The sequence below is a fragment of the Adiantum capillus-veneris genome, chromosome 15, assembly GCF_014529385.1.
Source record: "Adiantum capillus-veneris isolate H3 chromosome 15, ASM1452938v2, whole genome shotgun sequence".
Taxonomy (NCBI): domain Eukaryota; kingdom Viridiplantae; phylum Streptophyta; class Polypodiopsida; order Polypodiales; family Pteridaceae; genus Adiantum; species Adiantum capillus-veneris.
The window spans coordinates 96,964,867-97,109,045 of NC_140945.1; the positions used below are offsets into that span (position 1 = coordinate 96,964,867).

At 43.5% G+C, this 144,179-nt stretch overlaps 2 protein-coding genes and 1 pseudogene across 4 annotated transcripts in view; 2 read left to right on the forward strand and 1 right to left on the reverse strand.

Annotated features, from left to right (window-relative positions):
• The window catches only part of LOC147441122 (chromatin remodeling protein EBS-like), an 8,306-nt gene extending 5,941 nt beyond the window's left edge, over positions 1-2,365 (forward strand). The window contains exons 4-5 of the mRNA XM_086482841.1: positions 1,437-1,566; positions 1,916-2,365. Coding sequence (XP_086338967.1) covers positions 1,437-1,566; positions 1,916-1,927 — 142 coding nt within the window. The 3' untranslated portion in view covers positions 1,928-2,365. The remainder of the gene's footprint in view (positions 1-1,436; positions 1,567-1,915) is intronic.
• Positions 2,366-36,508: 34,143 nt separating this feature from the next.
• On the reverse strand, positions 36,509-99,987 carry LOC147441123 (calmodulin-binding receptor-like cytoplasmic kinase 2). 3 transcript variants are annotated; one of them, XM_086482843.1, is made up of 8 exons: positions 99,693-99,986; positions 98,564-98,641; positions 54,875-55,141; positions 54,568-54,782; positions 54,321-54,489; positions 54,134-54,223; positions 37,197-37,495; positions 36,509-37,112 (listed from the first exon to the last, which is right to left on the reverse strand). In XM_086482843.1, exons 3-8 carry the CDS (start codon positions 55,086-55,088, stop codon positions 36,834-36,836), a joined length of 1,266 nt encoding a protein of 421 aa, XP_086338969.1. In that variant the 5' UTR covers positions 55,089-55,141; positions 98,564-98,641; positions 99,693-99,986; the 3' UTR covers positions 36,509-36,833. The 3 variants fall into 3 exon arrangements, with proteins under 3 accessions (XP_086338969.1, XP_086338970.1, XP_086338968.1); XM_086482844.1 differs by lacking the exon at positions 98,564-98,641 and having other exon boundaries at positions 54,568-54,779; positions 99,693-99,987; XM_086482842.1 differs by lacking the exon at positions 98,564-98,641.
• A 6,011-nt stretch (positions 99,988-105,998) lies between these two features.
• LOC147441124 (uncharacterized) lies at positions 105,999-110,401 on the forward strand (annotated as a pseudogene).
• The last annotated feature ends 33,778 nt before the right edge of the window (positions 110,402-144,179 follow it).

The following is a 144,179-nucleotide window of genomic DNA, read 5'->3' on the forward strand; positions in this document are numbered from 1 at the left end:
TAGTGTGTGTATCAGTGTAGTAGTAAGCTCCTCTAGAGGTCGCCCTGGCTCCTCTGTGCATAGGCGTCTGTAGATCCCATCTATGTATATGAGTCCGTCTCCCGCATGAAGGTGTAGCGAGTAGGGGCTGCTGCCCGTAGCTTGTGTGCTACACTAAACTGAAAAGAGATGGTCAACGACACAAGAGCATGGTCTGCTGCCACATCAACAGGTCTTGGTACAACCGTGAGATCTTGGATACTAGAGATGAGGCTCGGTTGTGCCATGACATAATCCACTGTGCTGGCTCCATGTCTGTGTGGAACCATACTCAGTGTGTTCTCCATCTTGTGATAGTCTGGATAGGCCCGTCTCTGCAACATCCAACTCTCTTAGCATCTCCTCTGAAGTATCATAAAATACTGTCTGATGATGGCAGTCCTAGCATTGAAATCCCCTAGAATGATGATATCACCATCTCTAGAGAACTCCCATATGTCATCATCCAAAATAGAGAAGGGGTCTCTGGGTGGTGCATAAAGTGACGTACTCGGGGGAAAGTAGCAGATAGCAATGTAAAGATATCTGCCTGTCTCTGCTCTCAATCTCACCCACATGTACCTAGCTTGCTCATCTCTGCGGGATATATGTATCAATGGCTGCAACTCCTCCCTGAATAACACTGCCACTCCTCCTGAGCCCCGCCCTCTGTGCTCTGATTGTGTCTCTTATCTACAGGCTGTCTCCCATCTATATCCACCAATGTGAGGCATAGATTGCCCCTTGGCCTGATGTGTCTCAGAGTAGAAGACGATGTCTCTTCCCGTAAAACTATCCTCAAAAGCACCCACATCAAGGCGCATAGATCCATTACAATTCCATGTGGAAACTTTGAGTGTGGTCCCATAGGTCTCGCACCGTCACTCCCAGGCAAAGTTTTCTAACGACAGCAGGCTGGGGTAGAACCCCAGCCCGTGCCGATCCACCCATAAACCTTGCGGCAATGGTAAGGGAGGCTGAGTTGACTTCATGTATAGACTAGTCGCATACTGTCCTGGCCCCATGCATCCATAGAAGTAATGGGTGATGCTTTGACTGTGCATAGTTTTTCCCTTATCTTAAAAGACTTCTGTTCTAACCCTTGCTTTCCCATTCTCTATTTTTTGCCCACTTCCCTCTCTGGGGAGGTTCGCTTTGCATTGATTTGCAGCTGCCAACGATTCTTTGCCCATTTCCCTCTCTGGGGAGGTTCGCTTTGCATTGATTTGCAGCTGCCAAGGATTCTTTGTTTCTTTGCTGGCCAATAAGACTTTATTAATGCAGCTAGGACAGTTCTGTTTGAGTTAAAAATGATGTGAAACAAGAGTCTCTCACCTCACATGATTTACAACATGCTGGTCTGTGGATTTAGTCACTAATCTATTGATAACTAGTTTCCATGACCATGCATAATACAGGTTTCATCCAGAGTGCATGGGCATGAGCCTAGAGCAAGTGAGGACATTGGAGGATTTCTTTTGTCCTGATTGCCATACGCCAGAAAATAAACGAGCAGTATATACTGAAGGGGTGCTCTACGGGACAAAGGTAAAATGGTTTGCTCTTTCCTGTGGAAGACTCATAACCTGGCCCACAACAGTTAATAGCTGTTGACATTGTTGAAAAAAATTATGTATGCTATGAGCTCTGCACATAGTTAATACACACACACACACACACACACACACACACACACACACACACACACACACATGTATATCTATTTATCTATATATACATATATATTTATGTATGTATACCTATATATATGTACGTACAGACTCGTATACGCACTCCTTTTCGCTATATCATGTCTACGGGTTGAAACATGTATCTTTTGAGTTTTGGTAAACACTGATTTTGATCATCTGAATCATTTTTGGTGTTTTTTCTTCAGTTCCAAGCATAGTGGGCTAAGCAGTAGTGTCAGGTTCATCAAAGAGTGAATGGAAGGCAGTCACCTAGTTCCAACACTTATTTTTGCACTCAAGTGTTGTTGATCATGGGGATCCAAGCAGGTAAGTGTACATTTTGCGCAGTTTTGTAGCAGTTAGCCTAAGCAATGGGAAAACCCCATGTTCTTTAGACAGCAAAAAGGTTTAGTTTGGGGTGCTTTTGCGGTGACATAACCCACAGGCTTCCTTTGTGTCATATAGGAAAGGTAAAAGGCCTATAGGGGAACTAACCCCTCCCTATAGGAAATGAATGAAATTACCCGATGTATATCTTACCGGATGCTGTATTAAGTGACAAATTCTTGTCAATAAAAGATCAGCATATGAACTATGGCACCATTTTTGGTCTGTTCAATGGACTATGTGATAATGGCAAAATAAATAGCTAAGTCTAGAATGAAAATGAGTTTTTTTTTTTTAATGTCATTTGCCCCTCAATTTAAAATGAGCATTCATTTGAAAATTCTTGTCAATAATTGGTGAATATGTGGATTGTGGCACCATTTTTGACCTGTTGAAAGTAGTCAAGCCTAGAATGAGGATTAGTCTTTCTGGTGTGATTGGCCTCAATTTAAAGCTAGCATCAATTATAATTTGTAGATGAGTTGAATGCCTTCTCTTGTTTTGAAAAATGAATAGTTTATTTGTTAACTATAATGCTTTGATTCTTCTTGCTTGCAATGGTTAGGAGAGTAGAAGATAGAAAAGTAAACATTATAAGCACCACGTAGAATCATGTTGGACAATAAAGTTCTAGACATAATGCATAAATTTTGAGCCATGTGAGCATGAAATAAATCTCACGAATGACCTTTAATACCATTTTGCTTATTGCTAAAAGTGCATCTTGACTCTATTTCTATCGGAAAGAAAGCAAGTAGCATGCCATGCCATAAGTGGCTTAAGGGATGTGACCAAGGCATATGTACATAATATATATATTTTCGTAGCGGTTTGAGCATTCATGGTAGATACAAGAGAGCGTCTTCGGGCGCCACTCGGCCACATTGAACCCATGACCCGGGTCATGGAGTTCACATGATTAACAAACAGGGCTAGCTCCCATCGACAAGGCATATCTAAATATATGAATGTAAAGTCCATTGACAAATACTATTGAAAATATCTTATGAGCATGGTTTCTACTTGAATAACTTTATTTTGTATGACAATCAGTATTTAGTACTTTATCATCTTCAAAATAACAATTACTTTTTTGTACTTCAAGAACTTTTTTACTTAAGGAGAAAATTAGCCTTGAAATTGAGGTCAAAAGTAAAAGAAAACTTGTGCTTCACCTAGTCATCCTTAATATACATATAGGCAGGTCCTTATGCTAGAATTCCATTGGCCCTTGGCCTCAAATTACCTTCCCCTTGAGAAATGTTTTCATCTTTGAAAGCAAAAGTTGGGTATTTTTTTCTCAAGAATGCTAATGTTTTTTCAAGTTGCAACTTCTTTAGGGTGGCCTTTTTACTTAACTAATATTCCCATCCTTCTTTGGATGATTAGCAATATTGATATTGAGTTGTATCCAATCGTTTAAAGATAGCCTTCTAGAAATGACTTTTAAACTTGGAATTATGATCATTCACAAAATTGTTGGACAATCCATATAATCTACACAAATTGTCAACAAACAATTGAGATAACTCTATAGTTTAAATAGTGGAACTCATTGGATTAAGTTTAGTCAGTTTATCTACAATCATCCACATTGGGTCATGATCTCATATGATGATCTTGTGTGTATTGTCATCACACATTAGATTGTCACTCATTTTCACTCTCTTTGCATAAGCTCTAATTAGTGCTTGAATTCTCAAATCGGAGTAGGCCCATGGGACAGTATTCCCATTGAGAACCATGGGACAATTAGTCCCTCCCTAATTGTCTTTCCATTATTGGGATAGCCATGATCTTGAAGTCTCTTCCCAAAGAGTTCAACCAAATAGTGATCGTCCTCAAAGAGAAGGAACCAATACCAAGATTTGAAAGCGTCATCAATTCACTCCAAGAAGGGACCAAGAAGAACAACAAAAACACTAAAGAATTTCTAAAGGAGCTCATACGGTCACAAGCAGCAAGAAGAAGGAGTGCGACCAAGATCAACCATGCAACATATGTGGAAAGAACACATATTCATCAAATTTTCTTTTCTGCAAAGACAAAGAAAGTTGTCACAAGAAGTACAAGCAGCTTCAAAGACAGAGATAAGAGGCAGCAACTCCAACAACAAACGCAAAATCAATGTCATCTGAAGACTCTCGCAACAAAGATGGTGAAGCCAACACTTGCTATATCGACGCTATACTCTGAAGCACCAATTTTGCGGCCATCATTAGGGGAGGCATTTTTGTCTACTTGTATTGTTAAATTTTTTAGGATAGAAATTTGAATCCTACACCCTACTATTAAATTCTCTAAGGGAGGATACTTTGTATTTGTTAGGTGCTATATATGACACTCAAGGGGAGGATTCTTAGGGTGTATGTAACATATTTTCCACCATCGTATGGAGCCAAATGATGCCTAGCCATCCCAAATGATGCCCATACATAGGTATATGACCCATGGATGTTTCCACGCATGTTCCACTTGCATACAAAGCCACCCCAAGAGCTTGGGGGGATCACTATGTGTAAATTTTGTATGTCACTTACATTCAACGACTATTTTTTAAACTCTTTATCTGTGAATTTTTTGACAAATAAATTATACCCTTTTTCTATTCAATCTATAAATTTTTTTCCCAAGTCCATTTTATGCTACCTTTTTGTATGTGAAAATGTGAGAAAAAATGAAATTTAATTTTGCTACAATCACGTGATAGTCACATAATTATTGAGTGACTCTCAAGCCTAAGAGGTAGGTCAAAACAGCCCCTTAAACAAGGATTTCATTCACGTCTTCACGTGGAGTGCGAAGTGGTAATAACTCATGTTATTATTAACACTCTATGGGAGTGTTAATAACATCAAATTCACAAGCACCTGTTAGAACCGGCTCTTCATGTTAGCCTGCTGGGCGAGCCCTGATGCTCGGTGGACTCGGCTATATCCTCCTCTTGCTCCCCATATATGGAGGTGGCTATATAAACGTTGTCCCATCCTTCTAGTCGGCCAATTTGACACACTCTGCAAAGCTTGTTGGCTTAGTTGTGGTTTACTTGTTGGCTTTCATTCAGGTAGCTTTGAATCCTATATTTTTTAACATCCATGAACAATTACTTCCCCTATGTGTCTATCCACTTGGAAACAGGTTTGAGTAGGGAGCATCCTCCCGGAGGGTCTAGGTGGTGCAAGTGCTTGGGGCTCATTTCTATGGCTAGAATGGAGCGTTCTTTATCACTACACCTATGTACTGTTGTGTCACGTATAGTTATCTCCCTTGGGTGTCTATCCGTTGAGAAATAGATTTGGATAGGGAGCATCCTCATGAAGGGTTTAGGCGGTGCTAGTACCTGGAGCTCATTTCTATACCTGGAATGGAGTGGTTCTTATCACGACACTGACGTATTTGTCTGTCATGTTTAGTTACCTTCCTTGGGTGTCTATCCGCCTAGAAATAGGTTTGGTAGGGAGCATCCTTGTGAAGTAATTGTTTGGGGCTCATTTCTATAGTTGGATGGGAGCGCTTCTTATCATTGCATTGACGTACTTGTTTGTTACGTTTAGTTACCTTTCTTGGGTGTCTATCCGTCGACTGGAAACATGTTTGGATAGGGAGCATCCTTGTGAAGTGATAGATGGTGCAAGTGCCCGGGGTTCATTTCTATGGTTAGAATGGAGCGCTCCTGATCAATACACCGACGTAGTTGTCTGCCTATTTTTATTGTTGAAATGGAGTTTTCACTTCTTTTTGTTTTATTTATATATGTATATTATTGTACTTTATTATACAATTGTTCAGCTAAATATAGTTTTTCAAAGACCGAATATTTTTATGATTTTATGAATGTATAGGTGGATTGTGAACTTGTCATGGACGCCAATGCTTGCTCCCAAAACATCAATGCAACTACTTCTAGTCGCCCATCGACTAATGTGGAAGTATCAAACAATGGAGCTTCCAATAAAGGGAAGCGCAAAGCTGTCGGTGGTAAGGTGTCAGGGCCTGAGTGACAATTTGCTGAGAACAGAAGATCATTTATAGGTTGGTGCTGCAAATTATGTGGCAAAGAAAATCAGGAGGTGCACCTCGTATTAGGGAACACTTTCTTGGATGAGGGAATGGAACAATTAATAGGTCAAATGGAGACAGAGGTAATGGTGTAGGTCATTGTTTGGTGGACACAGCGGAATGACACGTAAAAGGTGGTGTCGTACCGCTTTGCATGCACAAGCTGAAAAACAGAGTTTTGTTTGTATCTATGAACTTTGACAAATCTATGAGCTATGTTAGAACTGTTGATGGCATCAGATTAGCAGGAATGTATGTATTACGTGGTTTTCTGTAGACCAAAGTGAACCAATTGGCCTAACAGGTGAAGAAGGAAAGAAGGATTGGTTTTCTACTTAAAAATGTAGAGCTTGAAGTGCTGAAGGGGCAGGTCCAGACGGCTCGGCAAACAAAGCTACGGAGCCCAAGATAGTGGAGTTTGAAGGTGCAGTCAGTGCGTTGCAGATCCTCGCCGGGCAGGGCAGCTGGGGACACGTGGCCCAAGTGGATGTCAGTGTATAAACGTGTAGTGCTCGAGTTATGGAGCATACCCGTCTTTTCAGATTGTAGATCATAGCTATGGATTGTAGGTTATGGTCATTTGAAGTTTTGTCGGGAGTCGGGTTTGGTGTCCACTTGACCGCATGGGGAGTCGTGCTATCTGGGTTTTTTTGGCCTCGACAAAGTTCGAGAAGGTGCTATGCAGTGTATGGAGGCAACAGGAATTGACTGCTTGTAAAACGAAGCCCATAGTGGAAAATTATAGCAGTTGGAAGTTTGGGTGCGGTTGCTCGAGGTTGGTTGCATATGAAATTTAGCGTTCTCGCGGCTTCATATGGTGAACTTAGAAATCTCGATATGCGGCAAGGAGCAGGTGATATGAAGTTGGAAAAGTGGGGTTTTAATCGGTCTTTATAGCCCTCATGCAAGAAATGGCAGGGGAAGGAAGTGGCCTTAAAAAAAAAGTGTTTTACTATTCTAATGGAGGTTTGTTCAACCCACTCAAAGGAGAGGCACCCCCACAATGTGCCACGTGGCAGGTGGATAGTCCCATATGCGAGGCTTGGTCGCTCATGATAGGGGTATAAGAGCTGGGCCGTGAGCCCTATTGGGAGTGTATGAGGGAGTGGGAGCTCCCCTTCAGCATGGTTATGGTGGTACGCACAAGGCTTTGCGTTGGTTGTGCGTTCGACCGTGCTGGGCGGAGCTTGGCGGCATTTTGGTCGGAGAACAAGGCGGGGGCGGTAATAGTGGCGGCGCTGCAGTGAGCGCGCATGATGATGATGTGGCATAATGCTCTGCTGGGGTAGGTTCATACGCCCGCCATGAGTCCAATCTTTTGAGGAGAAGGGGGCCCTCCCACTAGCGATATCGCTAGTGCCATGGGGGGTGTCCCACGACAGTCAAACGAGAGGCAGAGAGAGAGCCTCAAGGGGCAGTCCTGCGACAACTGGCAATGCACAGAGAGAGAGAGAGAGAGAGAGAGAGAGAGAGAGAGAGAGAGAGAGAGAGAGAGTTCACAGATTCCCCAAGGGGGGTGCCGTATGCAAAGGGGCCGAAAGGGCGAGTTCAAAGGCGGCCTAGAGGGCAGTTCCAAGCGAGCAACATGGCGAGTTGTCCACCATGCAATCGTGCAAAAAAGAAGTAGACCAAGTGTATGCAATGCAAGGAAAATTCTAAAATGAGCTCAAAGTTGAGTGCAGGAGCTGAGGAAGCTTCATTTTTTTAAAATTTGTTTTTGTTGGACTTGGATCTCTATAAAAGGGGTATTTTCCACTTGACAAGGGTTCTTTTTGCTTTCTCTTCTTTTTGGGAGAGGGGGGGGAGGGGGGGAGGTCAATTTTTTAGGATTATTGGAAGGGCCTTTTGGGGAACCGTCTGGAGCGGTGGGGAGCTCTTCTGCTTGAGAGCAACTAGAGAAGACAAGGAAAAGGCGGGAGGAGCGTCAAGAGCACAAGGAAACTGGATGGTGGGACATCTTGGGGAAGAATTCTGAGGTAAGGGTTGCAATTCGAAAGGCATACCAAAGCGGGCATATGCAACAGGATTGTAAAAGAGCAATCAGAAATCTTACAATGTATCTGCTGTCCGCTGTCAGCATCTCTTGAGTCTTGAAGCTCTGTTTCTTTTCATCGTATCAATTAATATTGTTCTTGTTTGTAGTCTTCTCTCTCAAACTCTCTTGAATCATTAGTATTACGTGTATTAAACTATTAATTAAGTCTATCTGCACTCTGTTATCCTAGTTTGAGCGCCTCCTAAGCTCTTGTTTACAGCCAGAGGCCCGGTGCTTTCCCTGTCGACCCTGGAGAACCACGCACTCCGACAATGGATGTACATCAAACCTTGTTGTACTCGCTCATTTTTTAAAAACAAGCGATGTAATACTGCTAATGAGGATTCTTAATTGTAATATATTTTGTCATGCCCTCTTAGCCTCACTGATTCTACACACCTTGTAAATGACCGAATGACTATGGGAAAGTCCCCTTAGCTCTTAAGTCAAAACCCTTAGTTAAAAAAAAACAAATAATCATTAGGTTGAAAAAAGATTTGTTGTCGACTGCAAGAGCTTCTTGCTGCTACAACTTATAATCCGCTTTTCTCCTTGTCTGGTAATCAGAATTCAATTCCGAATAGCACATTGCGTTCCTTGTCTCTTGCTCTACAATCTAAGTGTAATCATTCTTGATTCTACAACGTCTTATTTGTGAGCTAAATGTATTGATTTAAGGTCTGAAATGGTTATTTTTTGATGTTTTGACCTTGGATAAGTGTTTCTATGCTTAAGGGGGACCTTTTCATGTAGTTTTGCCTTAGTTTTCTGCACATTTTTTGTGATGGATCGTGATTTATGGATCTTCCCAGATGACTGTAGAACTTTAGGATTGTACCCTTAGATGTTGTAATATATCTCCTTAAGTTTCCTTGCATTCCGAATTTGTTTGGATGCCGAAAAGGCGTGATGACCTAGAATGGTGAGATCGGACATAGACTGATTTTCTAACTATAGGAAGTGGTTGAATTGCTTTTGTCGTAGTATGAATAGCCCTCTGAGTTCACTTTGGTGAGATTGACACTCTCATTAAGTCTCCGTGCCCCATCCCGAGTCGCTTCCTTGCATATTGACATTATGTTAGTACAAAAAGCTATGCTGCAGACGTCCGTCGCGCGGCGATCCGTTAACATTGGCGCCGTTGCCAAGGAAGTCGATCCTTAGGTGGTGAGTGACTGAGTTGTACGAAAAATCCCTTCCAAAGCTTTTGACACCCATTCCGTTTACATATAGACAGTAAAGCAGCTAGGCGTAGGTTTAATGCTTAGTAGAGATTGGAGTCCGAGACTAGCCAGTGCTACTCCTTATGAGCAAAGAAAGTTGTTAATAAAGTACAAAAGAGTATTTCGTTCTTTGAATTTTCCATGCTTGGAAAGGACTGTTTCACCATACACTTCGTTGTCGTTTCTGTATTGTCAAATTCATTTATGTTTGTACATCTATTTCAGTTTATGGGAGTAGGTTAAGTAACAATTTCCACCATGAATTGGGGTGAAAAGGATCAAGGTAAAAACTGGCCAAAACCTTATTTTGGTGTCGAAGATCATAACTCTGAAAAGTTGAAAAATTGATGGTCAGAGCTTCAAAGCTGAACTAAACCCAACAAAAGTTGCAAAAAGGGGATATACAAGCTTGCTAGAGACAGACTGTGCAGAATTCTTCCAACTTGCTTGTCCAACATGGATCGTGATCCATGTACCTTTCATGCCAAGTAAGCAAAAATTGTTTCCTTTGCTTAGAACAAACTCTCAAACAATCAGAATCTTGAGTTTGGCCAGAAATAGAGTGCTAAAAGAACATTCAAATCAAGAAATTGGGGTAAACAAAGAAACACCTTGAAAATTAAGAAAATATGGGAAAAATTGAGCTCTTTTTTGTTCAAATTCAAAAAGGGATGAGAATCGGGTTCAACTAAAAGCAGGGAACCAGCAGGACAAAAAATCATGACCAGATGCTGCCAAACATGGATCGCGATCCATGTTCCTAGTAGACATTTGTAAGGGAAATTTGACCAGTGCACTCCTGAGAACTAAGGGAATAACTTTTCCAAAAGGAGCCACATCAAAAAAGTAAAAAAACCTGATCAAAATACCAAAAAAGGAGTTGTTTGCAAAAAACTGCAAAGTAGACACAAAATCTTGCTTTTGACTTGGGAAAAGTGGATCAAATCCAAAAAGATTTAGGGAAGAGCATCACCACACCCTTTGTTGTTACCATATACATGTGGTAGTGATGTGTGTGAACACACTAGGACCGCCGGGGTATTTTTTCCCTCTTTAGGAGGTTTTGTCCCCTGTGCATTGTATATACGCCCATCACTCTAGGGCTATCAAGTTTTCCATTGCACACTAAGTAATACAATCTCTATTGTGTGCCCTCAGCTTCCTTCGTCTTCTCCAAGCTGTGTGCGTTTCTCTGCAACCCTAATTCCAACAATGGGTATCAAAGCAGGTTGCATCCTCCCGGGCTTTGTCGCTAGCTGCTCCAGTACACGCCTGCTCACTTTCTCCACTTTTAGTGAGCTTTGGCGAGCGTTTTCAGGTCGACAAATATTTCGGGAGAGCTCGTAGAGTCTGGTCTGCTCAGATTTTTTATTTGGGCTCATTTCGGTCTCCGTTTCCACTACAGACAGTACTGCACATGCTATTTCGTCATTTTGTGCTAAATTTCTGTCAGTGCCGTTTTTTGTATAACAGGTGCCTTATAGTCTTCTACGGTTTGTGCTATATAACACGTGTTGTTCTCACTTCGTTTCTCTTATTTTCGGGCAGTTTTCACATCAGGTGCAACATTTACCATGGCTGACAACAACAACACAAATGTGTTCAAGATGTTTGCTACTGAGGACAGGTTGGATGGGGACAACTACCCTATATGGGCTTATATGATGCAACATGTTCTTGTGTCAAAGGACGTCTGGAACATTGTGCAGGGCATTGATGTACGTCCTGGTTCTGAGGATGTAGGCGATGTTGAGGATGTTGCAGGTCTTGCTGCAAGGCTTGCTGCTGTTAGAGTTGTTTTGCCTACGGAAGAACAAGCTCGTTGGGATGTAAAGGATGCGCAGGCTCATGCATTGATTGCATTGTCTGTGAAGCGCACCATTGTTCCTCACATCCGTTCAGCAAAATCTGCAAAACAGGCTTGGGATATTCTAGCAGGTCTTTATGCAAGCTGCAATGAGGCTAAAATTGCTTTGCTGCGTAAAGAGCTGGAGTCGAAGATTATGCATGAGGAAGATGATATGGACACTTTCCTTGCTAGTGTCAAGGATATCAATGAGCAACTTATTTTTGCAGGTGAAGTCATTTCAGACAGTTCCCTTATACAGACTATTCTTGATGCCTTACCAGATTCCTACCAGACTTTTGCTAGTACTTGGAGACTGATGACCCAAGGAAATCCTGAAGTTGTCAAGTTTGATGCATTGTGCACATTGCTGTTGCAAGAGTCACTTTCTAGAAAAAACACAACGCAGAAAATTGGATGATAAGGCTATCAAATGTATTTTTGTTGGTTATAGTGTTGAAAGCAAAGGTTACAGGTTGTATCATCCACAAACAAAACGTATTTTGGTTTCACGAGATGTAGTGTTTGTGGAAGAATTTGTTCAGCCCTTGCTGTCATGTACTAGAGACAGTAATGTAAGCTCACAGGACATTTATGACACTTTGTTGCCTCTTTTTAGTGGTGGAAATAGGAATGTAATTTCCAATGAGGCAAATGTACAACCTATGGGGGTTTCTGAAAATGTTACAGATCAGCCTATTACTGATGCAGATGTACATAATGTACTTGATGAGGAAAGGGCTGAAAATGAGCAGGCTAGAGGTATGCCAAAATGGCTGGTGCACACTTTGCGTGACAATAAATTGGATTCACCTTTGTCTAGTCGTACTCGTTCAGGATCTCACCATGCATCTTATGCATGAGATTGTTATGCTTTGGCTGTGTCTAGTTTACATGATGTTGAGGAGCCTCTGTCTTTTGATGAAGCACAGAATTTAGAAAATTGGATGGTTGCCATGCAATCAGAATATGATGCACTTATAGAAAATGACACATGGACTTTATGTGATTTGCCTCCTGGCAAAAAGGCCATTGGTACGAAGTGGGTTTACAAGTTGAAATGCAAGCCGGATGGTGAGATCGATCGCCATAAGGCTCGACTTGTTGCAAAGGGTTATGCACAGCAAAAAGGCATAGATTATGAAGATACTTTTGCTCCCACTTGTCGTATGACTACTGTGCGTTTTCTATGTGCATTGGCAACTCATTTTGGTTGGGATGTACATCAATTAGACATTGTTACTGCTTTCTTGAATGGTGACATATTTGAGGAAGTTTATGTAACGCAGCCTCGCGGTTTTGTCATAAAAGGACAAGAAGACAAAGTGTGCAAATGTAAGAAGCCTTTGTATGGATTGAAGCAATCTCCTTGTGCTTGGTATGAGAAAGCTGACACTCATTTGGTTAAACGAGCCTTTTGTAACAGTCCAACAGAAAGCACATTGTATGTAAAGCGTGAGGGTGATGTACTTCTCATTGTGGTTCTTTATGTTGATGATTTGCTGATCACTGGACCAAATGAGAGACATATTGCTGAATTTAAGGCTGATTTGAATGCTACTTTCAAGATGAAAGATTTGGGGCTGTTGCATCATTACTTGGGTATACAGTTTAAGCAGTGTGATGGTGGTATTGCCTTGTGTCAGAAAAGTTACATAGAGACATTGCTATGTAAGTTTGGACTTGAGGATTGCAAACCTATTGCCACTCCCATGGAAACAGGTTTGAAGTTGAGTATACATGATGCTGACGATCCTACTGATGTCACTCTTTACCAAACTGCTGTTGGGTGCCTCATTTATGTATGCAACAAGAGGCCATATATTTAGTTTGCAGTCTCACAGGTCAGCTGATTCATGCATAGCCCAGGGTCTAAGCATTGGCAGGCTGTCAAGAGGATTTTCCGCTACCTTAGTGGCACTTTACACCTTGGCTTGTTTTATCCCAAGGGGGGATCATTGCCACTAGACTTACATGCTTTTTCGGACTCAGATCGGGCTGGTTGTTTTGACACGCGAGTGTCCACAAGTGGTTTTGTTTCATGGTTGGCAGTTCATGTATATCACGGTTGAGCAAGAAGAAACCTATTGTGGCCACTTCGAGTTGTGAGGCTGAGTACATGGCAGTCTTCATAGCTACGGTTGAGTGTGTATGGCTCAGACGCCTTATGGCTGATTTGGGTGTTGGATAGGACACTGCCAACACTATCTACACTGACAGTCAGAGCGCATTGGCATTTGCGAGGAACCCAGTTTTTCATGCTCACACAAAGTACATTGAGGTGCATTACCACTATGTCAGGGAGAGGCCCTCAGCAGGAGAGATCAACTTGGCTTATGTGCCAACACAGGGCAACCTTGCAGATCTTTTCACAAAGGCATTGTCTCGTGAGAAGCTTGAAGCTTTCAGCAAAGCTTTGGGCTTACTCCCCTTTGTGGACTGATCATGTCCTCAGGGCATGTCACTTCCCTTTACTCATGTGCCAGCTCTCATTCACCGCATCACTCCAAGGGGGATTTGTTACCATATACATGTGGTAGTGATGTGTGTGAACACACTAGGACCGCCGGGGCATTTTTTCCCTCTTTAGGAGGTTTTTTCCCCCGTGCATTGTATATACGCCCATCACTCTAGGGCTATCAATTTTTCCATTGCACACTAAGTAATACACTCTATTGTGTGCCTTGAGCTTCCTTCGTCTTCTCCAAGCTGTGTGTGTTTCTCTGCAACCCTAATTCCAACATCTGTCATCACAAGCTCACCAAAGGCCATGCCAAAATCTTGCCAAAGGTCATTCCAAAGAAAAGGTCTTGTCAAAGGTCTTGCTGATATTTGACAGGTAGAAAAGTGATGAAATTTGAAGTACTTTCTCCCAAAGAACTGTGATAAAAAAAAGTCAAAATATAGGCTAAAAGGGCATAAAACAGATCAAGGAGGATACCACTGAAATAGACCCTAAAATTGACTTTTGGTTGACTTTAAAACTCCAAGTTACACAAAAACCATATATCTAGCATTAGTAGACCAAGGACTAGCTGTGTCAAGTTTTAGTACATTCTGGCATTGAGGTACATGGATCACGATCCATGTTCCTTTGAGTCAACATAAGAGCAGAATTTGACCACAGAGAGAGATAGTCCTCAAGAATCTGGTGGCCTTTTCAAAATTGAAATTGGACTTGAATCGTTGATGTTGTGAGTAAAATTGTGGGCTATTGAAAAAACTGGTTAAATTTTGTCGATTGAAAGCTAGAACCAATAGGAACGGCTATAAACTCACATCTATCAAGCATTTTTTTTCAGGTTGCAAGTGCTAGAGAATACTACCCAACAAAGATCAGAACGGGGAATTCAGGATAGCTAATGAGGTAATCCGGTGTGGGACGGGTGTCTAACCTCACTCCTATCTTATTGTAGACATAGTGAGAACCACGAGTATAATTGTCAATCCATGAGACGAAGCTAAGCTGACTCGACTAGTGCATAGAGGTTATAAGAGGTTGTCAATCTCTTGGAAAACAACAAACAAATCGCATCTAACTCAAGCTACACTCAAATGACAGAAATCACCAAAAGCTAATCGCTCATCGACAAACAAATCACAACCGTTACAGCATCAAACGACATCCAAACGTTACAAAACTTCTAGGACATGTTTATAAGACCTAAGCACACATGCTTACGGTCTCAAATCTCACTTTAGGTCAAGTGCAAAAATCGCGATTATTAACACCAGTGAGTTTTTGACCTAGTTGTTTTCGACCCAGAATGTATCTAAATGCTTAGAAATGATGCCCCAATACCCCGCCTATACTTACTTTATGATTTTGAAGCTTAAATTTCTACTTATGATGAAATTAAGTCGCGGATCGGCTACGCCAAAACCATCAAAGCAGAAGATGATCAACATAAGACATCTATTGCAACAGAGTGGGGCATATTTGAATACAGGGTGATGTCTTTCGGCCTGACCAATGCACCTACCACTTTTCAAAGACTAATGAGCCATGTCATCAAGAAATATCTCAGACAATTTTTAGAAATATACATGGATGATCTTTGTGTTCATTCTCACCTGAGAAGTGATCACATAACGCATCTAGAGAAAGTCTTCGAAAAGTGCAGAACTTATCGTATTTTCTTAAACCCTGAAAAATGTGTCTTCATAGTAAGGCAAGGTATAATTTTGGGCCACATTGTGTCCAAAAACAGGATTTCCACGGATGAAGAAAAGATACAAATAATTGCCACACTACTGAGACCAACGAAAATGAAAGAAGTGCAGGCATTTACGGGACATTGTGGGTACTACAGGTGCTTCATATACATGTATGCTGTAATAGCTAAACCGTTGTATGCCCTCATTGCTAAATTTGAATGGACAGAAGAATGCGAGCATGCCTTTCACAACTTGAAGCCACAATTAATTTCTGCTCCAATTTTGCAAGCCCCTGACTGGAGCAAGATCTTTCACGTGCATGTTGATGCATCAGTCTTTGCTATAGGCTACATATAAGCCCAGCAAGGAGAGACGAAAGTGGATTTTTTCATTTGCTACTCAAGTCGGCATCTGAACAACGCGGAGAAAAATTATAGCACCACGAAAAGAGAAGGTCTAGGAATGATATATGCTGTCAAAAATTTTAGACACTACCTTTTTGCAAACAAGTTCGTTTTCTTTGTAGATCACCAAGCATTGTTATATATGGTAAACAAACCTTGCAACATTGGAAGGATTGTTCGTTGGTTTATACTATTGCTTGAGTTTGACTTCACAATAGTCGTAAAAAAGGGGACTACATACATACGAGTAGATCATCTTTCGAGACTGTTCCAATGGAGAAGCATCTGAAGGTATTGATGATGATCTTCCAGATTTGTATCTGTTCAACATTGAAATGGTTTTGAGGTGGAGTGAAGAGGTCATTCCTCTACTCACAATCGGATCATTATAGGTGGAAAGACAACCGTCAATAATACATCGAACAAGAAATCTCCAGCTTTTAGCAAGATGAATTTACAAGCACGGAAAGGATGAAATTATGAGACTTTGTGTACAGCTCGATGAATACGAACACTACCTCAAACAGATGCACTTACAACATACGGGGTTTCACAATGGAGAAACGCAAACGTACCAAAGACTAAAGAGATTAGGAGTCTACTGGAAAAACATGGAAAACAACGTCCATACTTATGTAAAAACATCTGATATCTGTACAAAGCAATCTCCAATGGAACAGGCCACCCTGTTTCGAGTAGTACAAGCACCCAAATGGAGTACTCACATAACTGAGTACTTTAAAACAAGACCTTCCCAGAGGGATAGGGTAACGCAAGAATGAGAACTGTAGCAGAAGAAGAAAAACATTATCTAATAATTGCAAACCAATTGTATAGGTGGGGAAAGGACGAACAACTACAGTTGTGTGCTATGGAAAGCAAATATTTCTTTATCCTAGAACAAGCACACTCGGGCCAGCCATGGGGACATTTCTCTGCTAATAAAACTACAAAGTTAGTGCTTCACTCAGGCATATGGTGGCCAACCTTGTTCAGGGATGCATAGGCCTATGTCAAACTATGTGATGAATGTCAACGCACAAAACCACTCCTATGGAGAGATGAAATTCCATTAAGGCCGATGATGGGAGTATGCGCTTTTACCAAATGGGGCATCGACTTTATTGGCCCCATGATACCTCCTGCATATAGGTCACACGCACAATATATCATAGTAGCATAAGATTACATCACTAAATGGGCAGAAGCAAAGGCGACACAAAAAAATGATGCACGGACTACGGCTCAGTTCCTTTTCAAACATATCTTTATCAGATATGGTCTACCCATTGAAATAGTGAGTGATAGAGGAACACACTTTCTGAACAACGTCATTGAAAGCTGTTGGACGGATACGCCGCGACGGACGTCAGCACAGCGAGAACTCACCTAACAAGATTTGTCAGCTAAGGACGAAGCTTGACCCGCAGGCGCGTGGAAGCAAGCATAGGGTGTCAACCTATACTCGACTGACTCCTAACTAATTCCTACAGAGGTCTCTACCAAATGTCTAAGCTACAGCCTTCAGAAGTGCATAAGAGGAAACTTCCTACAACGCTTTCTAGAGCCAAATTCCCATCAAACAATCTCGAAACGCCACAGAACTTGAAGGAGACCCTATTAACACCAATAGGTCGCTCTCCCTAAGATTTATGAACCAAAATCCCAATCCAAAACACCTGTGCAAAATCACGTAGGATGTCTGACCAAAATTTGCAGGTCGTCGTTTCAAAAAACTAAAGTGCCTAATGTGTAGCTCTACTTAATGCGAACGCGCGGATATGCTGAAATGCGAAAATAGACAACGTATTCTCACCGAATCACCAGATGAAGCTCGTGGATGGAGCTCGCAAAACCGGACCGTACGCGCGCAATGTAGGTATTGGCGCGTAGCTCTCGTCGGGGGCAACACGCTGCACTTCTCCGCACTCGATTTCGACCACTGGTGCGCGCGTAGCGTCAAGATGAAGCTCTTACTCTCTCTCGTACACAGTACGCTCACTCACAGACTTCAAACTTTTTAAAATGACAAAAGGTTTTTCATTAAGGTCAAAAAGTGGTATAAATACCTTACAATTCTCAAACCCTAATGTTCCAATTTAACCCTCTACTCAATCTAAATGTCAAAACTGGGATACAATCTGGAAACTTCTGTAAGCCCCAATATTTACAAAGGTGAAATGTCGGGTTTCCTCAATAAATGAATAATTACAAAAAATAATAATGTGCCGAGTAGTCATTTCCCGTAGGGTGTGTCCAGCTTCTAACACTCCCCCCCTCCTTGCTTCTGTCGTCCCCGACATGGTTGTTGAGTTGCTTCTTCATCATAGGCTTTCTCTCATCTTGAGTAGTGACTCATATCTTGCATGTTGAGCTAGTAGTGTCGGGCCGAATATGTCAGTGTTGATTGAGAAGAAGCCGGTGTAGAAGGCTTCTTCAAAGGCCTGGAGGTGATAGGATGGCAAAAACATGATCCTTTGATACAATGCATGTATCACCTCGTGGGAAGGATGACCAAACAGATCGTATGCACATCTGTATGTATCTTGAAAGAAGAAGATACTGTCTGTCGCCTGGCTTGGTTTGAATGTCTCGAAGACTACCAGATAGGTCAGGCGAATCTTCCTCATCATAATGCAAGATAGGTCAGGCGAGCCAGTGAACAATTTGATGGCGCCCGTTAGGATTTTCACCATGTATTGAACACTTATTCTCTCACCTGCCTTCAAGCCTGACAGCTTCGGGCAATTTAGCCAAGTAGGTTCGCTTCTTTGCAATAGCTCATGGGCCTTCCACGTTCGCATCCTTGGTAGAGGGCAGAAACTTAGGTTATCTCTGATGACTTTAGGTGCCTCTACCAGATGGATTAGATACCGTGGATACTTTGTCAGCCATGCCTTTCTCCACCTGGGTTGAGAGCCGACTATCAACTTTACCCCTTTAGGCTTGGAGATGTCTGCTTTGTATAGTGGCATTGTTGGCTTCTCTCTGATTCTTTTGTTGATTGTGGCAGCTTCGTGCTTTAGCAGAGGATATGGGAGAGAGGCCTGTAGCCATTCACGCCGAAGGTTGCTGGGATCTATCTTCTGAATAGTCATTGACTGAAAGACCCTCTGCTCCCATTCCAAAGCTTCTCTGGCTGTGTCTTTGACTGCTGCTTCTATTGCCTTTTGCAGCTTCTCTTCTTCTTCTTGTGTCAGATCTTGTGGCTCTTGAGAGGGTCCTACAAGGATTTCCTCTTGCATGGTGGTGTCCACAGGATCTGCCACATTCTCTAAGTCTATTCCTTCCATGGCTGCTGGCCCAGTGCTAAATTGCTCTTCTATTTGCTTCTAAAATGTCTTCTTTTCTGCTTTAGCTTGTTCTCCCATATTCACAAGTAGGTCATTCAGATCGGCATTTATCTTTTCCGCCTCTTCGAGCTTTCTCTTGATGGTTTCTAGCTCAGCCTGCATTGCTTTGTGCTCTTCTTCCATGCGGGTTTGCATGACCACTGACCCCTCAACCATCATCAGCCTCTGCTTTTTCTCTAAGGTTAACTCCTTTTGGAGATCTTTCATTTGTTCTTCATAAAGCTCCGTCTCTGAAGTGGTGTGAGTCGAGATAGTAGCTCTGACTCTGGCAGGAGATGCCTGTGGCCGTTGGATGGTTTGATGTTTGACTTTAATCTGGTCTTTTAACTCGATTACCTCATCCTGGCTAGCTTCCTGCTCTATCTCTGCCTTCTCTTTGGCATTCCGCATGGCTTCCACTTCCTTGGATTCTTCTACAAGTTGTAGGGTTAGGTTGTCCCTTTCCCTCTCTGCATCTGTCAATGTCTTGCTGAGTTTTCTGTATTCTTCTTCAGCTCTTTGCAGTCTTTGAGCTGCTTCCTGATTTTCTCTTTCCATCTGCTGGCATCTTTGCAATGCCATGGCTAGACTGGCTTGCAGCTCTGTTTCCTTCTCTATATGCCCTTGGCTTTGTTTTTGGAGAGATTCAACTTCAGATTTGATCAGAACTTCATTGGCTTTGAGATTAGCCATCTCACTTTCCGTGGCCATTGATTGTGCCCTGAGCCCAGTTAGCTTGTTCATCACCACATCCCAATCATTGGTGGGTGGCTGCAGGTCCACTGTATCAGTGGCCATCTCTTTTATTCCACTAATCGCAGGCTTTGCATCTGTTCTTTGGGCCCTGTGCTTGCCAAGTCAAATGCTACTGTTGTTGCCTCTTCTCTTGAATATCCCGCAGCTAGTAGATCTTGAAATGTGCTAAACCTTCTTTCCTCTAGATCTATCTTTTCCTCTTTCTGTTCATCTTCTTCTTGCCGCTCTTGCTCTTGGCTCTTTTCTTGCTGATAATCTTCTTGTTCCTCCTCCTTTTGTTGGGTTTGTGGAGGGATACGAGGAGGTGGTGATGGCGGTGGGATGGACTCCGGGCTTGACGGTGGAGTTGGTGGCTTCTTCTTAAAGTCCCGGTCAGCCTTGGTCTTTTGCTCTCTCTTTCCTGGCCTTCCTGCTCTTCTAGCAGTTGCCGTCTTACTTCATCCACTTCTTCTTCTATAAATGGGATCTTAGGGATGTTTTCTGCCGTAGCATCCAGGATCTCAAATTTTTTGATATAATCTTCAAACCTATCTCTGTGCACCCTTCGGGATGATCCCGACATGGCCTCTAGTGATGGCTTCCATAGCTCGCTCAAATCTCCCTTGAGGGCTCTTTCGGCTCTAAAGCTTTCCATTAGCCACTCTAGCCGTGCTGCTTTCTGTGATTTTGTCTCTTTGACCGGCACATGTACAAATTCCTTCTTTCCTTTCTTCAACTCTGGCTGCTCCTCTTGCACGGTCTCTAATCGGCGCTTCAATCTTGTGGCAACTCTGGTGCTTTGGGCTGTTCATCCTCCTTATCTTCTTTGAGCCTTAGCTAGTCATTCTGTGATGGAGAGTCATGCCATCTTCCCTAGGCGTGCATGTCCCATAAACCACTTTTGTGATCAGCTCACCCGACACAATGTAGGTGGGGTTCTTGTTGCCCATCTTCACCAGATTGTCATGGATATAGGCAGCATAGTTGATCACCTTCGGCTTGCTCTTCTACATTGCACAGGTGATGGTTGTGGCAATTGCTCCAGGCAGCATTCTGTACTTCTGTGGCCGCTTTGTACACATATGGAGTACTAGTTATAAAGCTGGCTCATGATAGCCACTTTAGGGTTTGCAATGTCTTCAAAGGTGTAGTTGCTCTTCTTTTCAGAGTACACCTTGACTTCATCTCTTCTTTTGGTTACACTATCCCCTTTGTTGGAGAGGTCTAGTGCGGCTGCCACTACTTTCTCTGTGATTACAATCACCGTGTCTGGCTTGCCCTGCAAATCAGTAACTCTGGCCACTTCATCTTCTTTGATAGTAGTCACAAACTCCCATACTCTTTTTATGTCAATTCCTACTGGCATAGCTTCAAAATAGTTATGAAGATCTATTTTCTCCAGGTACTCTCCCATCTTGCTTCTGACAAACTCATTGAGCTCCCGAGGTAGCATGGGTAGCTCTATTACATTTCCTTCATTATCTTTGAACACACCTTGATAAATCTTCAAGTCATTGGATTCTAGCAAATCCTCTTGAATCCACGTGCTGGTTGGCTTTAGAGTTCCTTCTGGGATGAGAAACGGCTCTACTTCTTCCAAGTACTCTTTTATGGTCATCCTCTTCTTCTTTGCCGGTGATTTTGCGGCTGCGATAGATCCTGTTGCACTCAGTAGCCCAAAGTTAACGTTTTTTCCATATTAGCTGAGAAACTAAGTTTTAACTATCCAAATGACTTGAAAATTGAAAGTAAAACTTAAAAGGAACTTGGGAAACTGTGCATGTGCTCACAATGTCATTCTGGACAAAATTTATCATTTAGACATCCAACGCGTAGGATGTCTTTTTCATAAGTTTTTGGTGAAACTTGGCATGTTGGTGGTCCTTGGCCTGTGCAACATGGCTATGTGATTGGAATTGGGTTTGGGCATCAAAAAGTGCTTTTTTGGGCAGATTCAGGCTTTAGGCTCACAAATTGGGTAGGATGTCCACAACAGGTGGCAAATGATATTCAAATGAGTTGAAATTTGATATATAGGCTCCTTGCACCATGGTCATGGCTCTCATGATGTCATTTCTTGCATAGAAGGTCAAAATTGAGCTGGAGACATCCTACGCGTAGGATGTCTTCTTCATCAAAATAGCTTGATATTTGTTCTGTGGGTAGCTCTTGGCATGTGGAACATGGCCCTGCTCTTGGATTTTGATTTGGACAAGATTTGGTGTAGGTAAGACCATGTGTAGTGTTTCTGGGCTCAAAAGTGTATCTTGGAGGTGTTGGGGGCCAAAAGTGATGAGAATGGCTTGAAACTTGATATATGAGCTCTTGAAGGTGATAGGAAGAGATCTGGAATTGAAAAACATCATCTGTGGGCCAAAAATGTCATTTAGACATCCTACGCGTAGGATGTCTATTTCATCATTTTTTGCATGTGACCACACAGATTGGTTGGCAATGTGCCCATGAATGTATTGTGCAAGTTTCAAGTGATTTGGACAAGTTTTGGTAGGTCTATGGTCCATTATTGCCTCTATGCCGTGACTTTGCGTTTTTTCATGCATATGAGGTCAATTTTTGTCCAAATGTGATGAAACTTAGTGGCTAGCATGTAAAGGCTATTCTAAAAAGGGGGGTGAGGAGAGTTGTTAGGTTTGGTGCCCAAATTTGGCCTTAAGACATCCTACGCGTAGGATGTCTCTTGATGAAATTTTTGTGGAGATTGCTACTGGTGCCTGCCCTTAGTCCCCCTGAGTCCCTTTTAAGCCCTATTTCAACAAAAAAGTCAAATAGATAGAAAGTAACTCCCTGTGTGGATTTCAGAGCCTCCGAGCCGTTTTCTGACTGTTGGAGTGCTTTTCGGCAATGAAATTTCTTGATGTTGGTCTCCATAGCTTCCCGATCCCTTGGGGATCCTTGTCGTATGGTTTTTGTCGACTTTGGATTTATCGGAGCTCCGTTTGGCAATTTGTCGCCCTAGAAGCACCCATGGTTGCGTTTACATATCGTCGATGACTTGTGGTGGTCTACCACCATAGGACTTGGTTGTTGATGGTTTAGGAAGGCCGCTCGTGAAGTTTGGTGGCAAACAGACGTGCGGTTTGGCCGCGAGAGCTATTTGACGCTTTGTGTGTGTGATGCCGTTTCTGAAGTTTAGTGCTGCTTCGGGTCACCTTTTGGCCATGTGGGCTATATAGACTTGTCGAGTATGGTGAGATGCTCCTACCCATGAATTTTGGTAGCATTTGGGCGCCTCTCCGCCGATTTCCCATTTGGTGGCCTCTTGCGGGGCTCTAGGAATTAGGGTTTTTCCCAATGGTTTTCTACTGCCTTTGGGCATTCAAAACTCTCCTATGCTAGGGTAAGCTGCCAATGAAGCATCATTCGTTTTGGGTTAGCCGTTAGGTGGCCACTTCTACTTGTAGGTCTCTACTGTCCGCTTTCTGTGTGAACCCCACGCTAGTTTTCGCGACAAAACGACAAACATGCGCGAAAAGCTCAAGGTGGTGAGCCTACCTCTCATGTCTGAAGCCCGTCAGGTAGTCGTTCACGTCGTAGAAGCTGCTGGAAGTTCCGTTCGCTCTAGGTGGCAGAAGCTCTCTCTCAAAAGTCAATAGTGGAAATGAGCTTAAAATGAAGTGAAAATTTCTTATAATGGGGGTCCTCGAAACACTTTTCATGAAATTTGATATGTGCTCCCAACTTCTTGCGAGATGTAGTTTAGGCTCAAAAATTTCTTGATTTGGACTCCATTTGCCCAGTTTGCAAGAAATTTGACATTTCGATCAAAATTTGGCCAAATCACACTTTCCGCTCCATTCACATAATTGCATCCCCACTGTACCATAGGTTGTCCTATAGTCACTGATCATCCCCATATTTTTGTTTTTTATTACAATCGTTTTTCACCTGCTTTTTGTATTTTTGAAGTTTTTTTTGCCAAAAATTAGTGAAATTAAAAGAAAAATAGCAAATCAAACCCAGAAAATCCACACAAATCATAATAAATCAAAAACATTACTGCAAAACACTATATACACTACATGCAATTTTTATGGCCGAATTTCTCCGTTTTATCAATATTTTGCCCGAAAAATGGTTATTTTTACTTATATATACACACCTAGGGGCTTGATTTGGTGTTTGGCCCCATATACTTGTAGATTCATGCTGTATAAGGGCATATGTACTTGGGATAGTCCAGAAAATTTTGCAATCAAACAACAACCCTTAAAATAGTGAAAAATCATGCCCTTTTTTGCTCTTTCTGCCATTGGGTCCGCATTGAGAATGCCTCCCCCCCTCCTAGCCGGAGTCCTCCCGGACGACAAGGTATCGCCTCAGAGTATGTGTCGTGCATGGGTTGAAAAATTGTGCTAATGCTTGGCCGTGTAATGTGGCCCTATATTATTCATACTCGGTCAATGCATGGAAAAATTAATTCTATGCAAGAGAAGGGTATAAGCAAGATGCTTATTGACATTGGCCGTCGAGGTTTCCTGTTGGTTGTTGATTTGGTCAGCAGATTTTCTTTGCAAGTAAAAGCTGTAACTCTACCGCTCTTTGTTTGATTGTCTTTCTTGCAAAAGTCGCTTGCTTTGCCGCTACTGGTGATATGGCCATGGTTGTCTCCTTGGAGAGAATTGCCTTGGCTGAAATGGCCGTAGACCTTGTCTCTTTTGCTTTCCACTTGTAGCTTTGCTTTGCCGGTTTCATATGTAGTTGTCTGCCTTCCGATGTTGTGTGTACTGAAGGGAGTTCCTATTGCTTTGGTTTTGGGATCCATATGTGACTCGTATTTAAGTTGTTGCTGAGCATTTTCTTTGGGATCCATATCTGTCTTATTCCCTTGGTTATTGGTTGAACTATCTGCTTCTGTTGACTTCTTCTGTTGTATTGTGGTTTTTCTGCCATGTCACTTCTATCCTTCCGCACCCATACTTGTTTTTCTCGTGTTGCTAACTCTGATCTCTTCACTGCAGTCGGTGGCTTTTTATACTTGTAGTAAACATGGTTGCCAGTTCCCTGTTTGTTCGCCATGTTGTCCTTTAGTGGAACCCTTCCTTTTGGCTCTTTAGCCAGTGATGGTGTTGCTGCCATCTGGTTCTTGAGTGGTTGCTGAACAAAGGCTACCACTTGTTGGTCTTGTTCATGCTGAATTTTGACTGCATCCGCATTCCAATCTATCTGCACATTATACTCTTTTTGCCAAGGTTGTCCCAACAACATGGGGTGTTGTGTACTGTCATCCTCGACCACATAAAACTTGTGTGGGTAAATATATTGATGTATTTTTACATGCAATATAGTCCAGCCCAATGTTTTCAGCGAATGTGATGTACTATTTTCCAGCACTTGTGGAGTAGGATGTAGTTGCCCGGTGGGCTTGAGCTGTTTGTATAATCTATAAGAGATTAGATTTGCTTGAGCTCCAGAATCAAGCAATGCCGTCGATTCAACTTAATTGCTACCCACTTTGACTGCAATTATTGGCTTCAATGTGTCTTCATCAAAATTCGTTAGTCAAATAGCATTTATTCGCAATGGTGATCCACACTGTTGTTATTGTCGTAGAAGCTGTCTTTTTGCAATGCGTTCTTTTGCTTCTGCTTGAGCTTCTTCTCGTACCCTTTGTTTCTCCTTCATCTGTTGTTTTTCTTGATGGATTTGTTGAAGCATATCGTGTGTTAGTGGTAAATGATATTTCTTTAATCAACACCCACTAATCCAATTTGGCATTTCTTCACTTGCTAATGTAGCAAGCTTGACAGCTCCACTTTGTGATAGGTCACTAATCACAAAGGGTCCCATCCCTCGCTTCTTAAGTTTCTTGGCATGTTGCTTCAAGGTATAAACAAGTACATAATCACCTGTTTTGAACTCTTTCGTGCGTACATGCTTGTCAAAAAACTCCTTTTGTCTTCTCTTTTTAGCATAGATCAAAGCTACAGCTCGTAAGCGAAGTTCATCTAGATTTTCAAGATCATCTATTCTTGAAGAGAGCTCATGCCTTGTCCATTCTAAGCGTTTCGCTACTCGTAGAGTTGGAATTAAAAACTCTATGAGTAATATAGCATTTAGGCCAAACACGATGTTGTACGGTGTCGTTCCTATCGATGTTTTTTAAGCTACCCTGTATGCCCATAGTGTTGAGTGTAGCTACTGATCCCAGTCTGTTCTTGACTCTGATACAATTTTAGTCAAAACCGTGCATAGTGTTTTATTTGTGGCCTCAGCTTGTCCATTAGCCTGTGGATGATATGGAGCAGATTTTCTATGTATGACCATGAATTCCTCTAGCAGATATTCAATGACTTCATTAAGAAAATGTGTTCCTTGATCTCACTGACAATTTCTATTGGTAAACCGTATCGTACAAACACATTCTCATATAGAAATTGTGCAGTGGTTCATGCATCTGCTTTTTGTGTTGTCTTGGCTTCCGTCCATTTTGTGAGATAGTCCGTAGCCACAATGATATACTGGGTATGGGTGCGATATGTAGGGGGTGAAATAGGCCCCACAAAATCAATGCCCCATTTTGCAAATACCCTTGCTCCCATCATTGGCCGTAGTGGCATCTCATCTCTCTTTATCGGCACCTTGGTGCGCTGACATGCGTCACAACGCTTTACAAACTCCTCAGCATCCATATGCAATGTAGCCCACCATATTCCTGCGATTAAGATAATTTTTGTTGTCTTATAGCCTGAAAAATGGCCTCCACTTATTCTTCCATGTGCGTGTTTTAGAATTAGTAGGTATTCACTATCACTTGCACAGATTCTAAGTTGATTGTCCTTTCTTCGCTTATAGAGTTGGTTCCCAATTAACTGAAAGTCACGAGCCTCCAGCTCTATAGCCCTTTTCCATGTTTTTGTTATGTTTTCAGGAAGTGTCCTTGTGGTTAAGAAATCAATGATATCTTGACTCCATGTGGGTGCAATGTTTACCTGAAACAATGTCGTGTGATCCACTGGTCGTTTGGCACTACATATAGTACAATTGTTAACATAAGCATGTGTGTCAGCATACATAGTTGGCCAATAAATCCCTAATTGTTTCAGTCTCTGATGTATCTTCATTGTTGAACAATGAAATGCACAATCTTGGACATGTGCTTCTTCAAGATAACACTCAAATTCTTCCGGATTTATACATAATCGTAGAATTTGGTCCGATCCTAGATGATACAGCCGTCCTGCATTCAACTGGAAGTTTTTTGTTTTTTGAATTATTTGTTGTTTGGATCTGTCTTCCTTGTTATCAAACCTTCCTCCAAAGGAAAGAATGCTAACAATTTCCTGAGACCATTTGGGTATCATTTCAATATTAAAAAGATAAGCATCTGGTATGTCATCATCTACTCCTTCAGAAGCTTCCCCATTGTGTAGCCTTGAAAGACGATCCGCCCATAAATGAATTTTACCCTTTTTGACCACCATTGTGAAATCAAACTCTAGCAATATAATAAACCAGCGTACAATTCTCCCAGTATGGATGGTTTATTTACTAGATACAAAAGAGCTTGATGATCTGTTAAGAACACAAATTTGTTTGCGAGCAAATAATGCCAAAATTTCTTTACAGCATAAATCATTCCTAACCCCTCTCTTTCGGTGGTTGTGTAGTTCTTTTCTGCATTGTTTAACTGTCGGCTTGCATAACAAATTGGAAAATCCATTGTTCCATCTCCAGGTTGAGCCAGAATACTCCCGATTGCATATGCAGAAGCATCAATGTGAACACGAAATATCTTTTCCCAATCCGGTGCTTTAAGTACCCATGCTGATACAAGGTTTTTCTTCAGCTTTTGGAATGATGTTTCACACTCCTTAGTCCAGTCGAAACTGACTTGCAAACGATACAGAGGTTGTGCGATGACTGCGTACATATATATGAATCTTTGATAATATCCGCAGTGTCCCATGAAGGATTGCACTTGTTTCGCATTAGTAGGCCTGGGCAGGTCTACTATGACTTTGATTTTGTCTAGGTCAGTGGTTATGCCATTTCTTGAGACAATATGTCCTAAGATGCGGCTTTGTCTAACCATAAAAATGCACTTTTCTGGGTTAAGATAGATTCGATATGTTCTGCACTTCTCAAATACCTTTTGTAAATGGTCAATATGTTCCTCACATAGAAGAGAGTGAACACAAAGATCATCCATGTATATTTCTAAGAATATTCTTAAGTATTCTTTGAACGCATGCATCATTAATCTTTGAAAGGTAGCTGGGGCATTCGTTAAGCCAAAAGGCATAACTCTATACACATATATTTCCCATTCTGTGGCAAACGCTGTTTTGTGTTGATCCTCTATGCAATTGCCAGTTGGTTATACCCTGAAAATCCATCTAGAAAGGAATAAGTCCGTTTCCCGGCCACCCTCTCTAGTACATGTTCTGTGATTGGCAAGGGATAATTGTCCCTTATGGTGGCTGCATTTACCTTTTTGAGGTTCACACACACTCGCAGTTTTCCGTTCTTTTTGGGGACAACCACAATGGGCGACACCCAATCTGTATGCTCGATTTCATAGACGAATTCAGCATCCGTCAACTTATCAATCTCCTCTTTGATTCGTTTAGCAAATGTGTCATTATATGTATAAGGACGTTGTTTGCTAGGTTTGGCATCGGATTTCAAAGGAATTGTATGTTGGCATATCGATGGATCAACTCCTTTGAGATCTTTGTAGGACCATGCAAGCACATCTTTATACTTCTTGAGAAGTTGTGTTAGCCGTTCTTCTTCTTCAGGCTCTAAATCAGTTGCTATGTAGACCGGCTGAGACTTCTCACCTGGTTGAGCGAGGTCTATCCGTTTTGCATTTTTCGGCCCATCGTGAGATTCCTGGTTTATTCTTTTTCTAACTGGTGGTGTCATGATGATTTTTCTGTCTTGGTTTGGTGAATTTTTTATAGTGGGATGGTACGTTCATGTTTTCTTTTTCTGAATCCTCTTTATCGTCGCTTTCTCCCTCAGTAGTCCATACCTTTCGTAAAGACCGTTTTAGTTCTTGGTATTTTTTTTTACGCTCCAATTTGGTCCACTCTAGGTCTTTTGTTGTTCCTTTTTTTTATTTTTGAGATTTTTGTGATTTTGTTTCTGTTTTAGCTTTCCGCACTTGTTTTATTTCCTCTTGCGTTCTTTCCCTTCGCTCTCTCGAGAATCTCCCTGATATTTGGTCTTTTACACAATCCTCTGCTTTGATAAGCATTAGATAGTGAGTTTTATATTTGATCCTGCGCATCAGGTTCACTCTCGCTTTGTTTTCTGCTCGTTTTCTTCTATAGCGTTCCTGGCGTTTAGGGTGTTGATTGGCAAAATCATAAAACTTGATATTCTCTGTTTTCTCCCCACGCTAGCTTGAGCTGTCCGAACATTTGTTATTTGCATCGTTATTTACCTCCAGATGCTCAGAGGAGTTATAAAACTCTTCTTGTTCTGGTGGTTCTACAAACTCATCTTCTCCTGGTATAATGCTTACCAAAGAATAAATTAGCAAGAAGACCACACCACACAGGTTATAATGATTCTTTGAGCTATGGTGACACAAATGCTAAATCTGCCTCCCCTCAAACATGAATCTCCTAGAACCAACTGTCCACCACAGACGGAGCTGTCCACCAAGATAACTCCAAGCTGGGGCTCACCCATATTTTCTTTACAAGTCGCCACTGTCATTCCCAAGTCACAGGCCACTAGCTTCATATCCATCTCTTCTACGGTGTTGCAATTTGGATGCTGCCGCTACTGCTACATGCTTTGAAACTCTAGCAATCCTTTGAATGTTTGTGCTTGAAGATCTTTGGTGAAGGCCTTCACTATTCCTCCTTGCTTTGAAGCTCAAAAAAAAAACTTGTCTTGAAGATTTGCTTTTTGCTTGATTCTTTGGTTGCTGTCAAGTTGCAAGGTCGTTAGAAGATTGTTGAAGCACTTGGAGTTCAATTTTGAAGCTCAATGGTTCCTTGTTGAGGATTTGAACTGCCTTTGAATCCCTTCTTGAGAAGAGAGAGTAGAAAGCTCCGTGTGGAGGGCTGCCGTGTGAAGCTCCACTAGAACCAAATGAATTAAAGGGCCAGCTCAATTTAAAAGGGAATGTTGTGTTAACGGGCAAAGAAAGCGAAACCTGAGAAGTTCTGAACACTGCCGAAAACTAGCAGGAGCCGTCCAATTTTTTTGTGATGGAGTTCTAGTGCTCTGCATGAATAGAATGTGCAGCAGAAGGGGTCGCCTTGGCCTTGTGATTGCATCCATGTGTGCACAATGCTGCACCCACTAAATTGAAGTGCTCTGCCATGCTCATTGATTCCAGGTGCCTTCAATGATCGAGATAATGTTGGCAATTGCTTGTGTGAGAGAGTTGGCAGCTAGCAACTAATAGGAATTAATGGGCCGAGTGTGGCAAATTGCATCCGAGCTTCTATGCTGTGGAAGATGCCTTTTGATAGCCACGAGCTCACACTAATGATGTAGGTGTTGAACCTCCGAGTTGGCCGTCATGCAAACCTGCAATCTGCCACAACTTGGAATACTCTCTTGTGGATTTGGACTCACACACTATATAAAGTGGAATCGAGAGCCAACTTCAAATCTATCTTCACTCCTTTTTTTCCAAAATGGTGGGCAAGGAGTTGAACCACCTCCTCACACACCCAATAATATGGTATTTCACTATCCAAAACGTGAGCTCTCATACTAGTTGTTGGGATTGAAGACGGGTGAATTGAGCTCAAGGTGGCTTGAAAGCGAGAGCAGCCATAGCTACACACGAGAGAGAGAGAGAGAGAGAGAGAGAGAGAGAGAGAGAGAGGTGCACACTTTGCAGTACTCAATAAACAATAAACAATGTAAAATAGAACACCTTTAGCATAGATTAGATATGTACATGAAACGCATTTTCTTGATAAGGCTAAAGGATGAGTATCCAATTGGGGCCTTGACTTACATAAATGCAAATATAATACTTAAGATACTACAAAGGTTTGTCTTCCAAATAGGCATTGAACAACTAAGAGTGGTTTCTCACAACCAAAGGCCACAAACCCAATAGTTACCAAAACTCTCAACCTGCTTGCCCCTCAAGTTTCTCCAAAATCTTCCAATGCATGTATCTTTTCTTGGACTTGAAAAAAATGATGCTTTACTTCTCATCTTCTTCTCTTGATTTGAATCACTGCCTTGTATGTATGCGAATGACTTTGATAGTTGTCTTTGTCCATAGTTGCATCAAGCTTTATCAAGGACTTTCGAGCATCTTGACATCAAACCACCTTTTGTGTGATCTATCTTTGTTGATACCATGGACATACTTTATGAAAAAGCATTCTTTGGCCCAACAAATAACTTTCATGAAAGTTTCCTATTTAGTTTCCAATGGTGCGTCATATTGAAGCTTTGTTATCCATAACTTTTGCTCAATCATTTCAATATCCATAGGTGTCCATCTGAAATCCATATATCATACATAGTGATAACTTCTCTTCTCCCTTTGGTTTAGATTACCAAGCTTAGTTGCTTCTCCACATGCAAGGTCAATACATAATGTCCGATGGTCTGATTCCCGGGTTCATTGGCCAAGTGTAAAGCTCTTTATGCGATACATGATGGCTTCAGAGAGAAGCATATAATCAATCACACTATCCCCATTATGTTTTCTACATGTAAATCCATCGGTTCCCAACTCCACAAAGATATACCATTAGAAATGAGCATATCCATGCTATTACACGAGTAAAAATAACTTTCCATAGTAACCCCGCATTCCACGGGTATCCATTACAATTCCAAAAGCATACTTTCAATTGTAACTCGGCCTCATAGGTCACACATTCCTATTTGCTCGAGCGACTTGACTCCTCCTTGGGCACATTTTCTTCATGAGAGATCTCCTTGTTTTTTTTATTCCTCTCCTCATATGCCCTGCGACATATATTTTGTTACTTAATAAATGCGATCTTCACATACAAAATGTTTTGTATCCCTCAAATAGGTCCAACTATTATCAATGATAATCTTTTGTTTGGTCTCATCCGGCATGGTGCATACAATCCACCATTCTCCTGAGGGAGGAGCTTCTTGTTTACCCACTCTATGTGCTTTGTAAACCATAACTCCTGACATGCCAAAGTGGGTTTGGAAGAAATCTTTGATAAAAATGGTAAGAGAAGGAGATGTGTCTAACTTCTCTTCAAGAATTTCATGAATAATAATGTTCTTGGAACTTCGCTCCCGTTCAGAGAGAGAGAGAGAGAGAGAGAGAGAGAGAGAGAGAGAGAGAGAGAGAGAGGAGCGAGAGAGGCCAAGAGTGAGGGGATGGGGGGTCTCGCTTGTTATACATTGTACACATCAGACTACTCTTGAAGTGTATGAGTTATTGTTGCCAAAGGAAACAAATAACTACACATGGGCTCAAAGAATAGATATGTAGTACGATCAGAATGCCGAGGCGATGGGAGTTGGAGGCCCTTGGGGGAGGGGGGGCAATGTTGCTCAATGGATGGAGCAAAGGGAGAGAGAAGTGATGCTTGGTCTATGTGGAAGTGCAAACTAGGGACAAAGGGGGGATGAGTTAAGTAACTCCCATCTTGTGACATTGATTTCCTTACAAGGAATTCTTTAAACGCAAGTTTACCTCGATGTCTACATAGTCAAGCTAACAAGTTACACTTGGAACACATCAATTGCATACCTACAAGCCTATTCTAAAGTACCAAATAATTAGCTTTATCTGCAAACACGAGGAGAGATAAAATAACTAATCTTTAAACTGCAAAAACCTCATCAATACCCACCTCCTTCAATACCAATCTTGAAAATGGTTGCAAAGGGTCATAGACAAATCCGCTCCAAAGTCTATATTAATAGGCTATGCATGACAAATCTACATTCATAAATTTCTCCTTCAATAGAAATATTTGGAAATATCACTTGCATCAAACTCCAAACATATCAGACTAGTCAAGATAATGAAGTGAAGAATGACTACATAAAAAATCAAGAAAAAATGACACTAAAGAAACCTAAGAATCCATCAATACTTTACAACCAAATCTCATTACCAAAAAAACCACCATACTATCTTTTTGGATGCCTAAGTAATCAATTGATAAGGTCTCCACCAGCTCACCATCATCAACTATCCGACAACCAGTTTTGTGGTTACAACTACTTTGGCTCCAAAGTCTATACATTATTATCATCAATATTGACAACACTTGAACACCCATTTCAAGATCCTTGTATTGCATTGCATAAGTATTGAAGCTTACACAGCCTTGCATAGACACATTATTTGCTACCCATGCGCTTGCATTCTATATTATTGCATGGTCGTCATGGTAGGCCCCCATTAGATAGGGGAGAAGGAAAAGGCTAGTCAAACAAAAGCACTTGCATTCTCTGTTATTACATGGCCGTCATGGTAGGCCCCCACTAGATAGGGGAGAATGAAAAGGCTAGTCAAACAAAAGTAGTCATTTGAAATCAAGCATAAAAAGTTGTTACTATTTTATAGTTGTGATGTTTGTGAACACACTTAGGCCCATCGAGGCACCTTTTGTGCTCTTGAGCTTCTCCTTCATCTTCCCCATCTTTGCATGCATTTCTTAAGTTAGATTTCCATTAATTGGTATTAGAACAAGCTTTGGCATCTCGAGCAACATTGATTGCACCCTCCTTGTTCACTTTCATAGGTTCAGGTGATTCTTCTTGGTGATTGTTTATAGGGGACATAACTTTTAGGTGTGCTTATAGAGCTTGGTCTAGTCAAAAATTTAATTTGAGCTTAGTTTTACCGATATTTCAACTATCGATAGCACTATGCTGCATTTTCTCCCCTTTTGTGCAAGTTTTTTGACAATGCAAATATTTTTAAAACAGACATTGTAGTCTAGTGTGGGCTGCGTTATAAAGCATATGTTTGTTTTGTGCAATTTTTTCTCTACGTAGGAAAGTTTTGCATCAAGAGCAATCACTCACCATAACTAACAATAATGATTTTCCACATGCTATCTCATGAGGAGAACCAGATGGGGATAACTACCGACTTTGGACATACATGATGCAATATCTCGTTGCTAGATGCATTTGAAACATTGTGAGGGGTTCTAACATAAGACCGAGTATATGGTGCAAGTTCTAGGAGTTCCACTATTGGAGTCACTTTGCCAATTGCTAAGCTCCCCATCTCATGTGTTGATTGTGCTTTCTATTAAACTATCCATTGCTTACACATACTTTCAACACGAACAACAAATGGGACATGGGATAGACTAGCTTCTTTGTATGCAAGTCCTAATCTAGAAAATATTTCTTACTTGTGCAAGGAGTGAGAGTCAAAGTTTATGGATGAGAAGAATAATAAGGTTGTATTTTTTGAAACATCAAAGATCTGCATGAGCAAGTAATTGCTACTTGGTGAGGTTATTCCCAACAATTCTCGTGCAAACAATTCTTAATGCTTTGACATACCTTTATCAAAGTTTGCCGCCACATGAAAGACAATAAGCCTGATGATGAGAAGTTTGATGTAAATATCTTTGTATTGAGGAAAGAGGCTTGGTCTAGAAAAAATAAGGGCAACATGTTGTTGAGCATGCGTTTATGGTTATGCAGCAAAAGAAGAATCCACTCTTGCCACCTTCAATGCTTCTCCAAGTAGTAGGGCGGCCCCAAATAATTAACTCAATAAGAAAGGTCCTAAGCTTAAAGCTAAAAGGCTTGCAAAAAATGCAACCATTGCACATGCATCTTCACATGCAAGTTCCGACAAATGTTGTGCATGATGCAGATTGGGATTTCCGAGCTCAGCATCAATATGACCCTTATATCCATGACACACGTGTTGCAAAATTTGGGATATTTTGATATAGTGCAACAACACACATTATGTGCCACTGTTCTTGATCTTGTCCAGAACATTAGATTATCATATGAGAAAATATAAATTTTGTTTCCTATTACCGAACTAAACGACGGTGATGCCGAGGGACCTCGTGCTATATAGCGATGAGGGTGACAAAGAGACTTGAATGTATGTGTGGATGTGGGTGAGTGCCCTCTAGCACTACAGACAAACAAACGATGTATATTACTCCCATAAGTGTAAAAGGTGCAGATGTCTGTCAATATGGTTGAGCAGATGTAATGCAGGGAAGTGCAGCAGGCTGCTAAGGTTAGGGCTGTCAAAGCAGGATGGGATAAAGAGAGACAGAAGCTGGCCGGCGCTCACATCGTGGGCATTGAACTGGGGAAGGACAAGCAGTTGGCGGCTGAGCAAGACTTGAGTTGGGAGGGATGTAACACTCGTGGAAGGAAACACAAGAGCAGAGGCGGCAGATGGGGTCATACACATGGCAGATGAGGTCGCCAAAGAGTAGGAGTATTAAGGTTCACCCAGGGCAAATGGGGCTGGGCTCAACAGTACCAGCTTTGCTCTCTCTCTCTCTCTCTCTCTCACACACACACACACACACACAATAGGTCTTAAATTCAAGACTTGTCAGCCCCGTAGGATTGTTCTTTGAGGTCGCCAAAGAGTAGGAGTATTAAGGTTCACCCAGGGCAAATGGGGCTGGGCTCAACAGTACCAGCTTTGCTCTCTCTCTCTCTCTCTCTCTCTCTCTCTCTCTCTCGGGAATTTTCAGCATCCTTGAAACAATCCAAAAGACCTCAAAGAACAATCCAACAACAATCCTACGGGGCTGACAAGTCTTGAATTTAAGACCTACTGTGTGTGTGTGTGTGTGTGTGTGTGTGAGAGAGAGAGAGAGAGAGAGAGAGAGAAGAAGAAGAAGAAGAGAGTTTTAACGTCGTAGGAAACTATCCCAAGAGAGAGAGAGTTCTAACATTGTAGGAACAATCACAAGGGACCTCCAAGATCAACCTGGCATATCTTGGGTGAACATAAATGGCTGTAATATATGTTGTAACTTGTCCCAATCATGTGTACAATAATCAATCCTTTTGCTTTGGTGATGAAAAAACCCCAAAGATGTTCACAATACTGTTGGCAGGCTTGACTCACAATCCAAGCTTTATGTCTAGCACGGCACACAAGATAATAATAGGCCACGCAAACTCGAGAAGCTGTAAGCCTTTCAAAGAACTAGATAGGCAGCTTAAGGAATAAAAGGATGCGACTATGTGCGCACCAGTTATGTTATCGGTAATATGTTACTGGCGCAGCTACGCCAAATTTGGTGTAGTTACAAAAAGACTTGCGTATATGCATATAAGAGAAATAACTGGTACACTTGTGACCATGCAGAAGGCACAGTAATTGCAAATAGCAACTAATAATATGCATCAGAAGCTGACACATAATGTAGATGCACATAATATTGTTCTTTGATGATCACCGCACCAGTTGTCAAGTTGAAAATGTCGTCTTTTTGGATCGAAAACTGCCTCAAAGACTATCAGTACCTTGAAACAACAGCTGACCATGGATACAGAGCAATGTATTATCACTAATAGTCATAAATGCGCAAGATTTTGTTTCAATATGATACCTTGATTTTTGTGAGAAGCAAGAAAAATAAATTTCAACACCAGAGCGACCTTTCGCTGCAACAGTAATATTGTTCAAATCTAGCAATTGGCAACAAAATGTACTGACAAGTAGAGAAAACGTATCTTTAATGCTTTACCTCATTCCGATCATTTGGACGGCGACCGTGAAGTCACCAAGTAAAACCCTCCTTAGAGAAAGCAAGGGGGACTTGATTGCTTGACTGGAAAGTTGAAAACTCGTTCACAGAATTCCAACTTATTGCTTGCCTAACTTTGCATCTCCTCAAAAGTGTATAGACAATGTGCGAGTATGCAAGTACAGACACAAAAAACACAAAACTTACAATTTCCCTCCCCTCACAATGAAAGGGAGAAGCCAAGACAACTCAGTATATATACATCTCATATAGTGCAGTACAAGACCTCAAGAACTGGGCTTGTGTAGTAACTTCTGTGGAGGCGTGGTCTCTACTCCAGAATGTTGCTGGTTATGCTCACTCTGTGAGAGTGTTTGATATTCCTTTCGAATGGACCATAAATATTCAGTGGCCTGCTTCATTGTGGGCCGATCCTGCTTGGTTGGTGCAGAGCAATTGAAAGCCAGGTCGAACATCTTTTCCATGACACAACAAGTGACATCGGTTTTCGGAAGGCGGGGATCGAGGATATCGGTTACACGCCCATCAAGATATTTCTTGTAAGCCTGTACAGCTCAAAAACAAGCAACTTGTAAGAGGAAAAAGGAGAGAACTATTTGTCACAATCTTTCATAGAAACAAAACCCTACCCAACGCACGGTAATCCGTTGATCGATGCCTCTACTCTGTTCTATAGGACGCCTCCCAGTGATCAGTTCCACCAATAAGATACCGAAGGCATAAACGTCAGACTTCACAGTTAGTTTGTAAGTCATTAAGTACTCTGGATCCAGGTATCCAGCAGTTCCTTTGACTTTCGTTGATACATGAGTAGCACCTGAGTCCAGAGGACCAGTTCTTGAGAACCCAAAATCTGCGACCTTTGCACGAAAAGTTTCTGTTAAGAGTATGTTCGAGGACTTGACATCTCTGTGGATAATGGGCTGATCTGTGAAGTCATCATATAAGCATCAACTACTTGGAAGAATAGAAATCCGTTTAAAACAACAACCAGCTTTTATCAATACTCATGCACTGCAAGGAAACGATATCATTGATGCTCTCCGTGTGCCTTCTCAGAATCTGAACACATGCTCCCTGTTGATTTTCTCGACTCTCCTTTGAAACATTAAGAGCGAGTTTCACATAGAGCTCTCTTGTAATTTACTCCTGGGCAAGTATATAACTGTTGGCACAATCTCGTCCCCGTCCTTCTAACCCTACACTCATGCTACCCTCCTGTACTTCACCATGAAACTCGTTATTTGTTGACTACGCGGTTGTCCTATGCTTTGTAATGAAAAGTTTGTCTTGAAGGGACAAATTATCCATCACAAGACGGGCACCACGTGCCAATAGAAAAGAACAGACTGAACAGACTTTTAGCACTTCAATAACAACTGAACTGAAAGAGAGAGACGACACGCGACACGGAGTGGCGGAATTCCACCCCAGAGAGTATTGGCCCCAAACCTTGGCGCCCCTTTTGGTATTCTTTATATTGCATCAACATAGTACAAGCCGGTACTCGAGACTCTACAGGAAGCATGCCAGAGAATGAGCCCTAACCTCATATTTCCACCCCAGAGAGTATTGGCCCCAAACCTTGACGCCCCTTTCGGTATTTCTTTATATTGCATCAACACATTACAAGCCGGTACTTGAGACTCTGCACCTTCTCCGCCAGAGAATGAGCCCTAACCTCATATTTAAAGGCCCTTGGCCTGAAAAGCACTTACAGTGAAAAGACTTCAAAACTCAAAAGCTTATGGTCCAAAAAGCAAAGCCAAAAGCTGCCAACGTAATTTACAAAAATCCGTACAGCCTACCACGTCATCATGATAACGCAATTTTCGGAAATCTACCACGTCATCAGTTTGTGTGTGTATGTGTGTGTGCGCGCGCGCGCAGGTCCTGCTTTATTTTAATCCTTTGTCAGTTGGGGCCCCATCGAACGGGATCCCCATAAGTTAGTAGGACTTCTTCTTTTGTTACTTGTTCTTCTTAGGGTTTAGGCCCCTCGGCCGACATCTGCAAGTTGACCCCCTTCTTCAGGGCTTTGACACGTCAGCAGTTTGTTACATCTCCCCTTCTTGAAAGAGAGTAATCGTCCGCGATTACAGCATATCTGCACAACAACTCAAGTTAGCTCAAAAATTTCCGAGGGACATTCTGAGGGACAATCAGTTTGCTCTTTTTATCAAGGAGTTAGCTTCTCCTTTCTGCTCTTTTGATCAAGGAGTTAGCTTCTCCTTTCGTCCAGATCGGAACTCTTGATATTATGGTGTAGTAAAATTAGCCATCACACCCAGACCGTACTGATCTTCCACGAGTGTCTTGATGCACTAAAATTACATACCCAGGCAATCTCATCCAATTAGGAATATTCAATAATTGGCACATCACAATGCAACACAAATGCATGTTACAAGACACAACAAACAGCGCCGCTGAGCACTCCCCCGAGACAAACGGTCTGCGGTATGAAGCTACTCAACGACTACCTCGTCACTCGGTCATGCTGTAGCTTGTCCACGGACACATAGGATTGGATGTGTCACGTGACATCCCCTCCTTTTCAAAGTGAGGTATTGGTACCGAACTGTATGGCGTCGAGAGAGATCGCCAACAGCATCCAGAATCCTGGAAAGGACTCTTCGCCGGCCCACTCTGATGCTTGGGTCATGCGATACTTGAACTTCATAAAGGTCTGCAACGCTTGCTTCTTTGGGCCGCGCCGAAAGCGACACAAAGTCTTCTGTGGCTCCTTCGATGCTTCAACTTCGTCTAGAGTCATGCTTCTTCCTTCTTCAAGAATCTCCATGGCTGAAAATTCCTGAACCACTTCCAACATAAAAACATGAACATACCTATTCCATGTAAAGTGACTGGAAAAAATCTTGTCTTCCTAAAAGGCTGTGCATGCAATGTAGATGAACAAATAGACGGAGTGCCAAACCGTTCAATACACACGCAAACAATGAGATCGACTCTTGTCTTGCTGATTTAAATCAATCAACTGTGGCAATTCACAACGGAAATGCCCATGCTTGGTGCTCAGACTTTCATGTGCTCTTTCTACAACTGTGTCATGCCACGGAAGAGACATGGAATGTGACTTCCTTGAATGCATACTTTTCAGTTTTTCATGAATAATCTGCATACATCCGTGCTCATTCATGAGTGAAACGTGCTCGACGTACAATATGTTATGCCTAGGAAAAGGGATCACATAAAGACGCTGACTAAAATACAGGAAACAATCACGAATGAAACACTCGAACAATGCGTGCTGACGAATCATTCAAACACATAGTACTTCTTGTAAGGGTTCTGTGGACCTAAGCTCGGAGCCAAGATCGGTTCGTCGTATTTGATCGAATCTGCATGGGGGGGGGGGGGGGAAGGGTGTGCGGTGGACCTCGACTCGATAGCCAAGATCGATCCTTCGTGATTGATCGAATCTGCAACGAGGTTAGCTTTGCTAGAAAAAGCATCAACTAAACCATCATCCTAGTGAACAATCACGTCTTGATCATCCAAATCATCATGCTTGTGAGAAAACACATCATCATGCTTGTCATTGTCATTCAAATCATCATGCTTATCATTATCATTCAAATCATCATGCTTATCATCATGCAAATCCTGTATGTCATGATTTGGAGACGAAGAGACTGAGAGAGTCTCCTTTTCCCGAATCTCTTGCATCTGTGCCTGCACTTGAGAAAAGAGTCGCAACATCTCTTTCATGTGTTGGTCGCTCTTTTCTTTTCTTGCTTTGTTCTCGTGATCAAATTCTGCTTGTCTTTCTTTGGCTTCCAAGCCTGCTTGCTCGCGCTCATGCGCTATGGCTGCCACTCTTTCTTCGTACTTACGATCAATTTCTGCTTTTCTTGCTTCGCGTTCTAACTTCCTTGCTTCGTGTTCTAACTTGTTGTCCATAAACATTTGCTCCAACTCCTCCATAGGAGTTAGTGCAATCCTTGGCGTAGATGGGGAAGGGGGAGAGTCGGAAAAACATCCTGGTGGGGAAATTTCTTCTTCGCCTCTCTCATGCTCATCACCTCCAAGCGAAGTATCCATTCCGCTTCGAGTGATGACCATCCACTGAAGTCGTGGGTTCTTGTGGTCTTGGGTTCTTAAGTTCAAAAGGAACTTGGGTTCTTGGGGTTCTTGAGGGTCTTGAGGTTCTTGGGTTCTTGAGATTCTTGAGGGTCTTGAGGTTCTTGAGGTTCTTGAGGTTCTTCTTTCGCTTGCAATCTGTGTTAGAGAAGGATCTTCTCTTCATCCGAGTTCTGCTCTTTTCCACGTGCGCACCCCTCGGCGGCCTTGCGCTCACACCAAGGTTGCTTTTTCCCACCTCACGTCGATTGGCCGGCCGCTAAGTGCACGGTCCGCTCTCAATGAGTAAAAAGAGGCACAACGGGAGGCTAGACAAGCCCTTTTTTCTTGGGTTTCCTGTCACTCTTCAAACACGATTAGGAATCGACACGCTGAGGTTACGTGCGACCACAACAAGCAAAAAAAAATTATGTGGTTCTTTTGGCTTTCCTTGAGTGATACAGAACATTGTCAAAGCTCTGATACCAATGTAAGGTGCAGCGGAATGAATGTTGAACTTTGCTCAAGATGAGTGCTCCAAACTGTGCTCAAGGGTTCCTTTTGCTTACGAAAGGGAGAACCTTCCGTTCCTTTAGTGAGAGAGTGCAATGGACACAAACAAAGTGGATGAACACTGTGAATGAAAGTGCATGAGACTGAGAGATAGAGAGAAGAGAATACGACACCAGAATGATGTCAAACCCTCCTCCGAAGGCCGCACTCTATGGCGAGAGCGGTCTACTATTGATTTCACAAATCTCTACAATGCTTGGACTTGCCGACGATGTCGACGACGATGAGACGGGCTGAAATCTGAAAATGCTAATGGCTGAAATCTGCAATCTTCTATCTGTTGAATTCTAACTCTATGTCGGTGATGATGTCGATGACGACAATGCGACAACGACGCACTGAAAACGCAGATGCTGAAATCTGCGTTTTCTGGGCTGAAACTGCAAACTTAGCGGGATCCAACCGTGCAACGAGGATCTGTTGCAGGAAGGTGAGATCTGCGAGGTTTGGGGGTTCTACTCTGATGTTTGACTGCTGAAAACTGAAAACGCTGGTGCTTAATGAGGTTCCGTCTCGATGAATCTGCAAAACGCTGAAGTGTGATGCAACTGCAAAAACGCTAGGATTGATCTTTGTCTTCTGCTGCTGCTGGTGGTTTGCAATGCAAAATGCTAGGCCGATCTGATGGGGTTCTGTCGCCAGGATGATGCATAAGCAAAAACGCTGGCTGCTCTGGTCCAAAAACGCTAGGTGTTGCAGTCTCTTGCAAAACGCTAGGCCTCTATGGGGTTCTGCTGAGAAGTTGCCTGTTGAGCAAGGTGCTCCTGCTGCCTCTTTTGCCAGAAAGTGCTAGCTCTGGTTTGCTTATATACAAACTTAGTAAATTTGCCCCACCTAGTTTCCAACAAAAGTCACTTAAAAATAATAAGTGAAAAATGTCAAAAATAGGGAAAATAGGTCTATGCACTGTAAAAACGCTACTGATGGTTTCTGACTGGAATCTGATGGTCGTGCTGTGTGCAACCAAAGGATATGCATCTAATCTAAGTGTCTGGACATGCACGGTCTGCGAACAGACTCACAGAAGTGACAGATCACTTCCTATTCTAGACTGACTTGACTGACTAAACCCTGGTGTCCACGGACACATAGGGTTGGATGTGTCACGTGACAAGTGTTGTTGGCTTTGAAGAAAGACGGATCTTGGAGAATGTGCATCGATTATAAAGCTCTCAACAAAATCACCATCAAGAACAGATTTCCGATTCCCAGGATCGATGATATTCTTGACCGACTACAGGGATCCTCGTGTTTTAGAAGGATCGACTTGAAGAGTGGATATCATCAGATCAGAATCGCGCCGGGAGATGTCTTCAAGCCAGCTTTTCGGACGATTTTTGGGTTATTTGAGTTTTTGGTGATGCCTTTTGGTCTAACCAATGCTCCTGCCACATTTAACCGGACGATGGACAAGATTTTTCGAGAGTATAGACTATTTGTTGGCACTTTCTTTGACGACATCATTGTTTTCTCCTAGGATGACGGAGAACAGAACATAGAGAACATCTGCTACAGGTCTTTCAGGTATTACAAGATCACAAGTTGGTGATAAATGCGAAGAAAAGTGAATTTTTCCTACCAGAGATACACTTTTTGGGACACATTGTGTCAGCAGAGCAGGATTGCAGATGGACCCAGGTTGGCCAAGATAGAGACTATCCGTGATTGGCCCGATTAGAAGAATGTGAAGTTAGAAGCTTCTTGGGCTTGTGTTCGTACTACAGGTGGTTCATTAGAAAGTTTGCAGAGGTTGCTTCCCCTTTGCATATCTTGACACAAAAAGGAGTACCTTTCTCGTGGGGACCCACAGAGGTGACTGCCTTTCAGACATTGAAAGGGAAATTGACTACAGGACCAGTTTTGACTTTGCCGGACTTGAAGAAGTCATTTGAAATATATTGTGATGCTTGTGGTCATAGTCTAGGTGCGGTCTTAATGCAAGAAGGCCATGTCATTGCTTACGAGAGCCGATTCTTCTCAAGGCCGGAATTGACAGCACAAATTTATGAGAAAGAGCTTTTGGCGGTTATCCATGCTCTTACTCAGTGGCGACATTACCTACTCGGAGCGGATTTTACTGTCTTTACAGATCATCAGAGTTTACGCTACTTCTTGTCACAAAAGCAGCTATCGGAAGAGCAGATGCGGTGGGCGAACATCTTGTCACAGTTTCACTTCCAGATTGTCCATGTGCATGGACATAAGAATTTGGTGGCAGATGCTTTGTCTCGAAAGCCGTTGGTTCTGGCTATTTCTGCGATACATCATAGGAGCTTCGAGGATATGGTCGATTAGTATGCCACGGATACAGATTTTGCAGATATTTTCACTCGGATACGGAATGGAGAGATAGTAGCGGGATATTCCATTCGGGATGGCTACTTGATGAGGAAAACCATGTTGTGCATTACACAGCCGTTGAGGGAAAAGATTATGACCGAATGCCACTGTCCACCTTTTACGGGTCACTGCGGCATTGCTACCACCTTGAAAGGGGTAGAAAGAGACTTCTTTTGACCGAGACTCAAGAAGGATGTGGACGAGTTTGTGCGCAATTGCTTGGTATGCCAGAAGGTTAAGTTTGACACGCATAAATCATAGGGATTGTTACAGCCTTTACCCATATCCACGCGCCTCTGGGAAAGTATTGCAATGGATTTCATTTTTGATCTCCCAAGAACACAGAGTGGTCACGATGGTATCTGGACTATTATTGACACGTTTAGCAAGCAAGCTCATTTCATTCCAGTGAAGAAAATAGTCAAGCTGGATCACTTAGCGAGACTGTTTGTGGCCCAGATCTTTAGATTACATGGCATGCCGTCTCCGACAGGGACCCCAGATTTATGAGTGTTTTGGAAGGCTATTTGGGAGAACATTGGCACGCGGATGCAGTTCTCGTCATCTTTCCACCCCCAGACTCATGGGAAATCTGAGATTGCCAATTCAGTGGTACTAGATTTATTGAAGTCTTACATCTCAGATCAGAAGACTCGATGGGAAAAGTATTTACCTTTGGTGGAATTGGCCTACAATAACACGATACACTCTTTGATGGGGAAGGTGCCATTTGAGATTATTGAAGGTGCTACGAAAGTTCCACCCTTCCTAAGCACGAAAGATAAGATTTTGTACACGCGCGACTTGGATACGGCTTTTGCCAAGGTCCAAGACGCTTTGCAAAAATCTCAAAAGACAGAAAAAGGCAGCAGATCGCCATCGTCGCGATTTGAAATTGAAGGAGAACGATTGGGTGCTCTTACGTTTTGAGAAGGCACGCCTGAGAACAAAAAGGGAAAGGAGAGGCTTTTTCTAAAGCTTAGTATGCAATACTACAGACCTTTCCATATCTCCGAAAAGATAAATGATGTCTCCTTCCGACTGAAGCTACTTGACACTTCGAGGATTCACAATGCTTTTCATGTGAGTCTCCTGAGGCCTTTTAAAGGCGATGTGTCCGAAGATGGGGAGCCTGTTCAGCAACCCGAAGTGGAAGAAAACGAGGAGATCCTTGTTCCAGAACAGATATTGGCACATAAAGACAGAAAGATTAAGGGTAAAGCGATAAGGCGGTTCTTGGTTAAATTCAAGAACTATCCTACATTGGATGCGAAGTGGATGGAGGAGGAGGACCTAGCAGATACTCCTCAGATTGTGAATCTTTACCTCGAAGCATTTGGATTAGCAGTCCACTTTAAATGGAACCTCGAATTCAGCTTGGGCGGAATCTGGTGCAACCAGATATGCACAAGAGGGGAGTCACTCCACTCCTTTGTCAACGGATTGCCTTGATTTTTGATAATAAAGTCGCTCATGTCTCTTTGGGTTTCAGGGATACTATGAGTTGACAGTATTCTGCTGTAATAACTTTATAAACTTGAATTCCCGATAATATGATACTGATTAGTTCTTGACTTGTTTAATTGCAAGAACTGATAGACGAAATGACTTCAGCATTTGGATCTGAATGATCTCGATAGACATGGTTGCAATAGGGATTAGTCAATCAGGCATCTGTGGGTCCTGAGTGGATCTAGATGCGATTGCTAATTGCATTGCCGATAAATCATGGTTTGAGATCCGAATGAATGTTGAATGTGATTTGTCATGTGATGTCTTGTGATGTCGTGTGATGTGACTGTCGATTGGTACATGTGCTAGATGTGTGTTCCTAGCACGCCGGTACTAACAGTCAGTGTCTGCTAAGATAGTTTATGGCTACTGTCAGTTTTGCAGGCGTAATCAAGGGCGATTACAATGCTTTCAAGAGGGGGGTATGTCACAAACTGGTGACGTGGCTGCCCAGTACACACTCACACACACACACCCCTTTTGGCATAAACAGTCCCGCGGAGAGCTTGGCTGAAATGCTGATGTGGCATGGCTTACGGCAGCCCCCGAAAAACACGGTGTACTTTGCCGAAAAGCAGCCACGTGGCATGCTGTACGGACGCCCGCTTTTTGCGGTGCTAATTACGACAACAGGGCAGAGATTTCTGCGGCAAGTTTCACCTGCTTTTGGCTACGGAATGGTTGAGAGAGAGAGAGCTTTTGGATGATTTGCTTTATTTTAAGAAGCCTTTGATTTTGAAGCTTTTGGGCTCTGCTTTTAGCATCCCTTGTAAACCTTTACAAGAGTTGTTGGGCTCTCACTTCTCAGAGCATCTGGACGCAGAGTCTGAGAGTGAGTCCCGACCACTGACTTGTACTTTGAGCTACAGATTAATACAAAAAGAAATACCAAAAGGGGTGCCAGTCTTTGGGGCCAATATCTCTAGGCACGGAACTCCGCCGGGCCAGTGACGAATCAATTGTGAACTATGAACTGTTTTGAAGCGAATACTTGTGGTCTCACGGTAGATTCTCGACTTGAGTGTCCAAGTCTGTTACACCGGCTACCCCCATATCAATACTCTCTGGATGCACCCTCCATCTCCCTCACTAGGGTAGAGATTATCAGACTCATCAAACAGGACTTGATTCAGTTGGATACAAAGAGGACATGGATACAACCTACACATGAGCTAGGTACGAAGATGACTTTCTATAGAGAGCATCTTCTCCAACTCACGGAGGATGGTTTTGTGATCAGACCAGGATACATGGATACTCATCTATCCCACGGGATACGATGTGCTATTGGTCAGATACGCACATCCTCACATCAGCTAGAGATCGAGACAAGCAGATTTAGAGGAGTACCCGCTCAGTCCAAGATTTGTCAGATGTGCCAAATAGAGCTAGAGACAAAGCTACATTACATATGTCACTGCCCAGTATACTATGAGATACGAGGCCGCTTTCACTGTCTATTCAGAGAGGGTTTTGGGCCACTTTCTAGAGTCATGAGATACCAAGATCAGAGATGCCTCGGAGTTTACTTACTAGAGATTCGCAAACACAGAGAAGACCTCTTGAAGAGGAACACAATGAGAGAGATCCAGCGACGGCGGAAGATTACAGATTTCTTTCAGTCACAGATAGAGGAGTTCGAGCAGCCTCCATAGCATAACAACACCAGAGGCATATTGCTTGATTGGGCGATAGAGTTGGGGCGGTCCCGTCGCCCACGGGGATGAGGAGGCCCTCTCGATATCGACACAAATTGCAACAGAGGATCCATACCATACTGGCGCGACATAGGAGCCGTCCCGGATATTGATGTATATGTATATAATGCCTCCACTGTCAGAGAGCTCCATTGTATCAGCTCACCCTTTGTATTTCCTATTCCCTTTGTATCAGCTTTCACCCCACCCCTACCCACCATTTTCTTTTCAGTTCTTTGTACTTTTTGTACCCAGACCTAGTATCAGATTCACCACATGTAACCTTTTGGTCTCATAGGTCATTTTGGCCTTTGGAAGACGTTAATATTACATTTCATTCCTCTCTCTCTCTCTCTCTCTCTCTCTCTCTCTCTCTCTCTCTCTCTCTCTCTCATATGGTAATGCCCCACTAGTTGGGCGCCTCACATGGCTAGGTACAATCTTGTGGGTTTGCCAAGGCAAAAGCCTTCTAAACAGGAGCCGGATTAGCTATTTACTATTCCCCCAGAGGTACACACCGATCCAAAACAAAGAATTTCATCTTGCTGTGTTTATTTTCAGGTTCAGGGTTTCGCACCTAAACTGCAAAATAACACCTAGGAAGCTTTAGGGAAGCCTTGGGGTGGTTTTATAGGAGTTTGGGCACCTGTCAATGACCAAAACAGGAATTTACAGCCCGCTGAAATTTACTTACAGTTCATTGGAAAGCTTCTAAAATGCAAGGGAATCCGTCCTAGACTTGTACTTTTGACCTACAAAGATTTTGGCGTCATTATGATGCCAAAATTGGGTCAAAAACCTGCAATTTCAGCCCTTGATAGGTTTGGGCAGCTTGGTGAGAGTTTGGTCTAAGTGTGCGGATCGTTGGTTTTCAATTGAATAAAGAAATATCGGGGCACCAGTCTTTGGGGCTGTCACGAGGCGAGTACCACGTGCCAACGGAAAAGAACAGACTTCAATAACAACAGAATTGAGAGAGAGAGAGAGAGAGAGAGAGAGAGAGAGAGAGAGAGAGAGAGAGAGAAAGAGAGAGAGAGAGAGAGAGAGAGAGAGAGAGAGAGAGCACACGAGACACGAAGTGGCAAAATTCCACCCCAGAAAGTATTGGCCCCAAACCTCGGCGCCCCTTTCGGTATTTCTTTATATTGATTCAACTGAGTATAATGCCGGTACTCCAATCCCTGCACCTTCGTACTGAAGCGTGCCAGAGAATGAGCCCTCTGTACATGTTTAAGGGCCCTTGGCCTTAAAAAGCAGTTACATGAAAAGCAGTCAAACTCAAAAGCAACTGGTCTCAAAAGCACTAGTGCCAAAATCTGCCAGCGCATTTTGCGGAGATCCGTGCAGCTCAACCACGTTAGCAGTTAGCGTAAAACATGGAAATCCGTACAAGCTGCCACGTCATCAATGCAAAATCCGAAAATCCGTACAAGTCTGCCACGTCGTCAGTTGCTACGCAAATAGAGTGTGAGTGTGTGTGTGGTCCTGCTTTATTTAATCCCTTTAGGTCACTTGGGCCCCATCAAACGGGGCCCCATAAGTTGGTGGGAACTCCTCTTTAAAAATAGGCCACTTGGTAAGACTTTGCAAGTTGGTAAAACTTCTTCTGCTGCTTCTCCTTCTTCACTTAGGGTTTAAGCCCATCGGCCGGGATCTGCAAGTTGGCTCCGTTCTTCAATGGCTTGCCACGTCAGTAGTTTGTGATAGGGGCGGGGCCTTTAGGGTGTCGGTCTCCGTGTGCGCAGTGACATTCTAGTTGTTGGACGCATTTGTGTTCTCTCTTTTGATCAATCCTTTGTGTTAAAAAAAACAGGTACTTAAATTACAATCATCATCTGACAAAGCTGCCGTTTTCTGTTCCAAAAGTGCATCATCACAGATAAGATTCCCTGCATTCTATCCTTCCACAAGTCAAAGCGAGAGCCGTCAAACCTCTTGTTTTCAAGGAGAGACTTTGACTCACCACTCGTAGACGCATTAGAGGCCATTTCGGAGCAAAAAGGACCAAAAATTCATTGCTGTAATTTTATGACAACAGGTTGCAAACTAAGATTTTAGCCTCTTACAAGCTCAATACTCAGTGTAGAAGAGCAAGAAGTAGTAACATTGTGTTACCGATACTTTATCACAAGTGTACATCAGTAAAGAAGGGTAAATTTCAACAATAAAAGCTGAAATTTCAGCACACAAACAGGGCATACATTCCTTTGCATATGCAACAACCTCAAATCTGCAAATGGATTAAAAGGTGCGACAAAATGTATTTTCAGCAACACATCAACTCAATGGTGAGTATTCCGCATGTAAAATACATAAATGTGTCCCACATAAATTTCTTGATACATATAAAACTTGCATTTTCCTTTAATTTCTTGAAAAACTCAAGAACAGAGGTCACATTCTCTACTCAAGCTTTCCATAAATTGCAGTACATTCACTAATGTCTGCAAAATATTAAAATTTCAGCAAAAGCCCCAAATTTTGACGGTCTAGTTTCTGAAATTTCTGCAAGTTTCTGCAAATTGGGTAAAACCCCAATTTCTCTCAACCTGTAAGTGCAATTTCAACCTTGAAAGCCTCAATGTACTGTGAAATTGCTGAAATATCAACCCCCATGTATTTCTCCTTTCTATCTTGTAGTTGATTTTGCCTGCTATTCCCTGCTTTGTCTTGAATGGGAGATTCTCACAGCCTCAAGCAACAAAGAGAAGCTATGGGCTGTAGTGAGAGGAGAGAGAAAGTTGTGAGAAATAAAGATAATAATAATCAAACAAAAAACAAGATAGGCAAAGACACATATGGATGGACAAATAGATTGATAGATATATAGGTAGGTAGGTAGATAGATGGATAGGTGGAAGGATAGAGAGATAGATGGATAGGTAGGTAGATGGATGGAAGAATAGAGAGATAGATGGATAGAAGGATGGATAGGTATGTAGATAGGTAGATAGATAAATAGATAGATAGCAAGAAAGTTAGATAGATTTATAGATTAAAAAATATATATTAATAAATAGACGCAGACTCTCTTGTACTTTGCACACAGATTAATATAAAAAGAAATACCGAAAGGGGCGCCAATCTTTGGGGCCAATACCTCTTGGCACGGAAATACGCCGGGCCGTGTCATCTTTTGTGAACTGTTTTAAAGTGAATCTTTGTTGTGGCGGTAGAATCTTGACTTGGGGTGTCCAAGTTTGTTACACCATGGGATACTCAATAACACCTCACAGCCCTCAAGTGGCATAATATGAAATTCTTCCGCATCCACATTAACTTTGAATGTGCAAATGAAGCTTCCCACAAAATGGGAGTAACAGGCTTTGAATGACCAGGGCATGCCAAACCTGGTTCACATGTCATACCCATCTTCTCTCCACGAATGCCGAACATTGATGCCAATTCTGGTGATATGAAATTTGCACGGGCTGCTGGATCGAAGAAAACAGCATTGTCTGGTCGCTTACTTTTCCCCAAGCTCTGCACAGTTCCGTGGCATCTATATTTGGTTGGTCACCAACCAAATCTGGGACAAGTCCTGTGTTGGGCTTTGGCTTCTTTCCTTTAGGCTCTAACTTGTCATCCTTATCTTGTGACTTCTTCTGTGGCATTCATTAGCAAAATGTCCCTCCTCTTCACAAATGTAGCATTTGTTGGCCTCTCTCAGAGCTTTCCTTTCTTCAAAAGATTTGCCAAAAAAATGCCTTTTTTTGTCCTTGTCCTCGCCCAGAAGAAGATCTAGACTGCTTCTTGGACGTGTCAGCTTCATCAATGGAGGGTTTCTTTGTGGGAGGTACAGAAGGCTTTGATGTAGCATTGCCCTTGGCTAAAAATTCTTTACCCTGAGACCCTTTCTTGTTACTATTATATCTACCAGAATCTCCCTTCGATAGATTACTGGCTACTCTCGCATTCTCAATCATCTGCTCCATATTCATGACAATAGTCTTTGTGCAATAGTCCCTGATTTTCTTGGGCAATCCGTAACAATACTTCTCAATCTGTTCTGACAATGGCACAAACCTATAGGAGGTTACTGGCAACAGTGCAGCCCAAAACTATTTATTGTACTCTTCCAGATTCGCACACTGTTTAGCATTCAACTCAAGCCATGCAGGTGCAAAAAGCTATTTGAATTGGACCCACGTTCTTGGGGCTTGGCCCTGATTCAACAATGTTGTCCACCATTAAAGCGCATTCCCTTTCAAGAAAGTGGTAGCCTGGCGTATCTTCGAAGACTCTATGAAGTTTCCTCCAACATGAGCTGCATCGAGCTGTTGTATGAAGGTCAAAGCCTTCAGTTGATCCTCAGTTCAAACTTCACTCTTTTTCCACCTTCCTTGTAATCCTTTGGCTAGCTCAAAGGAGTCACATTGTCATAAACAGGTGGCCGCAAAAGTGGTGCTCGAGGATTGACCATTCGAGCACTCACATCAACTGTTTTACATGTCATATCTGCATTTTGGACATATGGCTGCAAAAAACCAGCCATACCAAATTGTGTTCCAGGCATTCGAAATTGACCATAAGCACCCAGAAAACCTGGTTGGACACCCATGTTCCCGTACATAGGGTTACCCATGCCTGTTTGCATTGTGCCGAGCACATTTCCTGGCATATAGCCCGTGGCAGGTCCAGCCATAGCTTGGAACACTGAGCCAGGGTATGAAGTAGGTAAGGGAAAGGTCTGACGCATAGCCTGTTCATTACTCCCTTGACCATTCACAAACGGTTCCTGTCCAACTAAAGCAAATTGCTTGGGATTAATGGACACCGTTGGTTGCTCAACCACATGGGCTTTCCCTCGAGCATCACCAGTCCTCTGTGCATTGGGAATCTCCTTTTCCTGCAATCATGCCCTGTGTCGGAGCCTGAAAACCCTGATCGGAGCCTCTAAAGCCTATGTAGGAGCCTGCAAGAACTCTTGCATCCTTGGGTTGTTAGCCAACTATTGAAACATTTCCATGCAACTACGCAGTTGAGCTCTGAATAACCTGTCCTCTTCTTGAAGAGTTAAAGGAACTTTCTCTGTGCCACGGGAGCAAGATCCCTCTTCAGGAACTTGGTCTCTCTTCTCTGCCATAACAACAAGCTCTGTGTTGCTTTCACTCACAACAATCCACACTGCACTTTTTGAAGAAAAAGTGACTATCCCGTCGATGGAACCATATAACTGGCCTATACACAATAGAGGACAATACTATTTTAATTACCTGTTAACTTTACACACAGCATTGTTAAGAAAAGAGAACACAGATGCGTCCAGTGACTAGAATGTCACTGCGCACATGAGACCGACACCTTGTATGCCCCAAAGACTTGCATCCCTTTCGGTATTTCTTTATTCGATTGAAAGTAGACGATCTGAACACTTAGATCAAACTCTCACAAAGCTGTCCGAACCTGGCGAGGGCTGAAAATGCAGGTTTCCGACCTGATTTTGGCAGCATACGCCAGAACCCTTGTAGGACAAAAGTACCTATCTAGAACGGATTCCCTCGCAATTTAGAAGCTTTCTGGTGAGCTGTTAGGAAATTCAGCGTGCTGTAATTCCCTGTTTTGCCACTGCCAGGTGCCCAAAGCCCTATCTAAGCATGCCAAGGCCTTCCCGAGGCTCCCTTGGTGTTCCCTTGCAGTTTACGTGCGAAACCCAAAACCTGCAAAAAAACACAGCAGGCTGTGATTCTCTGTTTTGGATCGTTTTTAGCGGAACGAACACGTACGCGTGTCCCAAGGGCTCCCGCACGTAATGGGACAGTTCCGTTGTAAATTGGACGAGTTTCACGCGAGAAAACTCTCCAAATTCGCAATCTTTCGCGATGGAACTGTGTGTACCTGTGGGGGATTAGCAATTAGCTAATCCGGTTCTTGTTCAGAAGGCTCTTGCCTTGGCAAACGCGCATAAAACCCTCAAAACTGTACATGATCATCTGAGTAGCCCAACTAATGGGGCATTACCATAGGTGCAAAAGGAGACAGAGAGATGCGTGAGAGCAGATCATCGCGCTACATGAGACAAAGGAGAAGGCAAGCTTTCCATTAAAGCTATGAACCTACACCCACTACGCACACACACAGTGTAAGTCACAGTGAAGCAAAAATCAGCCTCAACCCTCACTTGGGTGCCCCCTCTTGCTAAGGTGTTCTGGAGGTTGCTCTCCTTCTGCCAAGTGTGCAATTTGCCCCTTTCGAGTTAATTCCCTAGTTCCCACCAGCTTATAAAGTTGTGACTTGCCGAGTGACCCAAATCCCAATAGACTCCCAGGTGAATGAAGCTTTTCTACAACGCCAGTGTATTACGGCTTGGGAGGAATCCAGTGGATCACACTTCATACATTACACCACCCATATTGCCCCCAACTACAAAATCATGTTCTTCGCTGAAAGAGGAAACCATACTCACCCTTACATGCTTGAGCCTATCCTGTCAACAATACGCACTATCGCAGCCATTCGGCTTAGCTCCCACTCCCTTCAATGCGAGACAAGGTGTTGGGGCAATGGAGAAGAGTCAAATCGATTGTGCACATTATGCTCACTACAAGTTCGAGAGTCTGAGTACCACACACTACTAGCTTTTGGTCACATCCAAACTTGCTTTCCTCACATTTTTAGCCACGACTTAGACCTACACACTTGCCTTTCTCAACCACAATGTGGGCTCTCCATGCGACTCTCATCACTACAATATCACTCATCAGCCACACACATACTACATCACATGTAACTTTGGTCCCATAGGTCATATTTGACCTCCGAGGACGATAATAAGATCTGTCTATCTACCTATCTATCTCTAGAGTTTTGCATGCGATCTCTCTCCCTCTTGCTAGCCATCCCCTCTCCACCTCTCCCCTCCCCTTGCTGCATTGTCTGCTTGCAGGTGTTGCACTCGAGGCCCATACGGTGGCGGTTGTTGGACAGAGGAGATCTGTCGTTGTAGATCCAAGATCTAGTGGTTGCCTGTTCTCGAAAGGAGGTTTGCTCATGGTAGAGACTTGATCATCATAAAATTCTCCAAAAAATGCATTTACGTGCACAACCTAAAAAATAGGTTATCTACTCCAAAGCATTTATCAAAAGTTTCACGATTCACAGCTGAAAATGCTGGATCTCGTCATCCAAGACAGGTACTTTCGAAAAGGTCTCAGTTACAGCACTTGCGCATGCCTCCTTTTGCCAAACAAATTTACTAAGGTGCTCAAAAATAAAGCACAAACAGTTTTATAAACAAAGGGACATTTCAACTTAGTGACTAATTCATAGTTCATTGGTGGTAGCTCTTTACATTCTGAATGAGTAAAAGAGCAAGCTCTCTATATGCTTTAATATGAAGGTGCATTCAACCAAAAACTTACTTGCATATAGATGAAGATACGTGAGGGCGTGGGCCACATCAATTGCAATGTCTAACCGCTGGAATAAATCAAGGAGGACATTGAACTTACCTTCAGATGCAACCACAAAGTTAAAAAGAGTTTAGTAAGAGGTGACGATGGTCAGACATAACGGCGAGGCAAGTAAAAGAGCTCCCATGCAACTCACAATCAAGATGTTCCCGAAGATTTCCATTTGCCACGTACTCTTCTACCAATATTCGTTCATTTCGATCTTCTAGAAAGCCAATCAGTCTCACTAGATTCAAATGCTCTACACAAGCCAGCATATTTACTTCGCTTTGGAATTGTGATGTCCCTTGGGCCTCATACATGTCCTAGAATATTTTCAAGGCAACGAAAAATCTCATGAAATTGAAATTACATTAGGCCCTGCAGAAGCACCAATTTATTACCTTTTTGGCCCGTTTAATTGCCACCACAGTGCCATCTCGAAGCTTGCCTTTGTAAACGATACCAAAACCTCCCTGTCCAATTTTACAAGATGCAGAGAAGTTTGAAGTGGCCTTACTGAGCTCTGACATTGTGAAGATAGTGGCTTTCGCGTTGCCATTGAGCACATCAGAGGTTGATAAAGTTGAGTGATCAGATGCGATGGAATGACCTTCTGCTGAAATTAGCACAAGAGGAAAGTATGAGGGCATCCTGGCTTATAGGGTGCTCTAAAGAGTACTAAAACAGCATTAGTGCTGAACTGCTCACTTGAGAAATCCCCCCGCTCGTACGCATCTTTCCTATTTTCAAAACATGGAAAAGCTGTGTGTAGACAGGTAAGAAATCTATGTGGTGCACAACACGACTGTTTTCCCTCCTTTGCTTCTTGACTCACTTTTGCAGGGGAATCTCTGGTCATTAAGTTCTGTACAGGAGAAACTGGTGTGCTCATATTCTCATTGTGATTTGCTGCCTTATGCATTCCTGATCCTTCGCATCAAAATAATTTCTCTCAATAGCAACCAGTTCTCACACCTGCAGTAAAACATTGATAAAGAATAATAACTCAGCTGCTAGCACCCATCGTTTATATAGTTCCATCACATATGTATCTGATCCTGAAACAGCTTGTTGAATATCTAACAAACGACAATCGATACATCCTAATAAGGTCGAAATGTCAGAATTTAAAGAAAAAAACTTGCATAAAAGACACACATATGCCAAAGGTTTCTATTTAGCAACATAAGAATGATGTTAGCTTTTTGATTGAAGAGAAACAACTTCAATTGAATGACAAATCAAATAAGCAAAACAAATGATAGAAGCTTACGTGAGTGAAATTTCTCTAATTTTCAGAAAACTGAACTTTAAAGTCTTCATATTGAGGACATGAGACAAGTGAGAAGGTTTGATTCCTAGACTAAGCACAATCATAGCGCGCAAGACAAAAAACAAGCATCATTTCATGCTCATTCAAATCTTTAAATTTTCAAGTAGCGACCACACAATGCATGACGTTGTTGCGCATATATGGTGATGTTATGGAGTGTTGTGAGAGTCTCCATAAGTTTATTTTAGCTTGGTGCGTCAAGTACATGTACATAAAAGGCAGTCACCCTAGCGCCAACTAGACTACTAGTAGGTCATTGTAGGGGCCTGTATGTGTACAATTTGCAATGTTTCTTGTATATAAGTGAGATGTGAGTTGTACGTAAGCACGGGGCTACTTATGATAAAAAAATTTGCAGCTTTTGGGTCGGTGTGCCTCCTTCATGCTTTTGAATGCAGTTTTTAGCCCTCGACTAGCCTTCTCTATGTGTAGTCCTGCTATGGTAGCTTACTATTCGCGCCAATTTTGTACATAGTGGTGCATAGATTCAAAATTTGGTTTCTTAACTTTTGTTTCAGAAATTGCAGATATTTTTTAAGCTTTAAAGCATCCTTTTTGGAGTTGTGGTTTAGAACATACAATCTATTTCCCGCACGGTACACGATATGGCAGCCGCAAGAAGTTTGATGTAGAGTAAGTTGTGAAGGCTTACATGTTTTGTGACATATGTACACTTTGAAATTGTAGTTTTAAAGAATCAATTGGTGAAGGGGGAAGCTCTTTTCCTCAAGTGCATTGGTTGGCATGTGCTGTAATTCCATGCTAGGGCAGGTGCTTCTTAGTTTCCATAGTGATCTTTTGAGTGGGCATGTGCTTGTAAATTCCCAAGGGATCACTTCCCTTTGAGTTATGGTTTGGTGGAACTTCTTTTGACAAGGTCTACGGTGCTGAATTTGTGTCTTGAGTACTAGAGGTGCCCCTTGTTCTTGTTTTCCCAACAACGTCACGCATGAGCCTTGGTCAAAAGAACACTACAACAGCTTGCACATTCTGGCATCAATGTCAACACCCCCATTTCGGTATTTATTTGAACATTGATAGTACAATGTCACAAAGTGATGACGTGGCTACCGAGGGCAGAAACCCTAATTCCTGCAAACCCTAATTTCTGCCATAAACCCTAATCTGCAGAAATCCTAATTTCTGGTAACCCTAACCCTAACTGCTGGCTGAAAGCCTAATGTGGCTGAAAACCCTAAAACAAGCGACAGAAATGCCACGTGGAAGCAGTATGGACCTCCGGATTTTACGGTGCTGAAAAAGGCACATCTGGGCGACGCAATTTGGCAGAGAGAGTGAGAGAGAGAGTCCATTGTTTTATTTTAAAAGCCCTATAGAGGGTTTGAGAGAGAGAAATTTTGCTTTTGGTTTTGAAAGCTTTTGGGGCTCTGCTTTTGGGCATCCCTTGTAATCTTTAAATAAGCCGTTTAAGTGATGACGTGGCTACCAAGGGCAGAAATCCTAATTCCTGCAAACCCTAATTTCTGCCAGAAACCCTAATCTGCAGAAACCCTAATTTCTGGAAACCCTAACCCTAACTGCTGGCTGAAACCCTAATGTGGCTGAAAACCCTAAAACAAGCGGCAAAAATGCCACGTGGCAGCAGTACGAACCTTCGGATTTTATGGTGCTGAAAAAGGCAGATCTGGGCGACGCAATTTGACAGGGAGAGTGAGAGAGGTTACAGTGGTATCAGAGCACAGCTGATTTCTCTTCTACGGGAAATCCGATCCCCAATTTTTTTTTTTCCGCCACACCTATGGCTTTACGCAAGGATCAGTAGACTCCCTCTGCATCAGGAGATACGGGCAAGGATCACAACGAAGATTCTGGCAGAGTATGGCCCGCCTCGGCCTACTCAGGCGGAGCGACGAGAGATGGAGCGTCGTCAATTGATCGGCGATGCAACAAAGATGATGCTCAATTTTGCGAAGGACCCAAAATTTGCAAAATATATGAGCGAGACTTCTTTTCAGGCAGTGCACGAGCAGTGGCAGAAAACCACACCACCACCCCCGAAACCCGCTCTCAAGAAACCTTCTGCTCACAAGAAATATTCAGAGAAGAAATTAGAAGAGGTGGTTGATGCACGAATTGCTCAGCTTTTTGACGCGCAAAAGAAAGCTAAAAAGCACAGCAAAAAGCAGAAGAAAGGCACTGACTTCCCGGGTTATTTGGGTCGTCAGTCGACATTTGACAAAGCAAAGAAACAGAAGAAGCGTGTTCACTTTGAAGGAGTACCCAATTCTTCTTCTTCTTCTTCTTCTGACACTTCTTCTAGCTCTTCAGATTCGAGCGAAGAAGACAGAAAAGGCAAAAAGCGAAGCAAGAAACAACGCTTCGGAAAGGCCAAGAAAAAGGCAAAGGAGTCTAAGTCTCGCCCAGTGACTGACAGTTCTACTGAGGACTCGTCTACAGACAGTTCAGACTCCGATGACGAAAACTTTTATGCGAACAAGAAGAATTTTTATAAAGCCAACCAATATGACTTTTTGGAAGATAAAAGCAAGAAAGTCCGAGAGTTTAAGGAAGGTGGACACTCCATCAAATTTGATACTTTTTCAGGATACTCAGGTGCTTCAAAGGCTTTGTCTTTTATACAACAGTTTGACATCGCTTTCGCGGGAGGACACTACTCAGAGCACTCGAAGATTCGGAGAGTTGCCTCTTACTTTAAGGGGAATTCTCACACTTGGTGGTCCACGCTTCTTTTAAAGAAGACTGCGCCAATTAAATGGCTGAAATTTAAGAAGCTTTTTATTTCTTCTTGGTTGACGCAAGAGAATGAACGCGATATACGAGCTGCTTGGAACCATCTTCGGATGACCAAGAAAGATACAATAAATGCTTACTGTGAGAGATTCTGGAGCACTTTTCTACCCGCCTCTTCATTCAAGAAGATCTCGTTCAGAGAACAGATTGAGCGGTTCACCTTGGGTCTACCTACAGAGATCCGAGATCACTGCTTGGAACAGAAATTGCTTCTATTCAGGAGTTGATGAGTCATGAGAAGCGGGGCTTTGCCATTCACTCTGGAAGTCTGACTTACCCCACATATGAGGCCATGACACAACGAGCCGGACAGACTTCTGGGAATGAAAGTAGAAAGAAAAAGAGCAACCCAGAGAAAAAGGATACTCGACCCAAGCTTACTCCTCAGGAGCGAGCTCGCTTCATCAAGGAGGGGAAGTGCTTTGGATGAGGGGAACATGGACATATCTCCGCGAAGTGCCCTAAAAAGGCACAGAAAGAACAGAATGATAAGGATGATGACAGGCCTGAGAGTTCGAGAGCAGCTGAGGAACGTGGACGAAAAGGCAAGATGAAAACAGGACTGGTTCCAGATTGTGTGGGTACCGATCCCAACACCATGGACGAGAGTACAGAACTTTGCCGAGCTTGGGGCAAAGTGAAAGATCAAGAGGCCTTGATCTTCTTTGATGGAGCAGCCAAGGCCAACTTCATTGCACCGGAATTGGCGGCGCGGCTCGAAATCACTCCCGATCGGATGGAACCACTTGCGGAGGCAGTTCTAGCAGCACACGGCAGGGACGTAGCCATTACATGGCAAACTTCGGTTGCATTGTCAGGGGTATTTGGAGCATGAGGACTTCTTCATAATGCCTTTGGAGGGTTGTGATGTTCTCTTAGGGATTCCCTGGTACCACAAGAACAACGCCGTGGTCGATTATCGGGCCAGGAAAGCGACTTTGACTACAGAGAAGGGCAAAACAATTGTACTTGACATTAAACTGAAGGGCGAGTCTGTCCCTATTGTATCGGCTTCGGCCATTTCTAAATTAATGAAATCCAGTCTGTTTGTTTACTCGATCTTTATGAAAGAATTGAGCGATAAGGATAGGACAAATATGTCTAAACTTGATAAAGAACGCCAAGATTTTCTCCACTCTTATGCCGATTGCTTCTCAGAGGGCCTACCAGGCGAGTTACCACCTGCTCGTCCTGAAGATCATACCATTGATCTGATACCTGGAAGCACACCACCGAACCAGCCACCTTACCGTGTGAGCCGAGCACAGAATGAAGAGATTATGAACCAAGTGAAAGACCTCTTGGAAAAGTGTCTTGTCCAGCCTAGTACTTCACCGTATTGCTCTCTAGTGTTGTTGGTTTTGAAGAAAGACGGATCTTGGAGAATGTGCATCGATTATAGAGCTCTCAACAAAATCACCATCAAGAACAGATTTCTGATTCCCAGGATCGATGATATTCTTGACCGACTACAGGGATCCTCGTGCTTTAGCAGGATTGACTTGAAGAGTGAATATCATTAGATCTGAATCGCGCCGGGAGACGTCTACAAGATAGCCTTTCGGACTACTTTTGGGTTATTTGAGTTTTTGGTGATGCCTTTTGGCTTAACCAATGCTCCTGCGACATTTAACCGCATGATGGACAGGATTTTCGAGAGTACAGGCTATTTGTTGGCCCATTCTTTGACGACATCATTGTTTTCTCCAAGAATGAGACAGAATACAGAGATCATCTGCTTCAAGTCTTTCAGGCATTACGAGATCACAAGTTAGTGATTAATGCAAAGAAAAGTGAATTTTTCCTACCAGAGATACACTTTTTGGGACACATTATCTCAGCAGCAGGAGTGCAAATGGATCCGGCCAAGATAGAGACTATACGTGATTGGCCAATTTAAAGAATGTCCATGAAGTTAGAAGCTTCTTGGGACTGTATTCGTACTACAGGCGGTTCATACGAAAGTTTGCAGAGGTTGCTTCCCCTTTGCATATCTTGACACAAAAAGGAGTCCCTTTCTCGTGGGGATCCACAGAGGTGACTGCCTTTCAGACATTGAAAGAGAAATTGACTACAGGACCAGTTTTGACTTTGCCGGACTTGAAGAAGTCATTTGAAGTATATTGTGATGCTTGTGGTCGTAGTCTGGGTGCGGTCTTAATGCAAGAAGGCCATGTCATTGCTTACGAGAGCCAATTGTTCTCAAGGCAGGAGATGACAGCCCAGATTTATGAGAAAGAGCTTTTGGCGGTTATCCATGCTCTTACTCAGTGGCGGCATTACCTACTCGGAGCAGATTTTACTTTCTTTACAGACCATCAGAGTTTGCGCTACTTCTTGTCACAGAAGCTGCTATCGGAAAAGCAGATGCAGTGGGCGAACATCTTGTCACAGTTTCACTTCCAGATTGTCCATGTGCAGGGACAGAAGAATGTGGTGGAAGATGCTTTGTCTCGAAAGCCGTTGGTTCTGGCTTTTTCCGCGATACATCATAGGAGCTTTGAGGATATGGTCGACCAGTATGCCACAGACACAGATTTTGCAGATGTTTTCACACGGATACGGGATGGGGAGACAATAGCAGGATACTCCATTCGGGAAGGCTACTTGATGAGAAAAACCATGTTGTGCGTTACACAACCGTTGAGGGAAAAGGTTATGAATGAATGCCACTATCCACCTTTTACGGGTCACCGCGGCATTGCTACCACCATGAAAGGGGTAGAGAGATACTTCTTTTGGCCGAGACTCAAAAAGGATGTGGAAGAGTTTGTGTGCAGTTGCTTAGTATGCAGAAGGTCAAGATTGACAGGCATAAGGCACAGGGATTGTTACAGCCTTTACCCATACCCACCCACCCCTGGGAAAGTATTGCAATGGATTTCATTTTTGATCTCCCGAGAACACAGAGTGGTCATGATGGTATCTAGACTGTTATTGACAGATTTAGCAAACAGGCTCATTTCATTCCAGTGAAGAAAACAATCAAGCCAGATCACTTAGGAGACTGTTTGTGGCCCAGATCTTCAGATTACATGGCATGCCTGAGACGATTGTCTCCGACACAGACCCCAGATTTACGAGTTTGTTTTGGAAGGCAATTTGAGAGAACATTGGCACGCGGTTGCAATTCTCGTCATCGTTCCACCCGCAGACTGATGGGCAATCTGAGATTGCAAACTCAGTGGTTCTAGATTTATTGAAGTCTTATATCTCAGATCAGAAGACTCAATGGGAAAAGTACTTACCTTTGGTGGAATTTGCTTACAATAACACAATACACTTTCGACGAGGAAGGCGCCATTTGAGATTGTTGAAGGTGCTGCGAAGGTTCCACCCTTCCTAAGCACGAAAGATAAGATTTTTGAAGCGGATGAATATACGCGAGATTTGGATACGGCTTTTGCCAAGGTTCGCGAGACTTTGCAGAAGTCTCAAGAACGATAGAAAAAGGCAGCAAATCGCCATCTTCATGACTTGAAATTGAAGGAGGATGATTGGGTGCTTTTACGTTTTGAGAAGGCACGCCTAAGAAAGAAAAAGGGAAAGGAGAGGCTTTTTCCAAAGCTTAGTATGCGATACTACGGACCTTTCCAGATCATTGAAAATATAAATGATGTCTTCTTCCGACTGAAACTGCCTGATACTTGGAGGATTCACAATGCATTTCATGTGAGTCTCTTGAAACCTTTTAAAGGTGATGTGCCTGATGATGGGGAGCCTGATGAGCAACCCGAAGTGGAAGAAAATGAGGAGATCCTTGTTCTTGAACAGATTTTGGCACATAAGGATACGAAGAATAAAGGTAAAGTCCGAAGGAGGTTCTTGGTTAAATTCAAGAACTATCCTGCATTGGATGCGAAGTGGATGGAGGAGGAGGACCTAGCAGATACTCCTAAGATTGTGAAACTTTACCTCGATGCTCTTGGTTTAGCAAAGTCTACTCCAAATGGAACCCAGAATTTAGCTTGGCCAGAGATCTAGTGCAGTGGGATGCACAAGAGGGGAGTCACTCCACTTCTTTGTCAACAGATGCCTTGATTTAGATACTAGAGTCATTGATGTCTCTTTGAGCTTCAGGATATTGAAAGCTGACAGTATCTGCTGTATGACTTTATGAAATGGAATTCCTGATTATGATACTGATTTGTTCTTGACTTCTTTTAAGTGCAGGAATTGATAGACGAAATGACTGCAGCATTTTGGTCTGATTGATCTCGAATAGACATGGTTGCAATAGGGGTTAGTCAATTGGACATCAATGAGGTCCTGATTGGATCTAGATGCGATTGCTAGCTACATTGCCGATAAATCATGGTCTAAGATCCGAATGAATGTTGAATGTCATGTGATGTCCTGTGATGTGACTGTCGATTGGTACATGTGCTAGATGTGTGTTCCTAATACGTAGGTACTAATAGTCAGTGTCTGCTAAGACGGTTTATGGCTTCTGTCTGTTTTGCAAGCATAATCGAGGGCGATAACAATGCTTTGAAGAGGGGGGTATGTCACAAAGTGATGACGTGGCTACCGAGGGTAGAAACCCTAATTCCTGAAAACCCTAATTTCTGCCAGAAACCCTAATTTCTGGAAACCCTAACCCTAACTGCTGGCTGAAACCCTAATATGGCTGAAAACCCTAAAACAGGCGGCAGACATGCCACGTGGCAGCAATACGGACCTTCGGATTTTACGGCGCTGAAAAAGGTAGATCTGGGCGACGCTATTTGGCAGAGAGAGTGAGAGAGAGTCCATTGTTTTATTTAAAAGCCCTATAGAGGGTTTGAGAGAGAGAAATTTTGCTTTTGTTTTGAAAGCTTTTTGGGCATCCCTTGTAATCTTTAAATAAGCGGTTTAGGGCTCACTCTACAGAGCATCTGGCCGCAGAGTCTAAGAGTGAAACCCTAACCGCTCTCTTGTATATTGACATTGATTTAATACATAAAGAAATACCGAAAGGGGCGCCAGTCTTTGGGGCCAATATCTTTAGGCACGGAACTCCGCCGGGCCAATGCAAATCTATTGTGATCTGTGAATTGCTTTGAAGTGGTTATTTGGTGTTGTCGTGATTGATTCTTGACTTGGAGTGTCCAGGTCTGTTACAACAAAGATTGGATTGTGTGTCTCTCTATGATCTGACTCATAGATTGTACTTGTTGATCTATGTCTAAAGTGTTTATAGAATAGCACTTTTAGGCCCCTTATTTGGAATTTGGCCCAAAAGCTGATGCCTGAAAACAAAAGCATTTGATGCTTTGGGATGGACACACGCACGCGCGAGACCACAAACAGCATGAGAGTAAATAAAGCAGGGCCCAAAAACAGTCCTCCCTATTAAAGTTATGGCATCTCAAGTGAACTGCCCAATGTGATCCCAATAATTATTTTGGTTTTATATATTTATTTTGATTATTTGTCAAACTCTAGGTAGGGCAATTTGCTAAGGTGACTATATAAGTACACCTAGCCCCATTGTATAATTATCAATTCACTGCTAAGGTTGGTTAATTCAGCTCTCTCTCTCTCTCTCTCTCTCTCTCTCTCTCTCTCTCTCTCTCTCTCTCTCTCTCTCTCTCTCTCTCTCTCTCTCTCTCTCTCTCTCTCTCTCTCTCTCTCTCTCGCTCGTATTCTCCCCATTGCTCTACGCTTCAGCATCGTCGACTTTGACATGGTATCAGAGCCTTGTGCTCGTTGATCGCAACAGAGGAGAAGCCGCGCACGTTGGAGAAGAGGAAACGAAGATAGTGGCTCCAATAGCGTTCCTGAGAAGGGCTGCATTTTTGTTATAGGTAGAAGACTAGAGGATCGACTTGCTCTTGGCGCTTCCTTTGCTACGGTGTTTTGAGATGCTCGCGATAACGCAAGGCTAAGTGGGCACATGAGGGCACCGGCAACTGTGGGCAACACAACGCAAGGTGCAAGTGGCACTACGTTGTGCGTTTTGAAACGTCGTCGACGAGCTTGGCCAGGCGGCAGTTGGAAACGCATGTGACAATGTAAGGTGCAGCGGAAGTGAATGTTGAACTTTGCTCAAGATGAGTGCTCCGAACTGTGCACAAGGGTTCCTTTTACTTACGGAAGGGAGAGCCTTCTGTTCCTTTAGTGAGAGAGTGCAAATGATCACAAACAAAGTGGATAAACACTATGAATGAAGGCGCTAAGATTGAGAGATAGAGAGAGAAGAATACGACACCCAAAAAGTTGTCAAACCCTCCTCCAAGGGCCCCACACTCTATGGCGAGAGCGGTCTACTATGCACTCATATACATGGGGCCAAGGGGGTATCCATCTCATATTAGATTGACATTGTACTCGTCTTATGCTCTGGTAGTCATGGGGTTGCGTTTTTGGGTGGACAGTAGCCACCTGGCTTGTGTTTTTCACAGATGATGTAGTTACCTCCTGCCACGACACCATCTGATGGTGGTTTATGCGGTCTCTCGGTGACTGCTGTAGTACACGATATCTTCGACATCGGCTTGATCATACACGGGCATACGATCCTTGGGAGATCCATTCATTCCAGCCATCATTCTTCAATGGTTGCGCACTCTAGAGGGGGTAGTGACTTGTGGTTTGCTATGGACACACCTATGCACTCATCAGAGGATCTCACACGAGATATGGCCATGCTCATGGCATATGGGATTACTACATTCCCAAAGAAGACACCACCATCTTGGGTGGACAGACACTTACCACTTGACCTCGACACGTCAGATCACTTGGTTACACAGGAGCATCTACATGAACTTAGGGAGAGGATCTTGGATCTCTTCTTGGACAGGTTCATTGGTTGTATCTACAGACTCAAGTGGGACTTCAGTGCTTTGGACTCTCTTGGAGAGTTTACCCGCGAGATGCGGGAGATCAGGCATCCTGCAACTACATCTGGAGTCACCCGGAGCTTGGCTTGGATGGTAGTACAGTTGCTCTTCTACCCTCCTGATCATTTGGATTGCTACCTTAAGAGTTGCTTACACTCACCCTCGGTAACCTTACAACAGACTTATCCTCCGACCTAGGCAGCATGCCATTCCCAGCTCATTCATATTGAGAGCCGCACTGAGATGCGGTTCGGTGGCGGCGTTGACGCGTTTTGGTTGACGCCGGAGGATTGGAGGCAAGAGATACAAGAAAGACGGCGCAGACAAATTGATCTGCCCTTACCTCTTCTCAGAGATTATTCACAGTGCAGACTGCTCAGTCTAGCTTCCCTTCTTCATACAGGATGATCACGATGCAGACAGCTTGGACTGACCACACCTCCTCTCAGAGGCCCTTCATAGCGCAAATTGTTGAGTCTGGCTTTTCCCTCATCTTGGATTACCCTACCTACTAACAGGACACCATCCGGTGGTGGTCCGTGCAGTCTCTCGATGACTGCTGCAGATTACGGTAGCTTCTACAGTGCAGACTGCTTCGTCTGGCTTTTGTCACGAGGACGTGGCAATTGCTAATTACTATCACGAGGACGTGGAAACTGCTAACCTTAGTTGTTGGTTTCTTTCCAATAATTTTCTTTAATTTTTGGGACCCTCTTTTGGAAGTTGCAAATGGTCGGACATTGTGTGGCCAATGTAAAACGGCCGATGGCCAAGAGTTTCACCCGGAGACAGGAAGGCCATGTCACCACGAGTTGGTCGGGCCGACCGGCACTGGAATCCGAGTAGTAAAAGGGTGTCTAGGCTCAGTTCAAAGTCATTTAGGCTGTCACAAGGCGGGCACCACGTGCCAATAGAAAAGAGCAGACTGAACAAACTTTTAGCACTTCAATAACAACTGAACTGAAAGAGAGACGACACACGACACGGAGTGGCGGAATTCCACCCCAGAGAGTATTGGCCCCAAACCTTGGCGCCCCTTTCGGTATTTCTTTATATTGCATCATCAAAGTACAAGCCGGTACTCCAGACTCTGCACCTTCTCCAGGAAGCATGCCAAAGAATGAGCCCTAGCCTCGTATTTGAAGGCCCTTGGCCTAAAAAGCACTTACAGTAAAAAGCTTTTAAAACTCAAAAGCTGCCAGCACAATTTACGGAAATCCGTACAGCCTGCCACGTCATCATGTCAGCGCAATTTTCGGAATTTGTCTGCTGCCTTAGGGTTAGGGTTTTCAGAATTAGGGTTTCAACAGTTAGGGTTTTTGGTAGAAATTAGGGTTAGGGTTTTTGCTCTCGGGCAACCACGTCATCACTTCTTCTGTTACTTGTTCTTCCTAGGGTTTAGGCCCCTCGGCCGACATCTGCAAGTTGGCTCCATTCTTTAGGCTTTGACACGTCAGCAGTTTGTTACATCTCCCCTTCTTGAAAGAGAGTAATCGTCCGCGATTACAGCATATCTGCAAAACAACTCAAGTTCGTTCAAAAATTTCCGAGGGTCATTCCGAGGGACAATCAGTTTGCTCTTTTTATTAAGGAGTTAGCTTCTCCTTTCTGCTCTTTTGATCAAGGAGTTAGCTGCTCCTATCGGCTGTTTTGATCAAGGAGTTAGCTTCTCCTTTCGTCCAGATCGGAACTCTTGATATTCCGGCGTAGTAAAATTAGCCATCACACCCAGACCGTACTGATCTTCCTCGGGTGTCTTGATGCACTAAAATCATACCCAGGCAATCTCATCCAATTAGGAATATTCATTGGTTGGCACATCACAATGCAACACAAATGCTCACATATGCATGTTACAAGACATAGAAACATAAAGCCGCCGATGAACACTCCCCCCGCAAATAACCATCCATGTCCGGGCCATGAGCTGTTCAACGACTCCCTCATCACTCCTGCAAATAACCTAAAAAGGTCCGGGCCATGAGATATAGAGGCCTTTTACAACCAAACGCCCCCCAGACCGCAGCCTGCGTCGTTTGGAGGTGCTGAGAGTAACCACTGCTCAGACTTCTTAATACTCCTCCCGCATAACCATCCACGTCCGGGCCATGAGTAACAACAACAATACTCCCCCCGTAAATAACCACAAGGGTCCGGGCCATGAGTGACAACAACAATACTCCCCCGTAAATAACCACAAGGGTCCGGGCCATGAGTGACAACAACAATACTCCCACCGTAAATAACCACAAGGGTCCGAGCCATGAGTAAAAAAAAAACAGCACTTTTCAATCATTCAATACTCCCCCCGCAAATAACTCCACAAGGGTCCGGGCCATGAGTATGAACAAGCATTCTCAAACATCATTTCTCACTTCTCCACCCGGGAGTAAAATCACCAATCATTGAAACCAATATCAAACCAGAGTCAAACAATTCAAATCGGCACCAAAACAGGTTCAAAACAGATACCATCCATTTCAAACAAACTCCAAACAGGATCACCAAACAAGATCAAACAGAACTCAAACTTAAAAAGCAATCTCGACATCAATCGAGCTCGAAAAGTCGACTAACTTTCCATCTTGAAACCTGCACCAAAAATTAGGGTTAGGTTCCTTCCATGAGCTCATAGCCGAGCACAGCATGGTCCGTCACCTCTTGGACAAACAGTGTTGCTTAGGCGGCGATGGTAGTCTCAAGAGATAGCAATCACACCGAACCTCCAAGTTCATCTGCTCGTGAAGAGACATCTACTCGGAGATGTCGAGAAACTTCAAGTTATAGTCTGCTAGGGTTTCCATGGCAAGCATTTCGGGATACCCCACTCTTCCAGAAGTTGCACTCCGAAGGAAGATGTCAGAAACCATATAACTTCGGGCAAAAATTTTCTTGAAAGCTTGCCAAGTACTTGGAGTATGCTGCTTGGTAGCTGTAGACATCAACATCTGCATGGCACTTCTTCTGAGAAAAACAGTGACTTGAAACAAATCTGGATCCTTCTCTTGCAAGTGATCTTAATTGGCTTATGCCCTGTAAGACACTGCGGTGAAGACGGGAGCACGCCCGATGCGCGATGAAGTAAGGGTGGGAGTGGCTAATATGTCCAGGTTGGAGGGCGAAGATATCCTCGAATAAAGCTCTGTCTGCCCTTTTGTGGGACCGGTATGCTTTCAGAAAAGCACACGCCTGATGCTCTGATACCACTGTCACAAGGCGGGCACCACATGCCAATAGAAAAGAGCAGACTGAACAAACTTTTAGCACTTCAATAACAATTGAACTGAAAGAGAGAGAGAGAGAGAGAGAGAGAGAGAGAGAGAGAGAGACGACACGCGACACGGAGTGGCGGAATTCCACCCCAGAGAGTATTGGCCCCAAACCTTGGCGCCCCTTTGGGTATTTCTTTATATTGCACCATCAAAGTACAAGTCGGTACTCCAGACTCTACACCTTCTCCAGGAAGCATGCCAAAGAATGAGCCCTAGCCTCATATTTAAAGGCCCTTGGCCTAAAAAGCACTTACAGTCAAAAGCTTTTAAAACTCAAAAGCTTCTGGTCCAAAAGCAAATCCAAAAGCTGCTAGCGCAATTTACGGAAATCCGTACAGCCTGCCACGTCATCATGTCAACGCAATTTTCGGAATTTGTCTGCTGCCTTAGGGTTAGGATTTTCAGCATTAGGGTTTCAGCAGTTAGGGTTTTTGGCAGAAATTAGGGTTAGGGTTTCTGCTCTCGGGCAACCACGTCATCACTTCTTCTACTACTTGTTCTTCTTAGGGTTTAGGCCCCTCGGCCGACATCTGCAAGTTGGCTCCATTCTTTAGGCTCAGCAGTTTGTTACATAGGCCCCCTCGCTACACTTATAAGTCGGTGGGTACTAGGAATTAACTCTAAAGAGGCAAAATGGACACATGGCGGCTCTACAACAATTTGCCAAAAGCATCCGCAAGAGGGGGCACCCATTTCAAGAGGGGAGGCTGATCTTGGCTCATGAAGTGACTACAGAGTGTGTGTGAGTAGTTGGTGCAGGTGATGAAGCTTTAATGGAAAGCTAGCCTTCTCCCTTGCTCTATGTAGCACGATGATTTTCTCTCGTGCATCTCTCTCTCCCCTTTGCACATATGGTAATGCCCCACTAGTTGGGCTTCCCAAATGACCACGTACAGTTCTGGGGGTTCTATGCGCGTTTGCCAAGGTAAGAGCCTTCTATACAAGAACCGGATTAGCTAATTGCTAATCCCCACAGGTACGCACGGTTCCATCGCGAAGGATTGCGAAAACGGAGAGTTTTCTCATGTGAAAACTCGTTCGTTTCAAAGGGGAACTGTCCCATTGCGTGCGGGAGCACCTGAGACACGTGTAGGCATGCTCGCTCCGGAATTACAGCCTGCTGTGTTTTTCTGTAGGTTTAGGGTTTCGCACCTTAACTACAGGGCAATGCCAAGGGAGCCTTGGGAAATCCTTGGGATGCATAAACAGGGCTTTGGGCACCTGACAGTGACAAAACAGGGAATTACAGCACGCTGAAATTGACCTGCAGCTCACTAGAAAGCTTCCTAACCGCAAGGAAAAGTGCCCTTGACATGTACTTTTGACCTACAAGGGGTTTTGCGCCGTTATGTTGGCGAAATTGGGTCAAAAACCTGCAATTACAGCCATGGACAGGTTTGGACAGCTTGGTGAGAGATAGGTGAAAGTGTTTGGGTCGTTTATTCGCAATAAGAATAAAGAATACCCAAAGGGGCGCCAGTCTTTGGGGCCAATAGGTGTCGGTGTCTGCTTGGTAGCGCTCTACCTTCCAAGCCGTGTGTGTTCGAAGTGTCGATTCCTGTTACAGGTTTTTATTTGCAAAGTTTCTCTATGTCCTGAAGTCTAAAGAAAAGTTTCAGGTGAAAGCCTACGTCCGCCACGCTACGGGCCTGTTTCATGGTTCCACCCTCAAGAAGTGAGCCTTGGTTGGTTTGCAGCGAAGACACAAAGGAAAACCGGCCCGTACAACGTAGAGGGCGGTACTATTTCAATTACCTGTTAACTTTACACAGAGCACTGAGAAGGGAAGAGAACACAGTTGCGTCCAGCGACTAGAATGTCACTGCGCACACGAGACCGACACCCTGTAGGCCCCAAAGACTGGCGCCCCTTTCGGTATTTCTTTATTCAAATTAAGGTAGACGATCCGACCACTTAGCACAAGCCTTAACAAAGCTGTCCAAACCTGGCGAGGGCTGAAAACGCAGGTTTTCGACCGGATTTCGACAGCATAACGACGCAAAAACCCCTGTAGGTCAAAAACACCTGTCTAGGACGGATTCCCTCGATATCTGGAAGCTTTCTGGTGAGCTGTCACAGAAATTCAGCGGGCTGTAATTCTCTGTTTTTCACTGTCGGGAGCCCAAAAGCCTGTACACGCATCCCAAGGCTCTCACGAGGCTCCCCCGGGGTTCCCTTGCGGTTTAGGTGCAAAACCCTAAACCTGCAGAAAAAAACACAGCAGGCTGTAATTCCCTGTTTCGGATCGTTTTTAGCGGAGCGAACACGCCTACGCGTGTCCCAAGGGCTCCCGCACGCAATGGGACAGTTCCCCTGTGAATTGGACGAGTTTTCACGCGAGAAAACTCTCCAAACTCGCAATCTTTCGTGATGGAACTGTGCGTACCTGTGGGGGATTAGCAATTAGCTAATCCGGTTCCTGTTCAGAAGGCTCTTGCCTTGGCAAACGCGGATAAAACCCCAGAACTGTACATAGGTCAAATGAGAAGCCCACTAGTGGGGCATAACATACTGTACGTAGGGGAGAAAGAGAGCAGTATGTAGCGTGCGGGGCATCACTCCCGTCACCATACTGTGCATAGAGGGCAAGGTAAGCATTCCATAGCTTCTGTACCTGCTACAATCCACCTGAGGCTGAAAATGGCGCCCCCTTTCTTGATATGCAGCTCGTTTTTGCCTCCCAAAGTGGCAGAATCGCTCACAGGCTTACACGTCGCCCAGTTTCCGAGTTTGGGCTTTCCCTGCTAAAAATATTTCAACTGGTGCGTCAGTTGACTTGGTAGCAGAGCAATAAAATGTTCCCCTTGTCATTCCAGAGCTAATGACGCGAACACATTTTCCGGTCAAAAATAGCAGTTCCCTAAATTTTAGGAGATGCTTCCATGGCGTCCTCATCGGTCTCCTGACCATCATTGAAGACTACCATTTGACCAACATCTACAATGTGGGTTAATTTACTGGCCCCTTTCAACTTATAAAGTTGCAGTGACTTGACGAGTGGCCCAAATTCCAGTTTGGCGCACACGAGCTTCCATACTCATCAGAATTCAGTGCTAACTGGCCCGGGTAGTCCCTGTCTAACCGACCTAGATCCCCGATGTGAGAAACCCATTTGGCTGCAGCCGTTTCACACTGGCCATGCAATGTCCACTTGCACCTTTTCAAGGGTTTTGGGACAAACAAGTAAAAATAAAATAAATATATCTAATACTTATTTACGGAAGGCAACAGGAAAAATACACCTCCTGGTGACACACCCCACCCTTGAAATACTGCAAGCGACCTCGCTTGCATGCCAATAATACATGCAGATATCTCCTGATATCACATATATTCTATGATGGTAATCCAAGATATACATGCTTCCGGAAATGTAGCGTTGGACGATTAAACAATCCCACCAACCTGGCTACGACACATATATCAAGCATAGAAGTCTTCTAGTGTACTCTTGAGCACAAACTTCTCTAGCTAAATTCTGTATGGAAAGAGTAGATACAATTGCTTAACTACTCTCTTGAGCATCATGAACCATGCTCTTGCCTTGCTCCAAAAAGGCTGCATCAAGTCGCTGTGGGTTCCATTTGAAAGGCTTCAAGATACAATTGCAATAGCTGAGGTGAATCAAGCAATTCAAACTCTTCCATCCATTTGGCATCTAATGATGGATAGTTCTTGAACTTCACCAAATAGCGTCTTGCAACTTTTCCTCTAACCTTTCTTTCTTTATGTGCCAATATCTGTTCAGGAACAAGGATTTCATCCAATTCTTCCACTTCGGGCTGTTCCTCATCAAGCATATTCTCTGGCACATCACCAACAAAGGGCCTTAGAAGGCTGACATGAAAAGCATTATGTATTTTCCAGCCTTCTAGTAGCTTTAACCTGTAAGCTACATCGCTGATCTTTTCTGAAATCTGAAGAGGACCATGATATCGCATACTGAGCTTAGGAAACAAGCGTTCCTTGCCTTTCCTTTTCCTTAACTTGGCCTTTTCAAAGCGCAAAAGTACCCAATCACCAAGTGAAAATACAAGTTCACGACGGTGACGATCAGCAACTTTCTTTTGCTTAGCCTGAGTCTTCTCAAGAGCAATCTTTATCTTCCTGTATGTTTCATCCATATCTTGCATATACTTGTCTGCCTCAAATATCTTGTCCTTAGTCTGCAAAATGGGTGGGACTTTCTTTCCTCCTTCCACTATCTCAAATGGTGCCTTACCTGTTGATGTATGAACAGTGTTATTGTAAGCATATTCAACCAATAGGAGATGGTGTTCCCAAGTTGCCTTGTGCTCTGAGACATAACATTTGAGTAGGTCCAAGATAGTAGAATTTTCCTCTTCTGACTGTCCATCAGTTTGCGGATGAAACGAAGAAGAGAACTTAAGCGTAGTGCCCATGTTCTCAAACAATGCCTTCCAGAAAAGACTCGTCATATGTGGATCCCTGTCACTAACAATTGACTGAGGCATCCCATGATATTTAAAGATATTGCTCATGAATATCTTGACCATGTGTTCTGGCTTTATCTTCTTCCTCACAGGAATGAAATGGGCCTGCTTACTGAACCTACAAATCCCTGCTTACTGATAGTCCTAATCCCATCATTGCCTGTTTGCGTCCTTGGAAGATCAAAGATAACGTCCATTGCTATACTTTCCCATGGCCTATCAGGGATCGGCAATGGCTGCAACAATCCCGGTTGCTTTTGTCTGTCAAATTTGACTTTTTGGCATACTAAGCATGATCTTACAAATGTGTCAACATCTTGACGCGAAGCTGGCCAATAGAAGAATGCCTCAACCCCTTTCACTGTCGCAGCAATTCCACGATGCCCAGCATAAGGTGGAGCATGACTTTCCATCAAAATCTTTGGCCGTAACTGTTTAGTAACGCATAACTTTCCATGCATCATGAGAAAGTCATTCTTAAGCATATAGTGCTCATGATGTTGCCCATCATAAAGATGGTCATAGATCCTTGCAAAATCTGAATCTTCAACATATTGTGTCTTCATTTCGTCTAGTTCACAATGGTACGGAATTGACATTGCTGAAATTTGGGGCTTTCGTGCCAACGCATTAGCCACCACGTTCTTTTTCCCTTGCACATCCACAATCTGAAAATGGAACATTGACAAGATGTTTGCCCATCGCATGTGCTTCTCAGACAACTTCGTCTGTGTAAGAAAATATCGCAAGGTTTGATGATCCGTTTGGACAACAAAATCAGCCCCTAGCAAATAGTGTTTCCAACTAGTGAGAGCATGAATTACTGCCAGCAATTCCTTCTCATAGACTTGCAAGTTCCTTTCAGTCTTCAAAAGAATTATGCTCTCATAAGCGACTACTCGGCCATTCTACATTAAAACTACACCAAGACTATGGCCACACGCATCACATTGAACCACAAAAGGTTTAGAAAGATCTGGCAAAATAATTACCGGATCTGAAGTCAGCTTCTCTTTCAAGTGTTTGAACGCTAAAATTTCCTTGGCTGTCCACTTGAAAGTAACTCCTTTTCCTTGCAGTGCATGGAGTGGAGAAGCAATCTCAGCAAAATTTCGGATGAACCTCGTGTAATAGGAACACAAGCCTAGAAAGCTTTGAATGTCATGTACGGACTTCAAGTCTGGCCATGACCTAATTGCTTCCACTTTAGCGGGGTCCATGCGTACCCCATCCTTTGAAACAATGTGCCCAAGGAAGTGAATTTCTTGCAAAAAGAACTCACTTTTCTTCGCATTGATGAGTAGCCTATTCTTGCGTAGCTCATTGAAAACTGCGGTCAAGTGATCCCTATGCTCCTCTTCAGACTTTGAGTAGACAATCATGTCATCAAAGAAGGTACCCACGAAGTTTCTATGTGGTCTAAAAATTATGTCCATCATTCTATTAAATGTGGCAGGAGCATTTGTGAGACCAAATGGCATGACAAGAAACTCATAGAGACCAAATGTTGTCCTAAACGCAGTCTTATGGACATCTTCTGGTCTAATGTGTATCTGATGATACCCGCTCTTTAGGTCTATTCTTGTAAACAATGACGCTCCCTCAAGCCGATCAATAATGTCATCTATCCTCGGTATGGGGAACCTGTTCTTGATAGTATTCTTATTCAAGGCGCGATAGTCAATGCACATGCGCCATGAACCATCCTTCTTCTGCACTGGCGAACAAAAAGGGGATGAACTGGGCTGAATCAGCCCCTTCTCTAACAACTCGTTGACCTGACCCATAATCTCTTTCTGCTGGGCTGCACTAACCCTGTATGGTGGTCTATTCGGTGGACTAGAACCTGGCACAAGATCTATGGTATGATCCTCAGGTCTCTCAGGAGGTAACTCCCCTGGCAACAAGTCCGAAAAACAATCACTGAAACCACTCAAAAAAGTTGACTTGTCTTTATCTAAGGTAGAAAAATTAGATACAACTTGAGGTACTTCTTTTGCAAAGATCAAGTACGTAGAAAGATGATTCTTTATTACAGATGAAATAGCAGAAGCAGAAACAACTGGAACAGACTCGCCTTTAAGCTTTACATCAAGGACATGAGTCTTTCCTCTATGTACAAGGGTAATCTTTTTGTTGTAAGTATCCACCATAGCATGCAACCTGTAGCACCATGGGATACCCAATAACACATCACAGCCCTCAAGCGGCATAATATGAAATTCTTCCGCATCGACATAGCTCTGAATGTGCAGACGAAGCTTTCCCAGAATGGGAGTAACAGGCTCTGAATGTCCTGGGCATGCCAAACCTGCTTCGCCTATCATACCCATCTCCTCTGCATGAATGCCCAACTTTGATGCCAATTCTGGTGATATGAAATTTGCACGGGCTCCTGGATCAAAGAAAACCAGCACTGTCTGGTCTCTAACTTTGCCCCAAGCTCTGCACAGCTCCGTGGCATCTGTGTTTGGCTGATCTCCAACCAAATCTGGAACAAGTCCTGCACTCGGCTTTGGCTTCTTCCCTTTATGGTCTGACTTGTCATCCTTATCCTGTGACTTCTTCTGTGGGCACTCATTTGCAAAGTGTCCTTCCTGTTCACAAATGTAGCATTTCTTGGCCTCCCTAAGAGCTTTCCTTTCTTGAAAAGTTTTGCCAGGAAAATGCCTTTTTTGTCCTTGTCCTCGTTCCGAAGAAGATTTAGACTGCTTCTTGGACGTATGTGCTTCTTCAGTGGAGGGCTTCTTTGTGGGAGGCTCAGAAGGCTTTGCTGCAACATTGCCCTTGGCTGAAAACTATTTGCCCTGGGACCCTTTCTTGTGGCTATTAAATCCATCGGAATCTCCCTTCGACAGATTGTTGGCCACTCTTGCATTCTCTATCAACTGAAACATATTCATGACATTAGTCTTTGTGCAGTAGTCCCTGATTTTCATGGGCAATCCGCAACAGTACTTCTCAATCTGTTCTGACGATGGCACAAACCTGTAAGAGGTGACTGGCAACAGTGCGGCCCAAAACTGCTTATTGTACTCTTCCAAATTCGCACACTGTTTAGCATTCAACTCGTGCCATTCTGTCATCACATCCACTTCAAAAGTGTTTGTCAACCATGCAGGCACAAAAAGCTGTTTGAATTGGACCCACGTTGTTGGGGCTTGACCCTAGTTCAACAATGCGGCCCACCATTGAAGCGCATTCCCTTTCAAGAAAGTGGCAGCCTTGCGTATCTTTGAAGATTCTGTGAAGTTGCCTCCAGCATAAGTTGCATCGAACTGTTGTATGAAGGTCAAAGCCTTTAATTGGTCCTCAGTTCCTCTGAAAGTTTCAAACTTCACTCCCTGCCCACCTTCCTTGTAATCCTTAGGCTGACTCAAAGGAGCCACATTATCATAAACAGGTGCCTGTAACAGTGGTGCTCCATGAGTGTTCATTCCAGCACTCGCATCAACTGTTTTCCCTGTCATATCTGCATTTTGTACGTATGGCTGCGAAAAACCAGCCATACCAAATTGTGTTCCAGGCACTCGAAACTGGCCATAGGCACCCTGAAAACCAGGTTGGACACCCATGTTCGCGTACATAGGGTTACCCATGCCTGTTTGCATTGTCCCGAACACATTCCCTGGCATATAACCTGTGGAAGGTCCAGCCATAGCTTGAAACACTGAACCACCTCCAAAATAACCAGGATAAGTATTAGGTAATGGAAGGGTCTGATGCATAGCCTGTTCATTGCTCCCTTGACCATTCACAAACGGTTCCTGTCCAGCTAAAGCAAGTTGCTTTGGATCATTGGACACCGCTAGTTGCTCAACCACATGGGCTTTCCCTCGAGCATCATGAGTCCTCTGCGCATTGGAAATCTCCTTTTCCTGCAACGGCTCAGTCATGCCCTGTGTAGGAGGCTAAAAACCCTGTGTCGGAGCCTGTAAGAATTCCTGCATCCTTGGGTTGTTAGCCAACTGCTGAAACATGTCCATGCAACAACGCAGTTGAGTTCTAAACAACCTGTCCTCTTCTTGAAGAGTTGAAAAAATTTTCTCTGTGCCATGTGAGGAAGATCCCTCTTCATCAAGTACTTGGTCTCTCTTCTCTGCCATATCGACAAGCTCTGTGTTGCTTTCACCCACAACAATCCACGCTGCACTTTTTGAAGAAAAAGTGACTATCCCGTCGATGGAACCATATAACCGGCCCGTACAACATAGAGGGCGGTACTATTTCAATTACCTGTTAACTTTACACAGAGCACTGAGAAGGGAAGAGAACACAGTTGCGTCCAGCGACTAGAATGTCACTGCGCACACGAGACCGACACCCTGTAGGCCCCAAAGACTGGCGCCCCTTTCGGTATTTCTTTATTCAAATTAAGGTAGACGATCCGACCACTTAGCACAAGCTTTCACAAAGCTGTCCAAACCTGGCGAGGGCTGAAAACGCAGGTTTTCGACCGGATTTCGACAGCATAACGGCGCAAAAACCCCTGTAGGTCAAAAACACCTGTCTAGGACGGATTCCCTCGATATCTGGAAGCTTTCTGGTGAGCTGTCACAGAAATTCAGCGGGCTGTAATTCTCTGTTTTTCACTGCCGGGAGCCCAAAAGCCTGTACACGCATCCCAAGGCTCTCACGAGGCTCCCCCGATGTTCCCTTGCGGTTTAGGTGCGAAACCCTAAACCTGCAGAAAAACACAGCAGGCGGTAATTCCCTGTTTCGGGTCGTTTTAAGCGGAGCGAACACGCCTACGCGTGTCCCAAGGGCTCCGCACGCAATGGGACAGTTTTCCTGTGAATTGGACGAGTTTTCACGCGAGAAAACTCTCCAAACTCGCAATCTTTCGTGATGGAACTGTGCGTACCTGGGGGGGATTAGCAATTAGCTAATCCGGTTCCTGTTCAGAAGGCTCTTGCCTTGGCAAACGCGCATAAACCCCCAGAACTGTACATAGGTCAAATGAGAAGCCCACTAGTGGGGCATAACATATTGTACGTAGGGGAGAAAGAGAGCAGTATGTAGCGTGCGGGGCATCACTCCCGTCACCATACTGTGCATAGAGGGCAAGGTAAGCATTCCATAGCTTCTGTACCTGCTACAATCCACCTGAGGCTGAAAATGGCGCCCCCTTTCTTGATATGCAGCTCGTTTTTGCCTCCCAAAGTGGCAGAATCGCTCACAGGCTGACACGTCGCCCAGTTTCCGAGTTTGGGCTTTCCCTGCTAAAAATATCTCAACTGGTGCGTCAGTTGACTTGGCAGCAGAGCAATAAAATGTTCCCCTTGTCATTCCAGAGCTAATGACGCGAACACATTTTCCGGTCAAAAATAGCAGTTCCCTAAATTTTAGGAGATGCTTCCATGGCGTCCCTATCGGTCTCCTGACCATCATTGAAGACTACCATTTGACCAACATCTACAATGTGGGTTAATTTACTGGCCCCTTTCAACTTATAAAGTTGCAGTGACTTGACGAGTGGCACAAATTCCAGTTTGGCGCACACGAGCTTCCATACTCATCAGAATTCAGTGCTAACTGGCTTGGGCAGTCCCTGTCTGACCGACCTAGATCCCCGATGTGAGAAACCCATTTGGCTGCAGCCGTTTCACACTGGCCATGCAATGTCCACTTGCACCTTTTCAAGGGTTTTGGGACAAACAAGTAAAAATAAAATAAATATATCTAATACTTATTTACGGAAGGCAACAGGAAAAATACACCTCCTGGTGACACAGAGTATAGGAACGCCGGATTACACTATGGCGGACAAAGGGAAAGGCATCATGAAAGAGGGTTCCTCTTCATAAGACAGGCAGGCAATTCCTACAATGTTTGAGGTTGGCGAGAGTTCACGGCCACGTTTGTCTGTACCTCTTGTTGATTTGAATGCTCCACCAGTGCAAGGCTTTATGACTAGGCAACTTGAAGATGATGCGTTCAGGACTCAGTTGGTTGCCGCTATAAATGTGTTTTCTCGACTGGTGCAAAACCCAAGGTTTAGGGAGTTTTTGCAAGCGTCACCAGTGCCACAGCAGACAAGGCAACTCACACAGCCAGTAGAGCCCGATGAGACTCAAGCCAAGGTACTTCATGCGTCCCAGCAGGATAGGGAGCACTCGCACGTTGCGGAGTCAAGAACTCCAAGACAGGTTCCTTCCATCCACGAACAGGTGGTTAGGACGCCAATTCCACAGGTTTTGCCAGTTCAGCCCGCCACCTTTCAGAGTCCACATGTTGCATTAAATGGACAGGGAACCAGTTTCCAAGCAATGCATCAGGTTTTTCCACCACCCATGATACATCCTGGGTATTTCGGGGGTGGATCTGTGTTCCAAAGTATGGTTGGTTATGCACTTGGAAACCAGCCGTATATGCCAGGAACAGTGTTTGGGGGTATGCAAGGCATGATGTCAACCCCCCTGTATGGTAACATCGGCATGCAGCAAGGCTTTCAGAGCAATTAGGGCCAGTTTGGGGTGCCACATGGCAATTTTGGCATGGCTGGTTTTTCTGAATAGCAACCAGATATGGCACTTATGATGCCAAATGTCAATGGCCAAGGAATGCCAGTGATCCCTACTACTGTATCCATGTTGCAGACAATTCCCTATGACAATTTGGGGGCACTGGAGAAGCCAAAAGCTTACAAAGAAGGTGGTGCAACTATAAAGTTTAGCACTTTCAGTGGCTTTGAGGATAAGGCAAAGGCTCTTACTTTCCTCCAGTAGTTTGATACAGCTTGTGCAGGAGGGAATTTTACAGAGGCCTCTAAGGTCAAGCTACCACTTTCTTGAAAGACAATGCGCTTATATGGTGGACGACATTGTTGATGCAAGGACAGGCACCCGCCACATGGGTATACTTTCAAGCAAATGTTTGCTGTCACAAAGTACTTACGTGTCAAAACCCTAAAGAATGGAGCCAACTTACACATGTCGACTGAGGGGCCTAAACCCTAAGAAGAACAAGTAACAGAAGAAGAAGTCCTACCAACTTATGGGGACCCCGTCCGATGGGGCCCCAAGTGACAAAGGATTAAAATAAAGCAGGACTCTCACACACACACAAAAGAAAGAATTGCGTTGCAATTGATGACATTGCAATTGTACGCAAATCCGAAAATTGCACTGACATGATGACGTGGCAGGTTGTACGGATTTCCGTGTTTTGTGCTGACTGTTGTACGGACTTCCATGATTACGCTAGCAGCTTTTGGGCATTGCTTTTGGACCACATTCTTTTGAGTTTGAAGGCTTTTCACTGTAAACTGCTTTTGGGGCCTAGGGCCTTTAAATATGAGGTTAGGGCTCATTCTCTGGTATGCTTCCTCCAGAAGGTGCAAAGTCGGGAGTACCGGCTTGTACTGAGTTGATGCAATATAAAGAAATACCGAAAGGGGCGCTAGGGTTTGAGACTAATACTCTCTGGAGTAAAATTCCGCCACTCCGTGTCACATGTCGTCTCTCTCTCTTTCAGTTCAGTTGTTATTGAAGTGCTAAAAGTCTGTTCAGATTGTTCTTTTCTATTGGCATGTGGTGCCCGTCTTGTGACAGTGGTATCTGAGCATCAGGCGTGTGCTATTTTGAAAGCATACCGGTCCTACCAAAGAGCAAACAGAGCAAGATTGCACTTTCAAAAGTTCATTGGAAATTTTAGCTTCGTGCTCCGACCCCAGACTTATTAGCAACTCCCACCCTTACTTCATTGTGCATCGGGCACGCTCCCGTCTTCACCGCTCATGTCTTACAGAGCATAAGCCATTAAGATCACTTGCAAGAGAAGGATCCAAGATTTGTTTCAAGTCACTGTTTTTCTCAAAAGCAGTGCCATGCAGATGTTGATGTCTATAGCTACCAAGCCACACACTTCCAAGTACTTGGCAAGCTTTCAAGAAAATTTTTGCCCGAAGTTATATGGTTTCTGACATCTTCCTTCAGAGTGCAACTTCTGAGAGAGAGGGGTATCCTGACATGCTTGCCATGGAAACCCTAGCAAATTATAACTTGAAATTTCACGATATCTCTCAGTACATGTCTCTTCACGAGCCGATGACCTTGGAGGTCCAGTGCGATTGCTATCTTGGGACTACCATCGCCGCCACAAAAAACACTGTCTATCCAAGAGCTGATGGACCATGCTGTGCTCGGCTACGACCTTATGGAATGAATCTAACTATAACCGGCCTATACAACGTAGAGGGCGGTACTATTTGAATTACCTGTTAACTTTACACAGAGCACTGAGAAGGGAAGAAAACACAGTTGCGTCCAACGCAACTAGAATGTCACTGCGCACACGAGACCAACACCTTGTAGGCCCCAAAGACTGGCGCCCCTTTCGGTATTTCTTTATTCAAATTAAGGTAGACGATCCGACCACTTAGCACAAGCTTTCACAAAGCTGTCCAAACCTGGCGAGGGCTGAAACACACGTTTTCGACCGAACTTCGGCAACATAACGACGCAAAAACCCCTGTAGGTCAAAAGCACCTGTCTAGGACGGATTCCCTCGCTATCTGGAAGCTTTCTGGTGAGCTGTCACAGAAATTCAGCGGGCTGTAATTCTCTGTTTTTCACTGCCGGGTGCCCAAAAACCTGTACATGCATCCCAGGGCTCTCACAAGGCTCCCCCAGGGTTCCCTTGCATGTTAGGTGCGAAACCCTAAACCTGCAGAAAAACACAGCAAGCTGTAATTCGCTGTTTCGGATCGTTTTCAGCGGAGCGAACACGTCTACGCATGTCCCAAGGACTCCCGCACACAATGGGACATTTCCCTTGTGAATTGGACGAGTTTTCACGCGAGAAAACTCTCCAAACTCGCAATCTTTCGCGATGGAACTGTGCGTACCTGGGGGGATTAGCAATTAGCTAGTCCGGTTCCTGTTCAGAAGGCTCTTGCCTTTGCAAACGTGCATAAACCCCCAGAACTGTACATGTTCGTCTGAGTAGCCCAACTAAAGGGGCATTACCATATGTGCCAAAGGGGAAAAGAGAGATGCACGAGAGCAAATCATCGCGCTACATGAGACAGAGGAGAAGGCAAGCTTTCCATTAAAGCTGTAGACCTACACCCACTACTCACACACACACTATAGGTCACTTATTGAGCAAAAACCAGCCCCCAACCTGAAATGGGCGCCTCCTCTTGCTGAGGTGTCCTGCAGGCTGCTCTCCTCCTGCCAAGTGTCCAGTTTGCCCCTTTGAGTTAATTCCCTAGTTCCCACTGACTTATAAAGTTGTAAGTGACTTTCCGAGTGACCCAGACTTCATTTGGCGCACACAGGCTTCCATACTCATCAGAATTCAGCACTAATTGGCCCGACCAGTCCCAGACTGACTGACTAACTCAGACTCCCGATGTGAGAAACCTATTCGGCCATAGCCATTTCACACTGGCCATGCAATGTTCACTTGCACCTTTTCAAGGGTTCCGGGGAAAACAAGTAGAAATAAAAATAAATAAAAAAATCTAGTACTTATTTACGAAAGGTAACACCTCCTGGTGACACACCCAACCCTTGAAATACTGCAAGCGACCTCGCTTGCATGCCAATAATACATGCGAATATCTCCTGATATCACATGTATTCTATGATGGGAATCCAAGATATACATGCTTCCGGAAATGTAGCGTTGGACGATTAAACAATCCCACCAACCTGGCTACAACACATATATCAAGCATAGAAGTCTTCTAATGTACGCTCGAGCACAAACTTCTCTAGCTAAATTCTGTATGGAAAGAGTAGATACAATTGCTTAACTACTCTCTTGAGCATCATGAACCACGCTCTTGCCTTGCTCCAAAAAGGGTACATCAAGTCACTGTGGGTTCCATTTGAAAGGCTTCAAGATACAATTGCAATAGCTGAGGTGAATCAACCAATTCAGAGTCTTCCATCCATTTGGCATCTAACGATGGATAGTTCTTGAACTTCACCAAATAGCGTCTTGCAACCTTTCCTCTAACCTTTCTTTCTTTATGTGCCAATATTTGTTCAGGAACAAGGATTTTATCCAATTCTTCCACTTCGAGTTGTTCCTCATCAAGCATATTCTCTGGCACATCACCAAGAAAGGGTCTTAGAAGGCTGACATGAAAAGCATTATGTATTTTCCAGCCTTCTGGTAGCTTTGTTTTGTTTTGTTTTGTTTTCGGAGTCGGGCGGGGCAAGCCCGGCCGCTCCCCTTATCCACCATAAAAGTGAACAAGAAGAACGACCAGAACTATGCCCCGAGAACCCGAAGGCAGACGCTTTTGTCACTAGTTTCCTCTGGACTCGAAAGGCCAAACTTATCTACACTCTTAGGGCGATGACTTTTCCCTTGAGAGACCCATTTTGGTGGGCGTGACAGCGACCAAGTACCTCTGTTCAGAGGCCCAGGTACTGCGGGACTTGCTTCGGTCTTCCCTTTGGAGTTGCCTCCTCCAGGTAACTTATCGTTCACCTCACTAAACTGCCTTTGAAACCCGACGGTTTTTGAAATCGGCCTGTTCAATCCAAAAAGGGCGGTAGACTTTACTTCAAACCTTGATTTGGCTTTCACCCATTATTAGTCGTCTATTTTACCTCTACTTTCAAGACACAACAAAGGGGAGAGGGATACAAGCTGCTAGATTGCACCTGTATGAGTAGACGGACACCAGATTGGCCCCTAACTTAGGCGCCCCTTTCGGTATTTCTTTATTGTTCAAAAGAGGGAATAAACGCTGTGGTTCCCTACAAGCTGCCCCGCACAAACTCGGCTGAACTTCCACTGTTCCAGCCCGATTTCGACAGCATAACTGTACTAGAACCCTTCACAGTCAGTATTCCCACGCATTGAATGACTTTCCCGACGCATACGGGCACTTTGCAAAACCTGGCGAGAATCTGCAGCACGCTGAATTCTCTGTTTTCAGCCCTGAAAATGTGCCAGATCACCTGTACAGCGGTCCCCTTGCGTCCCCGAACCTCCTGGGGGTATTAGGGTCCGTTTAGGGCCAAAACCCTAAACCTGCAAAAATACACAGCAGGCTGTAATTCACTGTTTCGGGCTCCGTTTCGCGTGCCGGTCGCATCCCTAGCAAGTCCTCGAGCTCCCGCACCTGTAGGGCTACTTGCCCTTTGAATCGGACGAGATTTCTGGCGTGAAACCTCTCCGAATTCACCTGTACCTGCGGGGGGATTAGCCGCTAGCTAATCCAGTACCTGTGCAAGAGGCTCTTGCCTCGGCAATCGCGCATGAACCCACACAACTGTACATTGGTCAAATGAAGAGCCCACTAGAGGGGCATAACATATTGTTAAAGGGGAGAGAGAGGGCAGTGCGTAGCGTGCAGGGCATCACTCCTGGCACCGCACTGTGCATAAGAGGGAAAGCAAGCACTCCATAGCTCTTAACCTGTGACAGGAACTTGCAGAATGAGCCTCCCGGCTATAAATCACGTTTTTGCCTTCTCTATAAGTAGTAAACTAGCCTCAGAGTGCCAAGTGTCACTCATTTGTGCATTTTCCCGCTTTAGCCAAAGAGTAACAAAATGATCCCCATGTCAAACTGCACGTAATGACGCGAAGACATTTTCAGGTCCCAAAATAGCAGTTCCCTAAAGTTTAGGAGATGCTGCCATTGTATCTTTCTAGGTCATCCGACCCTCTTTGTACACTGCGGCCACATCCAGAACTGAAATGTAGCCTATGTAGCAAAGGATTCCACTTTGGCTAGTCAATGACCCCACTTGGCTAACCATAGTCCTTGTCCAACCTTAGTGCTCTCTTGCCCTCAGGCCTGGACTCCCTCTGGACAGTTCCACACTAGCTATGCAATGCAGGGCAGTTAGATTTCCAGAGGGGTGTTTCCAAAAAGTGAAAGTAAATAGATAATAAGAAAGAAATCAACAAAAAGGATAGATAGTAGTCACACGCTGGTGACATACCCCCCTCTTGAAATCTCAAACGTCCTCGTTTGCATCTATGTCGTACAAGCTCCTAGTCAACATTGATGTATTCAACACCTGTCGACACATGTACGACACATACATGCTCATTGTCAACCCTGGTGTATTCAACACCTCGTCGACTCATGTATTGCCTGCGTGTGAACCCTGTCCCAATGACATAGTGGTAGCTTCGCACTCTGCCATTGCTTTGAGTCACTAACTTTCCAATGACAAAATGGTAGCTGCACATTTTGCCACTGTCTTATAGTACACGTTGGATCCCGTAACACTTTCGAGCATACCTAAACCGACAGTTTAAGAATGCAGTTACACATGTACTCTTCAATAGAAGCAATCACTGTATCCTTGACAAACTGACAAGAAATACTCACTTCTATAGCACTAACCAACTTTTGGACATTCCATAAGAGCAATTGCCAAACTGACAATCTGTACAACTCTAACATTCATGTAACAGATATTTGATTTGAGCTCACTTTAAATACCATGTACATCATTTGTTTCAGAAGCCATTGCCACACTGACAATCCATGTAGCTTTGAAACTCAAGGGGTCAAGGTAGGTTGCAAATCGAAGGCTTCCACGTAAAGTGATAACACAGTTGGTGACTCTTCAAGTTCACCTTCTTCCATCCACTTAGCATCCATTGGTGGATAGTTTCTGAACTTTACCAAGTAACGCCTAGCAACCTTGCCTTTCACTTTCCTTTCTTTGTGTGCCAAAATCTGTTCCGGGACCAAGATCTCGTCAAGTTCCTCGACTTCCGGCTGATCTTCAGCTGGCATATCTTCTGGCACATCACCCACATAGGGTCTGAGAAGACTCACATGAAACGCATTGTGAATCTTCCAACTGTCAGGCAATTTCAGCCTATATGCAACATCACTGATTATGTCGCAAACTTGAAAAGGCCCATAGTAACGCATGTTGAGCTTTGGAAACAGTCTTTCCTTGCCCTTCATCTTCTTTAACCTTGCCTTTTCAAAGCGTAATAGCACCCAATCACCAAGTGAATATACCACTTCACGACGGTGACGATCAGCTGCTTTCTTTTGTTTTGCTTGAGTCCTTTCCAAGGCCACTTTGACCTTCTTGCACCTTAGGCATAGGTTGTGGAGACTGCATGTTCTCCGTGAAGTGTACAGGTGTTTCCATTGACTGTGCGGTATGAATCACCTGTGCTCGAGCCTTAACAGGCTTTTGAATATGATCCAGTGACCCAACTTGCTGAGACGGAACAGGAGGTTGCAGAAAGGCTAAAAACCTCGGGTTCTGCATTACTTGTGTGAACATAGCCACAGCAGTAGCCAACTGGGTCCTGAATATATCGTCATCTGTCTGTGGTGGTCTTGACGACTCACCCACTTCATGTGTCTGTTGACCCTGTGAAGAGGAAACCTCTTCAGTCACATCTGGTCTGTCAGCCATAATTGCAATTCCCTGTGTCTGGTCTATGATCCCCTGTGTCTTCAAGCCCAAAACTGACCAAGGCTCACTTCTATGGGAAAAAGTGATTTAATCCCGTCGATGGAACCATGAAACCGGCCTGTTCAATCCAAAAAGGGCGGTAGACTTTACTTCAAACCTTGATTTAGCTTTCACCCATTATTAGTCGTCTATTTTACCTGTACTTTCAAGACACAACAAAGGGGAGAGGGATACAGGCTGCTAGATTGCACCTGTATGAGTAGACGGACACCAGATTGGCCCCTAACTTAGGCGCCCCTTTCGGTATTTCTTTATTGTTCAAAAGAGGGAATAAACGTTGTGGTTCCCTACAAGCTGCCCCGCACAAACTCGGCTGAACTTCCACTGTTCCAGCCCGATTTCGACAGCATAACTATACTAGAACCCTTCACAGTCAGTATTCCCACGCATTGAATGACTTTCCCGACGCATACGGGCACTTTGCAAAACCTGGCGAGAATCTGCAGCACGCTGAATTCTCTGTTTTCAGCCCTGAAAATGCGCCAGATCACCTGTACAGCGGTCCCCTTGCGTCCCCGAACCTCCTGGGGGTATTAGGGTCCGTTTAGGGCCAAAACCCTAAACCTGCAAAAATACACAGCAGGCTGTAATTCACTGTTTCGGGCTCCGTTTCGCGTGCCGGTCGCATCCCTAGCAAGTCCTCGAGCTCCCGCACCTGTAGGGCTACTTGCCCTTTGAATCGGACGAGATTTCTGGCGTGAAACCTCTCCGAATTCACCTGTACCTGCGGGGGGATTAGCCGCTAGCTAATCCAGTACCTGTGCAAGAGGCTCTTGCCTCGGCAATCGCGCATGAACCCACACAACTGTACATTGGTCAAATGAAGAGCCCACTAGAGGGGCATAACATACTGTTAAAGGGGAGAGAGAGGGCAGTGCGTAGCGTGCAGGGCATCACTCCTGGCACCGCACTGTGCATAAGAGGGAAAGCAAGCACTCCATAGCTCTTAACCTGTGACAGGAACTTGCAGAATGAGCCTCCCAGCTATAAATCACGTATTTGCCTTCTCTATAAGTAGTAAACTAGCCTCAGAGTGCCAAGTGTCACTCATTTGTGCATTTTCCCGCTTTAGACCCTCCGGTCTAAAAATATCTCACCTGCAGCCTCTGTTGACTTGGCCAGAGAGTAACAAAATGATCCCCATGTCAAACTGCACGTAATGACGCGAAGACATTTTCAGGTCCCAAAATAGCAGTTCCCTAAATTTTAGGAGATGCTGCCATTGTATCTTTCTAGGTCATCCGACCCTCTTTGTACACTGCGGCCACATCCAGAACTGAAATGTAGCCTATGTAGCAAAGGATTCCACTTTGGCTAGTCAATGACCCCACTTGGCTAACCATAGTCCTTGTCCAACCTTAGTGCTCTCTTGCCCTCAGGCCTGGACTCCCTCTGGACAGTTCCACACTAGCTATGCAATGCAATGCAGGGCAGTTAGATTTCCCGAGGGGTGTTTCCAAAAAAGTGAAAGTAAATAGATAATAAGAAAGAAATCAACAAAAAGGATAGATAGTAGTCACACGCTGGTGACAGTTTTCCCCTAGGAAATGCCATACCCGCTTGGAAGGGCGTCGGCTCACAGGTGGCGTCCGCTGAGGCTGGTAGTGTCTCCCATTATGCATTTCCCAACCCCTTTTAGGTGAAGTTGACCCCCCCGGGGGGGAATGGCACTTAGGTGCTCTCGTAGCTCATCTGGCTTCGCTTGGGGAGAATTACGTCATTTCCCCCGGAAGGGATCGGATTTAAGATAACGGCATAGGAAGGGGAGCATTATCTCCCCATCCGCCTATGCAGAGCACCTAAATATCGGGGTACAACTTCACCGAGGAACTTCGCCACAGGCACGAGCCCTGCAGTTCCGTCCCTCGAGTACGGATCGTGGCGTACCCAGAAGGGCAGCCGCTTCCGGCAAGCCTCCCCACCAAGGAGGATAACGGTCCTTTCTTCAGGGTCCAACGAAGGGTCGAGATCGTTGAAGGCGGAGTTGAATTGGTCTAGCCATCTCCCCCTAGAATCATCTGCCGCCAGACACCTCACCAGCAAATGCGAAAGCGAACGACCCTCTAACTGGGAGCACAGCGGGCAAATGCTATGTCCGCGCATATAACTATCAGCCAGTTTGAGCCCACCTACTCTCGCGAGAGCCAGCATTCTCTCCTCCTTCCTAGTAACTACTGTGCTCCTATTGAGCTGCAGCAGGTATCCACGTGTTTGTTCATAGCCGGCCTCCTTATAGGGCTCCAACGCCAGGCACGAATGCCTCTCGACCCACTTGTCCCATGCGTGGTAGCGTACTGAGTTGAAGTCAGCCACGGGATATATTTATTCATCCAATTCTCGGTTCTTGTCGTCCAAGTCCACTTCTTGAACGGTTGGTTCTTAGGCTTCTTGTTTACCAAGCAGCCTATCCAAGTAGATGAAACCGAGCGGTACTTGTCAAAGGCATGTGCTCGTTGTCCCCCACAAAAGGCAGGTACGGGTGGTATGTTGAACTCGTGATGGAGAGTTGCCGTCCCTACAGAGGTTGACCTTGCTCCCTTTCCAAGTAACATTCGCATCGCGGTGGCGACGAGGCGCTGCAGAGAGTGAAGGACACGCTGGTCGTGGGCCCCCATAATTTCCGCGCCATAACAAATCACTGGATACACGCACGCCTTAAAAACAGTCAGTCGAGACCAGATAGGGATGGCTCGGTTCGCCAGTAGGTGTTGACATGCGAAGAGACTTTTCCTCCCCTTGTCCGCTCGCTCTTTAACGATACGTTCAATGGAAAAGGTCGAGTCAACGTCGATGCCACATCGTTGATCTTTTCTGAAATCTGAAAAGGACCATATTATCGCATACTGAGCTTAGGAAGCAAACGTTCCTTGCCTTTCCTTTTCCTTAACTTGGCTTTTTCAAAGCGCAAAAGCACCCAATCACCAAGTGAAAATACAAGTTCACGACGGTGACGATCAGCAGCTTTCTTTTGCTTAGCCTGAGTCTTCTCAAGAGCAATCTTTATCTTCCTGTATGTTTCATCTATATCTTGCACATACTTGTCTGCCTCAAAAATCTTGTCCTTAGTCTGCAAAATAGGCGGGACCTTCTTTCCTCCTTCCACTATCTCAAATGGTGCCTTACCTGTTGACGTATGCACAGTGTTATTGTAAGCATATTCAACCAATGGAAGATGGTGTTACCAAGTTTCCTTGTGCTCTGACACATAACATTTGAGCAGGTCCAGGACAGCAGAATTTGCCTCTTCTGATTGTCCATCAGTTTGCGGATGAAACGAAGAAGAGAACTTTAGTGTAGTGCCCATGTTCTCAAACAACGCCTTTCAGAAAAGACTCGTCATACGTGGATCCCTGTCACTAACAATTGACTGAGGCATCCCGTGATATTTAAAGATATTGCTCATGAATATCTTGACCATGTGTTCTGGCTTTATCTTCTTCCTCACAGGAATGAAATGGGCCTGCTTACTGAACCTACAAATGATAGTCCAAATCCCATCATTGCCTGTTTGCGTCCTTGGAAGATCAAAGCTGCAACAATCCCATTTGCTTTTGTCTGTCAAATTTGACTTTTTGGCATACTAAGCATGATCTTACAAATGTGTCAACATCTTGACGCAAAGCTGGCCAATAGAAGAATGCCTCAACCCCTTTTACTGTTGCATCAATTCCACGATGCCCAGCATAAGGTGGAGCGTGACTTTCCATCAAAATCTTTGGCCGTAACTATTTTGTAACGCATAACATTCCATGCATCATGAGAAAGTCATTCTTAAGCATATAGTGCTCATGATGTTGCCCATCAACAAGCTGGTCATAAATCCTTGCAAAATCTGAACCTTCAGCATATTGTGTCTTCATTACTTCTAGTTCACAATGGTACAGAATTGACACTGCTGAAATTTGGGGCTTTCGGGACAACGCATCAGCCACCACGTTCTTTTTGCCTTGCACATGCACAATCTGAAAATGGAACAATGACAAGATGTTTGCCCATCGCATGTGCTTCTCAGACAACTTCGTCTTTGTGAGAAAATATCGCAAGGTTTGATGATCCGTTTGGACAACAAAATCAGCCCCTAGCAGATAGTGTTTCCAACTAGTGAGAGCATGAATTACTACCAGCAATTCTTTCTCATAGACTTGCAAGTTCCTTTCAGTCTTTAAAAGAATTCTGCTCTCATATGCGACTACTCAGGCATTCTGCATTAGACCTGCACCAAGACTATGGCCACACGCATCACACTGAACCACAAAAGGTTTCAAAAGATCTGGCAAAATGATTACCGGATCTGAAGTCAGCTTCTCTTTCAAGTGTTTGAACGCTAAAATTTCTTTGGCTGTCCACTTGAAAGTAACTCCTTTTTCTTGCAGTGCATGGAGTGGAGAAGCAATCTCAGCAAAATTTCGGATGAACCTCCTGTAGTAGGAACATAAGCCTAGAAAGCTTCGAATGTCATGTACGGACTTCAAGTCTGGCCATGACCTAATTGCTTCCACTTTGGCAGGATCCATGCGTACCCCATCCTTTGAAACAATGTGCCCAAGGAAGTGAATCTCTTGCAAAAAGAATTCACTCTTCTTCGCATTCATGAGTAGCCTGTTCTTACATAACTCATGGAAAATTGAAGTCAAGTGATCCCTATGCTCCTCTTCAAACTTCGAGTAGACAATCATGTCATCAAAGAAGGTACCCACGAAGTTTCTATGTGGTCTAAAAATTATGTCCATCATTCTATTAAACGTGGCAGGAGCATTTGTGAGACCAAATGGCATGACAAGAAACTCATAGAGACCAAATGTTGTCCTGAACGCAGTCTTATGGACATCTTCTAGCCTAATACGTATCTGATGGTAGCCACTCTTTAGGTCTATCCTTGTAAACAATGATGCTCCCTGAAGTCGATCAAGAATGTCATCTATCCTCGGTATGGGGAACCTGTTCTTGATGGTATTCTTATTCAAGGCGCGATAGTCAATGCACATGCGCCCTGAACCATCCTTCTTCTGCACTAAGAGTACAGGCGAACAAAAAAGGGGATGAACTGGGCTGAATCAGCCCCTTCTCTAAAAGCTCGTTGACCTAACTCATAATCTCTTTCTGTTGAGCTGCACTAACCCTGTATGGTGGTCTATTCGGTGGACTAGAACCTGGCACAAGATCTATGGTATGATCCTCAGGTCTCTCAGGAGGTAACTCCCCTGGCAACAAGTCCGAAAAACAATCACTGAAACCACTCAAAAAAGTTGACTTGTCATTATCTAAGGTAGAAAAATTAGATACAACTTGAGGTACTTCTTTTGCAAAGATCAAGTACGTAGAAAGATGATTCTTTATTCCAGATGAAATAGCAGAAGCAGAAACAACTGGAACAGACTCGCCTTTAAGCTTTACATCAAGGACATGAGTCTTTCCTCTATGTACAAGGGTAATCTTTTTGTTGTAAGTATCCACCATAGCATGCAACTTGTAACACCATGGGATACCCTGTAACACATCACAGCCCTCAAGTGGCATAATATGAAATTCTTCCACATCCACATAGCTCTGAATGTGCAGACGAAGCTTTCCCAAAATGGGAGTAACGGGCTCTGAATGACCTGGGCATGCCAAACCTGCTTCCCCTGTCATACCCATCTCCTCTGCACGAATGCCCGACTTTGATGCCAATTCTGGTGATATGAAATTTGCACGGGCTCTTGGATCAAAGAAAACCAGCACTGTCTGGTCTCTAACTTTGCCCGAAGCTCTGCACAGCTCCGTGGCATCTGTGTTTGGCTGGTCTCCAACCAAATCTGGAACAAGTCCTCCACTTGGCTTTGGCTTCTTCCCTTTATGGTCTGACTTGTCATCCTTATCCTGTGACTTCTTCTGTGGGCATTCATTTGCAAAATGTCCTTCCTGTTCACAAATATAGCATTTCTTGGCCTCTCTAAGAGCGTTCCTTTCTTCAAAAGTTTTGCGAGAAAAATGCCTTTTTTGTCCTTGTCCTCGTCCCGAAGAAGATTTAGACTGCTTCTTGGACGTATCAGCTTCTTCAGTGGAGGGCTCTGCTTCTTGGACGTATCAGCTTCTTCAGTAGAGGGCTTCTTTGTGGAAGGCTCAGAAGGCTTTGCTGCAACATTGCCCTTGGCTGAAAACTGTTTGCCTTGGGACCCTTTCTTGTGGCTATTAAATCCATCGGAATCTCCCTTCGACAGATTGCTGGCCACTCTTACATTCTCTATCAACTGAAACATATTCATGACAGTAGTCTTTGTGCAGTAGTCCCTGATTTTCTTGGGCAATCCGCAACAGTACTTCTCAATCTGTTCTGACAATGGCACAAACCTGTAAGAAGTGACGGGCAACAGTGCGGCCCAAAACTGTTTATTGTACTCTTCCAGATTCGCACACTGTTTAGCATTCAACTCGTGCCATTTTGTCATCACATCCACTTCAAAAGTGTTTGTCAACCATGCAGGCGCAAAAAGCTGTTTGAATTGGATCCACGTTGTTGGGGCTTGACCCTGGTTCAACAATGCGGTCCACCATTGAAGCGCATTCCCTTTCAAGAAAGTGGCAGCCTTGCGTATATTTGAAGATTCCGTGAAGTTTCCTCCAGCATAAGCTGCATCGAACTACTGTATGAAGGTCAAAGCCTTCAATTGGTCCTCAGTTCCTCTGAAAGTTTCAAACTTCACTCCCTGCCCACCTTCCTTGTAATCCTTAGGCTGACTCAAAGGAGCCACATTATCATAAACAGGAGCCTGATTGTTCATTCCAACACTTGCATCAACTACTTTCCCCGTCGTATCTGCATTTTGTACGTATGGCTGCAAAAAACCAGCCATACCAAATTGTGTTCCAGGCACTCGAAATTGGCCATAGGCACCCTGAAAAACCTGGTTGGACACCCATGTTCGCGTACATAGGGTTACATATGTCTGTTTGCATTGTCCCGAACACATTCCCTGGCATATAACCTGTGGAAGGTCCAGCCATAGCTTGAAACACTGAACCACCTTCAAAATAACCAGGATAAGTAATAGGTAATGGAAGGGTCTAACGCATAGCCTGTTCATTACTCCCTTGACCATTCACAAACGGTTCTTGTCCAGCTAAAACAAGTTGCTTTGGATCATTGGACACTGCTAGTTGCTCAACCACATGGGCTTTCCCTCGAGCATCACGAGTCCTCTGCGCATTGGAAATCTCCTTTTCCTGCAACGGCTCAGTCATGCCCTATGTAGGAGGCTGAAACCCTGTGTCGGAGCCTATAAGAACTCCTGCATCCTTGGGTTGTTAGCCAACTGCTGAAACATGTCCATGCAGCAACGCAGTTGAGTTCTAAACAACATGTCCTCTTCTTGAAGAGTTGAAGGAATTTTCTTTGTGCCATGTGAGGAAGATCCCTCTTCAGGACTTGGTCTCTCTTCTCTGCCATATCGACAAGCTCTGTGTTGCTTTCACCCACAACAATCCACGCTGCACTTTTTGAAGAAAAAGTGACTATCCCGTCGATGGAAACATATAACCGGCCTATACAACGTAGAGAGCGGTACTATTTGAATTACCTGTTAACTTTACACAGAGCACTGAGAAGGGAAGAGAACACATATACCTAGATGAGTCCAGGATAAGCCCAGATTCACCCTTGAAGGAAAGTGCAAGGTATAGACCCATGGTAGTCACCCACAAGACAATATAACCATCAGCTCCATCATGCATAGTATTGACTAAATACCACGACATCCCCACTAACGTGGTCAGTGCCCAATAGTGGGTGTAGAACTAGGTACTAACATATGCTCCCCAACACAACACACACCAGACGCACACACACACATGAGCATACATCAACACAAAGTTCAGCGTGCTGAGTTTCTGTCATGACTCCGGAGATCAAGGGCAGACTCGGCCATAATGAAGCCTAGCACTAAAAGAAGCATTAAATCGGAAAAATTAGCACAAAAATGAGGTAGTTGATAGGACATACGCACCACAAAAGATAGAAAGAATTAGCACAATATTAAATGGTCGTAGCTCGGACGAAAACTTCATAATGTGAAGTCTGCATGTCCGCAATACGACTAAAAAATATACCTAGATGAATCCAGGATAAGCCCAGATTCACCCTTGAAGGAAAGTGAAAGGTATAGACCCATGGTAGTCACCCACAAGACAATATAACCATCAGCTCCATCATGCATAGTATTGACTAAATACCACGACATCCCCACTAACGTCCTCAGTGCCCAATAGTGGGAAGAGAACACAGTTGCGTCCAGCGACTAGAATGTCACTGCGCACACGAGACCGACACCTTGTAGGCCCCAAAGACGGGCGCCCCTTTTGGTATTTCTTTATTCAAATTAAGGTAGACGATCCGACCACTTAGCACAAGCTTTCACAAAGCTGTCCAAACCTGGCGAGGGCTGAAAACGCATGTTTTCGACCGGATTTCGGCAACATAACGACGCAAAAACCCCTGTAGGTCAAAAGCACCTGTCTAGGACGGATTCCCTCGCTATCTGGAAGCTTTCTGGTGAGCTGTCACAGAAATTCAGTGGGCTGTAATTCTCTGTTTTTTACTGCCGGGTGCCCAAAAGCTTGTACACGCATCCCAAGGCTCTCACGAGGCTCCCCCGGGGTTCCCTTGCAGTTTAGGTGCGAAACCCTAAACCTGCAAAAAAACACAACAGGCTGTAATTCGCTGTTTCGGATCGTTTTTAGCGGAGCGAACACGCCTACGCGTCCCAACAGCTCCTGCACACAATGGAAGAGTTCCCCTGTGAATTGGACGAGTTTTCACGCGAGAAAACTCTCCAAACTCGCAATCTTTCGCGATGGAACTGTGCGTACCTGTGGGGGATTAGCAATTAGCTAATCCCGTTCCTGTTCAGAAGGCTCTCGCCTTGGCAAAAGCGCATAAACCCCCAGAACTGTACATGTTCCTCTGAGTAGCCCAACTAGTGGGGCATTACCATATGTGCCAAAGGGGAGAGAGAGATGCACGAGAGCAAATCATCGCGCTACATGAGACAGAGGAGAAGGCAAGCTTTCCATTAAAGCTGTAGACCAGCACCCACTACTCACACACACACTGTGGGTCACTTATTGAGCAAAAAACAGCCCCCTGCCTCAAATGGGCGCCTCCTCTTGCTGAGGTGTCCAGCAGGCTGCTCTCCTCCTGCCAAGTGTCCAGTTTGCCCCTTTGAGTTAATTCCCTAGTTCCCACTGACTTATAAAGTTGTGACTTTTCGAGTGGCCCAGACTTCATTTGGCGCACACAGGCTTCCATACTCATCAGAATTCAGTGCTAATTGGCCCGACCAGTCCCAGACTGACCAACTCAGACTCCCGATGTGAGAAACCTATTCGGCCACAGCCGTTTCACACTGGCCATGCAATGTCCACTTGCACCTTTTTAAGGGTTCCAAGGAAAACAAATAGAAATAAAAATAAATAAAAAATATCTAGTACTTATTTACGAAAGGCAACAGGAAAAATACACCTCCTGGTGACACTAACCCTAATTTTTGGTGCAAGTTTCAGGATGGAAAGTAAGCCTACTTTTTCGAGCTTGATCGATGTCGAGATTGCTTTTTAATTTTGAAATCTGTTTGAGAACTTGTTTGGTGATCCTGTTTGGGATTTGTTTGAAATGGATGGTATCTGTTTTGAACTTGTCTTGGCACCGATTTGAATTGTTTGCCTCTGGTTTTAATACTGGTTTCAATGATTGGTGATTTTACTCCCGGGTGGAGAAGTGAGAAATATTGTTTTGGTATTGTTTGAACCTCGGAACGATGCAAGCCGATGCCTGGGGAGCGTTTCGTTGTACGTTTGAAAACCTCGGAACGACACAAGCCAATGCCTGGGGAGCGTTCCGTTGTATGCTAGAAAACCTACGAACGACGCAGGCCAATGCCTGGGAAGCGTTCGGTTGTATGCTTGAACCTCCAAGCAACACAGACTGTGGTCTGGGAAGCGTTTGGTTGTACACTCCTCTGAGCTCATGGCCCGGACCTTTTTATATTATTTGCAGGGGGAGTGACGAGGTAGTCCTTGAGTAGCTTCATACCACAATCCGTTTGTCTCAGGGGAGTGCTTAGCGGCGCTGTTTGTTGTGTCTTGTAGCATGCATATGTAAGCATGTGTGTTACATTGTGATGTGCCAACTATTGAATATTCCTAACTAGATGAGATTGCCTGGGTATGTAATTTTACTGCATCAAGACACCCGTGGAAGATCAAAGCGGTCTGGGTGTGATGGCTAATTTTACTATGCCAGCATATCAACAATTCCGATCTGGACGAAAGGAGAAGCTAACTCCTCAACAAAAAGAGCAAACTGATTGTCCCTCGGAATGTCCCTCGGAAATTTTGAGCTAACTTGAGTTGTTTTGAAGATATGTCGTAATCGCGGACGATTACTCTCTTTCATGAAGGGGAGATGTCACAAACTGCTGACGTGTCAAAACCCTAAGGAATGAAGCCAACTTACACATGCCGGCCGAGGGGCCTAAACCCTAAGAAGAACAAGTAACGGAAGAAGAAGTCCTACCAACTTATGGGGACCCCGTCCGATGGGGCCCTAAGTGACATAAAGGATTAAAATAAAGCAGGACTCACACACACAAAAGAAAGAATTGCGTAGCAGTTGATGACGTGGCAGCTGTACGGCAAATTCGAAAATTGCGCTGACATGATAACGTGGCAGGCTGTACGGATTTCTGCGCTTTGCGTTGACTGCTGTACGGACTTCCGTGATTTACGCTGGCAGCTTTTGGACATTGCTTTTGGACCAGATGCTTTTGAGTTTGAAGGCTTTTCACTGTAAACTGCTTATGGGGCCTAGGGCCTTTAAATATGAGGTTATAGCTCATTCTCTGGTATGCTTCCTCCAGAAGGTGCAGAGTCTGAAGTACCAGCTTGTACTGAGTTGATCCAATATAAAGAAATACCGAAAGGGCCGCCAAGTTTTGGGGCCAATACTCTCTGGAGTGGAATTCCGCCATTCCGCGTCGCGTGTCGTCTCTCTCTCTCTTTCAGTTCAGTTGTTATTGAAGTGTTAAAAGTCTGTTTAGTCTGTTCTTTTCTATTGGCACATGGTGCCCGTCTTGTGACATTTGCATCTGTGTGGCTCTCAAATGAATTTGAAGCCGATGTCATGACAGATTGGCACCAGCTCAATGCGGCTACTTGCAAGAGCCTATAGGAGTACCATCGGAGGTTTTGCAAAGCGTTGCTCTCAGTAACCTCCTACAGATTTGTGCCACTAACAGAGCAGATTGAGAAGTATTGTTGTGCGCTACCTACACGGCTTCGAGATTGTACAAAGAACAGTGTGGCTACCCTCACTCAACTTATGGAAGTTGCCAACACTAGTCTTGCCTTGTTGAAGGGAGAGGACAGTGGGTTTCCGGGCAACATGAAAGAGGGAGCAAAAGAAAAATTCAGCAAAGAAAACCCTTTGTGAAAACGGCTCCTGAAGTGTCACAAGGGTCAGAAAAGGTCAATAAGGACAAGGACTCAGCCAGGACTTCTGGAGCACTGGCAAAGAAACAGAAAAGGAAGCCTTTTGTGCATAAGTCGCTCGAGGAAAAGGTCTTGATGGCTAGGAATAAATGCTTTATATGCGAGCAGCCTGGTCACTTTGCTACAGATTGTCCACAAAGGAAAAGATCAGCTAACTCGGATGATAAAGAGGACAAGAAAGAAAAGAAGCCCAAGCCCACGTCAAGCTTAGTGGTGGGTGACAAGCCAAGCACAAATGCCAGTGAGTTATGCAGAGCATGGGGTAAAGTCAAAGACCAGACGGCACTTATCTTTTTTGATCCAGATGCCAAAGCGAACTTTCTCACCAGAGGTAGCCATGAAGCTCAGCATCAGAGCTGGGGTACATGGCAGAGGCAGGGTTTGCATGTCTTGGCCACTCAGAGTGTGTTACTCCCATCATTGGAAAGCTGTGTGCATATTCAGTCGTATGTGGACACAAAAGAGTTTTATATCATGCCATTAAAAGGGTGTAATGCGCTACAAGGAATCCCGTGGATGTTCACATACATGGCGTGCTCGATGTCTTCGACAAAACGATCACCCTTCAACATAGGGGAAAAACTCATGTTTTGGATGTAAAGCTCAAAGGGGAGTCTGTCCCTATTGTATCTGCTTCAGCTATCACTTCTATAATTAAACATCATCTTCCTACGTACTTGGTTTTTGCACGTGATGTTTCAGATGGTTGTTAGTCAAATTTATCTGTGTTAAATAGAGAGGTCAGCATTTTTGCGAGAGTTTAATGGCTGTTTTTCTGACTCATTACCGTCACAGTTGCCGCCGAGGAGGCCTCCGTTCCCCCGTTCTGGGAGGATCCCATTCCCATTCCGCGTTCCAGGTAACTCTGCACCATACCACTCCCATCAGCAAGTCATGTTGGACAAACATCATTCTTGTGCTCCCACTAAATATGCCACTATTTGCAACACGTGGCTTGCAGACCAAGACCAAGGGCCGTTGTTTGTTAGTGAAACCTGAGGTGGCAGCATTTTCAAAAGAAATGTTTTGAGAGGCAACGTTAATAACACACGCTTCAAACACTTTATTAAGATAGCATTAACAAAAAACACTATGTGACTTGAGAGGGAATGTCCAAAACGGCCAAGTTGGCAATCTCAACACCGCAGCCACCTGCGTGTTGCAATCAGGAACGTAGATCTCTATTGCGAGGGATAGTGCATACCACAAACTTCTTGCCGCACTCTTACAGTCATCTCGCAACATTCACAACCTGATGAAGTCTGATACCATGTCTAAGTAGCACAATGCAAAAGCATGGATGCGACAAATTCACGGTAGTAGACATGAGCCTTGGTTAGTTGGTTCGAGCCAGACTCATGTCAAATAAGTAGATTTAATACTTAAAATGACAAAATAAATAAATGGGATCACAGAGACCATTCAATTGAGATGCATAAACTTACCCTCTCTGCAGCTCACAGTGCTTCTCAAAACCTAAACACACACATTTCGCAGCACAAAGTCATTCAGCAAAAACTCGCAATCCTCAAAAGTTTAGAACAGAGCCTTGAGTCTCTTGTATAGGCAGATCTTTCCTGAAAGTACTCAAAGGTCTTCTTTTAGAAACTCTCTACAAAGTATAAGACATTGCAGTTCCCTTAAGTGCATTGCTTTAGTCACTTGATCACTTAGTCACAATTCTTGAAGATAAAGAACCAGCACACAAGAACATGGCTCACAGAACTCCATAAAGATGTAGAAGAAAGAATGGATTTCAGAAAGGAAGACCCCAGAAACTGCTACAGACGGATGATTAGAGCCATAATCTAGGGCATAGTATCGTTAAGAACATTTTCTAGCAGCTGTTCCTGATACTCCAACAAAGGAAGGGAGAGCTTGTAGAATTGAAAATAGATCATAAACAGCGAGCTAACCTGTATCCGCGGCTATGGAGTTATTAGGAGGCGATTAAGCAAAAGATTAATGGGTCGGTTGAATTTCTTGCTCCTGCAATCAAGTTGAAGTTTGCACTCCCGCTGCTATGGAGTGATTGAATCCGCAGGTAAGAGAAATGGATGATGAAGAAAGAAAATCAACGAGGAGAACGCGGTTTCCACTCTTCTATTCGAGGTTGTGGACTGTTCCGCAGGACCGTAAATGAACATGGGAGCGTGTTTCATCAAGTTGGACCGCTACACTGGGGGTGACGGGGCCCATAACTGTGTGTGTGGCAACGACGGCTGGAAGTTCTAGTTCCAACAAGGGAAAATTCCCAAAATACCCCCAATATTTTTTCATAAATTTATAAAATGCCCTTCAAATTTTCTAAAACCCGCCTCCTTAACTAAATCAAAAGATTAAAACCAACTTCAACGTGAACACTATTTGAGAACCCCTTTATATATTCATATGAATTAAATAAGGAAAAAACAAGAGACAAATGTAAAAAATTAAAGTAAAAAACTATCTAAAAATTCTTGTTGAGTAAGTTTTTGAATGTATTTCCCAATGATTTGCCTCCATCTTGGGAGGTGGACCATAGCATTAAGGTGCTACGATGGCCCAAGCCATAAGCAAACATGCTTATCATTTGAACGTACACTCCAAAGTATAGGAAGTAGAGCGACAATTGGACGAACTTATGAAAAAAGGGTTCATACAACCAATTATTTGCCATGGTCATCGCCCATTTTTTGGTAGAGAAGAAAAATGGATTCATGTGAATATGCATGGATTGTAGGGCGATGGTTAAGAATATGTTTTGTATGACTTGTATTGATGAGTTGCTTGACAAACTCCACGAAGCAAAAAATTAACTTAAGATTGGGGTATTATCATGTTCGGGTTTGAGAAAAGGATGTTCCCAAGATTGCATTTATGACTTGTTTTGGAGATTACCAGTTCTTGGTAATGTGATCACCAATGCACCTATGACATCTATTAAACTCATGGCTAGTGCCTTGTTTGTACTCAATGAAATTTGTGGTAGTTTTTTTAGGCAGCATACTTGTGTATAGTACGTCGGGTTGAGAACACTAAAAACATTTACATTAAAAATAGAAGTGGTTGTTGCGCACAGACACACAAACACATATGATTGTTTATAGCGTGCTGCTAGTTCCCTAGTATATTTTTGCCGGGACTGTTGGTCTGGGGTACCTTAGTGAATAAATCACTTAAATTCACTACGTAATTTTTGTAAGGTAGTACCTTTATAGTACCTAACCCTTAGATACTAAATGGGTTATGGGCGGGTTACACGGCTTTGTAAATGATGTCGTCTTCTCCTTAATAGCGAGGTGGCTCCCTCTTGACAAGTATGCGATACTGCACTCTTAAGTGCTCTCTCTCTCTCTCTCTCTCTCTCTCTCTCTCTCTCTCTCTCTCTTTCCCCCCCCTTTCTCTCTCTTTACATGGCGGCATTGTTACACCATCCCCCTTTTGAAGCCAGGCCCGCCATATGGCTAAGAAGGAAGGTGGCCACTTGCTCCAAACCCTATAAAAAGGTGAGCTTTACATGCTCACTTAGCATTGGTGGTGTGTGTATTTGGGAGAAGTGTTTGTACATTAGGACTGTTAGGACTTTACCTGCAAAGGGGTAGTGTTAAGTGTCGGATCTATGGCAAACGGCATGGATAAGCAGGCTATTGTGGAGTTGACAGCTCCAACTCAATCTCAGGTGACTTTTGGCATTGAAATGGACTAATGTCCAAACTGTTAGATGGTTGTGAGTATTCCTCATGCATATGTTGGTAGAGGCACTTGAATAGCTTCTTCTGTTGAACTTTATCACATGAAAGCTTGTAAAGCACAAGGGGCTTCATATGTCCCCCCCCCCCCTGCCCCCCCTGTAAATGATTTTATCTTTGAATATATGATTAGCTTGACCTTTTTTATTATTTATCATTGAAAGCAATTTAGTTGGGTGACATCTACAACATGTGGGACACCCATGCATCACCTTGCATACGGTACCAATGCTAACTAAATGTTGTGTTGTTTCCATGGGTGCAGGTGAGGGTTACCTTCTTAACTATGGTTTTCAAAGTTCTTTGGCTTGAAGATGCGGACTATTATATATTCTGGCTCTTGATTTCAACACTTGTGTATAAAGACTGTTCTGTACTATGAATAGGAATTTTACCTCCTTTTCATTGACATAGTTTCTAGTGTCTTTTGTGATCTGAAACGATTCTTTGGTGTATATGTTATATTGTTATTGAAACACACACACACACACGCACTAGTGAATAACTCGCTTAAATTCACTATGTACTTTTTGTAAGGTAGTACCTTATGGTACCTAACCCTAAGATACTAAATGGGTCATGGGCAGGTTACCTGGCTCTGTAAATGATATCGTCTTCTGCTTAATAGCGTGGTGGCTCCCTCCTGACAGGTCTACGATACTACGCTCTTAAGTGCTCTCTCTCTCTCTCTCTCTCTCTCTCTCTCTCTCTTTTTCCCCCCTTTCTCTCTCTTTACATGGCGGCGCTATTTCACCATCCCCCTCTTGAAGCCGGGCCTGCCATATGGCTAAGAAGGAAGGTGGCCACTTGCTCCAAACCCTATAAACAAGTGAGTTTTACATGCTCACTTAGCATTGGTGGTGTGTGTATTTGGGAGAAGTGTCTATACATTAGGACTGTTAGGACTTTACCTGCAAAGGGGTAGCGTTAAGTGTCGGATCTATGGCAAACGGCATGGATAAGTAGGCTATTGTGGAGTTGACAACTCCAACTCAATCTCAGGTGACTTTTGGTATTGAAATGGACTGTTGTCCAAACTGTTAGATGGTTGTGAGTATTCCTCATGCATATGCTAGTAGAGGCACTTGAATAGCTTCTTCTGCTGAACTTTATCACATGAGAGCTTGTAAAGCAGAAGGGGCTTCATATGTTTGTTTTCCCCTTGTAAACGATTTCATCTCTGAATATACATGATTAGCTTGAACTTTCTTTTTATTTATCTTTGAAAGCAATCTAGTTGGGTGACATCTATAAACGTGGGATACCCATGCATCACTTGAATACGGTACCAATGCTAACTAAATGTTATGTTGTTTCCATGGGTGCAGGTGAGAGTTACCTTCTCAACTATGGTTTTCAAAGTTCCTTGGCTTAAAGATGCGGACTATTATATCTTTTGGCTCTTGATTTCAACACTTGTGTATAAAGGCTGTTCTGTACTATGAATAGGAATTATACCTCCTTTTCATTGACATAGTTTCTAGTGTTTTTGTGATCTGAAAGGATTCTTTGGTGTATATGTTATATTGTTATTGAAAAACACACACACATTGTGTGTGTGTGTGTGTGTGTGTGTGTGTGTGTGTGTGTGTGTGTGTGAGAGAGAGAGAGAGAGAGAGAGAGAGAGAATGTACACACACATGCATAAACAAAGAACACACACACACACACACATTGAAAGAGAGAGAGAGAGAGAGAGAGAGAGAGAGATAAAGAAAGAGAAACATAGAGAAAGTGAAAGAGAGAGACATAGAGAAATAATATATATATATATATAAAGAAATAGTGATATATATATATATATAGAGAGAGAGAGAGAGAGATGAAATGAAATGTCATAAAATCTAATATCTAGCTTACCCAAATGATTTTATCATATTAAACTAATCATTTAATGTGGGAGAATAAACGGGAACAAGAGTGAGAATAGAGACATGTGCTTCTAGATCTATCTCAACAGGGGACCAAAAGGAGAGATGGTTACATCTCAATATGGGTCCAAAAGGAGATGGTCTACCAAAGAGCAATGTGCAATAAGTGCTTCTAAACTTATTTCAACAGGGGACAAAGAGGAGCAATGATTACATCTCAATACGGGTCCCAAAGGAGGTAGTCTATCAAAGAACAACGTGCATCTAATGGAGCTTAAAAGGCCTTAGGGTTAGCTTCATTAAAGACCTCCAATAGTTAGTGTTAAAAGTCCTTTGACCTTAGGCAAGCTAGGGCTGAGCTTGAGGTGGGAACCCGACCTAAGATTGAGGTGCTTGTCGTGCTCAATGACTAAGGTGCTTGAGGTCCTTGTCGTGCTCGATGACTAAGGTGCTTGAGGTGATTGTCATGCTTGATGAGGAAGGTGCTTGAGAAGCTTTCTATGCATGGGCGGTAAGGTGCTTGAGAAGCTTCCTATGCATGGGGGGTAAGTTGTTGAGTTAAAAAGAGACCCTACAAAGGAGGGTGAAAGCCCCAAAGTTATGGGAATCTTTGACTTAACCTCCCACTCAAGGGCACCCTTTTCTCAATGGGCACATGGGACACATGTCAGACTCTCCCTATCTTAGCCACATGGTGTGCTTGAATGCTATTGGCTGGGCTAATGAGGGGTCCAATGAGCTTCTAGTTCCATCCAACAAATATCTAGATATTTTTAAGCTCTCTCTCTCTAAGGGGTAAGGAGGACACTTGTCCAAAGACTACCCATGTACTTGAATGCATGTTGCATGTGATTGGCTAGGGGGAGAGGGGTCCAATGAGCTTGAAGCATGTGGAAAGGCTAGAACTTGCCCCAAGCAAGGCAAGGGGGGTGTTGGGGGGGTATACACCACACACACACACACACACACACACACACACACTCATTTTGTGGATCATTCTCACTAGGTGAAAGTTGATGAACTCCACCTCCTTCTCCAAGCTTGTGAGAAGTGAGAGCCTACACCAACACTCTTGGCTATGGAATGCAAATCCAACCAAGAGCCATGCTTCAATGCTTAAGCTTGCCATCTTCTCCATCTTCATTAATATGCTATAATGTATGCTAGCAAGAAGAGTGATGATAAGTGAGGAACTATCTCTTTCTCCTATGGAATGTTTCTTCTTCCTCTCCCTTACCCTCATTCCCCACTAGCTCTCTCCACCTTCGAAGGTGTTTGAGGCCTTGGGCTTGGGATAGTTAATGCTTTCTACAAAGTTTATGTTATGCTTGTGATGCATGAAGCTTTCCATCTTCATTGCATCACCTAGGTCTCAAGGAACACAAAGATTGTATTGTACCAAGTCTCTCTTGATGGGAGAAACTATAATACAAATGCCTATTGGAGGGGGGATTGGCTCCGTATGAATCCGGTCCTCAATTGTTGTCATGTTCTCTAAACTCTCTCTCTCTTGCAAAAGTATTGTTCATGCCAAGTTAACTAAGTACCGTGTTTATGTTGCTACCATCAATTAAGTTCACCCGCTATGCTCACAAAGTAATCTCACAAAAGTGCTTCATCTAATTCCGCTACTCTCAAAGTTCATAGGCCATTTTTATTACATGAAATGTTAAATTAAACATCTTCAAAATTTCCAAATGGTTTATGAGAACATTCCAATAAACTCCTTGTGGATCTAATCTAATGTCTCGTTGTCAAGAAAGTTGTGCACCGATCAGTGAAGAGCTTCGTCAATGTCCATCTTTGTAAATAGATGTATTGGGCGTCTTTCATATCGTGCTAGAGTAGTCTTGATCTCTTGATGGAGCCTCGATGTCGTGGACGTCTAGCTCTCCCGAGCTCAATGGCTCTGTCAACTAATATATCTTGAGAGAGAGAGAGAGAGAGAGAGAGAGAGAGAGAGAGAGAGAGAGAGAGACGTAGACACAAACACACATAGATTGAGAGAGAGAGAAACTAGGAGAAAGAAAGAGAGAGAATGAGAGATAGAGAAACATATGTCATATATAGATAAAGAGAGATAGAGAGAGAGAGTCATAGGTTAGGATTTAGTTTTCATATTTAAGTTAGAGCTTAGGTTTAGATTTAATGGTGGAGCTTTGGGTTTAGGTTTAAGATTTAACTCTATATTCAAGGTTTAAAGCATAGTTAGGGATATTTAATGATAGTTAGTGATGAGAGCTTAGGTTTAGATGGAAGATTAAATTTTTGATTTAGTTTTTATATTTAAGTTTAGATATTATCATAGTTTAAATTTAGAGTTAGGTTTATGGTTATGTTCGCAATAGTTTGCATGTAGCTCACATGAGCTTAGGTATGTAGTTGTTTGCAAGCTCACATGTGCAAACGGCTCGCAAACAAGGCGTTTGTGCATGTGAGATTGCAAGCAAAGAGCTTAGGTATGAAGTTGTTTGCAAGATCTTTTTTACGTCCCCAAGATGGAGTTCAAAAATGACTTTCTACTCTTTTCTCTCTACCTTCTCTCTCTCTCTCTCTCTCTCTCTCTCTCTCTCTCTCTCTCTCTTTGTCTATCTCTCTCTTTCTCCCTCTCTTTCTCTCCATGAATGCGGCATCAGATTGGAAAGCCTTCAACGACACAGTACCTCAGAATGGAGGCAGACATGTAATGTGCACAATAATTACTCGAATAAGGAGCTGCTGTGAAGAGATGAAGAGTAAGAAGCATAATAAAGAAGCTCTTCTTCAAAGCACTCTAGAGAAGCGGGAGCACTCTCGCACTGCGCATACCACAAAATGGTGGCTTTACTTACAACCAATAGCTCTTCATGTAGTTTACACTAGGGAATGGCTACAGCTGAACAAGAGGCAAAGGGGTTTTGTCCACTATATGCATTGTCATGTAGGCGTGAGTGTGTAGATTTCTTATACCCACAAATATAGGCATTGGCCAATAAAGACAAGGTTGTAACCCGGTGGTTCTGATCTCCGTGCACCTCTAGACCGAGGTGTGTGGAGATCGGACATGGCTAGAGAATTTGAGGTAGTTTACAATGTGATCTATGGTTTCATGATTGCGAGGGAGATTAAGAGAGAGAGAGAGAGAGAGAGAGAGAGAGAGAGAGAGAGAGAGACAGATAAGAGACGGAGGAGAGTAAGAGAAGATTATATTTATGTTCATGGTTCAAGGATTTTACATTCATTATGAGTAGTGACGACGATGTGGGGCCATCCAACGGAACGCCTATCTCTCAACAAGGATCTTATGTCCTTGTAATCAATGCAAACATGCCGTGCGACGAACAAGACGCATTTCTTTGCAGTATGTTCGTAAATTTGGTGAGTTTGACCCATCTATTATAGATCGAGTTGTTGCTAATTACAACTCGTTGAACTTTGACGATGACCAACAGACAAAAATCTTGCAATTCAAGAGACGTGTTTGTAGGCGCTTTACTCAAGCAGCATACGTGAGGCCACAAGATGTAGCCTTTGACAGCTCAGAGGGTGATCATGGAGAGCACATTTCCAACGAGGCTATGTTTGAGCCCGAAATCGACGAAATGATCGAGAGGATCATGGATTTAGAAAGGCTTATCTATGATGACATGAAAACTGAGGCGGATATGCCATTTTATGGTGCATCACAAGTGTCTAGATTGAAGGCACTCTTGGTTCTTCTCCGCATGCAGGCAAAGTTCGGATGGAGTGACACTAGCGTCACAACACTTTTCAGGTGATCTAGTACAATGTTTCTACTTCAATAAAAAACTCTAAATGTATAATGTACCAAATTACTTACACAAGTGTTTTGAGTTTTTTCTCTGTGTAGATTGCTCAAAGAGCACATACTGCTAGCTGATTATGTGATGTCAGATTCCAAAGAGGAAGCAAGAAAGATCTTGCAAAACTTGGGGATAGATTACAATTTCATTGACGCTTGTCCTAACGACTGCATTCTTTTTAGAGGGGAATACATGGACATGGAGAAGTATCCGAAATGTGATTCCGAGAGATATCGAGTAGATATCCACGGACAAAAAATGTCGTAGAAGGTGTTGCGACACTTTCCTCTATTGCCTTGTATCAAGCATTTATTCGAATGCGTCCATGGCCGCTCTAGCATCATGGCACGAGGAGAATAGATCTTCGGGTGGTGTGCTGCGGATCCCTGCTGATTGTGCAACATGGAGGCATATAGACGACACATGGCCGGATTTTGCCAGGGAAGCTCAAAATTTGTGCCTCGGCTTGGCTATGGATGGAGTAAATCCATTTGGTTAGGGGTCGACATCTTACAATGTATGGCCAGTTGTCATTGTCAACTACAACATTCCCCCGTGGTTGACAACCAAGAAGGGACACCTATTTCTAAGCTTGATTGTCCCGAGGCGGTGTAAAGTGAAGAATATGGATGTGTATCTTTGTCCATTATTGGAAGAGCTACAACAATTGTGGAGTGGCATAGAAGTGTTGGATATGAGATGACACAACTCAATGCCTTGATCAAAGGCATCTGATGTGGACTATGGATGACTATTTCAGACTAACAATGCCTTGATCAAAGGCATCTGATGTGGACTATGGATGACTATTTCAGACTAACAAAATGCTCAGGTGATACTCAAACTCAAACACTATAAACCTTTGTTTTTCTCACGTAGATTTGTTGTCATGTGTATACATGCAAGGCGTATACACAGGGCTCCAAACAAGCGGACACAGAGCATGCATCACATGTGACCCTAGACTTAATGCAAGTCGAGCGTCCTCACTCAAGAAACAAATCTACAAAGTTCATCAAGCACATCTTCCAAAGGATCAGGAGTTACGCGATGGTTTTTTGAAAAGAGAACCGCCAAGTATGTCTCCTCAAGCATGGTTAGAGCAGAAGGAGATGCATGATGGCAGTTTTTCCCAGGGATAAAGAGATTTTCTCTATGGTACAATTTGCTATATTGGCTCATACTCATGATCAATCAATTGCTCGATCCAATGCACATATTCAAGAATGTGGGTAATCTGCTGTGGAACCATCTCATTGGCAAGAAAGATACTTTGGGAGCCCGAATTGACCTTAGGGATGCGGATTGTATGGACCAATACTGGCCACAAACAGCATCCAATGGATCGATAAAGCTCCCTAAAGCACCATGGATTTTGACAGGAGGCTAGGAACACAAAGTAAAAGAGATCATTCAACCCGTGCGTACGTCCACTAGCGTCTGTACCACAATCTACAAACTAAGGAAGTTGGTGCAATGGATCTCCAAAAAGGAGATTGATGTAGGTCCCATACCATCCACCAAACTAAACACTGTGGAGGTCGTTTGCATGTTTGAGAAACACTTTCCTACTAGCATGCTAACCATTCAAGTGCATCTTCTTGTTCACATGGTTGATGAGGTGGAAATAGCAGGCATAATGTATTCTGGATGTATGTTCTTTTTAGAACATTTCATGAAAACGCTTAAGGGATATGCGCATCAGAAGGCACGTCCAAAGGGTAGCATGGCAGTGCTGGTTTCAGAGTCCCTAGTTTACATTCGAGAGTGGCTAGACGGAGTTGATCGTACCCAAGATACGCTTTGGTTCACCATAGATGATGAGTGCATATTTGGGATTGTGATGTGCAATCTCGGCGTTGAAAAGAAAATGACGAAAGATCTAGAGGCTAAGATCAATCGATTTTGCATGCTTCACAATCTAGTGATGCAAAAGTGGATTTCACAATACGAGGATGCAAAGCAAGAGTGAAAAAGGGCACAAATCGAGTGGAGATGGGGAAGAAGACCATCGATGCATTATTTGGTTGGTCTTGCCCACCAACATCCATGAGCTTAAGATGGTTACACAACAAGTTGAAAAGCACACAACAGCGCGGCGAACAGGTGACTGAGGAGGAGTGGGAGTGCTCGTGGGGTTGCAGCCCCAAGGTATGTTTGCAATGTTCGACTCATGGCTTTCTAGATGTTTGGATGGCCACTCATAATCGTTGTTGGTTGTAGTATAATTCATACACAAGGTCGACATTTCAGGGTGGAATGAATTGACAAAATGCATTTTATGCAAGATTGTGGAATCATGGCAAAATTTAATCAAACTATTCGACAGGACGGTCCTCTGATGTAGATCTTGTGGTGGCGGAACTCACTTACTTCGGCACGCTATAAGAAATTTTGAATAAAGACTATAGAGTATATTTGTGGATTTTTTCGATGTGCAATGGTTCAAGATAAACATGGAGGGTTGTAATGCTACAGTGCGCAGAGGAGAGTCAGGTTTCCTTGAGGTGGACTCAACCAAAAAGTGGACCGACCTTCGAGTTGTACTACCCGAGCATTGTGAACAAGTAAGTCTGTAAATATTTAACATCCAACTTTAGAGAATTGGTGGTATGGAAGCACTCGTGTAAGTTATGTAGCTCTTGCAGGTGGTATTCCATCCTACAAAGTCTGCACCAAACTGGTGGTATGTCATAGAGGTAGCCCCTCAATAGTGCACGGATGTATGAGGGCTACAATTTGCCAATCACCTTGGCATATGTGGAGGAGATAAGAAAGGATGCTAATTCAAAAGCCGTTGAGGTGGTGCCAGACGAGCGTGGCGCTGCTACTCTCTATGGGATGCATGCGGAGGACCTACAAAATGATACGGAGGATATTTGCCTAGACGGAGAGCTCTATATAGACATAGGGAGTTATGATGAGTTATGCGAGGATGAGAGAGAGACCTCTTAAAGCCATAGACATTGTATATGAGCAATTGTTCTCCCTTTTATCATATATATTGTATTCATGTGGTTTCTCATTCTTGTCTCTATGCTAAACTTGTGAAATTTAAATTGTAAATCAAGTTATAATTTATTTGTATTTTCTTCTCCATTCATCATTGAGATTTAATGTTCATGTATTTAATGCAGGTATAGATGATGATCAGTTTCTTGCTTCCTTGGATCCTGAGCAGAGGAGGTGGTATGAGGGCCACCATGGCTCTGGCTCATAGTAGCGTCGTTCCACTCCTTCAGAGTCTCCGTTTGCTTCAAAACGGTCAGCGCGCTCTGAGAGTTCGGTGTTGACTAGATAATCTACACACTCCTCTAGGCATCGACGCTCTAGTGGTGGCGACAATTGCTGTGGAGGAGGCACTGTTGATGCTTCTACACCGCCTCATAGTCGTTGAGGCTCCTTATCTCCCCCTTCTTTGCTAGCCCCCACACCAGCCATGGCGTCATCCTCTACTCCAGGTTTTGTGCGGCTATCGGTCGTTCCTGGCTACACACCACTAGCTTCTCCTTCGAGACTCACCCCACTCGACACTCCTTGCTTTGGGACCCAAACTCTAGTGGAGACACCTGTAGCCCGTATCCCCATCGAGACACCGCTTGAGACCCCTGTCGAGACGCCTGCAGCAGTGACACCCAGGTTCATGCGTCACAGGTGAGAGGGCTTTCTGTACTCGATCAACATCAGTGGCAGCATCATCTTGGATGACGACGGCAAGAAGGTGATCTTGCTCATGCATGGCCTTTGCTCTCTGTTGTTTTGACACTACATACTAAACACCCCGTGTCAAATTGGGTTGAGCGCTTCAATGAAGATTGATGAAGGTGCGGATGCGCAAGGACTGCAAGCACAAGCGCTCTGAAGTGCAGAAAGCATGGGTGGAACATGCCAGATTGGCTATTCAAAGAAGATTGAAAGAAATGCGAATCTCGATGTAAGTGCATCTAGCTTATCACTTTTGATGCAATCAGATGATTCTGCATTATCATTAGAAACACTAGTAAAAACACTACAAGTTCAAAGTCAGCATAAAGATGCACAGACACCTGAAAAGCTTAAGATTGATTCTTTGAACAATAAATTCTTGCATGAATTTAGTAAAGGTGTCGAGATATCACCAAAGGTTGAAAAGACTATTAGGTTTGCAAATGATTTTGCATCCACTGCCACAAGTGTGCAATCATTCCCGAGTCTAAAGGACACATCAAGTAGAATGATGTTAGCATTGTATGGTATACATAATTCATATGCACACTATGTGGACCAAAAAGGGAAACTGTACAAAAAGGATCAACCAGTGTTTGATCGACCCACATACCAGCTCATAGAAGTGCGTCTAGTGATAGATAAAAAAGGATGGTTCATTTCAGAGGAAATAATCTATTATAGCGCATCCTCTCTAGAAGTGAAGAATATTACCCAAGTGAACCTAGAAATCTGTTTAGAGCCAAATTCTCCTCCATTAGAAACCAAGCTTCGATGTTGTGACCAAACAAGCATATACTTTGACCAAACAATCGTAGATATAGGCGAGAGTCTAGCATCTATGATGCCTTGGGTCCGGAAATCACGTAGGAGACCCATGGGATAGAAAATATCAGGACAAAGATAATGCTATTTATAGCTTGACCTGGGGAATAATATATCATGTTTCACGGAGATACATAGGAAACTATGTAGAAGGTTTATAGATGCCAAATGTCAACAGTGCTACCCAAGTGTACCTTCACAATCCCAAAAGGTGAGACTAAATTAGAGCCAAATAGTTTTGAACTCTTACAATGAAGCAGGCTATAGTGATCACCCTAGGAAGGGGGGAGCTGCAAATCCATCAAGTTCATCTTATGTACCAAGAAATGCTACACCAGTTAAAAACCCTAGGGTTTCTAGTGAACAGGCCCCTTCAAGGCAAAAACCATTGAAAGATCATATGTTGTTGGAAGTTTCCAAGTGAACCATATTCCATCAGAATCTGCAGACAAATGCTTATATGAAGATTATTAGGGACAAAAGTTTCAACTGATCTCCACAAGTCAGAGTCAAAAGCCGACAAATCCAATAGCGTTCAATACAGTTACATGTGACCAAGCTCACATATGCATATCAAGATATATGGTAACAAATATCAGCAAAGTCATGACCTTGTACAAACCCATACAGATGGCCCGCCGATTGAAGTCAAAGAATATCTGAAGATGATGCAAAACCTCAAGCTGCCAGAACAGGTGATAGAAAATTCAAAGTCAATGGGAGCTAAAGTTCAAAAAACTGCACAAAGGTCACCACCAAAATCTTCTCCGAAGAGACAGATTCTACCAGAAAGTACAATGGATCTTTTAAGGTCAAAGGTTACTCAGATGCAGGAGGACAATGCTCAACAATTGCAAAAAGGTGCAATATTACAGCCAATGGAGTCAACATCAATGGAAGCAGGTGATCAAGACAAAGAAAATGCAGATAAGGTCCCAACCAAAGGATGTTGCCTTAGCAAAAGAAGTCAATCCAGACACAAATCTCGAGAAGATCAAGTGCAACATTGTTGGTGAAAATGAAGAAAAACTGTCAAGAGAAGTAAATTTAGATTTGCAGTTAGACAAGAACCTCATGTCCTTTCGCACTTGGAAAAGATGTGGACAACCACAGCTGGAAGATGCTCTTGAATATGTGAGCATATGTGGAGACAAATGAGCAGAATGCTGGGGAATCATCTCCACCACCATTGAAGTAAGTTCACAGATCATCAAAGCTCAATTCCATGTGATCACATCAAAGGATATGCCAGACAACATCATAATGGGAATGCCAATGGCCCAGAAGATGTCAAAGATACATAATTTAAACATGACGGAGTCATCACAGAAAAAAAAGAATGAAGACCAAGACTAGTCACCCACGGGCGACAGCACAAAGTCCACAAGCACACTTAAAATGGAGACCAATGCCAAAGCAAATCTTATTGAAGATGATTCATCTCCATCGAGCAAAACTTCAGAAGAGCTTAAAGCAAATCAGGCAATAACAAGTGCAAATCAAACAGAGCAATAACAAGTGCAAATCAAACAGAGCAAAGAGCAACCATGGAAACTATTGAGCAGAGAATGCCATCAAAGCCAGAAGTAAAGAAGAACGGAGTTGCAAACAACCAGGAGGAAGCAATAGGAAGTCCAAAGATCAATCACTCATTGCCAGCTAAATCAGCTGATGAAATCCATATTGGAAAGTAGAGTCTCAAGTCACCCTCTATAGAGACACAGCTAGATCAAGATGAGACCATGGCAAAAGCAGGACTAAGATCTTCAATAGAACCAACAATGAGAATAGTTGTAGTTCTTAGCAGTACAAAAGAATCAAGTGTCAGATGCAATGCTCTACTGGATAAAGAAGAAAATTGCAATATGGTTGCAAACAGCATCCAGAGCATTCTAGAGATTACTTAGAGCAAGCTAGATAATAGAGAAATCATGGGTAAGGCTACAAGTAAAAAAGAAATGGTTGCCACCCTTAGCATCCAAAATTATGAAGAACAGGTAAAGTTTTAGGTGAAGCCTTCAAAGGAAATGCTTGCAGATGTCATCCTTGGACATCAGTGGTTAGATCAACACAAGGCCTACAAAGAAGATGAAATGCTATCACTTTCTACTCGAAGAGGTAGCCAACAACATTTACAGGTACCGTTAATGCTATATTCATAGTTGCAAAAGTCACAAGAGTCAAAGACTAGTCTTACAGAAAAAGGTAAGGCCAAAGTGGAACCTCCACCGACTGGCAAAGAAGATGTGAAATCATATGCCTCTTCAAGCAAATCAGGCTTTCAAAACTTCGAGTCAAATGTTGACCCAACTGAACCCTCTAAGGAGACACCCAGAAAGCAAAGATATATTATCCAAAGTACTCAAGAAAGGAAAGGAAATTCAAGCAAGTGTTTGTTCCTAGCAATTTAGTCAAAGTCAATGATCCAATTTGGATTAAGGACAGGAAATCAACACAGAAAGACAAACACATGGGATGGATAGCATCACAGTGGAGCTTAAAAGAACAGGAGTACTATGGAGGTAACAGACCCATATGGGTACCAAAACCGCAGGTTAGGACATATGAAGTAACTTCAAGTCCCTCCCAAGAAAGAAGGCCCACAAGGTATCAACCTCGACAATATCCTAGGATACCTAAGAAGTAGGTATGCAACAAAACAACATTGAAAGATGCTAAAGTCAACCACAACTCTCACAAAGATACAGAACAGAGATAGATCTCAAAGAATATTCCTCTTGGACAAGGATTCTACACAGGGTATACAAAGATTTGGCTACCAGTCAATCACAAGCTAACTGCAACTACACCAGACCTGCATGAAGATCACAAGAATTCAACAAGACCTAGACCGAAGCAAATTCAACAATGGAGAAACAAAGGTCATCAAGAGATTTGGATTCCTAAGTCTTCCAATGCTCCTAGTCAAAAGCCAAATGCAGACAGCCAACAGAGGCCTACAACAACATCAAAGACTCCTATCAACATGCCTAATTGGAGAATCAAATAGATAATGGAGTCTTAATTGGACATATGCATTAGACACTCTTTTTTGCTTCCACCTATGCACCTTGAGTGGACTACAACATGCAAATCAATGTTCCATCATGCTACCCTTTCATATTTGGTGCCTTTTTAATTCCATATCTATCAGTAAATAATCCCTTGAATACTTGATTAATATTTCCCATGCAATAAGTACTCCAATAATGCGCGTATCCCAAATGCATTTTTTTCCCACTGGGTTTTTTCCCTTTGGTCATCCAGGTATTAGACCCTAATTTAGAACCTCATCATTCTACTTCCCTTGTACATACTTTTCATAAATAAACAGAAGCCTCCTCATTATGCTATTACAACAGACAAATGCAACATCATCTCTCACATGAAACAACTTTGGACCAATGAAGATGCTGCAGCAAAGTGAACCTCATCAAAAAATTCAACGGAAAATGAACACGATCAGCCCATCAACAACCAATCAAAACCTTCCCTTGCCTCCAGAGACACTTTTCAACAGTGCCCGAGGATGGGCACTAAAATCGAAAGGGGGGAATGTTAATTGAGTCAACGTCAGTTAACAGAAGTTGCTAAAGATTGAAGAAGTACGGATGCACATCGAGGATGAATACAAAGAAGCAGTAAAGATTGGAGTTACACATTTTCCACATTTTCCCGAAATGGTCACGTATTGTAAATTCTCGATTTATTTCAAGCCATTGTAATATTTCTAATGTGTTACGAGCTCAATGGGAGTTCCAAGTTGTAAAGAATAGGTCACTTAGTGTGTTTAGGTTGCAGATTCAATAAGTACCGAGTCCTAAAGGCCTTGGGTGGCCGGACATTGCATATTTTTACCCTAGGTATATAAGGCAGTGTGTAAAAGAAATTAGGGTTCTCAAGCTCATTTGTTGAGAGCACTCTTTGGTGATAGCTCTTGAGGTGTGTGGCTATGGAGTCCTTGAGCTTCTCCTTGCTCATGAGACTTGATTAACACTAATCAATGATTCATTCTCTCTCACTATGCCTCTCTCATGCTTCTTATGATTGCCTTTGATACTTAGATTAGCTAGATCTACACTAATTAGTGGTTAATGTTAGGAAATAAGACGTAGCTAAATAGACTTTTGAGTAGATTACTTAATGGAGAGAGACAGATTTACATACACGAGATTATAGAGTAGAGAGAGAGAGAGAGTACACACGATATACGTGGTTCACCCAATGTGGGCTACGTCCACGGGAAAGCAGCCACTCAATGGCTTTAGCACTTCAAAAGAAGAAGTAGTTTACAAAGGGATTAAACCCTTAATAGTGCTCCCGCGTTGCTTCACTCTCACCACCTCACACTTACCTTGTTGCATCAACTTCACACTATGAAATGTGTGTAGAAATGGCCTCCTTTTATAGGCCAAAAGGGCTGCCCTCTCTTATGAGAGACAGCCATGTGTAGCCGCCCTTATGCGAATAAGTCCAAATCGGACCCTCCAATCCGCCCATGTGTGGCCGCCCTTGAGAAGACAAGTCCGCTTTTGAATTTCGGCCACCGGCCACCGGCCATTGACTACCGACCACCGGCCACCGGCCATTGACTTCCGACCACCGGCCAGCGGTCATTGACTACCGGCCACCGGCCAATCGACTGGTTGTTTTCCGACCACTTTCCGGCCGCCGTCCGACCATAATATTCCGGCGAAAAAGAAAGTCTCGGGGGCCTCCGCCCCCGAGGCCTCTAAAGTTGCCCCTCATTCTTGTCCGTGAAAATTTTGGTTTCCGGTGAGTGATTTTCCTTCACGCACTATGGCTTCTCCTCATAATGGAGGCCTTACAAATGTGCGCTTTTACCACAGAAAATTACAAGGGTAAATCAGGCTCCATACTTAACAATTAATCCCTCTCTAATCTTGTGTGATTGCCCTCTTTTTCTTGTGTGTGCATGTAGGTTTGATTGGAGTGTGGCGCTCGATAGATCTATGTGTGTGTGCTTGCGATTAATATGCTGCATGATAGGATTAGTGTTGTGTGTGTCTTGCAATCGTAGTGTGTGTGATTGGGTTGATTAGAGGTAAAGAGAAGTGGATATGGAGATTGCCCTTCATTGCGGCTGAGCTCCTCCATAGGCCGAGAAGCTCACCTCATAGAGTTAACCATTTGTGTTGCCACGATTAGCTCACTAACCGTGTGAGTGTTTCTAGCCGTGTAGCTCATTCCTCTGGATTGATAACTTTGTTGGTCATTGGAGCTATTGCAACGATGGGACCCCCAACACATATGTGACATATCTTTAAAATGTGGCAGGTGCATTTGTGAGACCAAATGACATAACTATGTATGCAAAACAACCCCATGGCGTAATGAAAGTGGTTTTTAGCTGATCTTCCAAGGCTATGCGTATTTGAAAATACCCGGAATAGCCATCACACACGGTGTAGCATTCAAAACCAGCCACTTCATTCAAAATTTCATCCAAGAAAGGGAGAGGAAAGTGGCCTCTCTTTGTAGCTGCATTTAGTGGTTTGTAGTCAACACAGATTCTCCACTTACCATTCTTCTTAGGCGTCACTACTATGGGTGACACCCACTCTGAGTTTTCTACAGGATAGATGAACCCTGCTTCTAGTAGCTTTCTTACCTCGGAAAGGAGTGCCTTTTCTTGTATGACCCCCCAGCCATCGTAGCTTTTGCACAACTAGTTTTACCCCTTCCTTTAGCTTAATATGATGTTCCACTACTGTAATACATGTGATTCTTTCATAGTTGTCAATGAAAAGGTCAGGAAATCCCATCAACATTTGCAAAAAATTATCTTTCTCTTCAATTGTTAACTCCATAGACAACATACCCTTCAACCTACTTTCTCCTAGGCCAGGTGATTTACTTTCCTCTTAGTTGCTTTGCCCTTCTGGTTGACGGGTTGCCAGTTGTGCTTACCCTTTGTGGATCCTTCATGATGATACCCATCACATCGATGGAACTGTCACTTTCGTCAGTGAATGTGGTCTCCTCCTCAGAAGTGGAAGACTCACTAGTGGCTTTATCTGCTGATGTCTCTAGGTCCATTTGCTTCTGCTTGCCAGTCTTCATGTCATAGTAGATTGTCTCCCCTTTCTTACCAGTCGTGCATAGAAGGCCAGTGCCCTTGTCCTGCTTTGCATTCATGGCCATCAACCATGGCCTTCCCAAGATTAATGGATAACCCTCCCCCTTAGTAGGCATTACAAAAACATCTACTTCTACCTCAGTGTTGAAAGCTTTTATCTTCGCATCACTTACCACACCGGCACATTTTACTTTTGCGTTGTTTGCCATCTTTGCCCTGCATGGAGAAGGCCTGTCAACCTCGAGCCCTAGCCAAAGCATCATAGCTTCACTTATCACACAAATTTGTGTATCTCCATCAATGTAGGTGTTTCCAACCCTTTTACCTTTTATGTTGACGTAGATAATTGGAAGGATGTCATCCATGTTGCAACCCGAAATTGCTATGGCTACCTTTGCTTTGGAGCGCCTTGTACTTACCATTTTGGACCATTGCCACCTTACCTTTGGTGCTAGATGTAGTAGTTGTGGCCATGTAATCTTTGGTCCTTGCTCCGCCACATCCAATGTTAGATCATAGGGCCTAGAACTTTCCCCTAACTGGAAGTCGGTGATGCCTATTTTCTGTCGTGGCCTTGACGGCCTCTTGCTAGTCTCTCCTTTCATGCTTCTCTCATCATCAGATTGTGTAGCTTTCTCCCTCCTAGCTCTTTTTACAGTCATGGCTTCAAATGGTTCTACAAAGGTTACCTTCTCCTTACCCTTATCCCTCTCCTTTACTCTGGGTGGATCCACTACTACAACCTTTCCTTTCTCTTCTAACCTTATGATGTTTACAGGGCGATCAGGTGGTTTGCCGGTGGAAGAGGTGGAATGGGTGCTTGTGGTGGTGCCTGGGGTGGACGTAGAATTTGTGTTGGTGGGGCTAGTGCTCGGGGTGGGGGTGTTCTCTCTCTAGGGGATGACAGTTGGTTTCTCCTTCCTCCTCTATTATAGTTTTGTCGCAGTTTGGGACAATAGTACATACCGTGACCATCTTCTCCGCAGTTGTAGCAGTGATACTCCCTGTTTTGTTGTCGTGCTCTTCCCATGTCTTGATCTCTTTCCTGGTTCCTTCCTTGCTGTATCAAGTGGACAGACAAATTCTGTAATTGGTCAGTAATGTGGGCCAACATATCTTGTTGGTCATTTCTTACCCCAGGAGCCGGTGGTGGTGGAGGAATGGTGGTTGTCGTGGTTGTTGGTCGACTCGATGTTCCTGCTTCTGTTGACTCCGTTTCTTTGGATTTCATTCGTAGCTTCTTGTCCTTAAGGCGAGAAATCTCGATGGCTAACTCGTATGTAGCCGGGAATCTACCCTTCACCTTCTCATTGAGAAGCGGCCATAAGCCATGCGTGAACCGGTCCTTTTTGAGGAAATCAGGTGCAACTTTCCCTCTTGCTAGTGACTCAACCCATCGTTCCCACAAATCCACAAACTTGGACTCATAGGTGGCATACTCTAAAAGACCCTCCTGTTTCAAGTCTCTCAACTTGTCCCACAGCTTCTCTGAAGTGGTACCTCCCCCAAAGTGCCTCTTAAAAGCAATTTTTAAGGGCTCCCAGTCATCCTTAGTTGCTTGTGGAAGTGCGTTGTACCACGACCTGTCTTCTAGCTTCATGAGATGCTTAACGATTCTAAACCAGGATTCATCTGTATCTTTGTTTCTTACTACACACGCTACTTCAAAGTCATCTAGGAAATTTGTTACCAAATCCTTCCCCTTCTTTCCTTTAAATGTTGAAAATGCTACACTTGCCATGATTACTGAGAGAGAGAGAGAGCTAGAAAGACGCACTGCTTAGCTTGCAATCAAAAGTTTTTTTTTTCTTTACAAGGGGGCGTGTATACCCTTTTTATACTAGAACATAGATTAAAATCTCAAATGGTACATTGCCTTGTACCAAAGGTAAGACAAATGGTTGATCTGATGCCAGAACCTCAAAGAAGCGCTCCCCACCCAGCATGGTGTCGATAACGTGCTGGTAGTGAGCCTTCCAGTCCAGTATTACCTTTATTGAATGTACTTGTATCGGAATGTGTGATCTGCCTTGAGGTAAGTTGTATTGATTCATGTGAAGCTTAGAGGTGCTTAGTCACTGTCCAAGCTTGTGGGAGTGGGTGGTGTTCTTTCCTGAAACAAGCTCAGTAGATCCCTAGTCTCTCTAGTGAGAGCATGAGCATGTGCTTCTGTTATCTATGCTGCAGCATCAGGTGCAACGTGGAAATTGATTGTGATAATTACCTCAGTAACTTGAGTTACCCGATTCTCGAAGTAGACTAGTGTTGATTCTCTATTGTGCAGAGCTCCCTCCATCTTGTGCCCAGGGGATTCACTCTATATACAAAACGGGATGCCACCTGCGAGCGGATACCTTTGATAAAACCCCTATATACGACTCATATTAGGGAATATGACTCCCCTTTCTATGCTTAGACAACAATCAATGCAAAAAACAATCATACCCCTATCTTACATATAAATTTAGGTCTCACACGATCTAATTGAGTAAAGCTATTCAAGGAGCGTATAGCATAGTGACTGGCAACGTATTAAGAAACCACTTCTTTTGATCCAATTTTGACCCATCTAAATTACTCAAAAAACATGGTTATAAGTTTGTGCTAGGTTCTCCGTGTAAACTTTCATCTATAAAAAATCTTTATAGCTTTCATCCCTCAACAAATAAACTATAATCACAGAACAAGCAATTGATACAAAGCAATGTTAGTTCTTGCATGTATCTTTGTAGCTATTGAATCACAAGTTTGAAAGCAGACTCTTTTGGGAAGCCATGATTTTCAAACACAAAAACTTCCTCTCATTAAATCCCCTTTTCTCACTTCTCCCCTCCCCCTGACCCCATAAATATGATACCCCCTCCCTTACTTATAAGCTTGGGAGATAAATTATTGGGGACCCGTCCTTAACTTATACGCTTATGTAACTTGTAGAAAACCCCCCCTCCCCTGCACTTACATGGTGCGGTAAGTTTTCCATGGTGAATCCCCTGGGATCTTGTTGTTGCGGGTTGGTTGTAGGTTGCAGACGCAGTCTTGACTTCCTCCTTCTTCTCCTTGGCACTCGGCCTATGTATATCCACTGAGTCTGACGTCTTCGTTGACTCTCCCACTACAAATCGATTACCATTATGCCTGGAACTCGAGCTTCGATGGAGATGTGGAGTTTGTCTAGTTGTGCTTGGAGCTCTTCTTCCTCTGTCGTCCAATTAGCAAACCCTGCTAACCATTCATCCATCCACAAAAGTTTAGGGGTTTCAGTCTTGTAAACTGGAGGGTTTCATGAAAGGATCTTCGGTGGGGGCGCCAAGACATGCCATATGGGGTGGCCTCTACACCACACATAGCCTGAACATTCCCAAGCATCATCTCAAGGTAGGAGTAATCCTATAACTAGAGAGGGGGCACCACCTAGCATAAGTGCGGCTAGGACGCAGACATACATGACCTAGGGTAGCAAAAGTGAGATGCCCTCTAGGTAACCAACATGAAATGGTGATACAACAAACGTCCACATGTAGAAAATGCCTAGTCAATACTCAGGAGTGTGTGTACAAGAGAGGTATGTGACAAGGTCGGAATGGAGCATATTGACTGACTGGAGAGGCCGCACGTGATGGAGCACAAGCAGAGTGATATACAAGAGATGAAACATCCCACGAATGTGGGAAAACAAAACTAAGGATAACAGAGAATGGACCCCAAAGATCAAGACATCATTGCACACTTTTATTGGTGATGATGATACTTACAAATGGTGGTCTTGACTGTTACAAACCTGGCTCTTGGCACTAGGGATGCATGATGGAATGCAAGCGCCATATGGTGTATGACGAAGTTGGAGTTAGCGGGAGGTTAGTATGTTACCGGGAGGTTGGTTGAGGGAAATCATCAAGGCGATGCAGCCACCGACGACGCCAATCACCAACATCGAGAGTGGCCCAAGGTAGCATGGTGTCGATGCATTCCATCCTAGCGTGCTCATGTTGCCTTTGGAGGGGAGTAGTGACTGCCTTATGTGCATGGAGTGGTCGTGACTAGTAACTCAACCATGGTGTGGTGGAGAATGGGGAAAATAGTGATGTTGCCAATGCTAAAATGCCCATGCTTGCAATAAAACATGATGCCATGAGCTCTCTAGCTTGGGAGGTGCATTATATGCTTAGTGGTGCTTAAAATGTAGAGTGCACGGAGCTAGTGTGTTCCTCCTTCACTTGTGCCTCTTTGTGCTTAGCAGAGGCCTCTTTATATAGGCTTGAGAGGTGGTCCTTACCTAATGGTCCTTGCAAATATCCATTGGTTGCTATAGAAGGTCTAGATGCCTCTCTAGTAAGAGAGAAAGAGTAGGAGAGAAGGTAGAGATAGAGAGAGAGAGGAAAGAGTTAGATGGGGAGAGTTTTTTTACAATCCACTAGCCACTCGCTAGGTTATTAGGGAAGAGTGGAGTTCAGGGTATTTACAAGGGTTTTGTTGATGGTTTGGGTGGCCGGTGTGAGGTTTAATGCTGCCAGAATTGGTATTCGTTGCGTGAAGACGAGATGCTACGTGTCACTTCATCTCGGTGCCGGCCGGGACGTGCCTTCGACACTTTTTCTTGCTTCGATGTCGGTGGCGCGCAACTTGGTCTTCTTCTTTTTTGTTGATGGCATCGATTCCTTCCGTTTTATATCTTTCGGTGTGTGTGTATATGCGTGCATGTGTTGTGTCTATGGGTGAGTTTGTGTAGGCGTGTGTGTATATATGTGAGTGTGTGAGTGTGAGTATGTGCGTTTTATGTGTGTCGGTGCTTGTATGTGTGTGTATTTATGTGTTGTGTGTGTGCATATATGTATGTATGTGTGTACATATATACACGGGGTTGTGTGTGTGTGTATGTGGGTGCGTGCTCGGAAAGAGGGTGTGGTGTGTGGGAACAAGAGGGAGGGGGGTAATGTTTGTAAAATATGTGTATAATATATATATATATATTACACGCTTGGTGCGCATGGAAACAGAGCGAGAGAACAAGAGTGAGATATTGAGGGCGCTGGGGAGAGAGAGGAGGGGAGAGGGTGTGTGGGTGTGTGTAGGTGTGCGTGTATTGTGATAGAGAGAGAGAGAATTGGATCGCGGCCTTCGGGCTGCTGTCCCGACACAGAGAGCGAGGGAGGGAGTGTGAGAGAGTGAGCGAGAGAAAGAGGGGATGGCGGGGGCTGAGAAGGTGAGGGAGAGGGTGAGGGAGTTGAGAGTAGCTGTGTGTGTGTGGATAAGAGAGAGAGAGAGAGAGAGAGAGAGAGAGAGAGAGAGAGAGAGAGAGAGAGAGAGAGAGAGAGAGAGAGTCTTGGTGCGTGGCTGCCTTGGGGCTTGAATCGGGAGTGGGAGAGAGAAATGGAGAGAGAAGGGCCTCGAGCCAGTACCTGGCCGAAACAACGAGTGAGGAAGGGGGGGGGGGGGCTTTTGTCAACGGTGGGTTTTGGGTTATGAGAGAGAGAGAGAGAGAGAGAGAGAGAGAGAGAGAGAGAGAGAGAGAGAGAGTGTTACGTGGCCCGCCGGTGGAAGGAAAATAGGAGGGGAGAGAGCGACAGAAGAGTGAGGTCGAGGGAGTGTGGACGAAAGGGAAGAGGGAGGGGTGAGGTATGGCGGCCCGCCGGTGGAGTATGGACGAGCGAGAGGTAAGAGAGAGGAAATCAAAAACTGTGAAAGGGTGTGTGTGTATAAATAATGCAAGAGAGAGACTGACTCTGGTTCATGCATGGCGGCCCGCCAGTGGAAGAAAGATAGGCTAGGACTTGTTTTATGCGCCCTGCGGGGCTAGGTGACACAGGAGCGGGGATAAGAGAGATGGTGGTGGATTGGCGGAGCTGAGCAAGAGAGAGAGAGAGAGAGAGAGAGAGAGAGAGAGAGAGAGAGAGAGAGAGAGAGAGAGAGAGAGAGAGAGAGAGAGAGAGAGAGAGAGAGAGACCTCTGTCTTCTGGTGATAATGGAGAGAGGTGTGGCCAAATTGGTGGCGGCCCGCCGGTGGTTAAGCATAGAGGGGTGGTGAATGTTAAAAAAAACAACTTTTTATCATTTTTTTCTTGGTAATATGCTCCTCTCCGATTGGGGTTGGTTCTTGTGGCCTTGGTTTCGAAAACTGGCCAAAATTTAGTTTCCTTGGTCAGCGGGCTAGAGGGCAGTGCGGCTAAACCGGTATCAATGCAAGTGTCCACGAGTGGTTTTTGTTTCATGCTTGTCAATTTATGCATTTCATGATTGAGCAATAAGCAACCTACTCTGGCTGCTTCTAGTAGTGAGGTTGAGTAAAGGGCGGTTTTCATAGCTACGATTGAGTGTGTATGGCTCAGATGCCTTATGGCTGATTTGGGTGTTGGACAGGACACTGCCAACACTATATACACTGACCGTCAGAGCACATTGGTACTAGTGAGGAACCCAGTTTTTCATGCTCACACACAGAAAATTGACGTGCAACATCACTATGTTAGGGAGAGGCTCTCAATATAAGATATTGCATTGGCTTATGCGCTAGCACAGGACAACCTTGTAGATCTTTTCACAAAGGCATTGTCTCGTGAGAAGTTTGAAGCTTTTCACAAAGTTTTGTTCTTACTCCCCTTTGTGGAATGATTATGTCCTCAAAGGGCATGTCACTTCCCTATACTGTATGTGTCAACTCTCATTCGCTGCATCACTCCCAGGGGAGATTTGTTAATATAGATGTGTAGTGATGTGTGTGAATACACTTAGGACTACTGGGGTATTTTTTTTCCTCACTAGGAGGTTTTTTTCCCCATGCATTGTATATGCCCATCACCCTAGGGTTATCTTATCTTTCCATTACACACTAAGTAATACACTCTCTGTTGTGTGCCTTGAGTTTCCTTCATCTTCTCCAAGCTTTGTGTGTTTTCTTGCAACCCTAATTCCAACAATAAGGAGAAGCTTTGCATTGTGTACAATAATGAGACACTTGAAGTTGTTAAAAGATTTTAGTACCTTGGCCTTGAGGTTCCATCCAATCACAAGTGGCATGAATGTGATATGCATCATTTGGAAGCCAAGAAGAGAGAGTACTATGCATTTGGGAACATGTATAATGTGGAAACATCAAATGTTGGATTCTCAAGAAGTCCTTTTTGACATATTGGTGATACCAATTCTTCCTTATAAAGTATGAGGTGGGAGCATCTCAAAGTCTACTTGGAAAGAGTTTGAGAATGTGCAAAAGAATTTTCTTACAAACTTTCTCCAAGTTAAGACACAAACACCATGTATGCTCCTACTTCTTGAGTTGGAACTCTTCCAATTGAGGTTATGGGCATGGAAAGGGTTGTGGAGTACATGATAAAGATGCATCAAAACCCTTCACATTGACTTCCAATAGTTGCATGGGAAGCAAGCAAAAAAGTTTAAAAGACGCATAAAAGAAAGATCTTGAGCACGGGATAGATGCAAGACATAAAGAAGTGGTTTGGGAGATGGGATGCATTACACTTGCTACACGATGCCTCAATAGACTCCCAAGTGAGTGAACATTTTCTACAATGCCAATGTATTACGGCTTGAGAGGAATTTGGTGGGTCACGGTATCAACAAAGATAGATCACGCAAAAGGTGGTTTGACAAAGAATGTCAAGATGCTCAAAAGTCCTTGATAAATCTTGATGCAACTATGGACAAAGACAACTATAAAAGTCATTTGCATTTATACAAGGCATTGATTCCAAAGAAGAGAAGAAGATGGAAAGTAAAGCAACAATTTTTCAAGTACAAGAAAAGGCACGTGCATGTGGAAGATTTTGGAGAAACTTGAGGGGCAAGGGTTGAATGTTGATAACTTGAGTCTTGTTGATATGTACACACATTGTAAGCAAATATATGAGCAAATAAATGCTGAAAAAATGCCATTTTATGGTTCGCTCCAATGTATGACCTCTTTTTTTTATTGTTGAGGATGTATGCGGTGGGCTTGAAAAGTTGGCCACTCGCAAAGCGAGAGATCTTCAAGGTATCAAGTGAGAAATGATCAAATGGATAGGAAATTTTACACGAGTGGATGTGTGATATATTTAATCTTGCACTTCAACATGGTATGCCTTATGGTTGGAGTACTAATTGGGTCAAGCCTTTTCATAAAAGAGGGGATGTAAAGAATGTAAACAACTATTGGACTATAATGATTGGGTCTCTTACAACAAAGTTGGTTGGGTGCATAATGGAGATGAAATTGAGTGATTGTGCTGAAGAGAATAACAAGCGTGCAAAAGGAAAAGCGGGTTTTTGTCGATGCCATAGCACCATTGATCATTTTGTCACTCTTCGTGTTCTCATGGAGGAAAGTCTGTTGAAAGGCAAGAGATAAAGAAAGCATTTGATATGATTCCACGTAACAATTTGTGGAGAAGGATGGAAGAAATCCAAGTGCCAAGTGAGTTTATGCTTGCGGTTTCTTGAATCTATGAAAAGGTGGTGTCAATTGCGCATGGGAAGAGGAATTTCAACTATTTTTGTAAGCACTATTGGGGTTAAACAAGGATACACAAAAGCTTATGGTTGTCCTTGAGAACTTTTGCTTGCATAGTGGGCTGATTGTGAATGAATCCAAAACAAAGGTTATCCTTGTGAAAACCAACCATAAGGAGAAGCCATGCATTGTGCACAACAATGAGACACTTGAAGTTGTTGAGATCTTTAAGTACCTTGGCCTTGAGGTTCTGGCCAATCACAAGTGGCATTAATGTGCTATATGTTGTTTGGAAGCAAGAAAGAGAGTATACTATTGAGAGGTGGAGGTGAAAAACAGACCCATAAAGAACCTACTAAGGGCCAAAAGCAGTGGCTCATGTGTAAGGCAACAAAATACCGCCTTATCAAAATGAGGAGCTATACTATAAGGGTAAGGATCTAATCCTTAGGTGAGTACCTCTCTCTAGAGAGGTACTATAAGGGTAAGGATCTAATCCTTAGGTGAGTACCTCTCTCTAGAGAGATCACATAAATAATCTCAAGTTGCCATGATGGTGTTTGTGGAGGGCACTTTGCACTTGACATCACCAATAGGAAGATTCTACAAGCCGGGTTTGTGTGGCCAGTTTGCAAAGAGATGTGCATCACTGGTGCAAAATATGCAAAGAGTGTCAGAAGGGTGGTGAAAGGATGAAGGAGTACGAGCGGAACTGCGACGCGAGAGAGAGTGCGAGAAGAAGAGCACGATGATATGGTGAACTCGCTCTACTGTAATGTGTAGAGCATAGTGAGTTCTTATTAGGTTTTTACAAAAGAATATGTGTACATACCTGGCGGCCCGCCCACTTACCTGGACGACCACATTGGGCTTTATACCCCAACAACCTCCCACTTAAAGTCCAATGTGGTACTTTAAGTGTGAGAGAAGCTACTATACAAGCTAATATACAAGAGATGTAGAGAAGTGATGTACTACCCTACACCTAACTGCTTGCGAAAATGCGCAAAGCTCTCTGAGGGAAGTCCTTTTGTAAGTAGATCAGCAGGATTTTCTGTGGTGTGAACTTTGACAAGCTGAAGTTGCTTATCCTCGAGCATTTCCCTGATGAAATGATACTTCACATCCACATGCTTTGTCTTTGAGTGATAAACTGGATTGCGAGCCAATTGTATAGCACTTTGACTATCACAATATAACACATGCATCTCTTCTTTGATTCCCAAATTTGTTACTAGTCGATTAAGCCAAATTGATTCTTTGCATGCCTCTGATGTTGCAACATATTCAGCCTCTGTAGTAGACTGCGTAACACAATCTTGTAATCTAGAACGCCATGATACTGCTCCACCAGCCAATGTAAAGACATACCCTAACGTAGACCTTCGATTGTCTAAGTCACCTGCATAATCTGAGTCTGTAAAACCCTTTACACTTAGCTCCTGACTCCCATAGTATATACGCATACTCTTTGTAGCTTTCAGGTATCTCAATATTCCTTTCACTGCCTCCCAATGTTTCTTGCCTGGGTTTGACATGTATCGACTTACTACTCCCACTGCAAATGCAATGTCTGGGCGAGTAGCAATCGTTGCATACATCAAAATACCCACTGCAGACGCATATGGAATCTTATCCATTTCAGCCTTTTCTTCCTCAGACACAGGAAAATCTTGTTTGCTAAGTTTCACATATGGTGGCAATGGAACACTCAGTGCCTTTCCCTTCTCCATATTGAAACGTTGCAAAACCTTGTCAATATACTCTGTTTGAGATAACCAAATCAACTTCTTTGATCTGTCTCTCTCAATGCGCATACCAAGTATATGACTTGCCTCACCCATGTCTTTCATGTCAAATGATTTTGCCATGTTTGACTTCAAAGCTGAAATTTCTTCCAAGTGCTTGCTAGCAATCAACATGTCATCCACATACAAAATAAGGATCAGCCAACTACCATCCTTAGCCTTCTTTGTATATAGACAATGATCGAACTCACTACGTTTAGCCTTGAGAAAGCATAAACTTGTGGAATTTATGGTACCATGCCCTCGGTGATTGTTTTAAGCAATAAAGACTCTTTAACAACTGGCATACCCAATCTTCCTTGCCTTTCTCAACAAACCCTTCTGGCTGCTGCATGTAAATTTCCACATCTAAATCACCATGCAAGAACGCTGTCTTGACATCCATTTGGTGCAACACCAAATCTAATATGGCAACCAATGCAAGAAAGCATCTCAATGTAGTCATCTTGACCACCGGAGAGAAGACTTCATCAAAGTCAATGCCTTGTTCTTGCTTAAAGCCCTTGGCAACAAGCCTTGCTTTGTACTTTGGCTGACTATCATGAGCGGTGATCTTATACCTGTAAACCCATTTACAAGGTAGAGCCTTTTTGCCCTGTGGTAATTTAACTAGCTTCCATGTCTTGTTTTTATGCAGAGGTGTCATCTCTGACTGCATGGCCAATTGCCAATTCCCGGAGTCCTTCATTTGCACTGCTTCCTTGTAACATGAAGGCTCATTGCAATCAGTCAACATGACATAGTTCATAGATGGAACAAACCTATCAGGAGGTCGTGTGACACGTCCAGATCTACGCACAATAGGTGGCTCAGGATCAGCCATAACCTGTGGTTCCACTCTATCCTGTCCTTGCTCCTCTTGAGCCCTGACGTTTTGTCTTGCACGTGCAGGTCCATCTTCTTGGAAGACAACTCTTCTAATCTCCTCAATCCTCTCTGGTTTAGAATGATATTTGGATTCATTAAAGTGAACATCATTACTGCGGATAACCTTTCTGGATTCGGGATCCCAAAGTCTGTACCCCATCTCACCAGAATTACCATAGCCTAGAAAGATGCACTTTCTACTCTTTGGCTCAAGTTTGTTCCTAAATTCCTTTGGAACGTGAGTATATGCCTCACAACCAAAGACTCTGAGATGCTTATATGAGGGCATTTTGCCTGACCATACCATCTCTGGCACTGAATCCTTCTGCAAAACCTTGCTAGGAGATCTATTTACAAGATGAACAACTGTTGATACAGCTTCAGCCCAAAACCCATTTGGCAGCTGTGCATTAGACAACATACTTCTGACCTTCTCTTGTATGGTCCTATTCATCCTCTCAGCAACACCATTTTGAGGAGGATTGTAAGGAGCAGTAAGTTCACGTTTTATACCTTTTGACTCACAAAAGTCCTGAAAGGCCTTTGAAACATACTCTCCACCATTGTCAGTGCGTAAGCATTTAAGCTTCTTGCCACTCTGATTCTCCACAAGTGTCACAAACGTTTTAAAACACTAAACGCTTCATCCTTGTGCTTGAGAAAGTAAACCCATACTTTCCTCGAGTAATTATCTATAAATGTCATAAAGTAAGAAGCTCCCCCTAGAGATAGGTTAGGCATAGGTCCACACAAATCACTATGAACAAGTGCCAACTGTGTATCTCTTCTACTGCTTCTATGCTTATGTGGCTGCTGTGTTTACTTACCATACAAACAATGTTCACAGAATTCAAAATCATTAAATGAAAATCCAAGCAAATAACCCGAACGAGACAAGATTTCCATTCCCTTCTTGGACATATGTCCTAACCGGCTATGCCACAAAGAAACGTTCGGCTGCTCGATTACATTTTTAGAGACATTTGATACATAAATCATGTAAAGTCCTCCAGACTTTACTCCATGTGCTATTGTCATAGAACCCTTGGATATCTTCCACATGTTCTTTCCAAAAGTGGTGACGTAGCCAGCATCATCAAGTAAACCTGTGCTGATCAAGCTCTTTGTAATTGCGGGAACATGTTTCACATTCTTCAGCGTGAAAGAAGAGCCATTCTGAAACTTCAATTGAACATCTCCAACACCTAAGATCTCACATGTCTGCCCATTGCCTAGCCGAACATGATCTTTAGTGGTCACATAAGAGGTAAACCACTCCTTGTTTGGAGACACATGAAGTGATGCTCCTGAGTCTATGATCCAGTCACTGAGTGCATTTCCATCAGATGCTGTAAGAAGAGCTGAGTCCATTGTATTCTTCAATAAGTAGATGTCTCCTCACACTAGACTGTCATCCTCTGCAACAGTGTTTGTCACATTTATTTCTTGAATCTTTACTGAGGACTTGTTCTTCTCACCATGGTCTTCAGCTTTCTCTTTGCCTTTTTTTGCTTTCCATTCTCTGCAGTATCTTTTCATGTGACCCTTCTTGCCACAATGGTAGCATTCTATGTCACTCTTGCCTTTAGCACTGCGGGACTTGCTACGAGACTGATTTCTCTTTCCACCTTTGTACTTTTCTTTGGTCCTTCCCCTGACAACTAAGGCTATTCCTTTGCCTTTGTCCATTGTCTTTCTATTGGTTTCTTCAGTAAGCAGACTTCCTTCTACACCTGCTATGTTCAAACCATCTGGAGGTGCAGAATTACTCAAAGCTGTGCGAAAAGTGTCCCAACTTTTCGGCAATGTGATCAACAGGAACATAGCTCTAACAGGTTCATCAAACTTGACACCTTGAGCTGACAACTGACTGTAGATTGTGTTGAATTCATTCAGATGATTGGACATAGGTGTCCCTTCTTTCATCTTCAAGTCAACAAGCTTCTTAAGCCAGTATACCTGTGAAGCTGCACTCTGCTTCTCATAAAGATCACTCAGCTTTAACCATCCTTGATAAGCCGACATCTCGTCTGCTACATTGAAGTAAACGCTTTCTGCCAAAGTCAGCATAATGGTAGAAAGTGCCAATTCATCCATTTCGCTCCATTCATCTTCGTCCATATCTTTTGGTTTTATCCCCTTGAGCTTTATAGGTTTTATCTGCTTCTTTTTCTCCAGCACGTGCCAAATATGCTTCTTCCACAATGGGAAATTGGTTCCATCCAGCTTCTTGATGTTGTAAAGAGCAGTGTCCTGTGATCCAGCCATAGCTACGCTTCACAGTAGTTTACTTTCCTGGGAAAAATTCGGCAGAGTTTCCCCTGTAAACTGACCTCTGAACCAATATCAACCTGTCAAATGAACCAAGAAAGCTTCAGATTCTGCAGAAATTTTGGCAGAGTCTCCTTTGTAAAATGGCTCTGGTGTACTAAAAACAGACCAAAAAACAGCTCAAAAACACTGTCTCTCTGACACTGTAAGCTGCGGGTAAACCTGTCCTGCACCTGTACTGTCTCTCACTGTCCTGTCACTGTCCTATAAGCATAGACTGCGACAATGCCTCAACGGCAGTAAAGCAAAGATGCAATCCCAACTGTCTAACTCACAGTCAATACATCCTAACTGCCTATCTAAGGGTGCTCGAGGGATCGCTCGAAGACCTGTATCACCGAAAGGATCTCAACATTCGAGAATCCCCCAGCTCAATAAAACCTCACTCGACCCTGAACAAAGGCTGCAGTAAATCTGACAGTACATAGACTTCCCACAAAGTCATACATCCACAAATTTCCCACTGTATGTTGTAACCGCTGCGGCGGTTGTTTGCTGCGTGACTCACAGCCAGCAAACCCTCAATAGACATACATCATCTCTGACAATACATCCCATGTGGAAGTACCTGCAATGTCAGGATGAAATCAGGAATATCAAGCAGCAAACACAAGCTACCTGATGAACTAGTGGATGTCGCCTACAGTCTATGTGTAGATGCACCCGTGTCGTCTGTGACATGCCTCCAAGAACTGTGAGCCGTCCTTCGATGTGTAGACAGCCACAAATCAACACTCTGGGAGTGTTGATATCCTCAGCACCTGCAGTCGTAGGCCGAAAATCCCAAATTTGCAGAGTCAGATCTGCACCCGCTGAGACCACGTAGTCGAAAATGGCCTGCGCGGACCTTTGTCGAAGCCGAACGGTGGCCGAGATGACCTCAGAATGAATTTCTAACAACACCAAGTCCTTCGAGCTGTCCCACGAGTTTTGGGGCCGTGTCTTTGCCTGTCGAATTTCACTCCAATCTGAGCTGGTGACTCTAGCCTCCTGCAGTGCTGCCCCGAGCCTCGATCTGAGCTCTGATACCAGTTGAAGGAGTACGAGCGGAAGTGCGACGCGAGAGAGAGTGCGAGAAGAAGAGCACGACGATATGGTGAACTCGCTCTACTGTAATGTGTAGAGCATAGTGAGTTCTTATTAGGTTTTTACAAAAGAATATGTGTACATACCTGGCGGCCCGCCCACTTACCTGGGCGACCACATTGGGCTTTATACCCCAACAAAGGATACTCACAAACTCCTATTATCTCTTATGGACCATTTGAGAAATGGGGAATTATGTTATTGGGCCTTTGCCAAGGACCCAATCAGGTAAATTATATATCATCATGGGTGTGGACTACATTACCAAGTGGGCTGAAGCAGTTATTACCACCTGGATTACAGCTAAGCAAGTGGCTAAGTTTGTACATTTGTTGCCATTTTGGCACTCCCCTTGAGATAATTTCTAATAGGGGACCTGATTTTAGAGGAGACCTTGCAGGAGAGATGATGGAAAAGCTGGGCATCTCACAACCTCACTCAAATCCCTACTATCCACAATGCAACGGATTGGTGGAAAAGGTAAATGATATGATCTGCAAGATCATCACTAAACATGTAAGCAATCACAAATGTGATTGGGATAGGCACCTTATGGCTGCACTTTGGGCTTATCACACTTCATTTTTCACATCCCTTGGATTCACACCATATCACTTGGTGTATGGCAAGGAGGACATTTTACCCATTGAAGTACAATTGGCTAGTCTCAAGGTGCTAGCTAGGCATATGGATCATCCTAATGTTCATCTCCCCAAACCACATTCTTGATCTAGAAAGGCTCCAACTAGACAGAGAAGATGCTATCAACTATTATGCAGCACCCACCACAAGTAGAGCAACATTGACTTAAGGCAAAAGGTCTCAAGAAAGGGACTTAAGGCAAAAGGTCTCAAGAAAGTTATGTTGGTTCTAAGATATGACTATAGGTTTGACACTAGGAACAATAATTTTTTTTCACCTAGATGGGATGGGGCCATTCGTCATTTTCTAGAAAGCACTACAACAATGGGAGTTATCGATTGATGGATGCACATGGTAGGCTTCACAAACATGTGTCAATCGATGGAGGCTGAAGTAGTACTTTTGATATTTGATCAAGCACCAATGATGGATATTCCCAAGGAGGGAGACTCATCCACCTCCAACAAAGAAGAGCCAAGTATGGAGCTAGAGGCATAAATGTCTCTAGCTTAAGGGGGAGGGCTAATGAGGGCTGCTTTTCAAATTTTGGTCCACTCCTCTATGCACTTGACAGAAAGGCGTCAAGGCTTCACGGATGAACGCCCACTTGAAGACTCGAAGCTTGGAGGAAAATCTCTTACGAGAGCTTGCCATGAGACTGATGGTCAAGAGGTGCATTATGGTCAAGCATTGGCAAAGCCAAGAGCATCTTTCTTTCCCATGATTTTCTTTGTATGGGGCTCCACTCTTAATTTATTTAAGCAATATAATATCTATACTTTGAAAATAGGGTGGTCAATAATGAAGCCAAATTTAACAAAGGAGGATGGAGGGGCCTCCTTGTCTCTCTCTCTCTCTCTCTCTCTCTCCGACAAGCAAAAAGCTCTATCTCTCTCCCACACAAACACAAGCTGAAACAACCAATTTTCAACACATACACACTCACTCATACACTCTTCATTCTCACTCTCTTACTCTCTCTCTCCATGGCTGAAAATTCTCTCTCTTTTTCCTCTCTAAAAATCAATGGTTCTCTCTCTTCTTTCTCTCTCTTGCACACACACTTACATGCACTCGCACGACCACTTGTAAGTTTCTTGTTTTACTCTACCTATCATCACCTTTATCTTTTTCCTCTAATTTTAGAAAAAACCAAAAAATATTGTATATTCTCCTTCTCTCTCTAACGATGGCCACCCACACTGACTAGAGAGCATCTAGCATGAATCATCATCCTTAAATAGCACCAGGGAAGTGATCTTCCTAGCAAGGTTGTGCCATGTGCCAAGGACCTCTTGTCTGACATTAAAAATTGCAGAAGATTCCTCCTCTCCACCTATATAAGGAGGTCTAGAGGTCACTCTCAAGATAGAGAGACGATTACCAACAGAAGATCATCACACACACCATATGCATTTCACATAACAATCATGCACTAAGGGAATAGGCAAGCACTTGAAGGCACCATGAGCACTCTAGGGAAATGATTGAAAAATCCATTCTACTTTTGGGCATTCCTAGCACTTGTCATCGCTCATGATGTTGTCGACGTTCCCATCCTCATGATGTTTTCTATACTAATCTTGTTGGTAATCCACTAACCTTCTAACTCTAGAGATTCCATGCACCATATGGTTGTTCGTACTCCTTTGCACATGTTCTACATCACAAGCTCTACATCACAAGCTCTCTCTCTCTCTCTCTCTCTCTCTCTCTCTCTCTCTCTCTCTCTCTTTCTTGGATGTTGGTGTCATCTCCAAACAACCATTGTAAGTATCATTAGAAAAATAAGTTCAATCTCCTCATGCTTGTATGTGATTCTCTCTCTCTCCCTAGCTCTTCATTTGGGATTATGCTTGCTATTGTCTTTGAAGTTAGGTTGTCTTGATTTTGTCGAATGTCTCACACTACAATGTCTCCACTAGCCAACTACCCCTATCAAACAAGCTATGATGTAGATTACTCACATGTGCCATGCATATCATTGTGTTGAGTGTGCTCGACACTCTCTTGTCTCCAAGCAACTCATGATGTTAGACATAGCAACACTACTTTAAAAGAGATGCAGCTATAGTTTGACGGCTCCCACTAGAACATCTTGTAGCCTTTCTTTAGCTAAAGCATCTGCCTCTTCATTTTCTGCTCTAGGTACATGATGTAATTGCATAGATTGGAATTTTCCTAGAAGCTCCTTAACTTGGACTAGATGGCTTAACAAGCTATGATTTTTACAAGCCCAAATTTCTTGTACTTGTTTTATTAAAAGCATGGCATCACCAAATACATTTAACCATTGGATACCTTGTGGAATACCTTTTCCCCTTGCTCATTGAAGACGCCAATGCCCGCCGCAACTTTGTCCACTATTCTCTTATAGGCTCCATCAAAGAAAAGAGAGTGAGCATTCTCTATCTTAGGGACTTCCAACACATGTGTTTATTCTTTGTCACTTGTCTCATAGTGGCGATGAGTGAGAATGCCTCCTATAATGGCTATTAGTGGAGTTCTCCAGTTTCATTGAGTAGTCAAACTCTTGCAATCTTGTGAGCCATCTGGAAATTCTAGAAGAGCATCCATGTGCAGCATCACATAAGGAAACACCTCTTCTATTTTGTTAAGATTATGAATGGTCTAGGAAACAAATAAGGGCAAAACTTGGTGGTAGCAAACATTAGTGCAAGCACCATGTTCTCTGATGTCGTGTATCCCTTCTCATATGGAGTCATCATGCGACTAGAGAAGTAGATAGGACGCATGAAAGAAGTTTGAGGATCCTTTTGCATACCACCCCAAGTGTGTCATTGCCCACACTAGGGTTCACATAAAACGGCTCGTCCCACTTTGGAGGTGCAATGGTGGGGAGTGAAGCTAGAACTTTTTTTTAACCTCATTGAACTATTGTTCATTTTCTTCACTCTAAGTGACGATCTCTTGATGGGTAACTTTCTATAAAGGGAGAACCACTTGAGAGAGTAGGTGAATGAAACTACTCAAATACCTCACCTTTTGAAGGAAAGAGACCAACTGCTTTGTTTTGGTTGGAGAGGACAAAGACACCAAGGCTTGAACCTTGCTTGGGTCAGCTTCAATGCCCTTGGCAAAACTCACATGGCCAAGAATAGTAGCCTTGATTTCACCAATGTGGCATTTCTCCACGTTGAGTTGGCCACCCAAAGCCCATAGCCTAGCTAGACCTCAATAGACTCCCTCCAAATAAAGAGAATGGGAACTATAGATACAAAATCCATCAATAAAGACACGGATTGATTTTCCAAAGAATGGTTGAAAAACAAATGTCATATAGCATTGAAACGTGGCTAGAGCATTGGTGAGACCAAAATGCATAACTCTATAAGAAAAATATCCCCATGGTGTGATGAAGATTGTTTTCTTTTGATCTTCTTCAGTGATGTTGATTTGGAAGTAGCCTGAGTAGCCATCACATACCGTGTAGCACTCATGTCCTGCTACCTCATTGTGAATCTCATCTTAAAAAGGAAGAGAAAAATGGTCCCTCTTTGTGACTGCATTAAGAGGCTTGTACTCAACACAAACCCTCCACTTACCATTGTTCTTTGGTGTGACTACCACTAGAGAAACCCACTCTGAGTCTTCAACAAGATAAATGATACCTACTTCCAATAGTCTCCTTACCTCTTTGAGCAAGGCCTCTTGTTGAATTACTCATAGCCACCTGAGCTTTTGCAGTATAGGTTTACTTCCCTCCTTGAGCTTAATGTGATGTTGAACTATTGTGATGCCAGTGATTTTATCACATTCTTCAATGAACAATGTGGTAAAACTACTTAGCATCAAAACATAAGCTTCACACTCCTTCCCACATTGCTCACTAGAGAGCATCCAATGTAGCTTACTTGCTTCCACTAGAGGTTGTATACCCGGCGGCTCCCCTTGGTTTGATGATGATGCATTAGGTTGATTCATCTTCTTAGGGTCCTTGAAAATGGCCCCCATCACCTCAGTGTTACTGTTGCTTTCTTTAGTCATTGTCGACTCCTTCTCTGAAGTGGTTGAAGAGTCACTACTAGAAAACTCATCCCGAGAGGTTTCTAGATCCATGTCACGTTGCCGACATGTATTCATGGCATAAAGTATTGGCTTTCGTTTGGCATCCTTCATCTGGATTATGTCAGTGTCCCAATCCTGGTTAGCTCTCATAGCCATAAGCCAAGGCATCCCTAGAATGATAGGAGAGACCTCCCCTTTATGTGGCACGACAAAGATATCCACATCTACCTCGATGTTGAGTGCCTTTTCCCTAACTGCATTTATAATGCAAACACATTGAAATTTTACATTATTTTCCATTTTGTCTTGTCATGGTGCCGGCCTAATCACCTCTAAATCCAAACGCTGTATCATTTTTTCACTCATGATGCATATTTGTGTGCCACCATCAATGTAGATATTAGAGATGTGATGCCCTTTGATGTGAGCATCCATCAGTGGTAGTATATCATCCAGATTTCTCCCAGAGATAGCCCCAGCTATCTTTGGCTTTGATTGTCTCGTGCTAACCATCTTTGTCCATTATCTCCTCACCCTAGGTGCTAGGTGGAGCAACTTAGGCCATGTGATTTTTGTGACCTACAAAGAAACATCTTGAACCAAATCATATAATTTAGAAAATTCACCCACGGAAAAATCTACAATGTCAATTTTACATCGTGACTTGGATGACTTTTTGCTAGATTCTCCCTTGGTTTTTCTCTTTTCGTTTTTTTAAAATAGCATCCACCTCTCCTGCCTTGGTCTTACCTTTTGTCACTCCTTTGTATCCTTCTCCACTTTCGCCTTTTCCTTACCTTCAAGACTGATGACACTTACTGCTTGGTTGCCGACTAGTGATGGGGCTAAGGGTGGAATGAGAGAATGTGGTGGTGGTGGATGTAGTTGAACTAGTGCTTGTAGGATTTTCACAGTTGGTGCTTGTTATGGCTTCCTCGATGGTGGTGGTCTTGCTCTTGTTGGTGAGAGTTAGTTTTGTCTTACTCATCTCTTAAAATTTTGTCTCCTTGGTTGTGGACAATAATACATGCCATGCCATCTTCTCCATAATTGTAGCAGTGGTATTCTTGGCTTTGTCTTTGTTGTTCTCTCCCTTGCTCTTGACTTCGGTTGTGTACATGCCCTTGCTGCACCAAATGTACAGACAGATTCTCCAGTTGACTAGTGATGCAAATCAATAGGTCTTGCTACTCTTCTGATGCCTCTTATGGTTGGGTCCTTTGAGCAAATGTTGCAGCTACTTGGGTTATTCGGATTGAGCTTGATTCCTCTGACTTGATGACTCTTTCTTGCATGCGTAGCTTCTTGTCTTTAAGATGGGCTACTTCCACTGCAAACTCATATGTTGCAAGGAATCTCCCTTCACCTTCTCTTTAAGCGGCGACCATAGGCAAGCAATGAAATGGTCCTTCTTGAGGAAATTAGGTGCTCCTTCACCTTGCTCCAATGAGGCAATCCATCGCTCCCACAAATCCACAAACTTGAATTCATAAGTGGCATACTCTAACAGACCTCCCTACTTTAACTTTGTCAGCAGCTGCCATAATTTTTCTACGGTTATGCCTCCACCAAACCTCTTCACGAAGGCATCATGTAGTAAGTCCCATGCATCCTTGGTAGCTTGGGACAAAGCATTGTGCCAACACTTTTCCTCTACTTTCATCAATAGAGGAAAGATTCATAGCCATGAGACGTCGTCATCCTTGTTGGAAACCACACAAGCGATGTCAAAGTTATCCAAAAAATTGATGGTGATGTCTACTCTTTTCTTGCCAATAAATGTGAGAAAAGAAACACTTGCCATGGTAGTAAACCAATGAGCAGCAGACAATTACAAACCCTCCCTTTTTTTCTTTTGGGAATGACTTAGTGATTCATAAAGGTTTATATAGGGTGAAAACTGGAGCTAGAGCTAAGAAGAGCACAAGGCTAAAATAGAATAAAGATGCTTACATCAAAATGGGCAAGATGATGGGATGTGGGGATCTAAGGATTTCGTCAAGCATCTATGCTCTCCGAACAGGAAAGCAATCTTTTGTTGGTAGAATATCTTCCTATTAACGTACATGTTTACATGCATGTGTTGCAAAAAAAAAAGGAAAGACTTTTGGCCTATTGTTCTTATCCATGCTGGGTGTAGGACAAGGATTCGAACACTAGAATTGCACACCTTAAGTGTTGACAAGGCAATACCTTCATCACAATCCTCTACCTCTTGTTGAAGTCCACATAATCCTTCATAATGGGTTCAAAATAGAATGGGTGGAAGAGTCTACCTCAATCGGCTTTCCATTTTGTATGTGACGATGATTCTTGGGTGGTCATACTTAACTTGAACTCTCTAGGCATAGAGAGAGCATAGACCCACTTGCTTCCACCAAATGCTTTAGGCTTTATGGCTTGGACTTTGTGGTTGATGTAGTTGATGACTCTTCTTCAACCGCTGGAGAGAAAACCCTTGGTGCTACACAAAATCTGATTGATGTGAGTCTGCTGACGCGGTTCTCTTGAAAACTCATGTAGCCACTCATTCATGATTGATGGCATGCATCACTACTCTTTGTAAACTAAAGGTCTTTGCAAATCCCTCCTCAGTGGGGACACCAAATGAGAGGTGGAGGTGCAAAACAGACCCGGTGGCCTCTGCACCACGACTATGCATGATGGACTAATCATGGGTGGCACACAATAGGGGCACCACCTAGCTTGGGATGCAGCTAGGACAGAGATGTAGATAGCCAAGATGATAGAAATGACACACAGTCGATGAGGAAACACTTATGATACATGGAGTAGGAGGAGCACACGCAACACGGTGATATGCATGGCACATGTGAGTGATATACATCGTAGCTTATTTGACATGGGTAGTTGGCTAGGGGAGGCATTATAGTGTGTGACATTTGACAAAATCAAGACAATGTGACTTGCAAAGACACTAGCAAGAACAATCCCAAATGGAGAGCTAGAGGGGGGGGGGGGGGGGGAGAGAGAGAGAGAGAGAGAGAGAGAGAGAGAGAGAGAGAGAGAGAGAGAATCAAACTTATTTTCTTAATGATACTTACAATGGTGGTTTGGAAATGACGTCAACATCCAAGAAAGGAGAGAGAGAGAGAGAGAGAGAGAGAGAGAGAGAGAGAGAGAGAGAGAGAGCTTGTGATATAGAGCATGCACGAAGGAGCACGGACCGCCATATGGTGCATGAAAATCTCTAGAACTAGAAGGTTAGTGGATTAACGGCAAGATTAGTATAGGAAACATCATGAGGATGGGAACGCCGGCAACATTGTGAGCAATGACAAGTGCTAGGAATGCCCAAGAGTAGAATGGAGTTGTCGATCATTGCCCTAGAGTGCTCATGGTGCCTTCAAGTGCTTGCCTACTCCCTTAGTGCATGATTATTAAGCTCCCTCTTTTCTTTACTTGTGGAAATTTTAGTGCACTACCAGTAAAACCCCAAAGTTAAATCACACAACAATAAAACACCTTTTTTTTGTTGCAAAACTCACAAAAGTGAGTGATGTTATTGGTTTGTATAAGGCCATAGGGTTGTGGTGGGAGAGGTGCAATTTTTCAGCCCGCCGTTGATGCAAAGGTTGTCGATGGTGGACATGTGTCCTCTTTGGTTAAAAAGTAAGGTCTTATAAAGATTATATCTTTCTTTCATAATGTAAATGGATCTTTCCATCATTGTAATTTGGTCCCTTCTTTTAATGCTCACTTGACTTCCTTGTTTTCTTCTTTAAAGAAAGTTTTATAAAGATTTTATCTTCATTGTATAATATAAATGGGTATTTCCATCATTGTAAGTTGATAATTAGCTTTGATTTCTCAAGTTCATTTTTTTTAAAATTAAAAAAATGAGTAAAGTGTATGAAGTTTAATAAGAAGAGACAACATGATGTTCAAAAGGTGGCCAATGTAAAGGGAAAGACCTGCACAACAAGATGATTGCCCCAAGAAACTTGGGGGTACGACAAGCGAGCTCACTCAAAAATGCAACAGGACATCGGAGTCCTTGGAATGGGGAGAGCTTTCAAGATATTTTCAAAATTCTATTACTCACTGGTCCCCTTGCCTTTCTAAGGTTGGAAGCATCCTTTTGACCCCCTTTTGGAGGGATGTTGCAAGAAGAATTAATAACAAAGTTATTAGATGTTTAGGCCTATTTTACGATTATAACATTAGTAGCTAGAAAGGTATAGAACAACATACCTCTCTAATTTAACTTCAATGGGACTGTAAGATTACTGATCAACAGAGCCCTAAAAAGGTTGGACAGGTGGTGTTTGTCGAACTGCGAATCCAAGTTTGAGTGGAAAGCATGGCGATCGCCTAAGAACAGACATTTTCTAAAACCACAAACCAAGGAAGTGTACCTCACTCTTATAGCCTTGAAGGATTTGTTCTCCCCGCTTAACAAGCAGTGGGGAAAGCACTGGCTGGAGTCAAGATGGGAGATAGTTGTGGCGAATATCTAGTGCCCACCACATGGGATGAAGGTCTTCTTATAGAAGGTTTTATGGGGATCCATGATGCTGACTGGGGCAAAGATGCTCACCAGGGGAATTGGTACAAATAAATGCTTGCAATGTAGAATGACTAGTGAAGACCTCCCACACCTTTTCAAGGAGTGCCCAATGATCTGAGGCCTAGCAAGGAATAATTTCAAATGGGTCCAAAAGACATGGAAAATAGGATTCTTCAAGAACAATCTATTCGTGAGAGGAAAGGTGTTCAAGAGCCAAGCAGTGCTCATTGCAACACAAATTGTGAGATTTTGTTACTTCAAACATGTTTGGAAGGTAAGGACTTGTTGGATCTTTGAGAACACAATGGAAGCAGCTAAGTTGACTGAGATAATTTAAGAAAGCAGGGGGGCGATCATCACCATTGGGAAACAAATGAACTTGGATGAATGCCAGGAACAGGGCCATGAGTGCTATAATGAATGACTTGCATGGGTAAAGGTATGGGCTCGTCCAATGTCGTGGGGTGGCTCCCTTGCCAGCCGATGTATCTAGGATCCTTTGAAGATGTCATGGCTCGTCACGAGCATGTAAGAATTTGTAATATGTGGTTATGTTAATATAATCTACTCACCATTATGAGTTTTGCAGCAAAAAAAGAAGAGACGAATTGTTTTTTTTTTCAAATCTCACAATATGTGAGAGGTTAAATTAAAGTAAGAGAAAACATTACAAAAGCACCATGCTCCCCATGAGCCATCTCTCTCTCGCCTCGCGATCGCAAGAGCCATGCTTCGCCGAGACCATGCAAACCAAAAGTATATTGCCTCTCTATCTGTCTTTGCTCGCACATGCCCCATATGTCTCTCTCTCTCTCTCTCTCCCACATGCACCTCTCTGTTTTTTCACCTCAAACAACACAAGAGCATCTTGTCAGATTCTTTTTAATGAGCACCTAGAAAAAGATTTTTTGGTTTGGGGGGGGGGGGGGGGGGGGGGGGGGGGGGGGAAGTACTTGAGAACTTTATACATGATTTACCACAAAAGTAACCTCTTTACCAGTTTTCCTAGTTATGAAGAACTTCATTGATAACTGCTTGAAACTTGTCCAAAGTTTAGAATACAAGAAGTAAACAATGTTTGACCAACACTTATAGCCATCATTAACTTATCTGAAAAGCTTGAAAACACAACCGAACACTAAGGCCTTTGCCATAGAAATAAGCCAGTCAACAAGAAAAAACAATCAACCATAAAAAGCTAAAATTTATCAGTTATTTAAATTGAAAGAGATCAAATTCACATCCCAAAGTCATCGGGACGAAAAAATCCACCCCACCATAGTCCTTTCTTTGGTAGGCTCAAAAGCAAAGCTATTGAGAGATATGGGATTGAAATTTAAGCGCTCCTAACCCTTTGAGCTACCTCGACCATTTCTTTTTCTAATTGCCACCAAGGAGCACATGTGTGCACTTTGAATAGGTTCTCTTCCCATCATACATATGAATCCGTCCCCAAATGTCTTTTGGCTTAATGACTTGGTTGAAAATTAATGCCAAAGAGAAAAGGAGGCGACGAAGCAAAATAAGAACTTTTCAAAGGATCTCAAAGGGGGATGGGTGGGTGGATGTGTCTCAGAAAGAAAGAGAGAGAGATAAAGATAGAGAGAGAATTGGGGTTTTGGGGTTTTTTTTTTTTTTTTGGGTTTGTTTTGGGGGGGGGGGGGGGGGGGGGGGGGGGGGGGGGGTTTTGGGGGGGTTTTTGGGTTTGTTTTGGGGGGGGTTTGTGTTTTTGCTTGACATACATAGACAAATACCTATAAAGGTATCGTGGTTTGACATGCTGGCTCATTACCAACAAGAATAACTTTTTTCGATTTCTAGACAAATCTTCAACGATCGTGATTACCCTTCCGGCCTTATTAAAAGGACTGAATAAATAATAGGGTCGCCCACATGTCTTATTAAGGGAATATTGAGAGATCCCTTGGGAATTAGGAGAAAGGGAAATCATACTTTTGCTTTGAAATAAAAAATTTCACAAGTTAAATGGGTGGGCCTAATTTATGAAAATATTTTTATGGAAGGTGATGTGGGCAATGAGTGTAAAGATCCAAGAGAGAGGATTGGGTCAGCTCGATGCCTGGGGTGCAAGATAGCTACTGAGGATTTGGTCCACCTGTTCATGAAATGCCTTGCAATCAGAGGCCTAGCATGGAAAATCTGCAAGTGGGTCCAAAGGACATGACATATCAGATTCTTCAAGACTGATATGTTCCTTGGTCGCAAGAAGTTGGGAAGTCCTGCTCTTCTCATCTATACTCAAGTTACTTCTTCTTCCATCATATCTGGCAGGTGAGGAACCGACGTGGCAAGCTTCTCAAAGATTATACAAGAAAGCAGAGTGGTGATCTATACGCTCAGATGTAAGCAAGACTCGAAGACTGGTCTAAGGCTACCCGTGATGTATTGTCAACCTGCGCGATAAGCAAAGCCTAAGACTATAGTTCACCTACTTTGTTAAGCTGGTGAGGATAAGCCTCAATGAGAGGCGTTAGAAATCCAACTAGTAATCTTCGTCACCTCAAGGCTCGGTCTGAGCTTGAGGTCTTTTGTAATTTCATGCTTTGCTCAATACAATTCACTCACAAATTGTGAGTTTTGTCAAAAAAAAGAAGAAGTAGGTGGGGCTTT

Excerpts from the sequence above, each read along its gene's own strand:
- LOC147441123 (XM_086482842.1), bottom strand. The coding sequence starts at position 55,088 with ATGCATAAGGCAGCAAATCACAATGAGAATATGAGCACACCAGTTTCT. Across the intron at positions 54,783-54,874 it reads CGAGCGGGGGGATTTCTCAA|CAGAAGGTCATTCCATCGCA; the intron begins GTGAGCAGTTCA and ends TGCTAATTTCAG. Across the intron at positions 54,224-54,320 it reads TCTTCGGGAACATCTTGATT|GTAAGTTCAATGTCCTCCTT; the intron begins GTGAGTTGCATG and ends TTGCATCTGAAG.